The sequence below is a fragment of the Python bivittatus genome, unplaced genomic scaffold, assembly GCF_059951505.1.
Source record: "Python bivittatus isolate LINGU-HERP-01145 unplaced genomic scaffold, Pbiv_v1 ctg000470_np1212, whole genome shotgun sequence".
Classification (NCBI taxonomy): domain Eukaryota; kingdom Metazoa; phylum Chordata; class Lepidosauria; order Squamata; family Pythonidae; genus Python; species Python bivittatus.
Window position 1 is genome coordinate 526,774 of NW_028277065.1, and position 144,179 is coordinate 670,952.

The window sequence follows — 144,179 nt, forward strand, 5'->3', positions numbered from 1 at the left end:
AATAGCTATCTTTTTCAGGTTGAACCTTGCAGAATCAAAATAATTTTTGATTACCGATATGAAAATAATGTTTATTAAAGGATATGTATATGTACACCTGTTTGTGTATTTGTGTGTGCATAAAGGTTGAAAGAAACATCCCAATAATGCTTCAGGACCACTGTAATCCACCCAAGGCAATCAAATGTGTAAGATGAAGATGGGCAATAAGTACAGCTCCAAACTAATAACTGTATTAATGCAAGCCTAAAGACGTTTTTTAATATAATAAGGTTCTTCTTGAGAAATGCATAGCTTGTGTCTAATTCTGCAACCTATGAGTTACTTTAATGAGCTTGTCCACATGTAGACTTGGTAGTCTTTTGTAATGTTCCTTTTTGTAACTGTTCGTTCTTTTTTGCAATTAAAAAAACTGAACCTGCCTGAATAAATGTCAATTTGCTTTGATTTTTGAAAATGAAGATATTCAAAATGTTGCCATGATCTTAATTTAAACAAAGAAATGGAACGTTTTGGGTATATTCATACCTGTAAGAGGTAAATCTTCAAAGTCTGTCTCGTGCATTCATAGTATGAGTTAGGTTCCACTATGAATAATAATAATAATAATAATAATAATAATAATAACAACAACAACAACAACAACAACAACAACAACATCCTTAGAGAAATACCGTCATGTGAAAAAGAAAGTACACCCTCTTTGAGTTCTATGTTTTTACGTATCAGGACATCATAAAAATCATCTGGTCCTTAGCAGTTCGAAAAAATAGGTAAATGTAACCTCAGATGAACAACAAGACATGACATATTACACCATGTCATCATTTATTTTACAAAAAGAAAGCCAAAATGGAGAAGCCATCTGTGAAAAATGAAGTACTTCTTATGATTCAATAGCTTGTAGAACCACTTTAGCAGCATTAACTTGAAGTAATCATTTTCTGTATGACTTCATCAGTCTCTCACATCGTTGTGGAGGAATTTTGGCCCACTCTTCTTTACAACATCACTCCAGTTCATTGAGGCTTGCAGGAATTTGTTTATGCAGAGCTCTCTTGAGGTCCCGCCACAGCATTTCAATTAGGTTGGGGGTTGGACTTTGACTGAGCCATTGCAACACCTTGATTCTTTTCTTTTTCAGCCATTCTGTTGTAGATTTGCTGGTGTGCTTGTGAATCATGGTCCTGTTGCATGACCCAATGTCGGCCAAGCTTTAGCTGTCGGACAGATGGCCTCACAGTTGACTCTAGAATACTTTGGTATACAGAGGAGTTCATGGTCAACTCTATGAGTGCAAGGTGTCCAGGTCCTGTGGCTGCAAAATAAATGCAAATCATAACCCCTCCACCATCGTGTTTGATGCTTGGTATGAGATGTTTGTGCTGGTATGCTGTGTTTGGTTTTCACCAAACGTGGCACTATGCATTACTAAACATACTAAAGGAATGTAGTTCAAAGCCTTCAATGGAACTGCAAGTCCAGCTCCATGGAGAATGTTGCCACTGTCCGGCCTACTTCTGGTGCATTGTTCATTTTCGTCCTCTGTTTCTCTTTTTCTATGGGACTTCAGCAAATATCATCACCATCATCATCTTAAACAATATAGCTTTATAATTAAAACCATTGATCTATAAACATTAATAAAATATTTTAATTTTCTGCCCATTTTCAGGAGCAATGCATATAATGACAGAGAGAGGTGATCTTTCAGTTCATTTTGAGCTGATAGGCAGAACGAATATTTCAGCCCATCCTAGTATCTTCCAGATGTGTTTTATTATAATTCCCACCATCTTTGTCAATTTCCAAAGTGTCAGTTGGGTTTACTGGATTGGAAATTGTATATCTCTGCTTGCTGTTTGGTCTGGATGAAAGAATGGATGTTGCTTGGAAGCAAGAGACATTTAGAGCTAGAAGATCATGATCTGAGGTTTGGACAGCATAGATATTTATAGTACAATATGTGGATTTCAAAAAGCATTTTATTGGACATGCAACATTGAGAATGTGGAATAGATATCAACCCAGATTGTGCCCAAAAAGACCCTTATGGACCTCAGCTCACGAAGCATATCATAGAAGAGAAACAATAGACAGACAAATGGTTGATGTACCAGGGATTATTGGAAAGCCATCAAGGGGAATTTAAAATTAAATCAAGAAAGTAATTAATAGCAGAATGATATATGTCAATGGTTTTCCCATTTACCGTTAGGAGAAAGGTTCAAAATGGACCAAAAACAAAAAACAAAAAACATGGTACGGAGTAAAGTAAGAAAGAATTTGAAGTAAAGTAGTCCAGTGATGATGAACATGTAATTGCTAAAATGTATAAACTTTTGCTGAAATTTGAAACAGAGGAAGAACAGGTTAGAGAATGTTTGATAAAATGGGATGAGAATTTTGTTTATAATATACAGTGGATCAATGGGGAAATATTTGGTTATAAATGTTAAATTTTACATTATGCTATAATCTCAAAGATAATTTTTATTAAAAAGATTACTATTCAACTGAAGCCAGAACTTTACTTTTAGGACTAATGGAGAAACAGTTAGAAAAAAGCCGCTATTTCAATTTATGATTACTGTGATGAGATGATTATATGCACAGAGATGGAAAGATTCGACTCTACCCACTGTGGAGGAATGGTTGGTGAAATTGATAGATCTTGTTGAGATGGATAAACTAACTTCTTTGATTATCGAAAAGATACTATCTACATTTATTGGTGACTGGAAACCTCTACTATATATTAGTTTGCATTTATTTTTATCTTCATTTTCAAAAGTTTTAATAAAAGAAATATATTTCTAAGAAAAAGAAAATTCAAGAAAATTTAAAGATACAAAATTGATTATTCATGTTTTATATCAAAATATATTATATTTTTGGGGGGAAAAAAAGAAGGAGAAGTATATAGGCCTGATCTCATAAGGGTGAACACTGACATTCCTTAATGCACAGAAAAGGAATGTCAGAATAAGTGAGAATAAGTGGGATTCAGCTAAGTTTCTAAAACAACATGTGTATCAAAAACTATCAATGCAAACTTAATATGAACAATTATATATCCTTACGTAGACTGCATTCTCATGTTAGATTCCATCAGAGTACCATCAGTATGCTTATGACATTCAGTATTACTGCTCCTCGCCATCAAACTCCAAGGATGTAGTCAGTTGTCTTGATTGTTAGCTAACCTTGATAATAGCTTTTATAAAAATGAACAAGCTGAAATTATATTTACACAAGTTACTATTGATATGAAGGGAGCTTGTTCTAAGATCAATCCACATCTTATTCCAGATGAAGTTGCAACAAAATCAGTTGCAGAGCTGTGGCATGAGAGTACTCATTCACTCCAGCTACATCTGAAAGTAATTACATGGCAGTAATGGCTATAATGCCAAGAAATCCATTTGAATAACTACATTGAGTTATGCCACCTATGATAATTCTGAGTCATTTAGATCTGGCAGTCTACATTTTAAATGTTGTGTTGAAATGTGCATGGGGCTCTTAATCCAGAATATCCAGAAAGCTTTAATTGGAGCAAAGTATGGGAACTCTGGTAAAATGCTAACTGATGCAAAATACCGAGACATATTCTGCCCATGTTAAAAGACTGCTATTGGCTGCCAGTTGTTTTCTAAGCACAGTTGAAAGTGTTGAGTCAGACAGGATTAGAGTGATACCTTAGTGGGTATGAATGTGTCAAGTTCCTCAGAACAGCTGGGGAGTTGTCCTAAATATGCAAAAACTGTCAGACAGCCATTTTTATTTTTATTTTTATTTTATTTTTTGGTAACTGGGATGGGATTTTCTCCTGCCTCACTGCATGGTGATGGATCAATTCCTTGGAGAGTTCTGTCTGATCTTTTTCTTTCCTCTTTCATGAAAAGTATTTATTACATCACCCTGTTAGCAGACTGATTCTCCATAATTTGCTGATTGAATGTTTTATAGAACAGTTCTATTTTGACTTCCAATTGTTTACCTGTTATTCAAAATGTAACTCTCAATTTTAGGGAAAAATAAGGAATGTATGGCTCTCCACATGTTGCTGAATTACATTTTTCAGCACTATTTAAAACTAGACAACCAACCCTGACCCCTTGGGTCATAGTTTCAGAGATATTTCCTTACCTAAACAGAGAAACAGAATGACCAAGGGCAAAAAAGCAGAGGGAACATGAATGACTTGGGACTTGCTGCTGGCTTCCCAATTGACTTTGCTTGTGGAAAGCTGGCAGGGAATGTCAGAAATCCTCCTTCCTTCCTTCCTTCCTTCCTTCCTTCCTTCCTTCCTTCCTTCCTTCCTTCCTTCCTTCCTTCCTTCCTTCCTTCCTTCCTTCCTTCCTTCCTTCCTTCCTCCCTTCCCACATATAATATAGGTTTGCATCATTTGCCCTCCGCTTATAACCCTCAGGAGAGACTTGATGAAATTCCCTCCCTCCTCCTCCTCCTCTTCCTCACTGACCAATGGAACTGCCTGCAACTTTGCTGGGGGGAAATAGAGCAATGGGTGTTGCAAACTTTGAGGAAAACTGGGCCCCCATTCCCCATTAAGGCATGTCCACAAGACCCCCTCCCTCAAGGGAGGAAGAGAGCTCACCCATCAACTACTGATGCCCTCCAGCCAGCCCAACCTCACCAGCACGCATCCAAGTCACTCCCTAATCCTTCTCTCAAAGCCCACAGCCATTAAGATATTTCAAATATCTACCTTGTTTCCAAAGTAGCCAATCTCCATTCACCTGTCTGGCCTTACCACCAGCCAAATGGGTGAAGGGGGCAGAGGGTGGTGGAAAAGAGGTCAGGGATATGGCCATGTTGATCACATCACATGGGCTGATCATGGTGGTGCAGCAGCATAGCAGTGCTGAAGCAGTCACATATTTCCCAAATTTCTATCCCACAGGAGTAATGGGTGCTGGATTTTGGCCGCATTCTGTAAGTGAGCCCATTTGAGGTACCATGGTTCAAAAATTGTTGCCCTATGACATACCATTTTGCTCAGTTGCAGGTTAGACACAAGAGTTTTCGTAGTATAAATATAGCTAATTGTGAGGACATGGGAAACCTTCACAGAGTGATAGAATCAGCATTGAAAGGGTCCCATAAAGCCACCTGATCAGCTTAGTGCAATAATCCAGGATTAAGCAATTCTGATAGATGGCTGCCCAGCTTCTGGTTGGACACATCCAGTGAACTTCATCCCTTTCCTTGTTGACTTAACTGCTAAATTGCTTTTCTCATTAGGAAGATTTTAAAATTCATTTAGAATTTTCCTTCCTATAACTGAGGACCATTTTTTAATCTCATAGTGTTTGGAATGATACAGAACAGGACTTAACCCCACTCCCCCAACCCTTTTTTTGTGACATCCTTTCAGGTACTTGAAAGGTGCAATTATATTATATCAATCCCCCCCCCCCATTAAATTAAGACTAAGCACGGCCAATTATTTCAGTTTCTCCTCATAAAATGCAGTTTCAGGTCAACATATAAGACTTATTTTTCCTTGCATTTCTTTCTTTTTTTCTATTTTTCGATTATTTTTAAATATTAAAGTATGGTGCCAGGAATAGGCAGTGTACCTAAGATGAGTTTGATCAATTAATAATTCCCATAATTTGGAAGCTATAGGTCTATTGATGCAACTTAAGACAGCATGCTCCTTTTTAGGAGGTTTGTCACACTGCTGACATATATTCAGCTTATGATCAGTAACACTTCCAAGATGTTTTTCACATGTATTATTATCAAGGTAGGTGACCCCTATCCTAAATTAGCATTTGAATGTGCAATTCTCTTTTAAAAGGAAGCAGGTACATTAGCTGTGCTCATTGTTTACAAATTGCATTATCTGAAACATGAGTCCTAGGCTTATGCGCAGAGTTCATTGGTAAATAATTGGAATGTAAAAGGAAGTCTTTGAGAGTTAAAATGTTCCCAAAAGATCACAGAAATCCTGTCCTTGACCATTAATTCCTGCATCTCCAAGCAATGACATTTGTACCTTTTTTGTTCTCCTTTACAATTTTTTTTCCCACTCGAACTAATTTGGAATTCATCATATGAAAATCATGCTGTTTTCTTTTGGAAAATTTTATACAGTTGGCCTGTCTTTCAGATATTCAGTGGAAGAGGATTGTCGTTGCAATCATCCAGGTAGGTTGAAGGAATTAAATTCAAAGAAATTTAAAATATTGGGCAATGCTGAATCTTACTGTTATTTTTTTCTTTCATATCTTTCATTTTCTTTCTTGCTATTAAATGCATGTGGATGTGTGACTGTGTGCACGCACAAATACATATTTCATCGAGTTTAAAAACACTTTTTTAAAAAAATAACAGGCAATATTTTAACTGCACATTTTCTATCTCTCTATTTCTCTCTCACATATACAAAATTAATGGAGAGAAGTTTCTTACTACCCATAAGCTGGTTTAATTAATCTCTTAGAAAATTCAGGATGATTATTTCTTTCCAAGCTGTTCTGCAAGTTTGGAAGATTGCTAGGGCTCTAATTAAGGTGTGTAAAGTTCAGTAAATAAGTCTCATTAGATGAGAGGATCAATTTATGTTAAAGTTCACTAGACTTTAACATAAATTGAACTTATTATCTCATGAACATTTTTTAGAGGTTAATCATAGCACTATACTAAACTGAATAGATTTTTTTAAAAAGCAATATGCGACTTTAACTTATTCCTTTGTACAGATAAGAAAGAGAAAAAGGTAATTCATGTTCTTGGGATTATGTTTTCCAATTAATAATAATGAAACAAAATGATCTTCATTACTTTGTAAGTGCTTGTGGTCCCAGAAGCAAAATTAGTTTTTCCTTTGGTATTAGTTTATCAGAGAATGATGATGAAATAATGATGAAAATTATACTTGGGGAAAAAAAGAAGGAATGTAATACTTTCAACAGAGAAAATATAGAAATAGTTCCAATATCAATTTTGTCAATTTACATTAACAAATATCCAGTTAATTCCAATGACTTTATCATTATCATAGTGATCTCTTTTCTCCATGTCTTTGTATTAGTATTTCTCCATTAGTTTGTATTAGTTCTTATCTTCATTTTTAAAAGTTTTCTTATATAAGACCAACACAATTTGAAAGCAGATGGTTAGGGAAGGTGAGATGATTTAGGGAAGACTGTTTTGATATGTGACCCTATTGATCTAAAAACCAAAAGAAACTAATTTATAATTCATTTATTGTTAAATTTGTATATAAAGCCGCTTCCCAATGAACTTTCCAAAGATGAATATCTGCATTTTAAAGGATATCTACCTGTGCTACCATCATTTTAAAGATTGCTCCTGAAGATCAGGGGCACTTTAGAACTGTAAGCCATGATCCAGAATGTTAAGGAATACAGTATTCTCCCTTCTTATTAATTTATATAGAGTTGTTCAATATATTTTAATATTTTAGGGTTTATCTCCCATGCAGGAACCTATCAAAGAAAAATCTGATGATCATTAGCAACAAGACTGCATTATGTGCCTTATACAATTGATTTTGAATCTATAAGTATGCATGTCTTATGCCTGTTGATAACTTAGTTTGAAACATGATAGGCATGACCAGTGACTGACATCCCATCCCTTTTGGTGTGAATGTAAAGTCTGTTAAAAAGAAGCAGGCCTCAAATCACCCAGTCTGGCTTGCCATTTCAAAGCAAAGATGAGCATTTCAGATGCCCTTGTTTTCCCATAAAGTGGTCATCTTGTTTCACTGTTTGCAAAATGGTAGAAACAATTACGTTTAGTTGAGTTTTCTGGTGTTGATGATGGACCTGACTACTTTTTTCTTGTGTGTTTCTTAGCTTTGATTCTGATTGCAGCTTTGTTTTATAATGGAGTTTATTTGGAAGAGTATAGAGATGAATTTTTTGCTTGCTTTTTGGCTTTATTGCTGTAAACTACTGTCAGTGTGGAAATTTGGCAGTGTATATAGAAAACAAACAGAGAAATAAAAACCCATTTTAAAAATGAAGACTAGGAGATGAAAAACAGCAGCACTTTTTTCAAGGTTAAAATGGAGGGTTTTTTAAACTATACATATTTCAAAAATTTACCCACAATTTTTATCAGTAGAATGCTCTTTTTTTTGTTACTCACAGGACACGTATATCTTAAAGGCTTCAATCCAGGCAACAGTGAATATATTTGAGGCCAATTTATTTTCATGGGGTAACTTATTACCTTTTAAAATATATTTCAGCGAAAACAGTCTAGGTATGTGTTCAATTCAATTCCAGCAACCAGAATGTTCGGATCTTACTAGATGTCTGATTCAATAATTCAAATAATGAGACATTACCCAAAAGAGATATTGAAAATATATTTCAGCGAAAACAGTCTAGGTATCTGTTCAATTCACTTCCAGGAGCCAGAATTTTTGAGATCTTACTAGATATCTGATTCAATAATTCAAATAATGAGACATTACCCAAAAGAGATATTGAAAATATATTTCAGCGAAAACAGTCTAGGTATCTGTTCAATTCACTTCCAGGAGCCAGAATTTTTGAGATCTTACTAGATATCTGATTCAATAATTCAAATAATGAGACATTACCCAGAAGAGATACTGGAAATTTTCTCACGTTAGATCCAAAAATGAATGCAACCAATCCATGACAGAGCTATATGCATCCACAAATAATCTGTATATAACACTGAAAAACTATATTTCAATGTCTTTATTTGACTTTACTTCTTTTATAAAACTTTGAAAATGGCTGTAGATTTCTATGGGAGAGAATTGGCAAACTGGACTTTACTGTGAAACGAATAACGATAACAATGCTACCATTTAGTCATTATAGTAGTCAACCCATTTTAATATGGACATTTTATTCATTTTATCATTGAATTTATACTCCCACTTTCTGCCTATTCAAGTATCTTACAACAATTAAAAAGCAAGATACAATAGAAAGCCCAGTTAATAAATTTTAAGACATTCGTTAAAAAAAATAAAAATTAAAAGCTTGGCAAAGTTTTTTTTTTTTAACCAGCCCCCTAAATATTGAAGGAATGGGAGACAAATTCACCCTCTGACAGAATCCAGTTTCCTCAGTGTCTATAGAAAAGAACTAGGAAGTTCCCATACAAATTCCCAATCTTACCTTGGACAGTTTCGACAAAGTAAGTTGGATATCCTTGTTTCTCAGGGTATAGATAATGGGATTCATTAATGGTGGGAGAACCGTATATAAAAGGCCTGTCAATAAATCTGTTAAAGGAGAGGACAAGGCTCTTGGTCTGAAGTAAGAGAACAGAGCAGTAAGAGCAAACAAGGAAAAGACTGTCAAGTGTGGAATGCAGGTGGAAATGGCTTTTTGCCGACTTCTGATCGATTGCATTTTGAACACAGCAGAGAGGATTAACCCATAAGGGATGAAGACAGATAAAATGCAAAAGGAACCTATAATAACTGTTAAACCACACAACAGCTTCTTATTCATTATTGTGTTAGTACAAGAGATGCTCAGTAGCTGAGGGATATCACAGAAATATTGTTTTATAATATTGGATTGGCAGAAGTCTAATTTAAAGGTCTGTGTAGTTTGTATCAGTGCACAGATTATGCTGGCGATCCAAACTGCTGCTGCCATTTGAAAGCAGGTATTCCAGTTCATGATCAGCTGATACTGAAGAGGATAGCATATGGCTACATAGCGGTCATAAGCCATAGCAGTGAGAAAAATCACCTCAGCAGTTACAAGGGTCACCACCAAAGCAACTTGGGTAACGCACCCCCAGAATGAAATCTCTTTATAATTTCTCAAGGAATGGTCCAGGGATTTGGGCACAGTGGTTGAAATGTAGCAAGCATCTACTAAAGATAAGTTCACTAGGAAGAAATACATGGGGTTGTGAAGCTTTGGATTCTGAACAACAGCTGTGATTACAAGAAGATTTCCAGTTAGAGCTATTACGTAAATGGGGAATAAAACTGCAAAGTATAAATACTGTAGTTCTCGAATATCAGAAAACCCCAGAAGAATAAATTTAGTTATCCTTGTTTGATTTACCATTTTACATTTTTCTGTGGAGAAAAAGAGGAGATATTGTCAAAAAATGCAAGCAGGAAAAATAAAAGAGTTTTGTTGTATTTTACCATAAATATGGAATCAGAGGTATCATTAACTAACTTCCCAGAAATATGTATCAGTAGCCAGAAAATAAACTGGATTTCATCTACTTACCACTTCTTAGCTTTTGTTGATAACAATGAGAACAATGAGTGCTCTGTTCTTTTAAGTATCTAGCTCAGATTTGAAGAATAAATTCTTGAAAATTCTACATACGTAGCATTAGAAATCCAGAGGGAAAAACTAAGAGGTCTGATGATGTCTTATAGTAATTAATTGGTTTAAGCAATTCCTTCAACTGGGGAAGATCAGCAAAGTCTCCATCCCTGTCTTGAATATGTAGATATGTTCCCTGGGGAAATCTGGCATTTAGACTGAGGAGAAGCTAACTGTCCTGCTGGAAAAATCCATTAAATGGTCTCTGTGAATGTCTGGGTGGGGGCGGGGGGACAAAACGAAGCACCTAATATGTTTTCCATGTTGCAAAGATCCTATTTATCTACTTATTCAGTTTATGTTAAAGAATGTGTGGATTAGTCAGGATCTTATCTTACTGGCAGCATAACAGAAATGTTGGATAGGCATCTGTGGGGAAGGGGCAAATGTTGAAACTGTAGACTGTTCCTTAAAGAGGAGGGGGGAAAAAAACACCCATCTTCATTGACTTCTAAATAAATGAAAATTGTGGAAGAACTTGCCTTCCTTTCAAGGATGCTCACCAATGTCTCTCTTTCAGTGTTCAAAGAATATTTTCAATTCAACGAATCAAGCACATGTACACAAACACATTTCTCTCACTACATAATTCAAATGTACTGTACATCCACTATTGGGAGGCGTTACTCCGTTGCTAAGCGATGTGGTTGCTAAGCGAAATATCACATGACCACAATGGACTTACAATGGACCTCCAACAAGAAGGCAGAATGCAATGCATCCAGCTTGGCCAGAGTGAAAGCCTCGTGAAAATGCATATCTGAGATAGAATAAAGGTAAGAGGTTGTGTACCTGTTTGGAAAAGCCCCATGTAAGCACTCAAGTTTAGCCTTGGGGAAATTAGGCTGGTGACTATGGTTTAACGCAACATTTGTTAAAAGATGGCTGCTGTGTGAAAAGAGAATGAGAGAGGGGGACTGATGGAGACCTTAGATGAGCTCCTGAGAAGAAAAGAAAATATAAATGTTAGAAACAGATACATACACACATATGGATATGTGCCCCTATTGATCAAAAGACCAAAGCCAATTGATTTATAATTAATTTATTGTTAGAATTGTACGTCAAGGCACTTCCGAATGACCTTTCCAAAGATGAATATCTCCATTTTAAAGGACATCTACCTGTGCTATATCTATATACTAAAACTCTCATGTCTGTAACCTTCAACTGGGTGAAATGGTGTGTCATAGGACAATTTTTGTCCCAAGGCACCTGAAATGGGCTATCTTACAGAAAGCATCCAAAATCCAGGACCCAAATTTCAATCCCACTCCTGTGGGATTGAAACTTGGGAAAATTGTGGCTGTTTGAGCACTGTTGTGCTGCTGCACCGCCACAGTTAGCCAGGTCAGATGATCATCATGGGCATATCCCTGACCACTTTCCTGCCTCCCTCTGTCCCTGCGCCTAATTGGCTGGTGGCAAGGCCCAACGGTGAGTGTTGATTGGCTACTTTGTAAACGAGGCAGAACTTTGAAATCTCTTAATGGCAATAGGCTTTGAGGGAAGGATGAGGGAGTGACTTGGATCCCTGCTGGTGATATAGGGCTGGCTGGGAGCACCGTTGGTTGACTTCTGCTGACCTCAGGACTGAAACGCTGATGATTTAAGGATGTGCATATGGATAAGGGACGGGTTATGAGAAGAACAGATATTTGTTTGTAACCTCATAGGGGGTGAAAAGTGATTAAGTTTATATATAAAGATTTACTTACTCTCCTCTGGACATCACAATTTAAGCCATTGGTCTTATCATGACCAACACAATAGTCACATTTTGTTTGGCTGCAGTGAAATGCAGGAAAAACTGGTACAAATGCAACAAATCTGTCAGTAGGGAGTTAGACCACTTATAGTATTTTATTAATTTTATTTTTGATATTTTATTTTAATTTAATTGTTTGCTTGTCTGTTTTAATATGCTGATCATTGATCATAACTGGATTTGGTCTTACTATTAATTTGATCATATTTACGTTTACCTTTCTTCCAAAGAGTTCAGATCAGTGTATACTATATATTATTCTCCTACTCTCTATTCTACTATCACAACAAACTTGCCAAGTACATTATACTGAAATTCACAAGTCCAGATTACCACTGAGCATTGTACCTCGGTAGGGAATTGGAATTATGTTCATAGTCCAACAATCTACCGAATGTTCTTTAGACATCTTGAGCTACCTCAGGGAAGAATTATAAAGTGCCCTCCAGGGAAACCGAGACAGAACTGACATAAACTCTAGCCTCTAACGCTAGAAACATCTACCTTCCCTACCTGCAAAACGCATTGGGGGCAAAAGATTAATGCTCCTGCATTCCACTATACATCATGTTATGGAATCCCTTACAGAATGGAAAGCAAATTTCGTTATCTGAAGAAGGGATTGTTGCCATAGCTGATGTGGTCTGAAAACTTTCCCTGTGATTTTTCATCAATCATCCTTATATGGTCAAATTTTACAGAACCAGGTACCCAACACCCAACCTTTGTTTCCTTGCCTGCCTGCAGTTTATCTAGAAGTATCTGGAAGGCTTACTTATACAAGTCACATTTTTAAATCTTTTACTGTTACTCTCCTCTGGACATCACAACTTATATTCACACCTGTGCTGATACTATTCTATTTTATTGAATGTGTATATGTGTATGTGTGCGATGAACATCTCCATGGTACAGTTCTACAGGAACAAAACTCCAGACATCACAATCTAAAGCATATGAATAAAACTTCTTGCACTGAGTCTCCTGTGCCATTCTGAATCTGGTCAGCAATACAATCTATCATCTGACAGATTGGCAATTACTTCAGAAGCAGTACATTATACATGAAGATACTGAAGGAGTCAAAGGGCATAATACTGCAAGAAATATAAAGCTAAACTGGGTAAGTTTCCTCAGTCCTTTATTCCACAATGTCCCTTGTTCTTCTTGCTCACTAATATTGACTCTTAGGCACATCCACTCACAATTAAATCCCACTGAGGTCAGTCACCTTGCTCCCAGCTAAATGGGTGTAAACTAGCAGCCAGACTCCGTAGTATTTCTTTCCTGCTTTCAATCTCTTTCACACCATTCTTGTTTTTCTATTTTAGTCATGTCAGTTGATCCCGTGCCCTGAAATGGATTTTGGAGAAACAACCAACCCCCCAAACACAACAACAACAACAAAAGCAACAAAAACAACAAAGGTATTGGAGCATTCACCATGACTTGAAAACCAGTCTTTGCCAGTTTAGAAGAAACAATGCTCTACCAGTGCCAAACTAAAATATTAAAATCCATGGAGAACAAATAAAAAGAAGAATATGGGTTCCAAGAGATAAAGAATATGGGTTTCAAGACACAATTTTAAACATTTTTCAGAGGCAACAGGATTCTGCTTATGATACTAGGTTTCTGCCCTTGTGATTGGTCCTATTAATGACTATGATATTTGTGATTCTATTAGTTTTGATGAACAAAGGAACCAACAATGGACATATATTGAAACTATACTGTTAAAGTATCTCTTTCTGATTTAGGGTTTTTTAAATTGTAGTAGATTTATTTAAGAAATAATTGAAATTATGTTATTTTATGTGGTTTATTAAGTCAATCTCCTACAGCTTCCTGCTACTACATATGAATTTTGTATTTTGGAACTAACAAAAAAAGACTTCTGAACATATTTGAAACATATTATGATAATCCTTTCTTTGAAATTTTCTTAATAGCAGGTCATCTGAAGGGTTTTTTCTTTTCCTCTTTCCCCTGTATAACTTAGTAGTAATTTTCTTTTCCCTTTCTTCCTAGAACCCATAGGATAACCATTTGTCTAAAAAATGTCCAACCAAAGCATGGCAACATATTTTGTATTTGTTGGTTTCTTTGATGTTCCAGAAATGCAGAATTACTACTTTCTGGTGTTTTTTCTCATTTATATTGCATCTGTGATTGGGAATCTACTCATCATCATCATCGTAATTTTCAATATTCACCTTCATACCCCAATGTATTTCTTTGTTCTGAATCTAGCAGTTGTTGATCTGGGATATATCTCAGTCATTATCCCCAAAGTCATGGCCAACTCCTTAATGAGAACAAATGTAATCTTCTTTTCTCATTGTGCTGCCCAAGTGTTCTCCTCTGTTGTCTTCGCAGCATCTGAAATCCTTCTCTTGACAGTGATGGCCTATGACCGCTTTGTTGCCATTTGCCATCCACTCCAATATGAACTTATAATGGACAGAAGCAGATGCATCCAATTGGCAAGTTGTGCATGGATGATGGGCATTGTAGTAGCAACATTGCACACTGGTGCCACATTTGTAAGCCCCTTTTGCTCCAATGTGATCCACCAGTTGTTTTGTGAAATCCCGCAACTGCTCAGGCTCTCCTGCTCTGATAAGTATCTCATTGAAATTGGAGCTATTGCCCTCACAATGGTTTTATATGTTGCCTGCTTTGTTTTCATCGTTATTTCTTATGCACAGATCTTCAAGGCAGTAGTAAGAAACCCCTCTGAGCAAGGAAGGCAGAAGACCTTCTCTACCTGTTTGCCTCACCTCATTGTGCTGTCCATGTTGTACCTCTTTGGCATGTTTGCTTACTTTCAGCCAATCAACAGGATCCCATCCCAGATGGATCTGGTGGCCACTATAGGCTATTGTATTGTTCCACCATTCATGAATCCAGTAATATATAGCATGCGGAATAAAGATATGAAACGAGGACTATGGAAACTAATTGCCTGGAGATATTCAGGAAAAAACATTATTTAAACCTTTGATCCTTCCAGAAAATTTTTAAACTGTAAATTGTAATGATTGTGTAGAAATAGTTTTGGTAAAGAGAAATAGCTGTGTTTTTCATGTTGAAGTTTGCACAACGTCATTTTTTATAACTAATATGAAAATAATGTTTATTAAATGAAGAAATGAATTTTTAAAAAGTTGATTTAAATGCAATTCACAGGTACGCATGTTCATAGATTTGTATGCAAGTATGTATAAAGTACAGTGTACTTTATTTATACTGTAGATACATAAAGTACACAATCATTTCATTTACAGTACAATGAGTACAGCTCTCTACTGTAAATGTAATGATTGTGAAGAAATAGTTTTGGGAATAAGAAATAGCTCATTTTGCTTTCGGAATAGTAACAGTTTTGGGAATAAGAAATAGCTATCTTTTTCAGGTTGAACCTTACAGAATCAAAATAATTTTAGATTACCGATATGAAAATAATGTTTATTAAAGGATATGTATATGTACACCTGTTTGTGTATTTGTGTGTGCATAAAGGTTGAAAGAAACTTCCCAATAATGCTTCAGGACCACTGTAATCCACCCAAGGCAATCAAATGTGTAAGATGAAGATGGGCAATAAGTACAGCTCCAAACTAATAACTGTATTAATGCAAGCCTAAAGACGTTTTTTAATATAATAAGGTTCTTCTTGAGAAATGCATAGCTTGTGTCTAATTCTGCAACCTATGAGTTACTTTAATGAGCTTGTCCACATGGAGATTTGGTAGTCTTCTGTAATGTTCATTTTTGTAACTGTTCTTTCTTTTTCGCAATTAAAAAAATTGAACCTGCCTGAACAAATGTCAATTTGCTTTGATTTTTGAAAATGAAGATATTCAAAATGTTGCCATGATCTTAATTTAAACAAAGAAATGGAACGTTTTGGGTATATTCATACCTGTAAGAGGTAAACCTTCAAAGTCTGTCTTGTGCATTCATAGTATGAGTTAGGTTCCACTATGAAGTACTTTAATAATAATAATAATAACAACAACAACAACAACAACATCCTTAGAGAAATACCGTCATGTGAAAAAGAAAGTACACCCTCTTTGAGTTCTATGTTTTTACGTATCAGGACATCATAAAAATCATCTGCTCCTTAGCAGTTCGAAAAAATAGGTAAATGTAACCTCAGATGAACAACAAGACATGACATATTACACCATGTCATCATTTATTTTACAAAAAGAAAGCCAAAATGGAGAAGCGATCTGTGAAAAATGAAGTACTTCTTATGATTCAATAGCTTGTAGAACCACCTTTAGCAGCAATAATTTGAAGTAATCATTTTCTCTATGACTTTATCAGTCTCTCACATTGTGGAGGAATTTTGGCTCACTCTTCTTTACAACATTGCTCCGGTTCATTGAGTCTTGCAGGCATTTGTTTATGCACAGCTCTCTTGAGGTCCCACCACAGCATTTCAATTAGGTTGGGGTTTGGACTTTGACTGGGCCATTGCAACACCTTGATTCTTTTCTTTTTCAGCCATTCTGTTGTAGATTTGCTGGTGTCCTTGTGATCATGGTCCTGTTGCATGACCCAATGTCGGCCAAGCTTTAGCTGTCGGACAGATGGGCTCACAGTTGACTCTAGAATACTTTGGTATACAGAGGAGTTCATGGTCAACTCAATGAGTGCAAGGTGTCCAGGTCCTGTGGCTGCAAAATAAATGCAAATCATCACCCCTCCACCATCGTGTTTGATGCTTGGTATGAGATGTTTGTGCTGGTATGCTGTGTTTGGTTTTCACCAAACGTGGCACTATGCATTACTAAACATACTAAAGGAATGTAGTTCAAAGCCTTCAATGGAACTGCAAGTCCAGCTCCATGGAAAATGTTGCCACTGTCCGGCCTACTTCTGGTGCATTGTTCAGTTTCGTCCTCTGTTTCTGTTTTTCTATGGGACTTCAGCAAATATCATCACCATCATCATCTTACACAATATAGCTTTATAATTAAAACCATTGATCTATAAACATTAATAAAATATTTTAATTTTCTGCCCATTTTCAGGAGCAATGCATATAATGACAGAGAGAGGTGATCTTTCAGTTCATTTTGAGCTGTTAGGCAGAAGGAATTTTTCAGCCCATCCTAGTATCTTCCAGATGTGTTTTATTATAATTCCCACCATCTTTGTCAATTTCCAAAGTGTCAGTTGGGTTTACTGGATTGGAAATTGTATATCTCTGCTTGCTGTTTGGTCTGGAGGAAAGAATGGATGTTGCTTGGAAGCAAGAGACATTTAGAGCTAGAAGATCATGATCTGAGGTTTGGACAGCATAGATATTTATAGTACAATATGTGGATTTCAAAAGGCATTTTATTGGACATGCAACATTGAGAATATGGAATAGATATCAACCCAGATTGTGCCCAAAAAGACCCTTATGGACCTCAGCAAAAGAAGCATATCATAGAAGAGAAACAATAGACAGACAAATGGTTGATGTACCAGGGATTATTGGAAAGCCATCAAGGGGAATTTAAAACTAAATCAAGAAATTAATTAATAGCAGAATGATATAGCTGTCAATCCCCTTCATGGATCACTGCCTTGTCGTGGCGAAGGGGCTTGCGTAACTCAGTGAAGCCATGAGCTATACCGTGCAGGGCCACCCAAGATGGACAGGTCATGACAGAGAGTTCTGACAAAATGTGGTCCACTGGAGAAGGAAATGGAAACCCACTCCAGTATCCTTGCCAAGAAAACCCCATGGACAATGTTAAAAGGCTAAAAGATATGACGCCGGAAGATGAGCCCCTCAGGTCGGAAGGTGTCCAATATGCTACTGGGGAAGAGCGGAGGGCAATTCCAAGTAGCTCCAGAAAGAGTGAAGCGGCTGGGCCAAAGCCGAAAGGACGTTCAGCTGTGGATGTATCTGGAAGCGAAAAGAAGGTCCGATGCTGTAAAGAACAATATTGTATAGGTACCTGGAATTTAAGATCTATGAACCAAGGCAAGCTGGATGTGGTCAAACATGAGATGACAAGACTGAACATCGACATCTTGGGAATCAGCGAACTGAAATGGACGGGAATGGGTGAATTTAATTCGGATGACGATTATATCTACTGCTGTGGGCAAGAAACCCTTAGAAGAAATGGAGTTGCACTCATAGTCAATAAGAGAGTTGGAAAGGCAGTAATGGGGTACAACCTCAAAAATGACAGAATGATCTCAGTGTGTATCCAAGGCAAACCATTCAATATCACAGTCAACCAAGTCTATGCCCCAACCACTGATGCTGAAGAAGCTGAGGTTGACCGCTTCTATGAAGACCTACAACATCTTCTAGAACTAGCACCAAAAAAAGATGTCCTTTTCATCATAGGGGATTGGAATGCTAAAGTAGGAAGTCAAGGAGTAATCGGAATAACAGGCAAGTTTGGCCTTGGAGTACAAAATGAAGCAGGGCAAAGGCTAATAGAGTTCTGTCAAGAGAACAAGCTAGTCATAGCAAACACTCTTTTCCAACAACACAAGAGAAGACTCTACACATGGACATCACCAGATGGTCAATACCGAAACCAGATTGATTATATACTTTGCAGCCAAAGATGGAGAACCTCTATAGAGAGAGCAAAAACAAGACCAGGAGCTGACTGTGGCTCAGATCATGAGCTTCTTACTGCAAAATTTAGGCTTAAATTGAAGAATGTAGGGAAAACCACTAGACCACTCAGTATGGCCTGGCCTTAGGAAGCATTGCTAACAACAAAGCTAGTGGAGATGACAATATTCCAGCTGAGTTATTTAAAATACTAAAAGATGATGGTGTTAAAGTGCTGCACTCAATATGCCAGCAAGTTTGGAAAACGCAACAGTGGCCATGGGATTGGAAAAGGTCAGTTTATGTTCCAATTCCAAAGAAGGGCAATGCCAAAGAATGCTCAAACTATCACACAATTGCACTCATTTCACATGCTAGCAAGATTATGCTCAAAATCCTACAACCTAGGCTTCAGCAATACATGAACCGAGAACTACTGGATGTACAAGCTGGGTTTCGAAGAGGCAGAGGAACTAGAGATCAAATCGCCAACATTCGCTGGATCATGGAGAAAGCACGAGAGTTCCAGAAAAATATCTACTTCTGCTTCATTGACTATGCAAAAGCCTTTGATTGTGTCGATCACAACAAACTGTGGCAAATTCTTAAAGAGATGGGAGTACCAGACCACCTTACCTGTCTCCTGAGAAATCTTTATGCGGGAGAAGAAGCAACAGTTAGAACCGGTCATGGAACAACCAATTGGTTCAAAATAGGGAAAGGTGTACGACAAGGCTGTATACTGTCACCCTGCTTATTTAACCTATATGCAGAGTACATCATGAGAAATGCCAGGCTGGAAGAATCACAAGCCGGAATTAAGATTGCAGGGAGAATCATCAACAACCTCAGATATGCGGACGATACCACCCTAATGGCAGAAAGTGAAGAAGAACTAAAGAGCCTCTTGATGAGGGTGAAAGAGGAGAGTGCAAAAGCTGGCTTGAAACTCAACATTAAAAAAACTAAGATCATGGCATCTGGACCCATCAATTCCTGGCAAATAGAAGGGGTAGAAATGGAAGTAGTAACAGACTTCATTTATTTGGGCTCCAAGATCACCGCAGATGGAGACTGCAGCCATGAAATTAAAAGACGCTTGCTCCTTGGAAGGAAAGCTATGGCAAGCCTAGATAGCATATTAAAAAGCAGAGACGTCACCTTGCCGACAAAGATCCGCATAGTCAAAGCTATGGTTTTTCCAGTAGTAATGTATGGCTGTGAGAGCTGGACCATAAAGAAGGCTGAGCGCCGAAGAATTGATGCCTTTGAACTGTGGTGCTGGAGAAGACTCTTGAGAGTCCCCTGGACTGCTAGGAGGTAAAACCAGTCAATCTTAAAGGAAATCAACCCTGATTGCTCATTGGAAGAATCGATAATGAAGCTCAAGCTCAGATACCTTGGTCACCTAATGCGAAGAGAGATCTCTTTGGAGAAGACCCTGATGCTGGGAAAGATTGAAGGCAAAAGGAGAAGAGGACAGCAGAGGATGAGATGGTTAGATAGCATCACTGAAGCAATGAGCATGAAACTGAGCAAACTCAGGGAGGCAGTGAAGGACAGGAAGGCCTGGCGCAATATGGTTCATGGGGTCACGAAGAGTCGGACACGACTTAACGACTAAACAAATAGCTGTCAATGGTTTTCCCATTTACCGTTAGCAGAAAGATTCAAAATGGACCAAAAACAAAAAACAAAAAACATGATACGGAGTAAAGTAAGACAGAATTTGAAGTAAAGTAGTGCAGTGATGATGAACATGTAATTGCTAAAATGTATAAACTTTTGCTGAAATTTGAAACAGAGGAAGAACAGGTTAGAGAATGTTTGATAAAATGGGATGAGAATTTTGGTTATAATATCAGTGGATCAATGGGGAAATATTTGGTTATAAGTGTTAAATTTTACATTATGTTATAATCTCAAAGATAATTTTTATTAAAAAGATTACTATTCAACTGAAGCCAGAACTTTACTTTTAGGACTAATGGAGAAACAGTTAGAAAAAAGCCGTTATTTCAATTTATGATTACTGTGATGAGATTTTTATATGCACAGAGATGGAAAGATTCGACTCTACCCACTGTGGAGGAATGGTTGGTGAAATTGATAGATCTTGTTGAGATGGATAAATAACTTCTTTAGAATGTAGATACTATCTACATTTATTGGTGACTGGAAACCTCTTATGCCACCTATGATAATTCTGAGTCATTTAGATCTGGCAGTCTACATTTTAAATGTTGTGTTGAAATGTGCCTGGGGCTCTTAATCCAGAATATCCAGAAAGCTTTAATTGGAGCAAAGTATGGGAACTCTGGTAAAATGCTAACTGATGCAAAATACCGAGACATATTCTGCCCATGTTAAAAGACTGCTATTGGCTGCCAGTTGTTTTCTAAGCACAGTTGAAAGTGTTGAGTCAGACAGGATTAGAGTGATACCTTAGTGGGTATGAATGTGTCAAGTTCCTCAGAACAGCTGGGGAGTTGTCCTAAATATGCAAAAACTGTCAGAAAGCCATTTTTATTTTTATTTTTATTTTATTTTTTGGTAACTGGGATGGGATTTTCTCCTGCCTCACTGCATGGTGATGGATCAATTCCTTGGAGAGTTCTGTCTGACCTTTTTCTTTCCTCTTTCATGAAAAGTATTTATTACATCACCCTGTTAGCAGACTGATTCTCCATAATTTGCTGATTGAATGTTTTATAGAACAGTTCTATTTTGACTTCCAATTGTTTACCTGTTATTCAAAATGTAACTCTCAATTTTAGGAAAAAATAAAGGAAAAATTTAGGAAAAAATTATAAAGGAAAAATTTAGGAAAAAATTATAAAGGAAAAATTTAGGAAAAAATAAAGAATGTATGGCTCTCCACATGTTGCTGAATTACATTTTTCAGCACTATTTAAAACTAGACAACCAACCCCTGACCCCTTGGGTCATAGTTTCAGAGATATTTCCTTACCTAAACAGAGAAACAGAATGACCAAGGGCAAAAAAGCAGAGGGAACGTGAGTGACTTGGGACTTGCTGCTGGCTTCCCAATTGACTTTGCTTGTGGAAAGCTGGCAGGGAATGTCAGAAATCCTCCTTCCTTCCTTCCTTCCTTCCTTCCTTCCTTCCTTCCTTCCTTCCTTCCTTCCTTCCTTCCTTCCTTCCTTCCTTCCTGCCTTCCTGCCTTCCTGCCTTCCTGCCTTCCTGCCTTCCTGCCTTCCTGCCTTCCTGCCTTCCTGCCTTCCTGCCTTCCTGCCTTCCTGCCTTCCAACATATAATATAGGTTTGCATCATTTGCCCTCCGCTTATAACCCTCAGGAGAGACTTGATGAAATTCCCTCCCTCCTCCTCCTCCTCCTCCTCCTCCTCCTCCTCCTCCTCCTCCTCCTCCTCCTCCTCCTCCTCCTCCTCCTCCTCAGCTGACCAATGGAACTGCCTGCAACTTTGCTGGGGGGAAATAGAGCAATGGGTGTTGCAAACTTTGAGGAAAACTGGGCCCCCATTCCCCATTAAGACATGTCCCGAAGACCCCCTCCCTCAAGGGAGGAAGAGAGCTCACCCATCAACCACTGATGCCCTCCAGCCAGCCCAACCTCACCAGCAGGCATCCAAGTCACTCCCTCATCCTTCTCTCAAAACTCACAGCCATTAAGATATTTCAGATTTCTACCTTGTTTCCAAAGTAGCCAATCTCCATTCACCTGTCTGGCCTTACCACCAGCCAAATGGGTGAAGGGGGCAGAGGGTGGTGGAAAAGAGGTCAGGGATATGGCCATGTTGATCACATCACATGGGCTGATCATGGTGGTGCAGCAGCATAGCAGTGCTGAAGCAGTCACATATTTCCCAAATTTCTATCCCACAGGAGTAATGGGTGCTGGATTTTGGCCGCATTCTGTAAGTGAGCCCATTTGAGGTACCATGGTTCAAAAATTGTTGCCCTATGACATACCATTTTGCTCAGTTGCAGGTTAGACACAAGAGTTTTCGTAGTATAAATATAGCTAATTGTGAGGACATGGGAAACCTTCACAGAATGATAGAATCAGCATTGAAAGGGTCCCATAAAGCCACCTGATCAGCTTAGTGCAATAATCCAGGATTAAGCAATTCTGATAGATGGCTGCCCAGCTTCTGGTTGGACACATCCAGTGAACTTCATCCCTTTCCTTGTTGACTTAACTGCTAAATTGCTTTTCTCATTAGGAAGATTTTAAAATTCATTTAGAATTTTCCTTCCTATAACTGAGGACCATTTTTTAATCTCATAGTGTTTGGAATGATACAGAACAGGACTTAACCCCACTCCCCCAACCCTTTTTTTGTGACATCCTTTCAGGTACTTGAAAGGTGCAATTATATTATATCAATTCCCCCCCCTTAAATTAAGACTAAGCACGCCCAATTATTTCAGTTTCTCCTCATAAAATGCAGTTTCAGGTCAACATATAAGACTTATTTTTCCTTGCATTTCTTTCTTTTTTCTATTTTTCGATTATTTTTAAATATTAAAGTATGGTGCCAGGAATAGGCAGTGTACCTAAGATGAGTTTGATCAATTAATAATTCCCATAATTTGGAAGCTATAGGTCTATTGATGCAACTTAAGACAGCATGCTCCTTTTTAGGAGGTTTGTCACACTGCTGACATATATTCAGCTTATGATCAGTAACACTTCCAAGATGTTTTTCACATGTATTATTATCAAGGTAGGTGACCCCTATCCTAAATTAGCATTTGAATGTGCAATTCTCTTTTAAAAGGAAGCAGGTACATTAGCTGTGCTCATTGTTTACAAATTGCATTATCTGAAACATGAGTCCTAGGCTTATGCGCAGAGTTCATTGGTAAATCATTTGGAACGTAAAAGGAAGTCCTTGACAGTTAAAATGTTCCCAAAAGATCACAGAAATCCTGTCCTTGACCATTAATTCCTGCATCTCCAGGCAACGACATTTATCCCTTTTTTGTTCTCCTTTACAATTTTTTTTTCCAGTTGAACTAATTTGGAATTCACCATATGGGCGTCATGCTGTTTTCTTTTGGAAAATTTTATACAGTTGTCCTGTCTTTCAAATATTCAATGGAAGAGCATTGTCATTGCAATCATCCAGGTAGGTTGAAGGGATTAAATTCAAAGAAATTTAAAATATTGGGCAATGCTGAATCTTACTGTTATTTTTTTCTTTCTTTTTTTTCATTTGCTTTCATTTTCTTTCTTGCTATTAAATGCATGTGGATGTGTGATTGTGTGCACGCACAAAGAGATATTTCATTGAGTTTAAAAACTTTTTTTTTTAAATAACAGGCAATATTTTAACTGCACATTTTCTATCTCTCTATTTCTCTCTCACACACACATACAAAATTAGTGGACAGAAGTTTCTTACTACCCATAAGTTGTTTTAATTTATCTCTTAGGAAGAAAATCCAAGATCATTATTTTTTTCCAAGTTGTTCTGCAAGACTGGAAGATTGCCAGGACTCTAATTAATGTGTGTAAAGTTCAGTAAATAAGTCTCATTAGGTGAGAGGATCAATTTATGTTAAAGTTCATTAGACTTTAACATAAATTGAACTTCTTATCTCATGAAACATTTTTTTAGATGTTAATCATAGGACTATACTAAACTGAATAGATTGTTTAAAAAAGTAATATGCTACTTTAACTGATTTCTTTGTACAGATGACAGAGGAAAAAAGTAATTCTTGGGTTTATCATGTTTTCCAATTAATAATAATGAAGCAAAATGATCTTCATTACTTTGTAAGTGTTTGTGGTTCCAGAAGCAAAATTAGTTTTTCCTTTTGTATTAGTTTATCTGAGAATGATGATGAAATAATGATGAAAATTTGTACTTGGGGGCAGGGGGAAGAATGTAATACTTTCAACAGAGAAAATATAAAAATAGTTCCAATATCAATTTTGTCAATTTACATTAACAAATATCCAGTTAATTCCAATGATTTTATCATTGCCATAGTGATCTTTTTTCTCCATTTCTTTAGTTTATATTAGTTGGTATTAGTTCTTATCTTCATTTTAAAAAGTTTTATTATATTCCCAACACAATTTGAAAGCAGATGGTTAGGGAAAGCGAGCTTGGCTTGTCAAAGTGTGAAAGAGAACAAGAACTGCTAGGATAATGAAGCAAAAATGGACTCCCCTCCACTGGTGAAATTATCATGCATGAGTCCTCAGTGAGTTCACCTGGAAGGCTTCTTCTATTACTGCAGTCTATGCACGATTGTTCTTATCCTGACCAACACAATAGCCGCATTTTGTGTGCCTGCAGTAAAAAACAGCAACAACTGGTACAAATACGACAAATCTGTCAGTTGGGAATTAGACCAGTAATTCTATTTTATTCATTTTATTCCTTGTTTTATTTATGTATTTATTTATATGTTCATTTATTTTAATATGTGAATCTTTGATCACAGTTGGATTTGGTCTTACTATTAATTTTATTATATTTACATTTACCTTTCTTCCAAGGAATTCAGATCAGTGCATACTATACTGTATATTATTCTCCTACTCCCTATTCTACTATCACAACAAACTTGCCAAGTAGATTATACTGAAATTCACAAGTCCAGGTTACCCCTAGCATTGCACCTGAGTAGGGAATTGGAATTAAGTTCATAGTTCAACAATCTACTGAATGTCCTTTAGAGATTTTGAAATACCTCAGGATTGAATCATAAAGTGCCCTCCAGGGGTACTGAGACAGAACTGACATAAACTCTAGCCTCTAACTCTATAAACATCCACCTTCCCTACCTGCAAAATGCATTGGGGGCAAAAGATTTCTGCTTCTGCATTCAACTGTACATCATGTTATGGAGTCCCTTACAGAATGGAAAGCAGATTTCATTATCTGAAGAAAGCATTGTTGCCGTAGCTGATGTGCTCTGAAAACTTTCCCTGTGATTTTTCATCAATTATCCTTCCATGTTCAAATTTTACAGAACCAGGTACCCAACACCCAACCTTTGTTTCCATGCTTGCGTGCAGTCTAACTAGATGTATCTGCCAGGCTGGTTGGAACAAGATAAATCTTTAAATCTTTAAATCTTTAAATCTTTAAATCTTTAAATCTTTAAATCTTTAAATCTTTAAATCTTTAAATCTTTAAATCTTTAAATCTATCTATCTATCTATCTATCTATCTATCTATCTATCTATCTATCTATCTATCTATCTATCTATCTGTATAGATTTAAAGATTTGTCTTGTTCCAACCAGCCTAGCAGATACAGAGTGTAAGTATGTATATTTACTTACTCTCCTCTGCACATCACAACATATACTCATGCCATTGCTGATTCTATTCTATTTTATTGATTGTTTATAAGTGTATGTGTATGATCAACATCTGCATGGTGCAATTCTCCAGGAATGAAACTCCAAACATCATAATCTAAATGATATGAATAAAACTTCTTCCACTGAGCCCCCTGTGCCATTCTGAACTTGATAAACCATACAGAATAAATCATCTGACAGAATTACTTCAGAAGCGGTACATTATACATGAAGATACTAAAGGAGTCAGAGGCCATAATCCTGCAAGAAATACCAAACTAAACTGGGTAACTTTCCTTAGTTCTGCTTCATTCTACAATGTTCCTTTTTCTGTTTCTTCTTTTTCTTTTTGAGTAATGTTGAATCTTATGGACATCCACTCACAATTAAATCCGATTGAGGTCAATCACCTTGTTCCCAGCTAAATGGGTGTATAATAGCAGCCAGACTCTCCTCCACACCATTCTTGTTTTTATACTTTAATAATGTTAGTTGATCCTGTTCCTGAAATGGATTTTTGAGACCCTTCCCAAAACAACAACAACAAAAGCAACAAAGGTATTGTAGAATCCACCATGACTTGAAAATTAGTGTTTGCCAATTTAAAGAAAGCAATTCTCTCTCAGTGCTAAACTAAAATAATAAAATCCATGGACAACAAATAAAGAGAAGTATATGGATTCCAAGAGATTAAGAATGTGGGTTTCAAGACATAAATTTAAAGGTTTTTCAGGGGCAGCAGGATTGGGCTTATGATATTAGGTTTCTGCACTTGTGATTGGTCACATTAATGATTAAGATATTTGTGATTATATTAGTTTAATAACAGTTGATCTGAAAGTTTTTAATTTTTTTTCTCTGTTTAACTTAATAGCAGTTTTCTTCCCCCTTCCTTTCTAGAAGCCACAGGATAACCTTTTGCCTAAAAAAATGCCGAACGAAAGCATGGCAACATATTTTGTATTTGTTGGTTTATTTGATGTTCCAGAGTTGCAGAATTTCTACTTTTTGGTGTTTTTTGTCATTTATATTGCATCTGTGATTGGGAATCTGCTCATCATCATCATAGTAATTCTCAATATTCACCTTCATACCCCAATGTATTTCTTTATCCTAAATCTAGCAATTGCTGACCTGGGATATATCTCAGTCACCATCCCCAAGGTCATGGCCAACTGCTTAATGAGATCAAGGATAATCCTCTATTCTCATTGTGCTGCCCAAATATTCTCCCTTGTTCTCTTTGCAGTATCTGAGTTCTTTCTGTTGACAGTGATGGCCTATGACCGCTTTGTTGCCATTTGCCATCCACTTCAATATGAAACTATAATGGACAGAAACAGATGTATCCAATTGGCAGGCTGTGCATGGATGATTGGCATTCTAGCAGCAACAGTGCACACTGGTGCCACATTTGCAAGCCCCTTTTGCTCCAATGTGATCCACCAGTTCTTTTGTGAAATCCCACAACTGCTCAGGCTCTCCTGCTCTGATATGTATCTCATTGAAATTGGGGCTATTGCTCTGGCGTGTGCTTTACATTTTGCCTGTTTTCTTTTCATTATTATTTCTTACGCACAGATCTTCAAGGCAGTAGTAAGAATCCCCTCTGAGCAAGGAAGGCAGAAGGCCTTCTCTACCTGTTTGCCTCACCTTGTTGTGGTATCCATGTACTACGTTTTTGGTGTCTTTGCTTACTCACAACCAATCAGCACTACTCCATCCCAGATGGATGTGGTGGCTGCTGTAGCGTATTGTGTTGTTCCACCAATCATGAATCCCGTAATGTATAGCATACGGAATAAAGATATGAAACGAGGACTGTGGAAACTAATTGCCTGGAGATTTTCAGGAAAAAGAAAAAATGTAGTTTAATCCTTTGATCCTTCCAGAGAATTCTCAAACTGTAAATTTAATGATTGTGTAGAAATAGTTTTGGTAATAAAACATGAGTATGTTTTACATGTCGAACTTACACCTGATCACCAATATGAAAATAATGTTTATTGAAGGAGTAATGAAGGGACATTTTTAAAGGGTTGGTTTAAATGCCATTTATATATATAAAGGCTGAAAGAAACATCCCAATAATGCTTCAGGACCACTGTAATCCACCCAAGGCAATCAAATGTGTTAGGTGAAGATGTGCAATGAGTACAGCACTGAACTAATAACTGTATGAATGCAACTCTATAAAGAAGTGTTTTAATATAATAAGATTCTTCTTGAGAAATGTATAGCTTGTGCCTAATCCTGCAACCTATGAGTTACTTTAATGAACTTGTTCATATGTAGATTTGGTAGTCTTTTGTAACATTCTTTTATGTAACTTTTGTTGTTTTTTTACAATTAAAAAAAAAACTGAACATGCCTGAACAAATGTGTCACATTTTCTTTCACATTTGTAAATTAAGATATTTAAAAATGTTGCCATGATCTTAATTTAAATAAAGAAATGGTATGTTTTTGGCATATTCATACATGCCAGAGGTAAATCTTCAAAGTCTGTCTAGTACATTCATACTTTATGAGTTAGGTTCCACTACAAAGTAGTAAAAAAGATCTTTTTTTTTTCAGAAATACTTAATTTTGCTTCTGGGATCAAAAATAATTAGAAAAGTGTGTTGATAAAGGGGTTTGATTATTAATTAGAAATCAAATATTTTTGAACTATTTTCTATCATTTATGTATACAGATAAGTAAGTGAAAGTAGTACAGATTAAAAAAAAAAATCTCTTATGAGTCCTGAAAACTTTCCAAGCATTTGAACAACTTGGAAAGAAACAGTTAATTTGAACTCTCTCTCTCTCTAACAGATGAATTAAAACAATTAATGGATGCTAAGGTTTTTTTTTTTTTTGTCCTCAATTTTGTAAATAACTAAACAAATTATAACACACAGTTAAAATGGTGCCTTTTTAATGTGAGAAAAGAGGAAATCTAAGTCTCTTTCAAATATATATGCATACTAAAACATATGCATACATACTAAGGGAGTGATCAAGGAAAGCAAAAAGTATATAATATACTTAATGAATTGTACCAAATGTATTAAGTTTCTGAAAGAAAAATAAGAGTATGTTTCAGCCTCTCCCAGTATGTTAAATGTCTTGGATTTTAAATCCTCAAGCCATTTGAATGATTGCAGTTGCAATGCCCTTCAAAATTAACATCGAGATTACAGCCCAATTTTATGAAATACTAAACAACCCATGATACAGAACATGGGTAGGCAAAAAAGGGGTGGGAGTGGAAGAACTTCCGACTCACTGCTGGCCTCCCCATTGTCTTCACTTGTGGGAAGCTTGCAGGGAGCATCAGAAATCACTCCTGATCTTCCTTGGTTGACCTGCAGAACTGCCTGCCAGTTTGTTGGGGGCAGGAGAACAAAGGGAGCTGTGGACCACAAAGAAAACTACATCCCTGCTCCCTATACTGGCATGTCCGCAAGGTCCCCCTCCCTCCAGGGAGGAAGAGGTCTTGCTCCCCCAGCCAGCCCTACCTCACCAGCAGGCATCCAAGTCACTCCCTCATCCTGCGCTCACTGCCCACTGCCATTAGGAGATTTCAGATTTTGGCCTTAGTTGCAAAGCAGCCAATTGCTGCTCAGCCATCAGGCCTTGATGCCAGCCAATTGGACTCAGGGGTCAGAGGAAGATGAGAAAAGGAGCAGGGATACGCTCCTCCCTTCTTCCCTTGTGAATGCAACCTATGGGTTTCTGGAAGTGTAGTTGGAAGGTGCGGTGGCATTGAAGTGGCCACAACTTTGCAAATTTCAATCCCACGAGAGTAATAGGCCCAGATTTTTGACATATTCTTTAAGTGAGCCCATTTGAGGTATGTTGATTCAAAACTTGCTGCCCTATGATGCACTGTTTTGCCCAATTGAACATTACAAACAGACAAATAGACCCAAGAGTTTTAGTAGTATATAGATTTCACCCATCCTATCAGGGCCCCAGGTGTAAAAGCCAGGTTTTTAATACCTTGTGATAGACCGGAAGTAGTTCTGTTGCCAAATACATGAAACAGATTACTTACTTTCCCCTCCAACTTTCTAGTCCAGTTTAGAGTCTTACAATTCCCTGAAGGTCCCCATCATAGCCTAGCCATACTTTTCTTCCAAGCCCAGAGATGTTCTGATTAATCAGGAAATAGAGTAGATCTAGGTAAACCATTCACTGAGGTACTTTACTTCCTCTGGATCCACCCAATAAGCAGCCACAGCTACTCAAAACCTCACCAGCTTTGCTTTATCAACTATCCCAAAAGACAGTACCTCATCTCATTGATACCCAGCTGGTATTGTTTTGGACAGAGACACTTCATTCAGGAATTAGATACTGATTTGCGTCAAATTATTCCTAAGATATCTTTATACATTGGATTGACCTGTATTTGGGGTGGGGGGAAGAACATTTGCTCTTCCTTCTCAAACAAGAAAACACCTTAGTGATCCTCTCTAGTTTAATGAAAGGGGCCCGATGAATATGTTCACAGCATCTCTAACCAGCACTAGCAACACATTTTAATGGTCTGATGTATGTTAAAAATGTATGATTCAACTGTTCTCAAATCTTTACATTTTTATTCCAATGTCAGTTAAAATTCCCATTACTATTCATAATGAAAAGCTTTACCACTATATGAGTTTGAATAGTCTGTATTCTTTCCACAGAAATGCAGTAAACATTCTCCAGGAAGAAAAAAAAAAAGCCTGATGTAAATACCATCATTATTTTTCTTCTCCTGGGTTTTTCTGAGTGGTTTGAGCAAAATGTACTATATTTCATACTTTTTTTTTAGTGATCTACTTAGCAGCCTTGATTGCAAATGTTTTCATCATCTCAGTACTATCCTTCCACCAACAACTTCATACATCCATGTACTTTTTCTTAGTGAATTTATCACTTGTTGACCTTGGCTTTGTTTCTGCCACTATTTCTAAAGCCATGATAAATCTTTTTCTTCTTCATCTTAACATTTTTCCTGCAGGTGCAGGGTCCACTTTTCAGATCTACTAATGCCATTTCACATGACTGAATGCAGCAACTGGGTCTAACTCAATTATTTTCATGACTATATGTTGATGAAGATTCTCAGTCATCCAGGTGGAATTATCTGGAGGTTGAGTCATGGCAACTGGATTTCTTTTCTTCTAGTTTGATGCATTTCTCCTATTGTGCCTTCAATAAACCCATCATGTTAGTGAGATACACAGCCACCCTGGAAGACATTTATGGGGTCCCCCCTAACCAACTTTCTAGACTGAAGAAGCTGCTTGGCTAAGCAGCGAGACATAACAAATCAAAAGAAAAGAAGTCCAGTTGCCATGACTCAACTTCCAGATATTTTCATGACTATGTTCATTGTGTCCTGCCACATTTCCTTTGGTCTTCCACACGAGTGTTTTCCATCACTGCTGAAGTGGTAGGTGGTGCAGGCAACAGTGTGGGGTGCTGCTTGTAGAACGTGGTCATACCACTATAGGCGTTTTCCCCGTATTTTCTTTGTTATTGGTGCAACACCCATCTGCTGTCCGACTGTATCGTTACTGACATGGTCAAGAACTGAAATGCCTAATGACCAGCAAAGCATGTGCATCTCTGTGGCATGTAAACGGAACTCAGCATTTTTAGTGGTTGACCAGCATTCAGCACCATACAGTGCTACTGGGCTGACTATCGTTCTATACATTCTATTTCAATTTTACATGAATTGGCATATACTTATCGCATAGCACTTCAGTGATCTCCTTCCACCACAGTCATGCTGCATTCACCCTCACACACACTTCCTCATTAATGCCACTGTGTTGGTGAAATCGTTTGCTTTGGAAAAGTCCAGGACTCGCTGAGCATCATCATTTTGCATACCATATCCATTTCGGCTGTGACAATGGCATACTTCTTGCACACGTCCAACGTGTCCATTTAGGTTACCACAAAGAAGCAACAAATCTCCTTGTGGGCATGTAGATACACAATCTTGTGGTTCCATCCAAAACTGTTCTTTCAAGATCCCTCCGAAACTGTTCTTTCAAGAAAGCCATGATAAATGCTTTCTTGAATATAAGGAGATCTCATAGTCTACATGGATTGCACAAGTCTTTTCTTTATTCTTTTTCCTGATATCAGATTTGTTCCTCTTCACAGACATGGCAAATGACAGATACATTGCTATCTGTGACCCACTACACTATGAAACCATAATGGACATGAATGCCTGCTTTCAGCTGGCAGCCATTGCATGGATAGCTGGTCTTCTTTATCCAGCCTTGCATACTTGTAGCACCTTTGCAGTCACCTTTTGTTCTAAAGTTCTCAATCAGTTCTTCTGAAAGTATCCTGTGATAATTGAAGTTGGAGTGATTCTATTCAATGCAAGCATTGTATTGTCATGTAGTGTATTTGTATTGCACTAGCCACAAAGAGGACATTCAAGAAACATCTACATGTAGATAGATTATGCACATTCAACACCAGTTCCTTTGACTCAACAGCTCATGGCTTCCTTTACAGTGAACTTCATACAAGCACGTGCCTCTGCTTTATATCCCTACTGCTAATAAATTATCACAGGCATTCAGACTTATTCTATTTGTAACACCCACTCTCAGATAAGAAACCATATATCTAAAAAATTTAGTTATACTGTAGAACCATACAGTAGCTTTATTGCAAACCTGATGAATTAATACCTGAGTATGGCTTGTACTTTATAGTATATAAGATGAGCTATGCTATTTTACTAGTTTTTCTATTACATTACATATAATAGAATTGGGGAGTGTTTGTGTTAACCATGGTCTATGACCATAATAAATATAGTTGATATATTTATTATATATTTCACTGGAAAATTAAAGTACAGTGCTTTTCTCCTATTGTAATGTATGTCTACAGAACTTGACTTAGACAACTGTATGTACAATTGTGCTGCATTATTATTAATCGGAAAACAAATAGACATTAATTTATTACTTTTATGTGCTGACTTAATATACAGTATTTAATAATAGTAATAATAATCATCTGTTAAGATTGTTGTGATATGATTAATATTAAGAATAGTACAAAACACTTGTCAGATGAGATATTCATTTTAGGTTAAAGTTCACTGAATGTTGCTCACCTGAATTAGAGCCCTGAAAATCTACCAAACGGTTGAGTAAATTGGAAAGAAATAATCAACCTGAATTATCTCTCAGGGAGATTACTTAAAACTATGGATGCTAAAGACTTTTTGTCCTTTGATTTTGTAAATAAACAAACACATGTTAAAATGCCTTTTAATTTTGAGGAAAAAAATGGAAATGTTACACTTAACCAAATATAGATGCACACATAAACATATACAAACATACTATGAGGATGATCAAGAAAAGGAAAGTATATAATACAATAAATGAATTGTGGTAAATGTACTAGGTTTCTGAAAGAAAAAGAATAGATTTTGGGCTTTTCCAATATTTTAAATGTGTTGGATTTTTATTCCTGAAACCATCCTATGTATAATTCGAGCTAGTGTGGACAGTATATTGGACCTGGGTGGTCAAGTGTTTTTGCAGGGTGTGGAGCATAACTCGACAGGGACTCCAGAAAGCTGTGCAGCGGAGCTCTAAGGAGGCAACATACTCAAGGGTCTAGGGCTGCAACTGCACATCCAGCTCACTGGAGCCCACCTCATGGTCCATTGTTCAGTTCCCTTCTCTCTTTTTCTTTTCTCTCTTTTTCTTTCTCTACAGGATTATAGCATGTATCATCACTATCATCACACACTCTTTGACAACCACTCAGAAGCTTCAGTTGCTTCAGAATACAATGGTACATGTAGTTATGGGTGCAGCTTGTTATGCCAATATGACATCCGAACTCTGTGAGCTGCAATGGCTCCCCATAGGTTTCTGGGAACAACTCATGGTGCCGGTTATCACCTTTAAAGCCCTACATGACATAGGACCAAGTTACCTGCAGGACTGCCTTCTCCCAACAACATTCTGTAAGGAAGGCATGCTCCAGGTTCCCTTTTTTAAACTTTGCATTGGTAGGGACATTTTCAGGAAGGAAGCATGCTTTTTCAGTGGCTGCCCTTGTTCTCCGGGATGATCTTCCCTTCCCCCAATACATTTTGGGCCCCAATTCTTTAGAAAAGCCATTGAGATTCATTTTCTTCTCCAGGCATTTTGGTTCAGTTAAACGGTGTTTCTTTTTGGTTGTCCAATTATCTCTTACAGTTGTCATTTTATATTTTATATATTGGGTTGTGTTTGTTTGTTTGTTTTTTTAATGTTAAGCCAGGTCTCAAAGGCTACCAGATGGCCAGTAAGGTAGAGACCCTTGGCAGTGGAGGTGGTTCCCTATGTCAGGTGCTGCTATGGAGAAGGCCCACCTCCTAGGTCTGCCAGGTGAAACTGTTTAATAGAGGGCACCTGGAGTGCCCTCACCCTATCAGATCTGGAGGAATGGGCAGGTGTCCTCAGGACTTTAAAGGCAATAACCGGCACTTGGGGAAAAAAAACTAGGAGCCACCACAGCTTGTGCAATAATGTCATGTGAACAAACTGTGGGGTGACCAGAACTGCACTTACATCCTGTCCCTTTATCAGATATGTGAATCAATTTAAATTTAAATTAAGTTTAAAGACAAGCCACCATACAATCTATAGCTACTTTATAAGTTGAATCTCGCACAATGTACTGTATTACAATGATAATATCAAATAGCTAATTTGCCTTTGTCCTCTGAAAAGAATTTTCCACAAATCTGACAGTCTATCCCAGTGTTTTCTTCCACTTGGCATTTGATATTATTTGTCATAACAAGGATTCTCTTGTGATTGTCTAACAAATTGGACTATGATGTCCAGGGAAAAAGTCTCTTAGCATAATTAGAAAAGAAGCATAGATACATCTTCTCAAATAAACATTCTTCTACTGGCATTCTTGTCTGAAAGCAGAAGCAAGTGCCTTTAGCACAATATAGCAGACTTGGATATAAAGTTTCCTTAATAATGGAACAGAGATAATATTTCTAGCTAAGGTTATGCATGTTAGAGAATTAATTCAGTTTCAGTAGAGAAATGCAAATAAGGAAATCCTTAAAGAGTCTAGTAAGTATGAAGTTTTGTGCAGATCTTGAAATATATTAGTGTTGTAAACACTTTTTTTTAAAATGTGTCAGCTAAGTTTTATATGTGAGTTATCTAATCAAGCAGTACACCAGTTATGTTTGACCATAACCAGAATTTGTAAAGCAAGCAATTCTATAATAAAAAAGGAAGAAAGGATTAATAGTGCAGAATTGCATACAAGCAACAGATTTCCAGAGGTATTTATTTTTTTCTCACATTAATTAAAGAAACTTTATACATGTAGAACCTGGTTTGTTTGAAGGATGGCCAAAAATTCCTAGCTTGATTTTGCCTACCCTTTAATTCAGGTCTGAAGCAAGCTAAGCTCACCAGAAGTTCTCCAGCATGATAACAGGAGAGAATAAGGCAAAAAAAAAAAAAAAAATCTTAGTGATGCTGGACAGATTTTAAAAGTTCACTCTTTTAGTTTCTCATGAATTAATCATATAAGAATAATGAAATAGTTCAACAAAAATTTGAGATCTATCTATGGAAGGAATTGGCCTAAGCAAATTGATTAGCAGATACTTCAACTGTTCCCAAAGAGACCTGAAAATACTACTTCGAGAGTCTGGGGGCCTTGCTGAATGGAATCGATTTTGGTAGGGGTGGACTAAGCAGGTGACCATAAAAAAACAGACAGAATTATCACCAACACGCTCCAATTTTAGATATTATCATTTTATCATCACCTTATTTTAGTTAACGATCAATAATTGTAGGATATCATAATTTAAGGAGTAATAATTACACTATAGGATAGGCCACTTGACTTCATGTATAAATGACATTTAGGGGGCCAAACTATAATTATGATATAGATTTTACTTGATATTATTATATTTAAGATTTTTAATTAGACATGTTATGTGCATTTTTAGTTGTACTGGTCTATGACTGCAATAAACGATAGATAGATAGATAGATAGATAGATAGATAGATAGATAGATAGATAGATAGATAGATAGATAGATAGATAGATAGATACTTCAACTGACATCAGTGAGACAAGTCCTAAAATGTAGAAGTTCAAATAGCAATACATTTTTTGTCCAAGAGGACTAGTTGTGTTTGCTCCCCTCAAGTCCTACTATGTTGCAGGGGGAGGTGTTTCTAGGAAAGGGAAGTGAAATATGCTGTGGAGATACACCATGAACATATACACCAGTGTTGTCCAAACTTGGCCACTTTAAGATGAGTGGGCTTCAACTCCCAGAATTCCCCAGCCAGCCATGCTGGCTGGGGAATTCTGGGAGTTGAAGTCCACTCATCTTAAAGTGGCCAAGTTTGGACAACACTGATATACACTTAGCAGTTTGAAGGTAGTCTCAGCTGCCCAGCTAAAGAAGTAGGCACCTACATTGAGTAGCAGCAGTAGAATAACATGGTCAAATTGGAGGATTACTTTAGTGACAAACTGTGCAGGAAAAGGCAATAATAAAATCACTCCTGTATTCTACCAAGAAAAGCATATATAAAGTGATATACTTTAAAAAGTGATCGACAATGTAGTGCCACGTGATGGGTCCCTCAGCTCATATAGCATTCAACATGCTACTGAGAGAAAGCTGAAGATGTATTGGAGATTTTATTTGTTCTCCATTAGCTACCTCCATCTAGCCTGCCAATAGTTATGTGGTACAAGCTTAAATATAAATAATGTTGTGCATTTAGAATGATATTTTTTTGCTCATTGTTTTGGTTAAACCAGATGCCAAAAACATTACAGTATTGTTAGTTGTCCTGACACTAGTTCTTTCTCTCCACCTCTCTTTGCTGGAATCTGTCTGCCTGTCTGTCTATCTAAATATCTATCTGACATTATTTCTTTGCATATGTCTAATTAATAAAGGATAATGCTGTCCTTCCCTCTTTGCCTCCCCAGAATCATAGATGCTGCTGAATTTATTAATCAGATATCTGCATATTTGTCATTGATGTTTCTAATTCTGAGCACACAGCAGAGGGCAGGAAGATTTTTAAATTTTTGGAGGGTCATTATGTATTACTAGTACAGTAATAAAGTTATAGCTGCACAGTATTTGAAAATTATAAAGATATAATTTTGGTTGCCACTTATCCACTCTTTAATTCAGAATATCAACAAGAGCTTTTCTCTCTACTAACTCTAGGCTGCTTACAATTGACCTAGAAAGGAATGGATAATCAAAGTTTTGTTACTGATTTCCAACTCTTAGGATTCTCTGAGGTTCTGGTACTGCGCATTTTAACCTTTGGAGGATTTTTGCTCATCTATCTGGCTGCATTGATTGGAAACCTTCTCATGATAACTGTTGTAACCCTCAACCCACATCTTCAAACTCCAATGTATTTTTTTCTAGTTAATTTAAATATTGTTGATCTTAGTTTCATTTCAGTCACTGTTCCAAAAGCTATGGCTAATTCTGTGATGAATACCAAGAGGATATCATATTATGGATGCATGGCACAAGTCTTCTTCTTCTTTTGGGCAGGAACATCAGAATTCTTGCTCCTGGCCTTGATGGCCTATGATCGCTATGTTGCTATATGTAATCCACTGAATTATGTGAAAGAAATGAACCGAGAGGCTTGTTTGAAAATGGCCACCAGTGCATGGATCTTTGGGTTTTTTGATGCATCACTAAACACAGCTTGCACATTTACTGTCACATTCTGTTCCAACAAAATCAACCAGTTCTTCTGTGAAATCCCACAGCTACTGAAGCTTTCATGTTCCAGTTCCTCCTATCTTGTTGAACTTGGGGCCCTTGTATTTACTGTGCTAATCTGTGTCTGCTGTTTTAGTTGCACAGTTGTCTCTTATGTGTACATCTTTAGAGCTGTGTTTATTATCCCTTCTGCACAGGGAAAGAAAAAAGCTGTTTCAACTTGCCTGCCCCACTTGGCTGTGTTGTGCTTGTTCTATTTCACGGGAGTCTATGCTTGTTTGGGGACAACATTCAGAGCTTCATCAGGCTTGGATCTGTTGCTTGCAGTACTCTATTCAATGGTCCCTCCTTTCATGAACCCTATAATTTACAGTATGAGAAACAAAGAGATTGCAACAGCACTTTGGAACCTTTCACACAAAAAAAGAAATATGTTTTCAGTTTAGATATTTGATTCCATCTTTTAAAGTATACATCCAAATAAAGATAGTTGATTAAACTTCAGTGAACTCAGCAGAGGATGTTACTTGCCACTGGCAGGTTATATAGATTTCAATAGAGCACTGGGGGCAAATAACATGTAATACCATCTATACAGTTAGTAAGCAGGTACTTAGCATTTTAACAGTAAAAAAGAAGGCTTGAAGGGCCTGCTGAACTGCTGTAGGGGGAATGTATTTTTTAACTTCTATACCCCAAAGAGTATCTAGCAAGCCTACAGTTTACACCTGAAGTAAAATTCCAATTTCTATCAATTAAACTTCTTTTTCTAATGCAAAGAATATGGTGGGATGAAGGGCATTTGCTTCAATACTGGTTCAAGAGAAGCACCCTCTTAAAGCAGCCTGTCCTCCTCACTTCTAAAAGCCGAGTGTTGATCTGGCCCAACATTGTAGCCCTCCAAAACAACCATAACATCATTCTACTGTACAAACTTAAAACCCTATACTTCTTAAAAAGACCTTGGTTCTCCCCCTCCTCAAGAAGCTATTGCTGGATCCCATCATACTGGACAATTTTTATCACATATCTAACCTCCCTTTTCTGGGAAAGGTGGTTGAGAAGGTAGTTGCTCGGCAGCTTCAGAGAACCTTGGATGAAGCAGCTTATCTGGATCCTGTTCAGTGGGGATTCACACCTGGGTATGGGAGGGAAATGGCATTGGTTGCACTTTTGGATGATCTCTGGTGAGGGCATGATGGAGGTTGTGCATCCATCCTTGCCCTACTTGACCTCTCTGTGGCTTTCAATACCATTGTCTATGGTATCCTTCTGGATCGACTCAGAGGATTGGAGGTAAGCGGCTCTGTGTTGTGCTAGTTCACCTCCTTTCTCCAGGGTTCATTCACTCAGTGGTGATTGGGAAGGAGAGATCCCACCCTCATCCCCTGCTATGTGGAGTCCCACAGGTTTTGGTGCACTTTCCACTCCTATTCAACATCTACATGAGGCCACTGGGTGAACTCATCGATCACCATTTGAAATTTACATTGTGTTATCATCTCAAAGAGAATGTTTATAAAACAATGCATCATTGGAATATTGCACCAGAATATTGTCTAGAATGTATAAAGGCACTTTAAATTTATGTTGGAAATGTGAACAATATGAGGGAACATTTTATCATGATTGGTGGAAATGTGAAAAAAGTTATTTTGGATTCAAATACACTTTTTGATGCAGAGGATTTTAAAGATTAATATTCAATTGAAGGCAGAACTTTCCTTTTAGGACTAATGGATAAACAGCTGGAAAAAAGCCATGGAATATTATTTCAATATATGATTTCTGGAGTGAGATTATTATATCTACAGATAAGGAAAGATTCAAGACCTCCCACTTTGGAGGAATGGTTGGTGAAACTGACAGATTGGGTTGGATGAACTGACTTCTTTCATGAGAGAAAAGATACCATCTACATTTATTGGTGACTGGAAACCTCCTGTGGTTCTTATCCATATTTTTTTTGTGTAAAAAATGAAAAAAAAATGAACTCGTTTATTTATGGTTTGATTAAACAGGATAGATTATAGAAAGAAGATTATGATGTAATTTTAGAGAGAGAGATTAAAATATAATCGTACTTATAACTGCTGTGAAAATATCAGAAGCCCTGCTTTGTATCTTTTTTCTTTCTTTTCTATTTTTCTTTAATTTGTTTTCTTTTCTTGCACATTTTGCTTTCTCTTTTCTTTCTTTTTCTTTCTTCTTCCTTACTATATATTAGTTGTGTTAGTTTTTAATCTTCCTTTTTAAACGTTTTAAAACATATTACATATAAAAAAATTTAAACAAGGAAATTTAAGGAAATTCAGAGATATGTTTTATATCAAGATATAGTTCTGAAAAGAAACAGAAGGATATGTATTATAGATGTGGCCTGATCTCATAAGTGTGAACATTGACATTACTTTATGCAGAGAAAAAGAATGTCAGAATAAGTAGGAATAACTGGGATTCAGCTAAGACTCTGAATCAACATGTTCATCAGAAATTATGAACATAAACTTAATATGAACAACAATCTATCCATATGTAGACTGCATTCTTATCTTGGATTCCAATGCTTGGGCACATCATTATGATGTCACTGTGTTCTGTTGTTTTCAGCTCTTTGCAACTTGAGGATCTTAGGATCTAAATAGAAGGAGGTAAATTGAAAATTGAATTAAAATTAAAAGGAGGTAATTTAAGGCTTTCCTGTAGGCAGTTTTATAAGGCTATTAATAAAAAAGCCTTCTATTCACCCAGTAAATCTGGAAAATTATCAGCAAGCCTCAATTTCTGACTAACGTGACTGAGAAATTGATGGCTTCACAAATTCAGATGCATCTGGAGATACTGTAGGATAATCTGGCTTTGAATCTCTTTTACAGTCAGGCGTTGAGTTGAAATTTATGACTGATACTATTTTGGCAGATGCTGGGAAGCAGGTGAAAAATGTGCAGTTGTTCTTTCTCCAGTCCTTGGAGGTTCAAAACTACCAGCTCTGACATCTTTCAGAAGCATTTGGGATTTAGGAGTGCTGTTTTCCTATATACAGAAAATGTTGCCAAAGCATTATTAATCGATAATTTCATTACTTTTCTAATGAAACATATATCCCCTATGCTTTTCAGTATCTAAATGAAAGTGCAAGAATCATCTGCAGTTTTGATATGAGTCCCATCAGTACGCTTATGACATTCAGCCTTACTGCTAATTGCCTTCAAATTCTAAGGATTCTCTTGATTGTTAGCTGACCATGATAAAAGTTTTTATAAAAATAAACAAGAAGAAATTATTCACTCCAGCTACATCTGAAAATAATTATATGGCAGTAATGGCTATAATGCCAAGAAATCCATTTGAGTAACTACACTGAGTATGACACCTATGATAATTCTGAGTCATTTAGATTGGGCAATCTACATGTTAAATACTGGGTTGAACTCTACATGGGGCTTTTAATCAAGAATATCCAGAAAGCTTTAATTGGAGCAAAGTATGAGAATTCTGGTAAAATGCTAATTGATGCAGAATACAGAGACATATTCTCCCCATCTTGAATGACTTCTAGTAGCTGCCAATTGTTTTCTAAGCCCAATTGAAGGTATTGAGTCACATTGGATCAGACTGATACCCTAGTTGGTATGAATGTGTCATGTTATTAAGATGAGCTCCTAAAAATGCAAAAACTTTCAGAGAGCTCTTTTAATTTTATTTCAGTTTTCGGTACCTGGGATGGGATTTTTTCCCACATAGGTTGGATGGATCAATACCTTGGAGAGTTCTCTTTGGCTTTTTTTCTTTCCTCTTGGAAGGAAATATTAACTGAACCAACCTGGTATCAGAGTGATTCCTCCATAATTCACTCATTAAATGTCTTGCAGAACAGTTCTGTTTTGATTTCCAGTTGTTCATGTATTATTTAAACAGGCAACATTTTGGTTCTCTAAAATGTTATTCTCAATTTTAAGGCAAAGTGAAGAAATTATAGCTCTCCACATGTTGCTGAAGTACAACTCTCAGCTCTATTTAAAACAGCTAATGATGAGGAAGGTGAAAACCTTCACAGGATGATAGAATCAGCATTGAGAGGGTCAGTAAGGCCAACTAATCAGCTTAGTGAAATAAACCATGATGAAACATTTCTGATAGATGGCTGCCCAGCTTCTGGCTGGACACATCAAATGAAGTTCATTCTTTTCCTTACTGAGTTAACTACTAAATTTAAGACCATTTTCTATGTTATATAGCTTTGGAAAGATGGAGAACAGGTCTTAACCCCCACATCCCCATCTTTTTCCCCCTGACATTTATTCTATTTATTTATTTATATTTCAAATTTAGATACTGCCTATCTCACAAAAAGTGACTCTTGACATCCTTTCAGGTACTTGAAAAGTACTATTGTATTATATCAAGAACCCCTCCCCCCATTTTATTAAGACCTAGCATATCCAATTATTTCAGTGTCTCCTGATAAAACATAGTTTCAAGTCAACTGATAACACTTCTTTCTCCTTGCACTTTTTCTATTTTTTTTTATATTAAAATATGGTGACTGGAATAGACACTGTACATAAGATGAGTCTGATCAATTAATAATATAGTGGAAATAATATTTCCTATAATTTGGAAGCTATAGGTCTATTCATGCAACTTAAGACTCCATGTTCCTTTTTAGGAGCTTTGTCACACTGCTGACATACAGTCGTGTGAAAAAGAAAGTACACCCTCTGAGTTCTATGGTTTTATGTATCAGGACACAGTAAAAACCATCTGGTCCTTAGCAGTTCTCAAAAGTAGGTAAATACAACCTCAGATGAACAACAATACATGTCATATTATACCATATCATCATTTATTTTACAAAAAGAAAGCCAAAATGGAGAAGCCATGCGTGAAAAACTAAGCACAGCCTATGATTCAATAGCTGGTAGAACCACCTTTAGCAACAATAATGAGAAGTAATCATGTTCTGTATGACTTTATCAGTCTCTCACATCATTGTGGAGGAATTTTGGTCCACTCTTTTTTAAAACATTTCTTCAGTTCATTGAGGTTTGCAGGCATTTGTTTATGCACAGCAATCTTGAGGTCCCACCACAGCATTTCAATTGGGTTGAAGCCTAGACTTCGACTGGGCCGTTGCAACACGTTGATTATTTTCTTTTTCAGCCATTCTGTTGTAGCTTTGCTAGTGTGCTTGGGATCATGGTCCTGTTGCATGACTCAATGTCAGCCAAGCTTTAGCTGTTGACAGATGGTGTCACATTTAGCCCTAGAATACTTTGGTATACAGAGCAGTTCATGGCTGACTCAATGAGTGCAAGGTGTCCAGGTCCTGTGGCTGCAAAAGAAGCCCAAATCATCAACCCTCCACCACCATGCTTGATGCTTGGTATGAGATGTTTGTGCTGATATACTTTGGCTTTCGCCAAGCATGGTGCTGTTCATGATGGCCAAACATCTCCACTTTGGTCTCGTCTGTCCAAAGGACAGTGTTCCAGAAGTCTTGTGATTTGTTCAGATGCAACTTTGCAAACCTAAGCTGTGCTATCATATTCTTTTTAGAGAGAAGAGGCTTTCTCCTGGCAACCCTTCCAAACAAAATATACTTGTTCAGTCTTTTTCTAATTGTACTGTCATGAACTTGAACATTTAACATGCTGAGTCCTGTAGAATCTGAGATGTAACTCTTGGATTTCTCTGATCATTGCACGGTCTGATCCTGAGGGTGAATTTGCTGGGACGTCCACTCCTGGGAAGATTGGCAACTGTCTTGAATGTTTTCCACTTGTGAATCATCTTCCTCACTGTAGAAGGAGGGACTTTAAATTGTTTGGAAATGGCCTTATAACCCTTCCCAAATTGATGGGCAGCAACAATTGCTTCTCTAAGATCATTGCTGATGTCTTTACTCTTTGGCACTGTGTTAACACACACCTCAATGCTCGAGACCAGCAAATTCCTAAAACTTCAGCTTTTCTAGAGGTAGTCACACTTGCTGATGATCAATTGATCAAGGTCATTTGGTTAGCAGCACCTGGCTGCTGCTTAGCCTCTTCATACCTATGGAAGCAGTAAGGGTGTACTTGGTGTAATATGTCATGTGTTGCTGTTCATCTGAGGTTGCATTTACCTACTTTTGAGAACTGCTAAGGACCAGATGATTTTTATTATGTCCTGATATGTAAAACCATAGACCTCAAAGAGGATGTACTTTCTTTTTCAAACGACTATATATTCAACTTATGATCAGTAATAGTTTCAATATTTTTTTCACTGTACTATTATCAAGGTAGGTGTCCCTTATCTTAAACTAGCATTTGAATGGGCAATTCTCTTTTAAAAGGAAGAAAGTACATTAGCTGTACTCATTGTTTACAATTGCATTATCTGGATCGTGAGTCTTGGGTTTATGCACAGAGTTCATTGGTAAATAATTGAAATGTAAAAGGATGTCCTTGACAGCTAAAATGTTCCCAAATATCGCAGAAATCCTGTCCTTTCCCATTAATTTTGGCATCTCCAGGCAACAACATTCATGACTTTTTTGTTCTCCTTTACAATTACTTTTTTTTCCAGTTGAACTAATTTGGAATTCACCATATGGGAATCATGCTGTTTTCTTTTGGGGAAAAAAATATACAGTTGGACTGTCCTCCAGATTTTCAATGGAAGAGCATTGTCATTGCTATAATCCAGATAGGATAAAGGAATTAAATTCAAAGAAATTTAAAATATTGGGCAAAGTCAAATCACGCAATTATTTTTCTTTCAGAAAGCTAATACATAAGGAACAATTCGTTTCCTTCGTCACTTTTTGTGAGATGGGTGGTATCTAAATTTGAAATATAAATTAATTAATCAATTAGTCCATGATTATCCCTATATTGTGTGTGTGTGTGTGTGTGTGTGTGCGGGTGCACATGTGCACACATATATTTGGTTGAGTGTAAAAATTCATTTTTTTCAAAATTTTCAGGCAATATTTTAATTACAATTTTCTATCTCTCTATTTCTCTCTCACACACATAAAAAATTGAAGGACAGGAGCTCCTTACTACCTACACGTTGTTTTAATTAAATTCTTAGGAGGAAAATCCAAGATGATTTTTTCTTTCTAAGTTGTTCTGCAAGCTTGGAAGATTGCCAGGGCTCTAGTTAAGGTGTGTAAAGTTCAGTAGATAAGTCTCATTAGATGGCAGGATTAATCAACTGAACTTTAACATAAATTGAACTTCTTATCTAATGAGACTTGTTTTTTAAAAAAAATGTTAATTGTAGCACTATACTAAACTTAATAGAATGTCCTTGCCCATTAATTCCTGCATCTCCAGGCAATGACATTCATGCCTTTTCTGTTCCCCTTTACAATCCCCCCCCCCCCCCCCCAGTTTGGAATTCACCACATGGGAATCATGCTGTTTTCTTTTGAAAAATTTTATACACTTGGACTGTCCTTCAGATATTCAGTTGAAGAGCACTGTAATTCCAATAATCCAGGTAGGCTGAAGGAATTAAATTCAAAGAAATTTAAAATATTGGGCAATGCAAAATCATACTGTTATTTTTCTTTCAGAAAACTAATAGATAAGAAGTCATTCATTTAGTCCATGATCATCCCCATATTATGTGCATGTGCATGTGTGTGTGCACACTTATATATTTGGTTGAGTGTAAAAAAATTATGTTTTTTAACAAAATTAACAGGCAACATTTTAACTGCAAATTTTCTATCACTCTATTTCTCTTTCACACACATACAAAATTGAAGGACAGAAGCTCCTTACTACCCATAAATAGTTTTAATTACTTTCTTATGAAGAAGGTTCAAGATGATTATTTCTTTCCAAGTTCTTCTGCAAGCTTGGAAAATTGCCAGCACCCTAATTAAGGTGTGTAAAGTTCAGTAAATAAGTCTCATTAGATGACAGGATCAATTTATGGTAAAGGTCATTAAACTTCTTCTCATGAAACTTTTTTTTTTTAATGTTAATCATAGCAATGTACTAAATTTAATAGATTTTTTTTAAAAAAATATACTACTTTAACTTATTTCTTTGTACAGATAAGATAGAGAAAAAAAGTAATTCATTTTCTTGGGTTAATCATGTTTTCCAGTTAATAATAATGAAACAAAATGATCTTCATTACTTTGTAAGTGTTTGTGGTCCCAGAAGCAAAATTAGTTTTTCCTTTTGTATTAGTTTATCTGAGAATGCTGAAGTTTATAATGATGAAAATCATACTTGGGGAAAAAAAAAAAAAAAGGAATGTAATACTTTCAACAGAGGAAATGCAGAAATAGTTCCAGTATCAATCTGCCAATTTACATTAACAAACGTCCAGTTAATTCCAATGATCTTATCACTGCCATACTGATCTCTTTTTTTCTTTAGTTTATATTAGTTTGTACTAGTTTTTAATACAAACTACTTAGTTTTCATTAGTTTTCATCTTCACTTTTAAAGGCTTATTAAATTCTCTACACAATTTGAAAGCAGATGGTTAGGGAAAGCGGGCTTGGCTTGTCAAAGTGTGAAAGAGAACAAGAACTGCTAGGATAATAAAGGAAGAATGGACTCGCCTCCACTGGTGGAATTATCATGCATGAGTCCTCAGTGAGTTCACCTGGAAGGCTGCTTCTATTGCTGCAGTATATGAACATTTGGTTTTGTCATGATCAACACAACAGGCAAATTTTGTGTGGCTGCAATGAAATGCAGCAAAAATTGGTACAAATGCAACAAAACTGTCAGTTGGGAGTTAGACACCTTATACTATTTGATTAATTTTATTTTATTTTTATTTGTTTGTTCATATGTATGATTATTTATTTTAATATGTGGATCTTTGGTCACAATTGGATTTAGTCTTACTATTAATTTAATTTATTTATTTTAGATTATAATGAAATGCACAAGTCCAGATTACCACTAAGCATTGTACCTCAGTAGGGAATTGGAATTATGTTCATAGTTCAACAATCTACCTAATGCCCTTGAGAAATATTGAACTACCTCAAGGATGAATTATAAGGTGCCCTCCAGGGTTACTGAGACAGAACTGACATAAACTCTAGCCTCTAACTCTATAAACATCTACCTTCCCTACCTGCAAAACGCATCGGGGCCAAAAGATTTCTGCTTCTGCACTCCACTATACATCATTTTATGGAGTCCCTTACAGAATGGAAAGCAGATTTCGTTACCTTAAGAAAAAATTGTTGCTGTAGCTGATGTGCTCTGAAAACTTTCTCTGTGATTTTTCATCAATCTTTCTTATATGGTCAAATTTTACAGAACCAGGTACCCAATACCCAACCTTTGTTTCCTTGCCTGCAGTTTATCTAGAAGTATCTGGAAGGCTTGCTGGTACAAGTCAAATTTTTAAATCTTTTACTGTTACTCTCCTCTGGACATCACAACTTACATTCACACCTGTGCTGATTCTATTTTATTTTATTGATTGTTTATAAGTGTATGTATATGATCAACATCTGCATGGTGCAATTCTCCAGGGCCAAAACTCCAAACATCGCAAGCTAAAGGATATGAATAAACCTTCTTCCACTGAGCCCCCTGTGCCATTCTGAATTTGATCAGCGGTACAGAATAAATCATCTGACAGATAGGCAATTACTTCAGAAGCAGTACATTATACATGAAGATGCTGAAGGAGTCAGAGGGCATAATACTGCAAGAAATATAAAGCTAAACTGGGTAAGTTTCCTCAGTCCTTTATTCCCAAATGTTCCTTGTTCTTCTTGCCCACTAATATTGACCCTTATGCACATCCACTCACAATTAAATCCCACTGAGGTCAGTCACCTTGTTCTCAGCTAAATGGGTGTAAACTAGCAGCCAGATTCCATAGTATTTCTTTCCTGCTTTCAATCTCTTCCATACCATTCTTGTTTTTCTATTTTAGTCATGTCAATTGATCCTATTGCCTGAAATGGATTTTGGAGAAACAACCAACATCCCCCAAATTAAAAACAATAAAAGTTTTGTAGTATTCACCATGACTTGAAAACTAGTCTTTGCCAATTTAGAAGAAAGCAATTCTCTACCAGTGCCAAACTAAAATATCAAAATCCATGGACAACAAATAAAAAGAAGAATATAGGTTCCAAGAAATAAAGAATATGGGTTACAAGACATAGTTTTAAACATTTTTCAGGGGCAACAGGATTCTGCTTATGATATTAGGTTTCTGCCCTTGTGATTGGTCCTATTAATGACTAAGATATTTGTGATTATATTAGTTTTGATGAACAAAGGAACCAACAGTGGACGTATACTGTAACTATAACGTTAAAGTATCTCTTTTTGATTTAGAGTTTTTAAAATTGTGGTAGATTAATTTAACAAACTATCTGAAATTATGTTATTTTATGTGGTTTATTAAGTCAATCTCCTACAGCTTCCTACTACTACATCTGAATTTTGTATTTTGGAACAAACAGAAAAAGACTTGTTAACAACTATGAAACATATTATGATAATCTTCTTAACATCCTTGAAACATGTTACGATAATCCTTTCGTAATAATCCTCATCTGAAGGGTTCCCCCCCCCTTGTATAAATTAGTAGCAATTTTCTTTTCTCTTTCTTTCTAGAAGCCACAGGATAACCTTTTGCCTAAAAAATGTCCAACCAAAGCATGACAACATATTTTGTATTTGTTGGTTTCTTTGATGTTCCAGAATTGCAGAATTTCTACTTTCTGGTGTTTTTTGTAATTTATATTGCATCTGTGATTGGGAATCTACTCATCATCATCATCGTAATTCTCAATATTCACCTTCATACCCCAATGTATTTCTTTCTTCTAAATCTATCAGTTGTTGATCTGGGGTATATCTCAGTCATTATCCCCAAAGTCATGGCCAACTCCTTAATGAGAACAAGGATAATCCTCTTTTCTCATTGTGCTGCCCAAATGTTCTCCTCTGTTGTCTTTGCAGCATCTGAAATCCTTCTGTTGACAGTGATGGCCTATGACCGCTTTGTTGCCATTTGCCATCCACTCCAGTATGAAACTATAATGGACAGAAGCAGATGCATCCAATTGGCAAGTTATGTATGGATGATGGCCATTGTAATAGCAACACTGCACACTGGTGCCACATTTGCAAGACCCTTTTGCTCCAATGTGATCCACCAGTTCTTTTGTGAAATCCCGCAACTGCTCAGGCTCTCCTGCTCTGATATGTATCTCATTGAAATTTGGGTTATTCCCCTCACAATGGCTTTTTATTTTGCCTGCCTTCTTTTCATTGTTATTTCTTACGCACAGATCTTCAAGGCAGTAGTAAGAATCCCCTCTGAGCAAGGAAGGCAGAAGGCCTTCTCTACCTGTTTGCCTCACCTCATTGTGCTGTCCATGTTGTACTTCTTTGGCATGTTTGCTTACTCACGGCCAATCAACAGGATCCCATCCCAGATGGATCTGGTGGCCACTATAGCCTATTGTCTTGTTCCACCGTTCATGAATCCAGTAATATATAGCATGCGGAATAAAGATATGAAACGAGGACTATGGAAACTAATTGCCTGGAGATATTCAGGAAAAAAACATTGTTTAAAGTTAAACCTTTGATCCTTCCAGAAAATTGTTAATCTGTAAATTGTAATGTAATGATTGTGTAGAAATAGTTTTGGTAATGAGAAATAGCTGTGTTTTTCATGTTGAACTTTGCACAATCAAAGTCATTTTTTGATAACTAATATGAAAACAATGTTTATTAAAGGAGAAATGAAGGGGCATTTTTAAAGAGTTGGTTTAAATGCACTTTACAGCTATGCATGTTCATAGATATGAATCTATGTATGTATAAAGTTGAACGAAACATCCAATAATACTTTAGTACCATGGTAATATACCCAAGGCAATGAAATGTGTCAGATGAAGATGTGCCATGAGTACAGGTCTGTCCAGTAGATGTAATGATTGTGTAGAAATAGTTTGCTAATAAGAAATAACTTGTTTAATTTGGTAATATTTTAGTAATAGTTTTTGTAATACGAATAGTTTTGTAATAATAAATTAGTTTTGTAAATAAGAAGAATAAGAAATAGCTTATTTAGTTTAGTAATAGTTTTGGTAATAAGAAATAGCTTATTTACAGTTACAGAAATAACTTTAATTGTAATGATTGTGTCGAAATAGTTCTGTAATAAGAAATAGCTTTTTTTTCATGTTGAACATTGTAGAATCAAAGCAATTTTTATTACCAATATGAAAATAATGTTTATTAAAGGATATGCATATGCATGAAGGTGAGTCTGTGTGTGTGTATGTGTATGTGTATGTGTATGTGTATATGTGTATGTGTGTATATATATATATATATAGAGAGAGAGAGAGAGAGAGAGAGAGAGAGAGAGAGAGAGAGAGAGATGATAGATAGATATTGAAAGAAACATCCCAATAATGCTTCAGGACCACTGTAATCCACCCAAGGCAATCAAATGTGTTAGGTGAAGATGTGCAATGAGTACAGCACTGAACTAATAACTGTATGAATGCAACTCTATAAAGAAGTGTTTTAATATAATAAGGTTCTTCTTGAGAAAGGTATAGCTTGTGCCTAATTCTGCAACCTATGAGTTATTTTAATGAGCTTGTCCACATGTACACTTGGTAGTCTTCTGTAATGTTCCTTTTTGTAACTGTTCTTTCTTTTTCACAATTAAAAAAAACTGAACCTGCCTGAACAAATGTGTCACATTTTCTTTGACATTTGTAAATGAAGATGTTTGAAAATGTTGTCATGATCTTAATTAAAACAATGGAATGTTTTTGGCCTATTCATACCTGCCAGAGGTAAATCTTCAAAGTCTGTCTAGTGCATTCATACTGTATGAGTTCTAAAGTACTAAAGTAGTACTAAAAAAGAAAAAAGAATCTTTTCAGAAATACTTAATTTTGCTTTTGGGATCAAAAATACTGAAAAACTGTATTGATAATGGGGTTTGACTGTTAATTCGAAAGCAAATACTTTTGAAAAAACTATTTTCTGACATTAATGTATACAAATAAGTAAGTGAAAGTATTATAAATTAAAAAAAAAATCTGTTAAGTGTCCTGAAAACTTTCCAAGTATTTGGACAAGTTGGAAAGATGTGATTTACGGTTTTGATGATTAGACAGGATAGATTATAGAAAGAAGAGTCATATGATGTAACTTTAAAGAGAGAGATTAAAATATATTTGCACTTATAACTCCTGGGAAGAATATCTGAAGCCCTGCTTTGTATCTTTTTTCTTTCTTTTCTAGTTTTCTTCAACTTTTTGTATTTTCTTGCACTTTTTGCTTTTTCTTTGATTTCTTTCTTTTTTCTTCCTTATTTTATATTAGTTTGTGTTGGTTTTTATCTTCTTCTTTAAAAGTTTTAATAAAAATTATATCTATATCTATACCTGAACAAGTTGGAAAGAAACAGTTAATCTGAACTGTTGAAGATTAGTTAAAACTATTTATGAATGCTAAGGGTTTTTTTCCTTCAATTTTGTAAATAACTAAACAAATAAATGATAATACGCAGTTAAAATGCTGCCTTTAGAAAAAAACTCACAAGTATAGAAATACTCAAAGAGTCCAGATCTTGAAATATATTACTATTGCAAATATTTACTGGGCAAACTTTTTTTTAAAAAAAGTATCAGCTTAGTTTTATATGTGAGCTATCCAATCAAGCAGTTCATCAGTTATTATTACCCGGCTAATGAAGTCTTCTTCCAGACTGTGGAAGCCAACTCAGCAGGGTCCCAGAAAGGCTATGCAGCTGCAGACTAAGGAAGAAACATGCTAAAGGAATGTAGTTCAAAACCTTGAGTAGAAGTGCAAGTCCAGCTCCGTGGAGGATGTTGCCACTGTCTGGCCTACTTCTGGTGCATTGTTCAGTTTCCTTCTGTATTTCACTTTCTCTATGGGACTTCAGCAAATATCACCACCATCATCACCATCACCATCATCAGCTTACACAATATAGCTTTATAGTTAAGGCCATTGATTTATAGGCATTAATAAAATATTTTAATTTTCTGCCCATTTTCAGGACCAATGCATATAATGATGAAGGGAGCTGATCTTTCACTTAATTTTGAGCTGTGTTGCAGAAGGAATTTTGCAGCCCAGTCTAGTATCTTCCAGATGTGCTTCATTATAATTCCCATCTTTGTTAATTGCCACTACTATGCATGCTTTATGGAATGATACATATTATAGTTTGCTGAAAGATTGAAGATCATTTTACAGGATTTTATTCATGAAGATCAATGTGAATTTTTACCTAAAAACAATTATGAGATAATATTAGATATGTTTTGGATATTTTGGAATACTTGGAGCAACATAATGAAAAACAGGCTGCATTGATATTCTTAGAGGCAGATGGGGCCTTTGAGAATTTGACTTGAACTTTTTTGCTTAGCTTTCTGGAGCATATGGACCTTGGAGATAATTTTATTAAATGGGTAACAGTTCCAAGATGTTTTTCACATAAAGTAGCATTTGAATGTGCAATTCTCTTTTAAAAGGAACCAAGTACATTAATTGTACTCATTGTTTACAAATTGAATTATCTGAAACATGGGTCTTGGGCTTATGCACAGAATTCACTGGCAAATAATTGGAATGTAAAAGGAAGTCCTTGAGAGTTAAAACGTTCCCAAAAGTTCACAGAAATCCTATCCTTGCCCATTAATTTCTGCATCACCAGGCAACAACGTTAGTGTCTTTTTTGTTCTCCTTTACAATTATTTTTCCAGCTGAACTAATTTCACCATATGGGAATCATGCTGTTTTCTTTTGGGGGGGGGGAAATATACAGATGGACTTTCCTTCAGGTGTTCAGTGGAAGAGCATTGTCACTGAAATAATCCATTTAGGTTGAAGGAATTCAAGTCAAGGAAATTTAAAATATTGGGCAATGCTGAATCTTACTGAATTTTTCTTTCATTTTTCTTTCATTTTCTTTCTATTATGTGCACGTGCATATGCATGTGTGTGTGTGGGTGCACAGACACATATATTTGGTTGACTGTAAAACTTTAATTTTTTTTTTAAATAACAGGCAACATTTTAACTGCAAATTTTCTCTCTCATTTCTCTCACACACATACAAAATTGTTGGACAGAAGTTTCTTACTACCCATAAGTTCTTTTAATTAATCTCTTAGGAAGAACATCCAAGATCATTATTTCTTTCCAAGTTGTTCTGCAAGATTGGATGATTGCCAGGGGTCTAATTAAGGTGTGTAAAGTTCAGTAAATAAGTCTCATTAGATGAGAGGATCATTTTATTTTAAAGTTCATTAGACTTTAACATAAGTTGAACTTCTTATCTCATGAAACATGCTATTTTTAGATGTTAATGATAATGCTATACTAAACATAATAATTTTTAAAAAGTCTGCTACTTTAACTGATTTCTTTGTACAGATAAGACAGAGAAAAAATATATATTTCATATTCTTGGGATTATCATACTTTCCAATTAATAACGATGAAACAAAATGATCTTCATTACTTTGTAAGTGTTTGTGGTCCCAGAAGCAAAATTAGTTTTTCCTTTTGAATTGGTTTATCTGAGAATGCTGAAGCTTATAATGATGAAAATCATACTTGGGGGGAAAAAAAAAAAGGAATGTAATACTTTCAACAGAGGAAATGCAGAAATAGTTCCAGTATCAATTTGCCAATTTACATTAACAAACGTCCAGTTAATTCCAATGATCTTATCACTGCCATAGTGATCTCTTTTCTCCTTTTCTTTAGTTTATATTAGTTTGTATTAGTTCTTATCTTCATTTTTAAAAGATTTATTATATTCCCAATGCAGTTTGAAAGCAGATGGTTAGGGAAGGTGAGCTTGCCTTCTCAAAGTGTGAAAGAGAACAAGAACTGCTAGGATAATAAAGGAAAAATGGATTCTCCTCCAGTGGGGGAAATATCATTTATGAACCCTCAGTGAGTTCACCTGAAAGGCTGTTACTATTATTGCAGTATATGCACAACTGGTCTTATTGTGACCAACACAATAGCCTCATTCTGTGTTCCTGACGTGAAAACGCAGCAACATCTGGTACAAATGTGACAAATCCATCAGTTAGAAGTTAAGCTCCTTATACTATTTTATTAATTACATTCTTTGTTTTTTTTATTTTTTTTTTTATTTGTTTGTTTATATGTTTATTTTAATATGTGGATCTTTGATCGCAACTGGATTGGGTCTTACTATTAATTTTATCATATTTACATTTACCTTTCTTCCAAAGAATTCAGATCAGTGCATACTATACATTATTCTCCTACTCCCTGTTATACTATCACAATGAACCTGCCAAGTACACTACACTGAAATTCACAAGTCCAGATTACCACTGAGCATTGTACGTGAGTAGGGAAGTGGAATTAAGTTAATAGTCCAACAATCTACTGAATGACCTGTAGAGATATTGAGCTACCTCAGGGATGAATCATAAAGTGCCCTCCAGGGATACCAAGACAATATGGAGGCAGAACTGACATAAACCCCAGCCTCTAATTCTTGAAACAATGACTTTCCCTACTTGCAAAACATAGGTGGCAAAAGATTTCTGCTTCTGCCTTCCACTATACATTATGTTATGGAGTCCCTTAAAGGATGGAAAGCAGATTCCATTATCTTAAGAAAGCATTGTTGCCATAGCTGATGTGCTCTGAAAACTTTCCCTGTGATTTTTCATCAATCATCCTTCCATGTTCAAATTTTACAGAACCAGGTACCCAACACCCAACCCTTGTTTCCATGCTTGCCTGCAGTTAATCTAGATATATCTGGCAGGCTGGTTGGAATAAGACAAACCTTTAAACGGTATATAAATTAATTGGAAGGCAAATATTTTTGAACTATTTTCTGTCATTGATGTATACAAATAAGTAAGGGAAAGTAGTATAAATTAAAAAAAAATCGTATGAGTCCTGTAAACTTTCCAAGCATTTGAACAATTTGGAAAGAAACAGTTAGTTTGAACTGTCTCTCTAAGAGATTAATTAAAACAATTAATGAATGCTAAGGGTTTTTTTTTTTTTTTTGGTCCTCAATTTTGTAAATAACTAAACAAATAAATTATAGCACACATTTCAAATGCTGCCTTTTTATTCTGAGAAAAGGGGAAATGTAACTCTCAACTAAATATGTATGGCCACAAAAATATATGCATACATACTAAAGGGGTGATCAAGGAAAGCAAAAACTATATAATATAATTAATGAATTGTACCATATGTATTAAGTTTCTGAAAGAAAAATAAGAGTATGTTTCAGCTTCCCCCAGTATTTTAAATGTCTTTGATTTTAATTTCTCAAGGCATTTGAATGACAGCAATTGCAGTGCCCTTCCAAATGTACATAGAGATTACAGCCCAATTTTATGGAACATTTTCAAAAGGAAGCACAATAAGTTTCATATAGTGATTCAAATTAATTGGGAATCTTAAACAAACAATATTCAAATGGTTGGAATAAAAGCATTTTGTGAGACCTGAAATATAGTTAGAATTCCTCTGTTAGAACTAGGCCTGGGCTTAGCATTCAGAATCTTTGAACAACTTCAGCAAGCCTAACACTAATGTCTCTTTAATTCTTACCTCAATTCTCGTTTCAAAGTGTCATGGAGAATAATGTGAACATTACCTCTAATCCCAGGTCTAACGCTAATCTTATGAGAACTCACTGAGTGAGAAGAACACCGACAGAACTGGCTCTGAGTTTTTCTTTTGATAAAGTAGCTCAGGCAGGGAGGCAATCATGAACTTCTCAAATTATATTTTCAAAGAGATAAAACTGAATAGAATTCTTATTTTTGAAAAACCAGATTTTCTAAAAGCAAAAGGTAGCAATGTCATGTTGAATTACATCTAATTTTTCAGTGAATTAAATGAAATGACTATAATAAAATATTAAGGTAAATAATATGTCCATGCTTATTTACTTAAAATCTCAAACCCAGTTATGGTGACTCTATGTCCATGTCCATGTGGGATTGTTTTTTCACTGCCTTCTTCAGTTTTTCATCTTCACCATCTATCTTACCATATTGGTGTTCATTGTTTGCCTTCATCCTTATCCTAATAAAGTCAAACTTTACTTAGTTTCTGAGTCTAGAGAAAGTGAGCCAGATGTTGTCTTCTGATGAAGCTATGCATGTCAACTCAGAAATAAATCTCACTTATTCTGATATACTGTCTTCCTGGAGCAGAAGAATAGAGGGAATTAGTACAACCAGGACCAATCTAATTAAATGCTTTTCTTTCCAGAGGCAATTTGGCAGAAGCAACAAGTCAGGGGTCAATAGCAGGTATCCCCTGGATGTTTTCCTCCTATCAGTCCTAGGCTACATGGCAAAGGTAAGTCATTGTGAAAAGTTCAGTCTAAATCATCTGGAGGGCAGCATATTACTTTTTGTATGTATGTATGTATGTATGTATGTATGTATGTATGTATGTATGTAATATGCTAAAATCAGATCTCCATTTGATGGAGTTTGAGTTTAAATTCTGGTGACTTTATGAATACAGCCATTTGGTTTTCTTGGCACTCAATAAGTGACTTCCCACAGTTTTGTTCTAGCAGAACAACCTATAAATTATTTTTCCCCATTCTCCAAATCTTACTGAAGCTGAATGAATGCGTATAATCATACAGTAATTGTTGCCCTATATGACTAACTTTTCTTCACTGGATGATCAGTAGAAAAATGACTGACTGGAGATTTTCTGAGAGGGAAAATCATGTAAGCCTCTGTAAATGTAGTATTTGTGAAGAAATGGTTTTGGTAATAAGAGGACTGCAGAAACTGATTGGAGAATTTCTGGGAAAACAATTATTTGTCTCACAGCCTCTGGTGTTTCATGAAAGTACTTGAACTGTAAATATAAGGGAGAAAGAGTTTAGGAGATAAGCAGTAAATTGTGCTCATTGGATTTTGTGCAAAGTCACTTTGAAAAAGTGAAAAAAAAAAAGGAAATGTTTTTAAAAGAAAAAAAGATCTATTTGAACGTTAGTTGAAATGTCAGTATACAAATGTCTGGGTGCATATGTGTTTGTGTGATTGTGTGTACATACATACATACACAAACATGAAGGAAACATCTAAAAATGATGAAAAATATTGGAAGCTGTAGTTTAATAAGAAGTGGAAGGCATTGACCATTGTTAGCAATGACTTGTATTAGATGAATATTTGTAATTAATGCAGCTCTTGTTAATAACTGTATTACTACAGCTCTATATGAATAACTATTCCCCTACCATAAGGTTGTTCTGGAGAAGTTGATGGCTTTTATACAATTTTGTAACATCTGACTTAGTCTAATGAAAGTATTAACATATTGATTTTGGAATTCTCATATCATGTAAATTATTTTTCAGAATTAAACATGAATTGTTTTGATTTGATATTTATAGAGGAAGACATTTGACATATATTCTTATTTTTATGCTTTTTTAAAATAATAGAAAGCTTCTCACCCACTCACACATGATGCAGGCAAGAGCATGCTGAAGAGACATCCTCCTCTACTGATATGTAAATTAGAACCTACTATAACAGTTTGATTATAGAAGATTCTAAATTGTGAAGAAAGCTTATATTAGACACCAGACTCCATGTTTAAGACATCCATTTCAGCCCATGAAGGGCAATAACAGTAAAAAAAAAAAAAAAAATCCACAGGGTGACATGTTTCCATTTGCTGACTTTAATCACATGGGGAATATAAATAGGACTATGACGTTCACAAATCCTATCTTTATCTGTACCTGTACCTGGATCTGTACTTGTACTTGTACCTGTACCTGTACCTATATCATCTATATCTATATCATCTGTATCTATATTTATACAGTTAGTCCTTGCTTAACAACCACTCATTCAGTGACTGTTCAAAGTTATGATGGTGCTGATCGAGTGGTAGTTACAACTGGTCCTCGGGCTTACAACCCGCGCAGTGACCGCATGGTCACGTGGTCACATTTTGGGCCCTTGGGGACCAGCCTGCATCTCTGACCATTGCAGTGTCCTGCAGTCATGTGATTGCTATTTCCAACCTTCTCTGCCACTTCCCACAAGCAAAGTCAATGGAGAAACTAGCAGGAAGCCAGAAATTGTGATCACATGATCACTGTCCTTAATGACCTGTGTGGTCCTTACTTAGTGACTAGGACTGAAAATGCTTAAAATGATGTCATAAAGTGGAACAGTCATGTGATGTGCTCAACGACCATGCTGCCTAATGACAGAGTTCCTGATCCCAATTAGGGACATTAAGCGAGGTCTACCTGCCTCTGCCTCTGCCTCTGCCTCTGCCTCTGCCTCTGCCTCTGCCTCTGCCTCTGCCTCTGCCTCTGCCTCTGCCTCTGCCTCTGCCTCTGCCTCTGCCTCTGCCTCTTTATCTTTATCTTTATCTTTATCTTTATCTTTATCTTTATCTTTATCTTTATCTTTATCTTTATCTTTATCTTTATCTTTATCTTTATCTTTATCTTTATCTTTATCTTTGTAGTTGCTAAGAGTTGACAATGACTTGATGGCATATTATTTCTCTCTCTCAATCTCTCCTGACATTACTAGACATTTGCCAACTATTATCCATCTCCAGATTCTCCACCAGGGAATACTTCTGAAATTTGACATAATACTTCCATAACATTTCATTGGTAATGTACAAAAGTTATCAGAAGTCAAGTGGCATATGAAGAATCTATGGCAGTGATAAAATCATTGGAATTAATTGGATATTTCTTAATGTAAATTGACAAAATTGATATTAGAACTATTTCTACATTTTCTCTGTGGAAAGTATTACTTTCCTTTTTTTTTTCCCCCCATGTATGATTTTCATCATTATAAACTCCAGCATTCTCAAATAAACTAATACATAAGGAAAAAAACTAATTTTGCTTCTGGGACCACAAACACTTAAAAAATAATGAATATAATTTTGTTTCATTATTATTAATTGGAAAACATGATAATGCCAAGAATATTAATTATTTTTTCTCTGTCTTATTTGAACAAAGAAATAAGTTAAAGTAGTATATATATATATTTAAAATCTATTAAATTTAATATAGTGCTACAATTAACATATTTTAAAAAAACAAGTCTCATTAGATAAGAAGTTCAATTTATGTTAAAGTTCAATTGATTGATCCTCTCATCTAATGAGAGTTATTTACTGAACTTTACACACCTTAATTAGAGCCCTGGCAATCTTCCAAGCTTGCAGAACAATTTAGAAAGAAAAAATCATCTTGGATTTTCCTCCTAAGAATTTAATTAAAACAACATGTAGGTAGTAAGGAGCTCCTGTCCTTCAATTTTTTATGTGTGTGAGAGAGAAATAGAGAGATAGAAAATTGTAATTAAAATATTGCCTGAAAAGTTTGTAAAAAATGAATTTTTACACTCAACCAAATATGTAAGTGTGCACACATGCACCCGCACATACACATACACACACAATATAGGGATAATCATGGACTAAATGAATTGTTCCTTATGTATTAGCTTTCTGAAAGAAAAATAATAGCATGATTTGGCTTTGCCCAATATTTTAAATTTCTTTGAATTTAATTCCTTTATCCTATCTGGATTATAGCAATGACAATGGTCTTCCATTGAATATCTGGAGGACAGTCCAGCTGTATATTTTTTTTCCCAAAACAACCAGTATGATTCCCATATGGTGAATTCCAAATTAGTTCAACTGGAAAAAAAAAAAATTGTAAAGGAGAACAAAAAAGTCACAAACGTTGCTGCCTGGAGATGCAGAAATTAATGGGCAAGGACAGGATTTCTGTGATCTTTTGGGAATGTTTTAACTCTCAAGGACTTCCTTTTACATTCCAATTATTTGCCAATGAATTCTGTGCATAAGCCCAAGACTCATATTTCAGATAATGCAATTTGTAAACAATGAGCACAGCTAATGTACTTTCTTCCTTTTAAAGGAGAATTGCACATTCAAATGCTAGTTTAAGATAGGGGTCACCTACCTTGATAATAGTACAGTGAAAAAAATATTGAAACTGTTACTGATCATAAGCTGAATATATGTCAGCAGTGTGACAAAGCTCCTAAAAAGGAACATGGTGTCTTAAGTTGCATCAATAGACCTTTAGCTTCCATATTATAGGAAGTACTATTTCCACCATGTTATTCATTGATCAAACTGATATATTTCAATTCAATGCCTGACTGAAAAAAGATTCAAAACCAGATTATCCTACAGTATCTCCAGATGCATCTAAATGTATAAAGCCACCAATTTCTCAATCCGTTTAGTCAGAAATTGAGGCTTGCTGATAATTATCCAGATTTTCTGTGTGAATGGAAGGGTTTTTTTTTTAATTAATAGCCTTATGCTACTGCCTATAAGAAAATCTTAAATTACCTCCTTTTAATTTTACTTTAACTTTCAATTTACCTCCTTCTGTTTAAATCCTAAGATCCATAAGTTGCAAGGAATTGAAAACAACAGAAGACAGTGACATCATAATGACGTGCCCCAACATTGAATCCAAGATGAGAATGCAGTCTACATATGGATATATGTTCATATTAAGTTTGTGATGACAGTTTCTGATGATTCAGAGTCTTAGCTGAATTCCACTTATTCCCACTTGTTCTAACATTCCTTTTCTCCGCATAACGTAGTGTCAATGTTCACACTTATGAGATCAGGCCACATTCATAATACATATCCTTCTGTTTCTTTTCAGAAATATAATATGTCTTGACATAAAGCATGGATAATCAATTTTGTATCTCTGAATTTCCTTGAATTTTCTTTTCTTTTTTATATATAATACTTATTAAAACTTAAAAATAGAAAAGAAAGAAAAAAGATTCAAAGCAGTAGCTTCTGATATTCTTCACAGCAGTTATAATTACTATTATAGTTTGTCTCTAAAGTTTCATTATAATACTCTTCTTTCTATAATCTATCCTGTCTAATCATCAAAACCATAAATCATAAGTTCATTGTTTTCCATTTTTACACAAAATGTTCACAAGAGGTTTTGAGTCACCAATAAATGTAAATAATGTCTTTTTTCTAATCAAAGAAATTAGTTTATCATCTCAAAGTTCTGTCAATTTCACCAACCATTCCTCCATAGTGGGTGGAATTGAATCTTTCCTTCTCTGTGCATATAATAATCACATCACAGCAATCATATATTGAAATAACCTTCCATAACTTTTTTTCTGTTTATCCATTAGCCCTAAAAGGAAAAGATTCAGGAAACGTTATATCTACATTTATCATATTTATTGTATTATACCTTATAATTATGATATAGAATGTTTTCATATGAACTTATGGAAGAATTATCATTACAGAATAATTATTGTCAGACAGAAACCAGGCTGAATCTAGAGGAGGAAGTAACTTTAAAGAAGAGTCTGGGACAACAAAGCTACAGTCTACATTTTTGTTCAGGAACAGTCTCCATATGGACAAATGTCACTCTAAACAGGCTTTTGGCTGATAAAGTATTTATAGTCTCTTCTATTTCAAATCTGATAGACTTCTTTACCTTAATGAAGATCAGAAACTTTGAAAGTATTAAAGCCCTGACATTTTGATTTAATTCTGCAAAGGAGAGGGGGAAAAAAGGCAGGCATTTTGATGCTTCCCAATTATTACCTGTAGGCAGGTCTTTTACTAAATTCAGTTACAAAGTTGATTGAATCAATTTACTTTTCATTGTAATGTAGATTTAATTAATCATAACCTCTTTGATTCTCAAAATTCTAATGTGAATCAAATTTTGGTAGAATCTCACAGAGTATATACTTGTATACACACATAAAGACCACATACGAAAGTTGATAAATATGTATGTCTGTGTATGTATCCATAAGAATTTAATTTTCTTGAGTAAAAAAATGGAGAGGATTTCTTATGAAAATTCTAAACATATAACCTGTTCTTTGGAATATCCCACGGGAGCAATAAGCAATAATAGGGGAAAATATGTGTATGTCTCTGTATGTATGTGCGAGAGAAGGACTTAGTGTTTGGAATCATCACAATGATAAGGAGAAACACTGTACATTTATCAGGAAGCAGGAATCACAGTCCTTGCAATTTAAGTTTATTTTAAATCTCTCCCCTTTTATACAAAGATCTTTAAAACCTTATCATTCAATCCTGGTCAGAAAAAGATCCCATTAGTAACCACCAAAACCCTCAACATATACATTAATCATAATCAAATAAGTTCACTTTGTAAGCCCTTTGTTTACTTCTAAAGAGCTTAATCTTTAATCCTTTCAAATAGTGTCCCACAAGTTGATTCCCTGTCATTCACTCCTTGCCTTCTCCCAGAAACAGCATTTTTGGCATTTTTAAATCCATTTTTGAATCCGCAGCATCTTTGTTCATACCACCTTCATAATCCAGCATTTTTTTGAACTTCAAATCTATATTCAATTCAATCTCTACCTCCATTTCCAAATTAACCATCTCATCCAATCTTTCCCCTATCTTATTTCCAAGGGATTTGGATTTAGCTGCTAATTCATCAAACATTGATTGGAATGAACCTAAAGAAGTCATTTTATCTTCTAATGGCTGCTCCAAAGGGCCTTTTCTAGACATTTCTTTAATTCCCCCAAAGCAAGCAACCATAGTTATTGTATAAGTGAAAGTAAGCAGACTGTTCACACCCTCTACTGCCTTTCAGGCTGTATATGCAGGCACGTGCCAACAGAGAATACACAAAAAGCTCAAATTACTATCTTCTTTTGTTTTGAAAATCCAGCCAATTAACAGGTACATCACAGAAAAACAAAAAGTTTTCCCATAGAAAAATGAAATCCAATTAGTACAGATGGAGTACTAATTAAATTTACAACAAATAAATTTTCCCCTTTCACCATAGGTAACTTTTATGTCTTTTTTTTTTTTAATGTATTCTCCTTATCTTCCAGCTTTTTGTGAGTTGTTCAAATTACAATAAAACTTTAATTCTTCTTTTGAAGTTACAGTTCCAGAAATAATGAAAAAACACCAAGAGAATTACTTATCTGTTGCAAAGGAAGGTCTCTCTTACATTAAAAAAATAGTTACATTCCCAAGTGGGTTAGAAATGGGGTTCGGCCAGATCTAGTGTCCATATTTAGACTGCACCACAGCTGTGAATGAAGATGGATCCTCTACCTCCCAGCAGCTCACTTGCAAGCCGTTTGCAGAAGCTTCTGTTTCTGCTATTAGTTTACAAGGAACGGCCGTCCCGGAGACCAAATGGGTTGATTTCTTGCTTCCTCCTTGATCCGGAGCAAGTTAGGAGGCCAGTGCTTGCTGTCAGCTACCAATTCAGCTACAGTGCCATCTCCCCTCTTGCGGAGAGATGACTAAGCTGCCATTGTCCCCACCGGAAGCCTATTTCGTGTGCCACAGTCCTTCCAGTGCAACTTCATTATACTTTTTGGATACTTGTTGCAGGTGAAGGGCTACACTCAGTCCTTGAGTAATATATCTGCATTTCAAAAATTCATGGGTAGGGTCAGACAAAAACATTTTTAATATATTTACAAAGAATCTAACTTAGGTTTACTAGGATGATCTATTTACCCATGTCATGCATTGATTATTTCCCTTTCTTTCATATTAAATATTAACTTCAATCACTTTTGGAGATCATTTGCATTTGATGGCAAGGCTTCATGAGCTCCATAATGGATGTTTAGCTAGTTCACATCTGCTCAAGAGGTAAACAAAACAAAACACAGAAATGGCCAAAGCTAGCAATTCAAGCCGTAAATAAGGATTCCTCGTATACCTTTAAATGACAGTTCCCTGTTTTGGTATGTAATCACTTCAGTTTTGATCACAAAGCAACATCAGTGGTCACCACTGTGGCCAGATAAAAGCTTTGTTTATTTATTTATTAAATTTATATGACCACCTATCTCAAGTACAGGACTCTGGGCAGTTAACAATTAAAAACAGAATAAAAACAACAAATGAAATTACACAAAAAACACACACACACAAATGGCAGCTGAGCAAAAACACTAACAGTCATCATCCAATCAATATAGCCAAGAAATCAGGCCCAGTCTTGATAGCAAAATCAGGTCTTTGGGGCCTTGCAAAAAGCCAGCAGGATTGGGGTAAGTCTACTCTCCAAGGGATGATGTTCCAGAAGGCAGGCAGCATGACAGAAAAGGCCCTCTTCTTGGGTCACACCAGATGATGACACTTCTTCATAGGTGGGACTTGGAGCATGCCTCTCTTACTGGAACTAATAGGAGGGGTAGATACCACTGGGGAGAGACACTTCCATAAGTAGCCCAGCCCCAGGCTATGAGGGGCTTTAAAGGTAACCACCAGCACCTTGAATTGTAACTGGAAGCATATCGGCAGCCAATGCAGCTCATGGAGTAGATGTGTCATAGGTGCCGAACAACAGGCACCCATAATTGACTGTGCTACGATTTATGTTTCAAAATAGCCCAAAGAAGAGGATTATGAAATCTCAGTTACACAGCAGAGCAGATTCAGTACAGATTACATCAGAAGTGAATGACTTAGATCACTCTGGATTTGTTGAAAGACAATCCCAACATAGCAAAAATATATGAAAAATGGTGAGAAAACAATAAATGATAGTTTAACAGTATCTGGAGAGTAACAGCTTCATTATCCATGTATTAGATGGAATGGTGGAAAATATTTCTCCAGATGCGGAAGGATAAGTTTAGCAAAAATCCCCCAACCAGCTGAATGGTCACTCAGTGATATAATCAGCCTTGACTCCCATGGGACCCCATTCTCATGGTTATCGAAATAAGATTCATGTTATCTGCAGAACCTTGTGAGATCACATTTAAGATTACTGGGTTAGGAACAATACATTCCAGTTCAGTTTGTGATCTTATCCCTGGAGCTGATGGAATCATGACTCCAGTTATACACGATATACTTATAAGAGGCAAATCAAAACAGATGGGCTGCCCATATTTAATAATTTTGACAGGGCAAGCTTGATGCTTTTGTTTCTTATACTGTAGATGATGGGATTCAAAAGAGGTGGGATAAGGGAATATATTACAGTTGATGCTAAATCCAAATCATGGGAGGGAGGCCTCAGATAAGCAAAGACTCCAGATAATAAGAACATGGAAACCACAATAAGATGAGGTATGCAGGTAGAGAAAGCTTTTCTCCTTCCTTCCAAGGAGCGAATTTTCAGCACAGCAGTGAAAATGGATGTGTAAGTAACAAGTATAAAGAAAAAGCAACCTATGCTTAAAACACAAACAAACACCATTAGTCTGATTTCATTTAGATTTAAACCTGTGCAGGTAAGTTTAAGTAGCTGCGGGATTTCACAGAAAAACTGACTGATGATGTTGGAACAAAAAGGGGGTGCAAATGTGAAGCAGGTGTGCAAGAATCCATTAAGAAGGCCACCAACCCATACAGCAAGAATCATGTAAATGCAGACTTGTTTGTTCATAATTCTTTCATAGCGCAATGGATTGCAAATGGCGATATAGCGATCATATGCCATGACTGTGAGGATCCAAATAGCAGATCCCATAAAGAAGACAATGAAAAAAACTTGAGAAGCACATCCATAATAAGAAATCCGTCTTGTGTTCATGAACGTATTGGCCATGGTTTTAGGGACAATGACTGAAGCGGAGCCAAGATCTTGTATGGCTAAGTTCATCAGGAAGAAGTACATGGGAGTATGCAAATGATGGTTGAAAAGTACTGCAGAAATGATGAGAAGATTCACTGTCAAAATTGCCAAATACAACACCATGAAAACAAAGAAGTAAAGCATCTGCAGTTCTCGTACCTCTGAGAATTCCAAGAGCAGAAAAGAATAGTTTATGGACTGATTAGCCATGTTTTCCAACAAAGCTCAGAATGTCCCTGGGAAAAAATGTACAAGTAGAAGTTTGTTAAATGCTGCTTATTGTAAGTGTTTATTAGTGTAATTGGAATAAGTGAGATCCTAGTCAGTGGTGTCTATTTTGCCATCACTGTTCTTATTGGAACTTCTAGTAATAGTCTCATTATTTCAGATTTAATATTTTAGATGTTTTCCAAAGTTTTTACAAATGATTGGAGTTCATTCAGTCTGATACTAATTCTGCCAATCATTGATCAATGAACATGAACCAGAATGTTTTCATGTATAATGTATTTTTACAATAGTGCTTCAGTAAAGGAAATCCTGAAAAACTACTGATTTTATCTCCATAGTTTATGAAATGGAACTATTAGCCTGGTTCTCCATCCAGATTTCAGCTAGTGAATTTGCAATACTTATTTTTATCAATTGTGCTGTGAGAAACCACATACCAGTTTCATGCTTCAAGTGAAGATCATTTTCTATTCCTACATCTAACCTTTTTTTCACTTTTATTTTAATTCTAAAGTTTCCAAACTCTGGCTTGCATTAGTACTTTTAAAACAGGGAAATAATTTTACCTCTAGGTAACATATATATATATATATAATTATATATACTATTATTATATATATATACTATTTTCCTTTTCCAAATGCACCCCAGTACAAAAACCTTTGCCCTGTAAAGAAGCATAATTCCAAATGCATTTTTGTTTAGAATGGTGGTGACTCATTTAACCAACAACCCTGCCAGAAAGGCAGTATTTAAAACAGACAAACCAACAAACAGATATGGCTTTCAAACAAATGTTAAATGATGGTGAAAGAGCAGGAACTTTGTAGATATTTGCTCCTTCACCCTGAAATTGTTTGAGATATAGTTCTCCAGAATTGTTGGATACAGAGGAGGGATCACCTTGTGTCCCACTTTCCATCTATATTCTGCTATTGATTTGTATATAAATGGGCTAAAGCTGGAACAAAGGCCACTCCATTTATATCTGTGCTGTCTATTTTATTTCCTTTTGTTTTGTCCTTTTGATAGAGATAGAGATAATGCGAAGTATGGATGGGGAAAATATATTCACTTATTTTACGTCTGGATGCAACACTAATTAATTTGCCTTTGCAGAAATATTATCTCAGCTGAAATGCCCTTTTCTTCCAATACTCATATTTGTCCAAATTTGTGAGGAAAATCTTTTTTTTTTAATGCACCAACAAATCGACTGCCTGATATTCCTGTACACTGATTAATGACAGAGAAATTTTGCGACGTACAGTGGATTCTGGTGTGTGTATGTATGCATATGTGTATGTATACACACACACACACACACGTATTTTGAACAACTAGATTTCATGATAAGATATGGGAGGTTCCATGGAGTTCCATTTGAAGAAAAATTGTGTATCTATATAAAATAAAATCAGGAGAAACTGTCTTACTTCATGCAGGGAATGAACCTGCATATCACTAGCAAGACTGCAATTTTTGTATCAAAGGCCATTTTGAAGAGGGTAGACTAACTAGAATGGGTGGGGGTTGACTACATGGGTGACAATTTATTATGAATACACCCTACTGTTTTCTCTGTATTGGTTTTACAGCTTGATGATATGGTTGGAAGACTAATCAATAAAATGTATTGTTGTTGGGTGTGTGTTTGTCTCTCTGTGTGTGACTGTGTGTATATGGACAGAAATTGGAGGAAAAAGAAAGAGACATCACAGATCATTTTCCCCCAATCCAGTGACCTCCAGATTAATTTGGACAATGAACATGTAGAATTTCTACACAGCAGCTGTGGAAAGCAGACACATGTTCAAAGTACACCCCTCAGTATAATTGTTTGAAGCTTCCAAACCTTTGATTAAGAGAAGTCTAATGAAGTTAGCTCTGCACTGGACAGTCGATCTAATTGTTTAACGACATAGGAGCCCATTCCACATCCCTAGGAACAGAACTACATCACTGTAACAGTGTCAGCAAGGACACTGAACAAAAAAGAAAAAGAATATAATTTTTTTCTCTTTCCCTTGTTAATCAGTCAAGTTTTCATTGTAAAAGTAATGTAGTTTACATATATTTGACCAGTTAATTTGAATTCATATCTTAATTTTGTCTTCAATTATGAAAGGGTACCTTACACTGAGACAGCAAAAATTAAGTGTCCATGGGAACTAGATTTGGAAACAGGCACTTCAAGAGAACAATTGAATAAAAATTTGTTTATTTAACTTGACCATTAGAATTTTTTAATGTAACTCTAAAAAACATAGATCTGCATTTCTTCTACACAGTACATATTTTTTATCAGGGAGACTGCTATAAAAATGATGGTCAGATGGAAAATATTTCATTTGTTTTCCCTCACTTTACTCTTTGTATAAATTCATAAATTTTATGCATTTGTGTGTGTGAGAGAGAGATTTCAAACAGTTCTCTATACAAGTGATGAGAGTGTAAAGTAATATGATAAAACTATTCCTTAGTATACATTTAGATAACTGATATTCATGTTAGCTTATTTCAGGAAATAAGAATTATGTACCTTTATATCTCCCCCCCCCCCCCAAAAAAAAAGCTATACAGATGGCTTACAAACTTTTCTTCACATATTTCTTTGCCTTCTCTGGCAATTTCGGCTTCCAGCATTAAGTACTCTTCCAGTCGTACCTGATGTTATTAAATTTATCTTCTGAAGACATTTTGCCAAGGAAGAAGGAGCTTTTAATATTTCTGTGTCTCTGGTGATTTCTACTTATCAAACAAGTATTCAGTTTAGCTCTCCCAGGAATCAACACAAGATACTCATATAGGGAAAAAATAATAATTCTTTAATTTTTGGTTTTGTTTCCGTAGTCAAGCAATGCTTTCTGTGAGGTCCCATGTGGGTGATAAATAAGAGTCATGCTGCTTTGTTTCTCAGAATTGTGAATATTCAGGTTTTAATGCCAAATGCTTTTGGCACTACTTGGATACCATGTGTGAAGGACTGCATACTAAAATGGATAATTTGTACTGTTATATTTATTGAGTTTGAATATTCCTGTTATTTTACAGAAGAGTGGTGATCTCACTGCTGAATATTCAAGCCCACAACACTATACTTTCAGTGTTCCAGTGTTAATATTAGATGGGCAAATAATTCCATTAAACTTCAAGACATCCGTCTTGGAACTCCGCAGGAACCCTACAGGCAGCTATATTTTGCAGCAACTGAAATGTCACAGTGGTTTTCTAGGGCAGCTCCATGTAGAACAAATGACAGTAATCCAGACAGGAGAAGGCAAGGACAAGATTGACCATCTCCAGTGTGTCCAGTTTTATATACATAACACTGCATATAAGTTTATGTATAAGCATATAAGACTGCAATTGGTCTATCACTTGAAGCTGGAGAAGAGGCCTTCTCGTCATGACTTCCCACATCTTCTTGAACAGGACCCATGAAGACACCCAAAGTGTGAAACTGCTTTCTATGGGTGAGCAATCCTCACTTTGCCCTCAATTTGGGTTCTGGATGCAGAATTTCCTCCTCCCTGCTTTTCCACTTCAAGAAACCCCCCTCCCCCTGGGGGGGAACCCTTCAGCTCCCTTTCTGTTACTCAGTGAGCAAGACTGGTTTTTCATTTTGCTTTCTTTGCACAGTTGTCTGTTTGCAAATCTCACTACCAGTTTGCAGCTCCACACACTCCCCTTTGGGCAATGCAGGCCACAAGTTTGTCAGAGTTCATAAATCAGTAGCCATTGTATGAAATTACACTTAATAAATTATCAGTTCTTCTACTTTGCTTTTCTCTTCATTCACTTTTTTCTTCCTATCTTGTCCTTTTGCCTTTTTTCTCACACCCTTCTCTATCTCTTCTTTTTCCATGTGTCACTAAGTCTAAATGTTGGAATAGCCACTCTAGCTCTCTGACACCATCGCCAGTATCCCTCAGCACCTTCTCTACTGTATCTGCTGAGTGAGTTTCAGATGGCAGTTTTCCCAATTCCTTCACTTGTCCTTGGACACAACATCCATAATTGAATTCCCTGTGTCAGTCCTCCAGGGCGTTTAGCCTTTTAGGCTGTGGTAATAGTGCAATTCCTATGCAGAAAAGTGCACTCCACAGGAGCAGCCCAGTTGAACCCTGCAGTGTAAAGCTTCTGTTTATCTTCTTATGTGCATTATGGAGTCCTTGGGGTTCTCTGAGCTTGGTTGTTTTCTTGTGGAAGTTTTGTTACCCGGCTAGGTAACATCTTCATTGCTAGAATGGGATGGGGTTTGCTCTCTGTTTATATACAGCGGCCTGCCCTGCCAGTTCCTTGATTAGGGTATTGTTTACTGCTTGATTGTATGTCTGGCAATAATCTTGGTGTTAATCTCTGCTTATCTGGGTGAAGCTTGCTGGTGAGGAGATGTCCTGATCTTTTTTATTGTCTGTTTTGAATAGTGTGTAGATGTTGTTTATCTCTATGTGCCTGTTGATGGCTGCCTTGTCTGAGTACCAAGCTTCCAGGAATTCCCTCACATTTTTGGATTTAGTTTGGTCTAAGATGCTGACAGTTTCCCAGATGAAACTATGGTTGATCTGTCCATGTGTTGTGAGATTAAGGAGTTTTCATTGTGTTCTAAGCTGAGTTTGTGCCCCTTGTTTTGCATTTTGTCTTTTCTTATCTTCTGCCTCCTCTTTTCTTTTGCCTTGCTCCTTTTCCTTGTAAAACTTTACAAGGCCTACTTTAACCTACAAATCTTGAAGTCCCTTAATCATCATCCATACAGGATAGATGTGTTGTTAATAAGGAAAAGGCTAGACTTTGCAACAGAGATGAAGCTTTTCCTGGGTGGAGTTGTAGTTCCCCAGAATACAGCTTGGGAGTGCTTCTTGATCCCTCCTCTCATGGAATTTGCAAAAAGCACCACATACAGGAGAGAGACTGTGCCTTTTCCATTGCCCATCAGTAAACATAGTGACAATGTCTATTTCTGAGTCAGGACAAATATGGACCCAGGAGGCTTCTACAATGAAGATCCTTATAAAAGTTTCTCAAGCCGTGTAGTTTTCACTAATGGAGAAACAGGGAGAAAAAGAATGTTTAAAATGCTCCCAAACTAATGTAGCATTAGCTATTGAACTGAATGTTTATGTACTACATCTTACAAGACAGTGGTTAGACAATCCGGCTTTGCAAATTGCTTTTTTTGGAAACAAAGTAAGTCTATTTCTTTTTGTTTTATTTTACTTGATATTATCCTGTAGGACCAAGATTTTTTTACTATTTTATTTTATTGCATAAGAATACAAAAGATTGAGGAATAAGGATATGAAGGCAGAAAAGGTTTGGGCCAAAATTTTGACAAACATGAGAAACATGATCCCATCTGCCACTATGGCAATTTGTAAAAAAAAAAAAAAAAAAAAATTAAACTGTATAGCCTGAGCTGTTGAGTGGGTTGGCTTATTAATTAAGACCAGAAGATCGCCTCACTGGCAATCATTACCCAGATAAGCAAAGGTTACCACCAGGCACACAATCAAGCAGTGAACATATGCTAATCAAGGAACCACCAGAGGAGCAAAACAGAACCCCCACCCCCACCAGCACTGGCAAGGCAGTCCACAGTATATAAACAGAGAGCAAACCCATCCCATTTTAGCACTGAAGATGTTACCTAGCCGGGTAATGAATCATTTGCAAGAAAACAACCAAGCTCAGAGAACCCCAAGGACTCCACATGGCTTATTAATTTATTACTTGCATTGATGGGTATTGCTCAACAAGTTCCCTTACCACCACCACCCCCCAAATCCTGTGGCTAAAATGTTATGGCCGGATGCTGAATTTTGGCAAAGAACCTATGCTTTGGGCTGGGTTCCTCCAAATTCTCAGTTTATATCTAGTCTTGGGATGTCACATTTTCTTAAGAGTCATAGTGATGATGCAAAATTGGTAGTTCTTTAAAGAAGACTTACCTTTCTAAGACTCATAATTCCAAGTGCAAATACTGTCTATAGGGTTGGATATTTTCTCCAAGTGACCATTCTTTAAAAGCAAATGATTTTATTTTTCCTTGCATTAACACTTTCTCTCTTGACCCATTGTTTCCACAATTACAGTGTGATAAATGTCACTTTCAATGGTTTCAAAATGGCTTCATTGTCCTCACAATAAAATTAGTTTTAAAAGAGATTAATCACAACAAATCCAGCTGGACAACTAGTCTTTCCCTCCCCTCCTTTCTGCTAAATTCTCTCAATTCACAAAAGCCTCTAACATGGGCCAGGAATCAGAGATTTGTCAGTGAAGAGAGGAAGAAGAAAGAGGCACAGAGAAGCAGGAAGCCAGAGAATAACAATGACAGCTAGTAGAAAAAGAGAGATTAATTTTTATTTTCACTGCAATAGGTTAAGGCTGTCCAAAATCCATCCAAAGTACTCATGACTGATGTGAAGAATGCTTGGAATTCTAGTTCAGTAAAATTTGGAGTGCTAGAGGTTAATTATTGCTAGAACGTAGGAGTGGAATGAAGTATAGACTCCAAGATCAGGGGGAGAAAGATTTACCAAAAGCTAGGCATGATGTAGCTCACCTGGAACTAAGCTAGGCACCTTTTGCTTTTGTGGCTCTAAAATAAAGTGAAAGTGAAGTTTACCTCAGCTACTGATGAGTTTATAAATTCATGCATTCAGGGTTGTTTTTACAGGAAAAAAAACAGATTTCCCCTTATCACATACTGGGATATTATTTGAATTTCCCAGTCTAATCCGATAGTCCCCTGAACTTTGCCCTTCAATTACTAAATGGGGCATTTCTTATTCAAATATACATTTGATGCTTGATATTTTCTTGGACAATTTCTCCATATTTAATAGTTTGGATAAGGCAACCTTGATGTCCTTATTTCGCATACTATAGATGATAGGTTTCAAAAGAGGTGGGGCAATGGAATAAAATACTGTTGAGATTAAGTCCAATGACGTGGAGGGAGGCCTCACAGACTCCAGATGATAAAAACATGGAAACCACAATAAGATGGGGTAGGCAAGTAGAAACTGCTTTTTTCCTTCCTTCCAAGGAGCGAATTTTCAGCACAGCAATGAAAATAGACACATAAGAAATCAGGATAAAGAAAAAACAACCTATGCCTAAGACACACATGACCACAATTAGGTTGATTTCATTTTGGTTTAAGCCTGTACAAGTGAGTTTAAGTAGCTGTGGGATTTCACAAAAGAACTGATCAATGTTATTTGAGCAAAAAGGGGTTGAAAAGATAAAGGAAGTCTGCAACAATACATTAAGAAGGCTGATAACCCATACAGCAAGAATCATGTAAATACATGATTGTTTGTTCATTATTTTTTCATAGTGTAATGGTTTACAAATGGCAACATAGCGATCATATGCCATCACTGTGAGGAGCCAAAAATCAGATCCCAGAAAGAAGACAAAAAAGAAAACTTGATATGCACATCCAAGATAAGAAATGTGTCTTGTGTTCATGAGCATATTGGCCATAGTTTTAGGGACAGTGACTGAAGCAGTCATAACGTCTTGTATGGCCAAGCTGAACAAAAAGAGGTACATGGGAGTATGCAGGTGATGGTTGAAAATTATTGCAAAGATGATGAGGAGGTTCCCTGTCAAAATTGCTAAATACAACACCATGAAAGCAAAGTAATAAAGCATCTGCAGTTCTCGTACCTCTGAGAATTCTTTCAGCAGAAAATAATAGATTGTGGATTGATTATTCATGTTCCTCTCAGGATGTCCCTAGAAAGAGAGAAAAACAGAAATACAGCTCTTCTAAATGCAGCCTGTTCCAAAAGTATTCATAAATTCAATTGGAATAAATGAGATCTGATTCAGTGGCCTATATTTTGATATCAACTTTCTCGTCAGATCTATGATGGGACATCCACCTTTTCAACTAAATGTTTTAGGCCATATTCCAAGGTTTACACAAATTAGCACTGATTGGGGATAGCACCATTCCACTGGACTGTAATATTTTTCCCCACTCCTCATTAATACATGAGAATGAAGATAAGGGTTCTGAACTGATATTATTACTTTAATGCTCCAAAAATAGAAAATCTGCCCAATTATTGTTTTCAATCTCCATAGATTTGAATTGGCACTATCAACCCAGCTCCGTAGATAGATATTTTTACCTATGTACTATTATTCTAAAGTTCCTAGGATTTTCCCTGGATTGGTCGTTTTTAAACAATGAAATATTATTACCTGTAAGACTTCAGATAAAATCAGCGCTTGCTGCTATTTTCCTTTCCATTATTCACTGGAGTGAAAAATTTTCAGATTGCTGTAAGAATAATTCCAAATGTGTTCACTAGAGAATCAACATGACTGAATCTTTTTTATGAACTTCTTTCAACCATCCCGCAAAAGGGTATGTTTTTCAAAAACATGAATTGGCTATTCCCAATAATTATTTAAGTATGCATATGGAATAATTATTAAACATTTGGGGTCAGAAAGATAAAATCTAAGATATTTTTCCCCAAAATAAATATATTATTGCAATTCTTTAAAATCATTCCTTCCATCCTCTGTTTTAGAGGAAAACTTGTTGCTGCTCCTAATTTTCACAGCATGATTGTAGCAATAAATATAAGCTGATTTTTAAGAAGGACAGAAATGGAAACGATCACAGTAAATATGTTAAAAAACCATTTTTGGATTTTTTAAGTGGATTTATTCACTTTGAAAAATAGAATGATGTATAAAATATGAGGAAATTGATTGAATAAAGTTAAAGGTGAAGAGGCTTACCATACTTCTTGGTTTAGAAAAAGAAGAAGAAGAAAAAAAACCCCTCATTTCATGAGAGTTTGATTGGAATTTGCTTCCAATACATAATTTTAAATAGATTAAGGGCTATTAGCATAGGATTAACTACTAATTGCAAGTCAATGCTCCAGTAACTAGACGACAGAATTTTGAAGCAAAGATTTGTATTAATAATGGTCTTCAAAAATCCACTAGCTTCTGCATTTCTTCCCCATATAACAAATCAGATTTTGATTAGAAACTTCTCACAAAATAATAATAATGGTGAATAAATATGGAAAAAATTCTATATCATATTTTGAGTTGAAGCTTGAGTCCCTTGTAAATGCATTTAGAAAGAGAACCATGGAATCGTATTTGCTTTTTAATTGCCCCCACTCCATTATCTAATTTCTCCTTTACAACACTTTATTTACCATCCTCCTTCTATGACACTAAGCACTTTAGGTACCATAATAGATATCACTACGGTAAGGGCTGATTATTCAACATTTGGAAGTTAAATTATGACATGGTGTGGGTCTTCCGGGCTGTGTGGCTGTGTTCTGGAAGTTTTGTTTCCTAACGTTTCACCAGCATCTGTGACCGGCATCTTCAGAGGACAGGAGCACAGACAGGAACAGTTCTCTCTGTGCCCAGAGTGCTTCTGCACTCTGAAGATGCCCGTCACAGATGCTGGCGAAACATTAGGAAACAAAACTTCCAGAACACAGCCACACAGCCCGGAAGACCCACACCAGCCATCATATGCCAGCCGTGAAAGCCTTCGACAATACATTAAATTATGACAATTTGTACATGAAAGAAGAGTTGAAAGATACTATTAATAACATGAGCAGAAAGGAGAAATTTCTTGGAAACCATCCACAATTCTATCTACCCAGCAGTTAGAGTACAAAGTGCTGTAACGAAATTACTACTCACAATGCATATAGACAGCTGACAATTAAAGCTGACTTGTTTGAGAAAATAAGAAATAGTTTTCTCCCTCACTAAATGTTTACAAACAGATATCTTTTGCAGTCTAACACAAACACAAACCCAACCCTTTTAAGTTTCCAGCATTAAATATTCACCCAGTCATACTGATTGTTTCTGAATCCTTTTGGAAAATGGAAGGTTTATAACCAAGCAGGGAGGAGTTTACTAACATGTACTCTGCGGTCCCTGGTGATTTTTATTCATCCAGCAAGGTCATTGTTTGCTGCTCCCAAATCAGCCCCAGAAATCAATGCTAGAAAAATAGAGTCAGAAAGAAACATTAACTCCTTAATTGTGTCTTTGTTACTATACTGAAGAAGTACTTTTTGTGCATGGCTGTATAACAGTCATGCCATCCTTTTTCTCTGCTTTGAGAATTCCCACATTTCAATTCAGATTGCTTTTAGTTGGGTGAGGGATAAACTGCAAACTGTCATGAGTAAGTTTTGCTTAAAGGTTGACTAGCTGTACATATATCTGTTACCCTAAGGAAGGGTAGGGTAGGGAGATATTGTGGCTGCAGTGATCTATGTTCTGTGCACCTGAGTATGGGAAAAAAGTGTGCTGGCTCTTTAAAGAACCCACTAACTGAAGCAAATGTGGCAACAGGAGATTTAACAGTATAGAATGCAAGGATTTTTTTTTTTAAGTGTCAGGCTAATGGCAGCATCCTTTTAAAAAAGAATAGAATTTGCTAGGACAGGCCTTGCACAAGGACCAAAGAACCTTTACTAAATTATTTTCAATAAAGTGATCCACATATTCCAGTCAAGTGCCATGCTAGACAGCAATTACCCTTTGAGTGATCTGCCAATTGTTCCTCATCAGTTCATCAGTGGTTCTTATGTTAAACTTGTATATTACTGTTAGTCATCCACTTTGTTCTTGATTGCACAAATCAGTTTTCTCTGTTTTTATTTTTTGGCCCAGTCACACCCAGTACTCAAATCAACACAAACGTCACCACAAAACACCTGCCACTAGAGGGATTCCTTTGGCAGTCAGAAATCCAAGCAAAGCACATTGCTTAAATGCACTGGACAGGACTTACTACAGGCATCAATTTGTACAACCAGTGATAACCCAACCTTTTCTCCCAGCAACTTCCCACCAAGGACCTGAAAGAAACAATGCTAATGGTCAGAGCTTCTAGTGCACCAGTACTGCCATCTGCTGGTAGCTTGTAAGATTGGAGACATTAATTTGCATTCAACCCCCATATTCTATCCTTCAGGAAGTGCACACTTTTTCTTCCAAATGTATCTTGCGTGATTGTGACCAAACTGTTCAGTTTTTGTTTTATGCCTCCAAAATATTTTGGTAGAAAACCTGAGGGATATCAAGGTTTTATTTTGCATGTTTTAGACAAGAACTGTTGGGACAAAGAGAGAGAAAAGGTTTCTTTCTGACCACTCTCCCCTGCAGATCATTGTTATGTAAGAAGCAAGACCTGTGGAAAACTACTCCAGTGTCAGGTGAACCTTTCAGCAAATCTTTTGCTGTTTTCTATGGGTTATGGCTCCTTTCAGAAACCCACTCATTAATGTTAATAAGGCTCTAAAAGCAGAGGTATGTTTGGCAGCACTCAAGCTTCAGAAGTTTTTTTGTTTATTTTTTGTCAGGTTAATGCAGACTCACCACAAAGCCTAAAAAATACAAGAGTTCTGCTGTACTTGAACTTACAATAGAGCCAAATATTTTTTTCCCATTTTTTAAAAGTATGGCTTTAGGTGAACTGTATTTGTACACAAATACAGACACATACTGTACCTACATATGAGAGTATGTATGTTCAGTGTCTATTATGATTTTTGCAGTTTCTAAACCCAATCAATGGTCAATCAATCTCACTTTGATCCTTGGTCATCTCTTTAAAATTATTTCATAGTTTCTGTTTGAATTGTTATTATGGAATCATCGTTGTCAGATTTCCCAAGGAGGCACAAATGAGGGTTAGTGTCCCCAGAGGCCAGGTCAACAAAGCCGGCATCTAGAAATTTATTGCAATTCAGGAACAGTCACATTTTGTTCTGTTGTGCCTCACTGAGTGGGCCTGGCTGATGGAGAATTTTACTCCCTCAAACTTCAAATCTGGTAAACACTTTTCCTTTAGATAAGATTTTTCCTCTCTTTGAAAATATCCCCTTGAAACCTGGCAAGGTTAATGTTGCTGCTATTATCATCACATTTTTCCCCAAAATGAAGCAGCAGCAGCAGCAGCAGCAGCAGCAGCACAGCAGCAGCAGCAGCAGCAGGCCTTTTGATCCTGCCAGTCATATCCTATAGGCATTTTTTCCCCCTTTTAATCCAATCTCTTCCTGGATTAAATTGATTTGTTCTTGATCCCTCAATGCAGATTTCAATTCATTATGTCTTCCTTGATTCTCAGAACTGGAAACTCACATTTGAATCAGATCAGAAGATATATTCACACAGGATCTATATTTGAACCCAGAGATGGAGATATACATATGCACATGAACATTTATATCAATATATCTGTACCAGAAAAGGACAGTAAGGAGAAGCAACTGTTTTTTAAAAAAGTACAATATTTCATATTAAAATTCTGAAGATATTCCAATCTCAGTTCTAAACTAATACATTGGCAGGCTAGTTCATGTGTGTGCTACATCTCTTTCTGATGCATGTGCAAGGGGAGGGCTTAATTCTTGGAATGATCACAGTTCTACAGAGAACCCCCATAAATCTCTCAGAAAGCTGGTAGTCTATCAGCCTGTTTTCCACAGCCCTCCCAATGCACGTTTATTCTGTTCTTTGGATCCTATTTGACAGGTGAAGGTCCACAGTCTGTCTTTGAGTAGTATTTTTATATGCACCACAAAAGTTATTGTGTAGGGTGATGGAAAAACATATTTTAAAATATTAAAATTTAGAAGAATTTAACTCAGGGTTAATAGACTGAACCATTTATCCATACTATAGATTAAGTTTGATAACTTTTAAAGATATTTTCCATCTGATGGCAAATTTTCATGAACTTCATAAAGTCTGGATGTTTACCTGGATTAGATATATAAATGTAGAAATGCCCAAAATGGCAATGCAGGATAAACAAGGATTCCGCATATAACTTTACATGACTGTTGTCTATTATGGTATGTAATCACACCAGCTTTCATTGCAAAGCAAACTCAGTGGTCAGCAGTGTGGCCAGATAACGATTTTGGAATTTATGTTTCAAAATAGCCCAAAGGAGGCAATTATACCAAAGAGCAGATTCAGTTTTGTCTGTCCCAGAAATGAATCACCTACAGTGCTCTTGATGTTGCTGAATCATAATCCCAAATGATGAATCATGAGCATGCTAGTTCAACAGCATCTAGAGGGCAACAGCTTCTCTCTCCCTGGATTAGATAAAATGGCATAAATATTTCTGCAGACAAGGAAGAAAAGTTTTTCCCCAAAATCCTTACAACTGAGTGGGAATTGACAAAGATAATTCCTCTTAGCTTTTGTGAGATTCATTCATCCCAGTAATTATCAAAATGAGACCCATGGTACCTGCAGGATTTTGTAAATTCACATTTAAGTTGACTGGGCATGCAGAAATAGAAGCAAATTTCACTTAAGATCATATGCCTGGAACTAAGGGAGCCATAGATATAATTACACAGGATATACTTACAAAAGAAAAAAGCAGAACAGTTTTTTTCAAAGAGTTGCCCATATTTAATAATTTTGACAGGGCAAGCTTGATGCTGTTGTTTCTCATACTATAGATGATGGGATTCAAAAGAGGTGGGATAAGGGAATACATTACAGTTGATGCTAAATTCAAATTACTGGAAGGAGGCTCCAGATGAGCAATGAATGCAGATAACAGGAACATGGAAACAACAATAAGATGGGGTAAGCAAGTAGAAACTGCTTTTTTCCTTCCTTCCAAGGAGCGAATTTTCAGCACAGCAGTGAAAATGGACACATAAGTAAAAAGAATAAAGGAAAAACAAGCAACTCCTAAAACACAAACAAACACTATTAGTTTGATTTCATTTTGGTTTAAGCCTGTACAGGTGAGTTGAAGTAGCTGTGGAATGTCACAGAAAAACTGATTGATGATGTTGGAACAAAAAGACATTCCAAATGTAAAACAGGTATGCAGCAATCCATTAAGAAGGTTGCTGACCCATACAGCAAGAATCATGTAAAAACAGAATTGTTTGTTCATTATTCTTTCATAGTGTAATGGTTTGCAAATAGCAACATAGCGATCATATGCCATGACTGTGAGGATCCAAATATCAGATCCCAGAAAGAAGACAAGAAGGAAGACTTGAGAAACACATCCCAAATAAGAAATGTGTCTTGTGTTCATGACCAAATTGGCCATAGATTTAGGGACAATGACTGAAGTGGTACCAAGGTCTTGTATGGCCAAGTTCAACAAAAATAGGTACATGGGAGTATGCAGGTGATGGTTGAACGTTATTGCAGAGACGATGAGGAGGTTCCCTATTAGAATTGCCAGATACAACACCATGAAAGCAAAGAAGTATAACATCTGTATTTCTCGTATTTCTGAGAACTCAAAGAGCAGAAAATCGGAGACTCTTGAATGATTACCCATATTTTATAATACCGTAAAGGATGTCTCTGGAGAGAGAAGAACAGTAGTACAATTATTCTGAATGCAGCCTGTTTAATGAATGTTCATGAGTGCAATTCTATAAGTGAGAGCCTATTCAGTAGCCAATATCTTGATATCAACTTTGTCATTAGAACCTCTGATGAGAGCCTCAGTTTTGCAATTGAATATATTCAGCTATGTTTCAAAGATCAGACAAGTGACCATTGATTGGAGATAGCACCATTCACACTAATTCTAACTTTGCTTCCCATGTCTATTGATCTATGGCCATGAACGTAAAGTCCCTAAACTGATTAAAAAAAAAAAAAAAGTACAGCTTCAGTAAAAGTAAGTTTATCAAATTACTGTTCTTATCTCCGCAGTTTTAAGAGATGGAACTTTTAATCCAGCCCCCTTGCAAACTTCAGTAGGTGAATTTGGAACAGCCATTTTGATTGTGTTATGAATGAAGAAATATATATTTTTATTTACTTCATTTAATGTTTCCAATATTTTCAAGTTTCCAGATGTTCACTGCATTGCTAATTTTAAAACAAGAAAACATTCTTATCTGCCTGCTTGGAACTTCTGGCCATAAATAAAATGTAAATTAACTTGAGGAATAATTCAATCTTTTGAAAGCATATTGAAAAGCCTCCTAATTTCATTTAATTTTTTAAAAAGTAACTTTTTATTCTGAAGGTAAGCACAAGTATAGATGCTAAATGTATTTAGAAAAAGGTATTTTGACAGAGCAATAGAATCACATTTTGAATTGCCTATTTTGTTCATTATGACAGTTTTATTTAATGTCTTCTTTCAATGACAATAAACACTTTAATACAATATAATATTGTCTATAAGTGTTAGCTTTAATTAGCACTGACAACTCAACATTTGGGAGTTAAATTATGGCAATTTGTAATTTAAAAATGAGTGAAAAATGCAATAAATAAAATGGGGAATATTAAAATGAGAAATTGAGGATCCCAATCTGTAAAAATAGATTAATGGTTTATTTACCTTCTTGTTTATGGATTCTGTGTCTGAACAAATAGCCTCAACAAAGCAGTTGTATTTTCCTTTGCTGCTTGTATGTATATAACAATTTCATATATGCATTTTCATTTGAAATCTTCAATAATTCTCTTTTTCTTGCTATAGAAGAGATACAATACAGAGTGTTGCAAAAAATCACTTCTCAGTATGTATTTAAAGAGCTGACATTTGAGCCAGTTTGTCTAAGGAATTGAGAAAGAGGTTAATGAATCCCTAACTCAGCACATCCAACCCAACCCCTTTGGGCTTCCAACATTACACATTCTCCCAGTCATACCTGATATTGTTGTGATCTTTCAGACAATGAAATAATTTTCACCAAACTGGAAGGCGTTATTAATAAAAACTCTGTGATCCCTGGTGATTTCTACTTGCCCCACAAGAGCTTAGTTTGCTTCTCCCACAGCACTTAAACTCAGGATTCAACCCGAGCAAAACAGAGACAAAAAACAAACATTAATTCTTTAATTGTATTTTTGTTTTTATAATAAAGATATAGTTTCTGTGTGTACTTACAAGAGAATGATGGAGAACCAAGAGAAGTCATGCCATACTCTTTCTCTGCCTTGAGAATGTCCAGCCTTTAATGCAAAGGGCTTTTGGTGGCATGGGAGATACAATGAGAAATACAATTGCAAGTTGAGATGAATGATGGGAGAAAGTGGAAATTGTTGCTTTGTACCATTATCTACTTGAAACTTTGTGGAGAATGTTCCATTCATGATAATCTTTGCTATTTGCCATTGATATACATTCTCCACCCAGGTTTTAAATTCTGTTCTGGGATTCATTTTGTTAGAACCTACAGTAGAAAGAACCATTGCAAATCGTCAAAGCTTGCAGTCATTGTTGCTAGTGGAATGCTACACCCAGTCTTACCGCTTGTGACAGAAGCCAAGCAGAAGGAGGGTTAGCATGATGCTGCGTATCATCCTGGTGATTATTTCATATTTATTTTGTTGCATTCTTGCCTTCTTGGCTGCTAAGAACTGCAAAGCAAACAGAGATTGTAGATCTTTCTTTAGGAACAAGGCAAAGGGTCCCAAACTCTATTTTCTGTAGTTAGGTAAGATGTCATTGGGAGGGCATTTACACCATCACTCTGCTCAGGCTTTGGAGTCCTGTTTAAATCTGGTTCATACAAAGTTGCATTTCATCCAGAGCCATGTGCATCATAAGCCTGAAGTCAAATTCCAACTTTTGAGTGCTCATATTTTAAGATATAAGAAGGGCTTAATTACAGCCAGAAGGCCTACAGGGCATGAAATGGAATATTTCACACTTGTAATAAATTGCTTTGTGCATTAAACTTTGGTATCTCTCCCACATAATATACTTGAAAGAGGATCCCTGACTTTGGCTATCCACATGCCAGTACCAGTTAGTGTTTGCGGAGACCCTAAACTCATTGAAAATATGTTCAATGTCTCTGGGCTCATAGGAGTAAGTGAAGCCATTCAAAATGTGTGGATTGGAGCCTAAAGCCCTACAAGGATTCCACTAACTTGATAGTGGGTACAGAAATGGGAAAGAAAGAGATCCAAAAAGGGATCTCAACCCATTATTGATTACATGTTGACACATTGCATCCTGTAGTAGCATGTCAAACGCTAAAGCTAAGTACAGACTTGCAGAATTTAATCAGGCTTGTATCCAGGCATATAGAATCACATCAGTGTTTATTTGTGGACTTCATCAAGGATGTTAGGGCTTTTGCAGGGAGTCGGTCTTTGTTTGCCATCACCAGTATTTCAGGGTTATTGAAGCTTCGGTTCCATATTTACAGCTTTCTAGGATATGTTCCACTGTCCTGTACATGGCATCCCAATTAAAAGCAAAGACTTTCTTCTGTATTATGCAAGAACAAGTACTACTAACTATTGCCACCTTACTAACATTCACAGGGGAGAGGAAGTGCCCTTTTCAGGATCCATCAACACATCTGCAGTTAAACTATCTATTTCTGACTGAGGACAATTATGAATAGGGCAGGCAGGTATAATCATAGTGCTGAGAAGTCTTCTTGTGTCATCTGGTTTTCCCCAATGGAAAAGTGGAGAAATAAACTATTTTAAATGACTCAAGACTAATGGACCATCTTCCACTGTACTCAATGTTTCTCTACTATTTGTAAGGGGACAGTGCTCAGACAATCCTGGTCTGTCAATCACTGTTCTGGAATTATAGCCAGTCAGCTTTCTTGTCTTGAACTTATCCAGTAGGAGTGACCCTGATCTTTCTCATCCTCAAGGATAATAAAGCATCTGGCCGGTGTTGCAGCATAGTCACCTTGCAAGTGCTCAGGGCTGCCTGCCAATGTGCAAACTTACAAGTTGCAACAGATATGCTGTTTCAGGAGACAACCTGAGTACCATAGTGCTGAGCAGATCAGCAATAGATTGTGTATCATACCACTGAATATTACTATAGGACTTGGTGTTGGAGGTATCAGTGTGTTCCCTTAGATTATCTCAGCCCAGTTGCTTTTGGCTTCAAAGCAACTGATGTAAACTGTGGCTTATTCAGTGTGACTGGCAGGTGTGTTAACCAGCCCAGAGCTATCAAATTTAAGAGACATTTTTTGAAATGATATTGAAAATCTTTCTAATTTGACAAACACGAGAAATGTGATCCCATCTGCCACTCTTACAGTCCTAGAGTGAATCAGTTTGTAAAAATATTTGAACTGTACAGCCTGAGCTATTGAGTGGGTTGGCTTATTTATTCATTGCTTGCACTTATGGGTGGTGCTCAACCAGTTCCCTCACCACCACCCCAAATCCTTTGCCTAAAATGTTATGGCTAGATGCGGAACTTTGCAAAGAGCTTATGTTTTGAGGTGGATTCCTCCAAATTCTTGTTTTATATCTAATCTTGGGATGTCACATTTTCTTAAGAGTCATACTGATGATGAAAATTGGTAGTTCTTTAAAGAAGACTAATCTTTCTGACACTCATAATTCTAAGTACAAGTATATCAGATTGGACATTTTCTTCAAGTTACCATTCTTTAAATGGCAAATGATTTTATTTTTCTTGGTTTCTACCTTGCATTAACACTTTCTCTCTTGTCCCATTGTTTCCACAATAACAGTGTGATAAATATCACTTTTAATGGTTTCAAAATGGCTTTATTATTATCACAAGAAAATTATTTTTTAAAAAAGATTAATCAAAACAAATCCAACCAGACAACTGGTCTTTCCCTCCCTTCCTTTCTGCTAAATTATCTCAATTCACAAAAGCCTCTAACACGGGTCAGAAATTGGGGATATGTCAGTGATGAGAGGAAAAAGAAAGAGGCACAGAGAACCAGGAAGGCAGAGAATAACAATGATACCCAGTAAAGAAAGAGAGATTAACTTTTATTTCCACTACAGTAGGTTAAGGGTGTCCAAAATCATGCCTGATGTAAAGAATGCTTGGATTTCTAGTTCAATAAAATTTTGAGTGGTAGAGATTCATTATTCCTAGAATGTAGGAGGAGAATGAAGTATAGACTCCCAGATCAGGGGGAGAAAGATTTTCCAAAAGCTAGGCATGATGTAGCTCAACTGGAACTGAGCTAGCCACCTTTTGCTTCTGCCACCCTAAAGTAAAGTGAAATTAAAGTTTACCTCAGCTACTGATGAGTTTATAAACTCATGCATTTAGGGTTGTTTTTACAGGAAAAGAACTGATTTCCCCTCATCACATACTGGGATATTATTTGAATTTCCCATTCTAATCCTATAGTCCCCTGGACTTTTCCCTTAAATTACTAAATGGGCAACCCTGTCTCACTTCTGAGGGGAGACAAGAATATGCATGTTGTGCTATTCACTGAACAACTTTCCCTGATACTGTGTGATGGAATGGAATTATGAAGGCCAAACTCAGGGAGGAAAACATGCTCTCTCGTCTCCTGAGGGACGAGGGAGAGATGATTGATGTTAGGCCTAGCCCAAGGAACTCCAGGAGACCATGTAGATGGTTCAGCAATGTTTATTAGCTACAACCTCTAGCAAGAATCTTCCCAGACTGAAACCCCAGTTCCTAAAGTCAGCCAGTCACAACAGTGTGAATTCCTCAAGGAGATGCCAGCCTCATCCTCTTATCTCTCCCTCGCCCCACAGGAGATGAAAGAGCATGTTTTCCTCCCTGAGTTTGGCCTTCATAATTCCATTCCATCACATACTGTGAGTCTCTTTCATTCTAACATTTATCAATATGACACTTGTCAGCTTACTGTTACATTAGTTTCATTGCCCAGGTAATGAAGAATACAGTCTAGTTTTATGAATGATCTTATGATTGGAGCATATGAAGTTTTTTATCCAGATACACATTTGATGCTTGGTATTTTCTTGGACAATTTCCCCATATTTAACCGTTTGGACAAGGCAACCTTGATGTCCTTATTTCGCATACTATAGATGATAGGATTCAAAAGAGGTGGGACAATAGAATATAATACCGTTGAGATTAAGTCCAGTGAAGTGGAGGGGGGCCTCAGATAAGCAAAAACTCCAGATGATAAAAACATGGAAACCACAATAAGATGGGGTAGACAAGTAGAAACTGCTTTTTTCCTTCCTTTCAAGGAGCGAATTTTCAGCACAGCAGTGAAAATAGACACATAAGAAATCAGGATAAAGAAAAAACAACCTATGCCTAAGACACACATGACCACAATTAGGTTGATTTCATTTTGGTTTAAGCCTGTACAGGTGAGTTTCAGTAGCTGTGGGATTTCACAGAAGAACTGATCGATGATGTTTGAACAAAAAGGGGTTGAAAAGATAAAGGAAGTGTGCAATAATCCATTAAGAAGGCTGCTAACCCATACAACAAGTATCATATAAATACATGATTGTTTGTTCATTATTTCTTCATAGTGTAACGGTTTGCAAATGGCAACATAGCGATCATATGCCATGACTGTGAGGACCCAAAAGTCAGATCCCAGAAAGAAGACAAAAAAGAAAACTTGACATGCACATCCAAGATAAGAAATGTGTCTTGTGTTCATGAGCATATTGGCCATGGATTTCGGGACAGTGACTGAAGCACTCATAAGGTCTTGTATGGCCAAGCTGAACAAAAAGAGGTACATGGGAGTATGTAGGTGATGGTTGAAAATTATTGCAAAGATGATGATGAGGTTCCCTGTCAGAATCGCCAAATACAACACCATGAAAACAAAGAAGTATAACATCTGTATTTCTCGTATTTCTGAGAAGTCAAAGAGCAGAAAATCAGAGATCGTAGATTGGTTCTCCATGTTTTATAGTACAGTGCAGGATGTCTCTGAAAAAATGGAGAGGTACAACTATTTTATTGCCTGTTTCAAGAATTTCATGAATTTAATTGGAATAAGCAAAATCCTATTCAGTATCCTGTATGCTGACATTGATTTTCACATTAGAAATGAGGTAAAAGTCTCATCTTTTCTATGGAATATTTTAGCTTTATTCCATCAGACCAGTGCTTATGACTGGTCCTAGCATAGCACCATTCAGTTGAATCCTAATATTGCTTCCCATTCCTCAGTAATTCATGAGCATGCAAATCAGGATTTGAATTGAATTTTTTTACACCAGTACTCCAGTAAATGAAAGTCTGCCAAATATTTGATTTTACCTCCTTAGTTTTACAAAATGGACTATCAGCCCAGCTCCTCATCCAGATTTCAGTCGGTGAATTTGAAATTACTATTTTGTTACTTGTGCTTTGAGAAACTACATCGTTCTGTCTTTACTTTTACTGTAATTCTAAGGTGACATATTCAGGGCTACCTACTAGTTTAAAACAAGAAAACCATGTTACCTCTAGGTCTCTGGAACTTGGCTTACTATTATCCTTTTCAAAATGCACTCCAGTGTAAAAACATTCAGACTGTAACAGAAGTAAAATTGAAAGGACGTGATGGAGAAAGGGAAAGAACATTATGGTGAATTAATGAGGTGTTTGCATTACCAATAAGACCTATTTATTTATTTATTTATTTATTTATTTATTTATTTATTTATTTATTTGTCATATTTACACAGCCACCCATCTCACACAAAGTAACTCTGCTAATCAATTTGTCTGTGCTAATCTGTTAATAGTAAATACTAATGAATGTGGTTTTTTTTAATTTGTAGAATGTTTTTAATATTACTTATTTTATGGTTTGTTTTTTACTGTACGCTGCCCAGAGGCACGTCTTCTGAGATGGGTGGCTACATAAATACAATGAATGAATGAATGAATGAATGAATGAATGAATGAATGAATGAATGGAATAAGAACATTGTGGGTCTTTGTTCCCTTTCCCTGAAATGGTTTGACCTGCAGTTGTCCAAAATCAACCCCTGCAAAGTTATACCAGTATCACCAACATCTCTTAATTTCCATAATGTGGCTCAAATAGCTTTTTAAAAGGAACAATGTATTTTTCAAAAATGATTGAAATGATATTAAGCATAAATTTAAAAAGCTAAATACATAGAAAAATGGTTTTGATGAACAGAACTTGTAAAAAGGACTTGGATACTTATTAATTAATTTAAAGGTAAAAAGAAGAATTAATGAAGTTCACATAAGTCTGCATATTCCCATTTCAGAAGAACAGGAGAATGTGTGTGTTTCACTCAGCTTTCTTTTCAATGCATAATGGATTTTGGACTTTCACCTGTAAAATGATGATCAGTTGCAAAACGATATTCCAAATATTTGAGGATTGAAATGTTCATAATAGTGTGGCCAATCAATAAATTAATTTATAGGATCCCACCTTCCTCACAATCATATGTAAATCAACCTCTAGTTGCCCATCTTGTGATAGGAAGTTTGATATAACAATATTAGAAGTGATACATCTCACGCTGCCATTGCATTTAGATATTGATCTGAAACTGGAGATGGAAAAATATATTCACTTATTTTAGATTTCTTAACAAGGTAAATAACTTGCTTTTGCAGAAACAGTAGGTCACCTGAAATGCAATTGTCCTTCAATACTCACCTTTATCCAAATTTGTCAGCAACATCTCTCTCTATCTCTATCTCTCTCTCTCTCTCTCTCTCTCTCATATCTATCTTCTAGTAATATATTTTAAATATATGTGTGCAATTAATTGCAACTCTGAAATTGCATAAAAGAATTTTCAACAGGTATCTTACTCTGTGAGAGTAAACATAAGTGTACATGGGAACTACATTTAGTTTTTAAAAAGGTACTTCAAAAGAACAATTAAATCAAATTTTGTTCATCTGTCTTTGCCATTACAATGTGTATGTGTGTGTATATGTGTGTGTGTGTGTGTGTGTGTAAAACACTAAAAAAGTGAGACTGTTCTACTTTTCTTCTACTGAATATTCATACCAGAGGGACTGCCATAAAATTGATTTACTCAGAGAAATTAATATTTTATTATGGTTGAATCCTTTTGTTTTTTATGTTCAGGTTTGTGTTTTCCTTTTGCTGTTTGTGTTGATTTAAACATGTTGTATGCATGTGTGTGTGCATCCATATGGTTAAATGGTTTGAGATTTCTAACAGTTCTATCTATACAAGCAATGAGAGTGCAAATAATGTAACAAACCTTTATTTAGACAATTGACATTCATATCAGTTTCCCTGAGGAAGTAAGAAACAACTTTATTACTTACTAAATATTTAGCTATAGCGATGGCTTAAAATTTGCCTTCACGTATTTCTTTGGCTTCTGATGCAAATTTGGCTTCTAGCATTAAGTATTCCTCAGTCATACCTGATGTCGTTAAAATTTATCCGATGAAGAGATTTTCACCAAAGAGGAAAGAATATCTAACATCTTTTTAGTGTCCCTGGGGAGTTTACATATTCAACAAGGATTTAATTTAGTTGTCCCAAATAATTAACCAGCAGGATTCAACAGAAGAGAGTCACACAGCAAAAGAAAACCTATTTACTCTTTAATTTTGTTTTTCCTTCTGTAATTCTCAATCTCCTGAGAATGATCAAAAGCAAATAGCTACTATGTCATCTTGTTCTTCAGAAGTGAGTATATTGAAGTTGTAATGCCAGCTGCTTTGGTAGTGCTTGGATTCGGTTGTGTCAGAGATATGATTGCAACCTGAGATGATTAATTTATATTGTTACGTTTGTTGACCTTTACCTTATGGAAGAGTGGAAATCTGACCACTAAATGATCAAGTACACAATGCTATACTTTCAGTGCCCTGATGTTTACATCAGATGGACAAATGATACCACAAGACTTCAGCACATCCATCTTAGAACTTCTCAGCCTCAAAGCTTAATAGAGCCATCCTTGTGCATAATGGTTGGCTAAGCATTCTTTTCTTCAACTGCTTTTCACTTTTTTCTTCAAATGTATTTTGTTTTGTTGTGGCTGAGCACTTCCATTTTTGTTTCATCATCCAAAATACTATGTTCCAAAACATTTGAGGCTTATTAATTTTTCTTTTACATATTTTAGATGATTACTTTCGTAACTAAAAAAAAGTATTTCCTTCTGATGACTCTCCTATGATATTATTGTTGTATAAGGAACAAGGCACTTCATTGTTATGGTAACTTTTCCTAGATCATTTGTGGTAAACTAAGGGATCTGTTTTGCAGATATGACAAGTTTTCATAAAACAACACACTTTAGCAGATATTTTTCTTCATTTTTAAGCTAGTGTCCCACAGTTGGCAAGGATATCCAGCCCTGTTGCTGACAACTGGGGTCAGAGGCATTTGGGGAGGGGCCGAGTATCCAAATAGGCAAGATGGTGATCATGTTAGCACAATCCAAGCTCCACCTCTTTGCACATTTGTGTGACATACAAACTCTACTAAACGGTAAGGAACCCTTTCTCCCTATCTCACTTCAGCCATCCTTAGAGAAGAAGAAATAAATGCCGAAAGATTAGCTAACATAACTTTGGATCTCCTTCAACCTAATGTTTATCCATATGAAACTTGTCAGCTTACATTTAAGGCATGCAAATGTGCAAGGGGGGAAATAATGGCACATGAGTGTCCTGTTTTATTCAGGTTTCAGGATGGATTATAGTATAATCTTGATCACACTTGTGGATAACCTTTGGTGGGCTTCAATGGGGGTGGTATACCTATCCCAGCCCTTTTTGATCTTTTGATGGCCTTCAATATCCTCAATAATGATATTCTTCTGGCCCAGCTTAGGGCGTTAGAAGTGGAGCACACAGTTTTACAGTGATTCTCCTTTCTTGGAGGCCAGTGCCAATCAATGTTGATATGGGAGACAGAAGTCTAACCCTACACCTCTGCCTTGGAGGGAGCCATAGGGATCAACTCTCACTTTTGTTTAACATCTGCATCTTCCTGACCTGGCTAAAGTATTTCATTAGCATAAGGTTAAGTGTCATCTGTATTCTGATAATATTCAGTTACAAATCTCTGCCCTGAGCCATCCAAGGTTCTTTACCAGTGCCTGGAGACTGGAAAAACAGGTTTGAACTCAACTGTAGCATGACTGAGTGGCTGTGAGTTCTGGGTTTCCGTACATCTAGAAATCTTCTACATTTTAACTCCCCGAACAGATTTGTGCACATTTTGGGGGTCTTTCTCAACTCACAGTTCCTGCTCAAGAAGGCCTTTACACAAATCTATCTTGTATGCCAGTTGCACCCTTTCCTAGATTGGAAGGCATTACTCACTGTCACTCATGCCTTAATAATTTCTTGGTTGGACTATTGCAAGGTATGAGGCTGCCCTTGAAACCCATTCAGAAAGTGCAGATGGTCCAGTAATACAACTACTGTGTGAACTGCACTGACTTCAGAATGCTTTCAGGTACAATTCAAGATGCTGATTATCACCTTTAAACTCATGCATGGCACAGAGCCAGGTTACTTGCAGGACTACCTGACTCTGGTAGCTTCTGCCTGTCCCACTATATCTGGCAAGATGGGTATGATCAGACTCCCTTCTGTGAAACAATGTCACCTAGTGGAACCCAGAAAGCATGCCTTCTCTGTTATGGTGCCCACACTATGGAACAATCTTCCCTTGAATTTTAAATTCCCTTTGTTGGCTTCTGGAACATCTTGAAATCTCACTTTTTCTCTCAGGCATTGGGGATAGGATGTTAGTAGAGCCTGGTGTGTGTGTGTTTTGTTTTATGCTGTCAAAGAAACTGTAAAAATTTTGAATGTTTATTTTTTAAACTGATTGTTGCTTGTATTTAATAATATATAGTTTTTAAATTGTAATTATAATTCTTTGCTAGCCTCCCAGAGTTATTCAGTTGATAGAAGAATATAAACATTTGCTACATAAATAACATCACTGAAATGTTGTGACTTTCATATTCACATCAGATGTTGGGATAAATAATGTAATGGAGGTATTTGCATCATGACATCATGCATGTGTCTCCATTTTGACATCATTGCAGGTTGCTGCAGACAAAACCAATTTAACATGTCTGAGGATTGAAGAAGAGAACCTAGATTTATAGGAGATCTGATGCTTGTAGCTGATGACATAGTCCATGTTGATAAATAGCTGTTCCTCAGAAATGAAAAATCAAAAATATTTTCCAGGAAAGTTCTCCATGTTTAAAAGTTTTGACAGGGTAAACCTGATGTCCTTGCTTCTCATACTATAGATGATGGGATTTAATAGAGGTGGGATAAAGCAGTAGAGTACACTTGTTGCTAAATCCCATATACTGGAGGGCGGTTTCATATATGCAATTAATGCAGATAGAAGGAATATGGAAACAACAATAAGATGAGGTAAGCAAGTGGAGAAAGCTTTTTTCCTTCCTTCCTTGGAGGGAATTTTCAGCACAGCAGTGAAAACAGATGCATAAGTTATCAAGATAAACAAAAAGTAACACATTGATAAGATAAAACTGAACACAATAGCTATGATTTCATTTAGGTTTAAGCCTGTACAGGTGAGTTTAAGTAGCTGTGGGATTTCACAGAAAAACTGATCAATTCTGTTTGAACAAAAAGGGGTTGCAAAAGTAAAACACGTGTGTAACAACCCAGTAAGAAGACTGTTGACCCATACATCAAGAATCATGTAAATGCAGGCTTGTTTGTTCATTATTCTTTCATAGTGTAATGAATTGCAAATGGCAACATAGCGATCATATGCCATGACTGTGAGGATGCAAAAATCAGATTCCATAAAGAAGGCAACAAAGAAAACTTGAGAAGCACATCCAAAGTAAGAAATGTATCTTGTGTTCATGAGTATATTAGCCATGGATTTGGGGACAATGACTGAAATGGCACCAAGGTTTTCTATAGCCAGGTTCATCAGGAAGAAGTACATGGGAATATGCAGATGATGGTCAAAAAGTATTACAGAGATGATGAGGAGGTTCCCTGTCAGAATTGCCAAATACAACACCAGGAACGCAAAGAAACAAAGCATCTGCAGTTCTCGTACCTCTGAGAAGTCAAAGAGCATAAAATCAGATATACTGGATTGATTATCCATAGTTTATAAATGGCACATGATGTTCCTATAAAAAAGAATAAAAGGATAGTTATTTTATTTTGAAATCAGCTTATTTCCAGAATGTCTGTCCATTCACCCCGGGGGGGGGGAGGAAAAAATATGAGGAGAGTTGGCAAGGAGTCTGTGAATACTACTCAGTGGCTCAGATCTTGATATCAGGACGCTCATCAGAACCTGTTGAGTATTTCATCTTTTGCAGTGAAGATTTTAGGCTTTATTCAGAAGTTCAGACAAATGTCTACTAGATGGGATATCACCTCAATTTTTGCTGCTATTTTATTTTAGAGATTGCTTCCCTTTGTGATAACTTTCACACTGTAATCAAAGCAATTGTTAATTATAAATAATACTGCCACTGAAACCACGTCACTGACAAGTAACAAATTAGAATACAAATACTCAAGTAAGAAAAGATATAGCATAACTAAATTAATAGCTGATTTTGATGTTCTGCTTAAATATTCTTGTTGAAAACAATACTTCAACTTTACCCCATAAAATCTATATTATTGTTGAGAACAAATGTCTCTTATATGAGTATAAGTCCTTCGCTCCATACTGAAACCATTGATTTTCACCACACATTATAGCAATAAATAAACTTGATCAAAAAATACAGAAACACAAGTCCTCAAAATGAGTGCAAAGGTAAGGAAATATATCCATCTCTATCTCTATTGGTCAATACAAGGTTGTTTAAAAATACAAGTAATTTGTATTTAAATTTATTGAATAAATTTAAAATAAAAAGCTTAATTAAGTCTGCATTCTTTCCATTTTGAAATAATCAGAATTGTTATATGAATTAGATTCAGGTTTGTTTTCAATAACTTATTCTTTATAGCTTGAAGTCTATTCACTTGTAGTCAATTACTTATTGTAAGTTAACTATTCAGTGTATAGAGGAAACTATATGTATACATGTATGTGTGTGTGTGTGTATACACACATATATATATACACATACATACACATACATACATACATGTGTGTGTATGTATGTAGCATACATACACACATATATACACACACATATATTTACAAGAGCCCTTCCTCCTCTCTTCCCAGATCATGGTTTCAGTTTATCAGAATATGCAACTTGTAAATCTGTAGAAGAATGGAAAATTAAGTTGTGGGAGTATGCTTCAATGTCAAAATTGGCTTCGAATGTGAAGAATCAATCTGATAAAAGCAATTACACTTCTTTTATGATTCCTGATTATGATTATATTTTAACAAATGGGTTTGTACCACAACAAAAGTTCAGCTGTCTCCCAACATAAAGTTCAAACCTTTTAAGTTTCTTTATAATTTGTTAAATAAGGACAGAATTTTCAGATTAGGCAGACATTATTATAAAGTTAATCTGGATTTATAATTTATAATTCATAATATATTGGCCACTGTCCTTAATTATTGCATATTAATTCTGATACTGATTTGAAGTTTTAAACTTTTCTTGTTGTTTCTGTATATTTATAAATATTTACACAGACACAGACAGAGAGAGCAATATAACAGATAAAGATAAATACATTTCTCAGTATACATTTAGAATCCTGGCTTACACACTTCCTTCCAAAGCAGGTTTCTTTTGTGACTGATGCACTTTCCACTCCCAGCATTAGGTGCTCATCTGATCATAAATGATGCTGCTAAAATCTCTCAGACAAGAAGAGTTAAGAAAGAGAAATGAATGTATTAATATCTCCTTGTCTCTCTGGTGATTTCTACTCATCCAACAGGGGTTTAGTTTGTGTAAATCATGTAGCAGGGTTCAAAACAAGCAAATCTTACTGTAATTTAACAGCAAATTAAAATCTTTGCATTCCTTCCAAGAATCTAGCTCACCATAGTAATAAGTAATAATATCTAAGCAGTGAGGAACTATCACTGGATGTTATCAGTAATGTTTGTTGAAATCAACATGACAAACATTTTATTTATTTAATTAATTAATTTATATGGCCATCCATCTCACTAAACATGACTGTGAGTGGTATACAATCAACAATTAACAGAATATCACAGCTATTTTTTTAAAAACTTAAAAATACAAATAAAGCAAGATTGCAGGAGAAGAACATTCATCTAAATACAATATAACCATCGGGCACCTCTGGTGATTTCTATTCATCCAATAGGGGTTTGGTTTGATCTAAATTGTTTGATCTAAACCTTGTTGTTGTTGTTCTGTTTTTGTAATGAAGATATAATTTTGGCATGCAGTCTCATGATAATGAGTAATTAATAACAATTACAGGATATTATTTCTCTGCATTGAAAATACCCAAATTTTAATTCAAAGTACTCAAGGTCCTGTGTGGGAATAATGAAAAAGCTATAGAATAACACCCACACCGACACCCAGAAAAAGAAACCTAAGAGGAGGAGAGGGAGAGGGAGGAGGAGGAGGAGGAGGTGGAGGAGGAGGAGGAGGAGGAGGAGGAGGAGAGGGAGAGGGAGAGGGAGAGGGAGAGGGAGGAGGAGGAGGAGGAGGAGGAGGAGGAAGAAGAAGAAGAAGAAGAAGAAGAAGAAGAAGAAGAAGAAGAAGAAGAAGAAGAAGAAGAAGAAGAAGAAGAAGAAGAAATACTAAAATAAGAGAAAATTGTATTTCAAATTTTCAAATTGTTTTATATGATTACTATTATTACAATCCATTTTTAAACAACTGACCATTGCTCCTGGAAAACAGCACATTTAACAAGGAACTGGGATTTGTTGGTGCACATATTCCTCTTATTAGTGAGTTACCAACTATCAGAATGCTTCTATTTGTGTTTTTATGGTACACAACTGTATCATCTGCCCTCTTCAGACATTCACCATCCTGTCTCCTATTCTACTATTTTTTTCTATAGCACTTCCAACCTATTTCTTAGTCCTAACATTGCGCAATGTCTCTTCTTTTCTGGTTTTCACATTTATCTACGAGGCCTGATTTTTTTTTTTTTTGGTTTGCTTCCATATTGTTCCTATTAATCTGTGTGTCAGTGCTTAATTTAGAATTTGCAGGATGGATACCAAAGAACAAGAACCCTAAGGGAGACACCAGGATGGTAATAAAACTTGAAAAAAGATTGATTAAGAAATTGTCCCTGAGTATGCTTACAGTGTCAGAAGGACATGACCTCAAACAACCAGGTGAGCCCTAATGGTGGGGAAGCTTTACGGAACTCAACTCACAAGGAAGTTGGGTTAACATAAATTTTGTGGCACTTTTCCCTCACTCCCTCTGCCCTTTGGAATGCTGAGCCCAGCACTGTGATAATTACCAAGAAGGAAATTAATGCTTGTATTTACACACATTGGACAGGAAGGGATTTCAAGAGAGTAAATAGGTACACAATGAGAATACAAATTGAAAGGAATGTGCTAGCACCAGCTGTTTGCCTCGTACACTTGTGACTATGAGCCATGAGCTGCTTAGGAGGCAAAAGAAAGCCTTTAGTGTGAAACTGATTAGTGCCTTCTCAGTGTCAGGCAGCAGCACAAGCTGGTGGGAGGGTTCTAAAGAATTAATTAAGGTTACAGAGCTGAGCTTGCTAACTTGCTGTTAGCACTTTCTAAGGAACTGCTGCCTTGTGGAGGAAGAGATGGCTTGTTTAAGCAACCTCTCTGCTCTGCGAGGGGAGGAGGGAGAAAAAAATGTGTCGGGCACAGGACGAATACGAAAAGTTGATTATTTTGTCTGCTTCTGTGGTCCATTACTTTTGTTTTATTTGATAAACCTTCATTCCCTCCCTTCAGTTGAAATGTAGTTTAGTGTCCCAATCTTTATTTTTATTTATTTATTTATTTATCATCAAATATCACTAGTCTTATGTTTGCTATGCATATAGGGAAACTTGGGTTTGGACAGGAACACAAACGTGCCATACAAACATAACACAACAGATTCTTATCTGTTCTTCTTTTTTAAAAAACTTTCTTAAAGTTAGTCAAGTTTTTTTTAAAAACTGATCTATAGTTGAAAATGTATTTTTAAACCTATTATCTCTCATCAGTATTTGCATACATATTTTCCTAGCTCTATAACTCTAAGTGAACACCTAGTTGGTAAACATGAATACTATTACTGGTAATGGTTAGTACATGATCGATATCATAGTGTAATAGGGAAGTAAAGACCAACAGGATAATTAATTTTTTGTCCAAAACAGAACAACAGAGTCACCCATTTCTGGAGCATGTAAGTATAATTAAATGTACTGCAGATGGGTTTATTCATCTCCTACCACCACTATTTTGCTGTGTTGCTCTATATTTCTAAGTTGTGTTTCACCCTTGAGGCATTTCCATTAAGTCTATTTCCCAGGGTAATAGACAAATTTCTCATTTACTTGATGCATAAATAGTAAAACATGTACAAATAGTCATATAATTGGGCAGATAATCTAAAAACTATTGATGGAAGAAGAGCAAACAAAGTAAACAGAGAACCACATAGCAAAGATAGTAAGTTAGTACTACATATATGCTGTAATAATAATGAATTACTGTGTATTTGGGACATTTTCTTTTCTTTTTTGCAGTCTGAGTTTAGATGTAGCATTGCTTATTTTCCATTTTGTAGAATCTCAAAGTGTGATGTTTGTCTTTTTTAAAATGTAGATTATATTTGTTTTAAAATATGCATTTTTTCCCTCCAATCTAGCAGTATCTTTCAGTCTGGTGTCTACCTATTGAGTAATTAAAGATATTAAATGCAACAATAGTAATAATATTGAAACAAATGGTGATAGATACTTTTCCTGAATTAGAGACAAGTAAGGCATGTTATAGCATTCTTCCAGACTATATGGGACTTACAGTATTTAATTATCCTGTAATTATCAGGTTCACACACACACACACACACACACACACACACAAAGTCTGCCATGGTTTCAGTTAAGGAGTAAGCAATCTTGGGGTCTTTGGAGTCTTTGTTAGTTAATATGAGTAGTGGTGAAAGATTGTCATCCTAAACCTGCAGATGACATCAGAAAGTATATCAAAGTGAAAAGTTGTGCAGATGCTATGCTATGATGTGTCTATACTACAAAGATCAGAATAGTGAAGGCAATAGAACATTTCAATTTTTCTTATTGTGGATCAGTTCAGTTATTTTGTTGCTTTCTGATTTTAATTGTAATGAGAGAGTAGTTATAAATGGAACCTAAAAAATGGAGCCATTTTTTAATTATTATTTCAAAGACAGATTAACATTTTTACTTATTCAAAGATGAATATTTATTATTTATTGATTTATTCATCATATTTATATAGCTGCCCATCTCATACAAGGTGACTCTGGGTGGCATACAGCAATTAAAAAAAATAAATACATAAAAACAACTATATATATAAAAAACAGTGAAAATGCACAAATTGTTTATTCAATGAATATGCATGGAAGACGTTGTCATACTGAAGCATGAAGGTACAAAGTGAGCATTATGAGTTGTCAATGTTCAAAGAGAAACAGTTCTTCTTCAAAAAGTGGTTCAAACAGTACTTTTAATCATTTCCCCTTCTTTATCCAGATGCTATATTCATCTTAGTAATGAGTAAGAAACCCTCAGTGGGTAACCAGACCTCCATACCTACGTTCCTGCTTCTGGAATTCTCAGCAATTTGGGAACTTCAGATTCTACACTTCTTTGTATTTCTAGCCTTCTACTTGGCAACTGCAACAGCAAATCTTCTCATCATCTCAGCTGTGGCTTTTGACCACTATCTGCACACTCCCATGTACTTTTTTCTGATGAACTTGGCCATGCTGGATCTTGCTTCTGTTTCAGTCATTATGCCTAAATCCATGGCAAATTCCCTCATGAATACCAGATGCATTTCTTATTCTGGGTGTGTTTCCCAAGCTTTCCTGTTTGTTTCTTTTTTGACATCTGACTTCTTCCTTCTCACAGTCATGGCATATGACCGATATGTTGCCATTTGCAATCCCTTGCAGTATGAGATGGTGATGAATAGGAGAACATGTGCTCAGATGCTTGCTAGTGTATGGATCAGTGGTTTTTTCTTTGGAATCCTGCACACTATTGGCACATTTACAGTTCCTTTTTGCTCTAATATTGTCAATCAGTTCTTCTGTGAGATCCCACAATTATTAAAGCTCACTTGCTTAGACCTCAATCAAGGTGAAGTTGGAATTCTTGCATGCAGTATTACTATAGTATTAGGTTTATTTATCTTCATTTTGGTAAGTTACGTAAAGATCTTGAGTGCGGTGTTCAGAATACCATCTGCCCAGGGAAGACAAAAGGCCTTGTCCACTTGTCTTCCCCATCTCATTGTTGTCTCTGTGTTAATGTTCACAGGAATACTCACTTACATGAAGCTTCCCTCAAATGTCCCATCTGATTTGGATATGATGCTGACTATTACATATTCCCTCGTCCCACCGATTTTAAATCCAATAGTTTACAGCATGAGAAACAAAGACATTAAGAAAGCCCTGTTCAAACTATTAGGTCCAAGGTTTTGTTCTAAGCATGCTTTTTCTACCTCTCCTTCCTAGATTTGGATTTGGGATCTGCTTTAACTGATTTTGATGGTGAGAGAGAAAAATGTTTTGTTGGAATGATAGACAAGATAAAAGAAAAAAAATATTATTTCACTCCAGATAATCATGGACTTAATGTCTAGAGAGGGTGGAAAGATCAGACTCTTAAATATGTCTTCATTAACATGATCAGAGGTAGGATTCCAAAATTGAATCTGCCTTACATTTGTTACTTCACTATCCACTTTGTACTTAGTGCTGTATGGAGATAATAACACCTATCACTAGATTCTTCACTTGTTCGCAGGATTGGGAAGTTATGCCCATATTACTTAGCAATCAATCCATCAGTATCAATAAGACATACTATTTGTATGCTATTTATATAGTGTATATTTTATGAATGTGGAAATTGTTGTTTAGTCTTGGACTGTAAAGATAATGAAGTAAGTAGAAATATTATATGTTTTCTTCCCCCTTTTCTCTTTTTTCTACCTCTTCTTCTGATTTAAAGACTAGTGGAACATGAGAGGTGAAAAATTATGTTTCTTTTAGGAGGGTTTTGGTAAAAGTTGAGATAAAAAGTGGAGTTAATTGCATCACCAAATATGGAAGTTTGTGGCAACATTTGGGCCTATAAAAATGCAGATTTTTTTTTAGGGGTTGTTATGGATAATGTTATGCCATGGAGAAAATCTATCTATGTGGTTGCTAGGAGTTGAAAACAACCTGATAGCACACAATAATCAATCAATCAATCAATGGGTAATCTTGGTGAGACAGAAAATATTTGCTGTTTCCCACATTAAATCATTTACTTATCTCTCATTAAGCATTTTATAGAAAGTTTTGAAATAATAGCTTCTCCCTTCTGTTATTAATTTCCTACTTCTCTCTCTCTCTTTTTTTAAATTTCTACCTAGCTCTGTATTGTGAAATATATAATGTTGAAACAGAAGCCGGGGTTTCCAAAAGCTTTACAGAGGCACAACAATAATGGTAAAAATTAATTATTAGGACTATTTTCTTCCAGAGAGTTTTGTCCCACCAAAAGAAAAGATATAGCCATTTTCAAAATATATTTCAATTTTTGATCTTAGCGATAAAAATCTCCCAATTTCTATTATAATGTAATTAATAATAAAAATATCTAAATTAATTACCAATAAAATAAATATAGGTTTACCATATAACATTGTCTGATAATATGTGTGATGTAAGGAGAGCCATCAGCCCAGGGATCCATTTGAAGAAGTAAAGCGGAACACAAACATGGTTATTGTACAGCCTTTACAAAACAGGTTCCTAAGGATCATTCTCTGCTTTAATCTTTGGAAATTTAACTGTCTAGTGTCAAGAAGTCAGTGAAAATACACACACACACACACACAGGATGCAGGCTAATTTAGCATTATAAGGGGCTTCCAGCCAAGATGGATTGTCCTTCAGGACAGACAATTTTATGATTTCTCATTTAACTATTACATGTGATACCTTTATACTTGTATCATAGTTGGTTATTTTATGAACATTCCATTGTCACTGGTCCCAAAGTTTACCCATGTCTTCATTTTTGTCCTGTTATTTCCTCCTAACTACATGTTTCCTTCATATTACCACCTTGCATATCACTTTGGATTGTTTGATAGTGGCTATAAAAACAAAGCTTTTACTTATAAATTAATAAGTTTGAGTTTTTTAATGTTTTATGTAATACCTACCAATTTATTTTCTTTCTTAAACTATTTAATTGTATGTTAACTTTTTTAAAATTATATTTGTGCTAGCCGGGTCTTTTGACCATAAATGAATAGTATTATTATAACAGAATACTGAAAAAAATGCTTGAGAAATAATTCAATTTTTGAAACTGTATTAAAAAGCTTCCAAATTTTCTTTTAATTTTTTATTAAAGTAATTTCCTACTCTGAATGTAAGCCTACCTATACATAGTAAATGCAATTGGAAAAATGATTGAATTGATTGATTGAATTCAGTTATCTATCTTCTTTAATGTCTTCTTTCAATGACGCTAAGAACTCTGATGTAGGAAGCAGGTGCCTTTATAGTAGGCAATGAGCTGACAAACAGGTGGATGTCAAGTTTAAGTGTCCTGCTCAAATGCTATGTTTTAATGCATCCCTATCTGTCAGATTCAGCCCAAGAATCACATGAGAGAGTCCAGAAATCAGCTCAGATTCTTTATTAGCTTGCACCTAATAGACAGAATCTTGCCAGACTAACTCTGCTTCCCCAACGAGAGCAAATATAACCATCAAGCCCTTAGGGAGGGGCCAGTCTCTTCCTCCTTACTTTCACACAGTCCAGCCGGGGACCAAGGAGATGTTTGGAATGTCACTCCCCCTCCCTGTAACCTTGAAGCTCCATTCTAGAATCATCCACACTCATGCCTTCCATCACACTAGTTGATACACCTTCTATACTGTATGACATAACATTAATCATGGGATTGTTCTGTAACTTTAAATATGTGCTCACTATTCATGTGCAGTTATTTAGATATCCAAAATAAGAAAACATGAAGATAATATTAGATTAGATTTAACAGGACAGACTTAACCATAGTTTCAACTGGGAAACAGCCAGCATCTTAGACCAAGCTAAATCCAAAAATGTGAGGGAATTCCTGGAAGCTTGGTATTCAGACAAGGCAGCCATCAATAGGCACATAGTGATAAACAACATCAACATCAATACATTATTCAAAAGAGACAATAAAAAAAGGAAACAAAAAGACCAGAACATCTCCTTGCCAGCAATTATCATCCAGATAAGCAGAGGTTAACACCAAGATTAACACCAGACAAACAACCAAGCAGTAAACAATACCCTAATCAAGAAACTACCAAGACAAAACAAAAACAAAAAAACAACCCCCCCTCCCAGCACTAGCAGTGCAAGCCACTGTCTATAAACAAAGACCAAACTCCAGTCTATTCTAGCACTGAAGATGTTACCTAACCGGGTAACAAAATGTTTGCAAGAAAACAACCAAGCTCAGAGAACCCCAAGGACTCCACAGTTCAACCCTAAGTTACGTATATTCTCTTCTAGTGATTATATGTTTGTGCGTATGTGTTTTCTGAGAAGTATAGTGTGAGTTGTATAAACTCTGCTTTTGAACATATGCCTCTCAGGGAGGAGGGAGGGGGATGTAAAGAGAGCTGTCAATAACATACCATGTGGCTGTCCAACTGTCTTTCCCACAGGGATGTATTGGGTAAATTGGAGGGAATATTTCAGCCACTTTCCAATGGACCTTTTCTGTACATTTTTGAAAATGATCCTGCTAAAGACATATTTGTACATATAAGAACCAGTCTTCCTTCACATTTATAACCCTTTACTTCTGTTGATGCCAGATATAATCCCCAGAATTTTTACTTCTACTGGAATTTCTTTCATAAAAATATATCTTTACAGTATAGATTGTACTGTGTAGAAAATACATAGCTGACATTAAACTCACTTTTGTTTTTGTTTAAACTCAGACCATAAATGTGAAAAACATACAGAGAACAATTAAAGGATCAGGTAAAAGGGCCTCTGAATAATGCAGTTCCAATAAGTTTACTAGGTAACAGAAACAAAGTATAGATCAAGTTTTTTAAAAATGAAGAATTATTTCTAATCAGCTCTGATGGACTCTTGGGAACTGAAGATGTTTCTAAGAAGTCAAAGCAGACATGATGAAACTTGCTTCAGATCCAGTGAATCCTTTAAATACCACATTGGAGGAAACAGCATGAATAATGTAGCAATTTTCAAAGGAAGAATAACAATGCTTCAGTGAATAGAAAGGAATGTGCTGAATTATGTAAAACAACACTGAACTGAAATTGCAAATACCCTTGAGTGAAATTTTCAGGAAAAGTAAGTAACTATCTTCATCATTTATTATCTATGTATTTATTATCTGAGACTGTGACCATTCATCTTTTATTTGTTATATCCTTCCAAGTATTGTCTTAAATAATAAAGTCAAGTCCTATTCATAAGAATGCCCTAGATGTGGTAACTTGCAAAATGCCTTTTCTACACATCATTGCATCACAGTATAAAGGAGCTGGTCAATGCAAAAAACCAAGATTGTTGTTGCTGCTGTTCCATCAGATATTTTGACTGTATTGCACAGCAGATGATGGCCGCAGATGTGGCTTCTTCTTGGTCTGTAATGGAAGTAGCAATTGTTTATAAGGTTAACAATATAAGAAGTACAGTGAATGGCGCTAGTAATCTAGGTTCACTGAGATTTCTTTTTTTTCCCCTCTCTCTCTCATGCCTTAGTTTATTTTGCTGACTACTTCTCACTCTTCTGTGCTTTGCATAATACAACATAACACTGTTTACCAAGAAGGGGAATAGCAAGATTGGTATGCATGTACATATGAAGATTTAATACATACGAACTGATCTCTGAGACTCACAGTTAAACTGAATATGGCAGTATATAGCTTCGGACATATATATACACACACATACATATATGTGTTTGTGTGTATGTGTGTGTATGTGAAAAAGAAAGTACACCCCCTTTGAGTTCTATTGTTTTACGTATCAGGACATAATAAAAATCATCTGGTCCTTAGCAGTTCTCAAAAGTAGCTAAATACAACCTCAGATGAACAACAACACATGACATATTACAACATGTCATCATTTATTTTACAAAAATAAAGCCAAAATGGAAAAGCCCTATGTGAAAAACTAAGTATACCTCATGATTCAATCGCTTGTAGAACGACCTTTAGCAACAATAACTTGAAGTAATTGTTTTCTGTATGATTTTATCAGTGTTTCACATTGTTGTGGAGGAATTTTGGCCCACTCTTCTTTACAACATTGCTTCAGTTCATTGAGATTTGCGGGCATTTGTTTATGCACGGTTGAGGTCTGGACTTTGACTGGGCCATTGCAACATCTTGATTCTTTTCTTTTTCAGCCATTCTGTTGTAGATCTGCTGGTCTGCTTGGGATCATGGTCTTGTTGCATGATCCAATGTCAGCCAAGCTTTAGCTGTCGGACAGATGGCCTCATAGTTGACTCTAGAATACTTTGGTATACAGAGGAGTCCATGGTCAACTCAATGACTGCAAGGTGCCCAGGTCCTGTGGCTGCAAAACAAGCCCAAATCATCACCCCTCCATCACCGTGCTTGACGGTTGGTATGAGAAGTTTGTGCTGCTATGCTGTGTTTGGTTTTTGCCAAATGTGGCACTGTGCATTATGTCCAAACATCTCCACTTTGGTCTCGTCTGTCCAAAGTGTTCCAGAAGTCTTGGGATTTGCAAACTGAAGCTTTACTGCCATGTTCTTTTTAGAGAGAAGAGGCTTTCTCCTGGCAACCCTTCCAAACAAATCAGACTTGTTCAGTCTTTTTCTAATTGTACTGTCATAAACTTGAACATTTAACATGCCAATTGAGACCTATGGAGTCTGAGATGTAACTCTTGGATTTTTGCAATTTCTCTGATCATTGCATGGTCTGACCTTGGGGTGAATTTGCTGGGACATCCACTCCTGGGAAGATTGGCAACTGTCTTGAATGTTTTCCACTTGTGAATAATCTTCCTCACTGTAGAAGGAGAGACTTTAAATTGTTTGGAAAAGGCCTGATAACCCTTCCCAGATTGATGGGCAGCAACAATTGCTTCTCTAAGTTTATTGCTGATGTTTTTACTCTTTGGCATTGTGTTAACATACACCTCAATGCTCAAGACCAGCAAACTTCTAAAACTTTGGTTGCTAAAGAGATAGTCACACTTGCTGATGATCAATTGATCAAGGGCATTTGATTAGCAGCACCTGGCTGCTCCCCTTCATGGATCACTGCCTTGTTGTGGCGAAGGGGCTTGCGTAACTCAGTGAAGCCATGAGCTATACCGTGCAGGGCCACCCAAGACGGACAGGTCATGACAGAGAGTTCTGACAAAATGTGGTCCACTGGAGAAGGAAATGGCAACCCACTCCAGTATCCTTGCCAAGAAAACCCCATGGACAATGTTAAAAGGCTAAAAGATATGACGCCGGAAGATGAGCCCCTCAGGTCGGAAGGTGTCCAATATGCTACTGGGGAAGAGCGGAGGGCAATTCCAAGTAGCTCCAGAAAGAGTGAAGCGGCTGGGCCAAAGCTGAAAGGACGTTCAGCTGTGGATGTATCTGGAAGCGAAAAGAAGGTCCGATGCTGTAAAGAACAATATTGTATAGGTACCTGGAATGTAAGATCTATGAACCAAGGCAAGCTGGATGTGGTCAAACATGAGATGACAAGATTGAACATCGACATCTTGGGAATCAGCGAACTGAAATGGACGGGAATGGGTGAATTTAATTCGGGTGACCATTATATCTACTACTGTGGGCAAGAAACCCTTAGAAGAAATGGAGTTGCACTCATAGTCAATAAGAGAGTGGGAAAGGCAGTAATGGGGTACAACCTCAAAAACGACAGAATGATTTCAGTGCGTATCCAAGGCAAACCATTCAATATCACAGTCATCCAAGTCTATGCCCCAACCACTGATGCTGAAGAAGCTGAAGTTGACCGCTTCTATGAAGACCTACAACACCTTCTAGAACTAGCACCAAAAAAAGATGTCCTTTTCATCATAGGGGATTGGAATGCTAAAGTAGGAAGTCAAGGAGTAATTGGAATAACAGGCAAGTTTGGCCTTGGAGTACAAAATGAAGCAGGGCAAAGGCTAATAGAGTTCTGTCAAGAGAACAAGCTAGTCATAGCAAACACTCTTTTCCAACAACACAAGAGACGACTCTACACATGGACATCACCAGATGTTCAATACCGAAACCAGATTGATTATATACTTAGCAGCCAAAGATGGAGAAGCTCTATACAGACAGCAAAAACAAGACCAGGAGCTGACTGTGGCTCAGATCATGAGCTTCATACTGCAAAATTTAGGCTTAAATTGAAGATTGTAGGGAAAACCACTAGACCACTCAGGTATGACTTAGATCATATTCCTTGTGAGTACACAGTGAAGGTGATGAATAGATTTAGAGGATTAGATTTGGTAGACAGAGTGCCTGAAGAACTATGGACGGAGGTCCGTAACATTGTACAGGAGGCAGCAACTAAAACTTTCCCAAAGAAAAAGAAATGCAAGAAAGCAAAATGGCTGTCTGCTGAGGCTTTACAAATAGCTGTGGAAAGAAGGAATGCGAAAAGCAAGGGTGAAAGGGAAAGATATAAGCAACTGAATGCAGATTTCCAGAGAATAGCAAGGAGAGATAAGAAAGCCTTCTTAAATGAACAATGCAAAGAAATTGAGGAAAACAATAGAATGGGGAAGACTAGAGATCTCTACAAGAAAATTGGAGATATGAAAGGAACGTTTAGTGCAAAGATGGGCATGATAAAGGACAAAAAAGGCAGGGACCTAACAGAAGCAGAAGAGATTAAGAAGCGGTGGCAAGAATACACAGAAGAACTATACAAGAAAGATCTTAATGTCCCTGATGTCCACGCTGGTGTGATCACTGACCTTGAGCCAGACATCCTAGAGAGTGAAGTCAAGTGGGCCTTAGGAAGCATTGCTAACAACAAAGCTAGTGGAGATGACAGTATTCCAGCTGAGTTATTTAAAATACTAAAAGATGATGGTGTTAAAGTGCTGCACTCAATATGCCAGCAAGTTTGGAAAACGCAACAGTGGCCACGGGATTGGAAAAGGTCAGTTTATGTTCCAATTCCAAAGAAGGGCAACGCCAAAGAATGCTCAAACTATCGCACAATTGCACTCATTTCACATGCTAGCAAGGTTATGCTCAAAATCCTACAAGCTAGGCTTCAGCAATACATGAACCGAGAATTACCAGATGTACAAGCTGGGTTTCGAAGAGGCAGAGGAACTAGAGATCAAATCGCCAACATTCGCTGGATCATGGAGAAAGCACGAGAGTTCCAGAAAAATATCTACTTCTGCTTCATTGACTATGCAAAAGCCTTTGATTGTGTGGATCACAACAAACTGTGGCAAATTCTTAAAGAGATGGGAGTACCAGACCACCTTACCTGTCTCCTGAGAAATCTGTATGCGGGCCAAGAAGCAACAGTTAGAACCGGTCATGGAACAACCGATTGGTTCAAAATAGGGAAAGGTGTACGACAAGGCTGTATACTGTCACCCTGCTTATTTAACCTATATGCAGAGTACTTCATGAGAAATGCCAGGCTGGAAGAATCACAAGCCGGAATCAAGATTGCAGGGAGAATCATCAACAACCTCAGATATGCGGACGATACCACCCAAATGGCAGAAAGTGAAGAAGAACTAAAGAGCCTCTTGATGAGGGTGAAAGAGGAGAGTGCAAAAGCTGGCTTGAAACTCAACATTAAAAAAACTAAGATCATGGCATCTGGACCCATCAATTCCTGGCAAATAGAAGGGGTAGAAATGGAAGCAGTAACAGACTTCATTTATTTGGGCTCCAAGATCACCGCAGACGGAGACTGCAGCCATGAAATTAAAAGACGCTTGCTCCTTGGGAGGAAAGCTATGGCAAGCCTAGATAGCATATTAAAAAGCAGAGACGTCACCTTGCCGACAAAGATCCGCATAGTCAAAGCTATGGATTTTCCAGTAGTAATGTATGGCTGTGAGAGCTGGACCATAAAAAAGGCTGAGCGCCGAAGAATTGATGCCTTTGAACTGCGGTGCTGGAGAAGACTCTTGAGAGTCCCCTGGACTGTTAGGAGGTCAAACCAGTCAATCTTAAAGGAAATCAACCCTGATTGCTCATTGGAAGATCGATAATGAAGCTCAAGCTCAGATACTTTGGTCACCTAATGCGAAGAGAGATCTCTTTGGAGAAGACCCTGATGCTGGGAAAGATTGAAGGCAAAAGGAGAAGAGGACGGCAGAGGATGAGATGGTTAGATAGCATCACTGAAGCAATGAGCATGAAACTGGGCAAACTCAGGGAGGCAGTGAAGAACAGGAAGGCCTGGCGCAATATGGTTCATGGGGTCACGAAGAGTCGGACACGACTTAACGACTAAACAACAACAACCTGGCTGCTACTTAGCCTCTTCATACCTATGAGAGCAGTAAGGGTATACTTACTTTTTCATAGCTGGCGTCTCCATTTTGGCTTTCTTTCTGTAAAATAAATGATGACATGGTGTAATATGTCATGTGTTGTTGTTCATCTGAGGTTGTATTTAGCTACTTTTGAGAACTGCTAAGGACCAAATGATTTTTATTATATCCTAATACGTAAAACCATACTTTCTTTTTCACAGGACTGTATATATATTTCCTGAAAATGAAGGTAAAAACTAATGCAAAGTAGTATAAAGTAAGAAAAGAACAAAAGAAAGAGATCAACGAGAAAGCTAAAAAATGGTTCTTGTGCTGACAGCCATGAAGGTGTTTTTGGGCAGAACCTGGGTTTGTATCTTTTCCATATTCTCAATATGGCACATCTAACATAATTGTTTTTAAAATCCATATTAACGTTGATTTTGTTGTACCACAAATATCCATGCCACCCAAATCTCAGGTTGTGTCCTTCGAAATCCAAGGGCCTTATATTTCTCAGCAGCACCCTCTTTTTCATCCAAATCAAACACAAAGCTGCAAAATACCATTTCAAATCAGGTAGACCCAATCCTCCTCTTCCTTGCATCTTGTAACACCTTATATTTAACTTGTGTCTTTTTTTTCCATTGACATACAAATTTAGGTATACCGTTCTGCCACTGTTTAAATGATGCATCAGTTGTCAAAACAGGTATTGTCTGAAACAAAAACATCATTCTAGGCAAGACATTCATTTTTTTCACAGAAATTCTTTTCAGCAAAGACAGTTGTAGTTTCTCCCATCTTAACATGTCTTTTTAACTTTATTCCATGTCTTAACATATTTAATTTGAAATTACATGCAGTTCATATTTGTCATAGTGATATTCATATATTTTACTTTCTTCTCAATCTTAAAACCCATTTTATTCATAAATTATGTTTGACCTTCTATGTTTATATTTTTTTGGTAACATCTTCATCTTCTGTTTATTAATCTTAAAGCCTGCTAATGCAGCAAATTCTTTTAATTTGCCCATTAATATTTCAATTCCCTTTTAGAGGATCTAGGGGTTTTAAGGGCTGATAGGAATAGACTAATTTGACTTCTCTGGTGCTGGTACTTTTCAGATGTGCAGCAAGTAGATATGGGGAACCAATAAAACAACAAATGGACAAGTGGAAGAATTGCCAAACTATATTCTTTTATCACAGTCAGGAAGTGATGATTTCTCTCAATGTTAAACATGGACTAATATATATACATATTCTTTTTTTAAATACATTACTTAATTGTCTACTTGTTGAGAAATCTCCCTTATAAAAATGTTACAGCCAAATAAATTTAGAGTGGAAATTTCCAGTGACTGAAATACTGTTCCTTTACTAAGAAGATAAGGCTGATTTAAATATCAACCTTTCTCCTAGACAGAATTTTTCATCTCATTAGTCAACATAAATTAAATTATTCAGTGTAAGTACTTTGCATTAACAGAGCAATCAATTTCTACTAATCCCTTTTGCTGTTCTTCCCACAGAGAGCACAGAATGCCAAATCTTACATCCGACTCTGGGTTCCTGCTTCTGGAATTTTCTCAAGTTCGAGAGTTACAGATCTTACACTTCTCCCTATTTCTAGCCGTATACCTGATCACCCTGCTGGGGAATCTTTTCACCATCATTTCAATTACTCTTGACCATCATCTGCACACACCAATGTACTTCTTCTTAATGAACTTAGCAATTATTGATATAGGTTCCATTTCAGCCATTGTACCCAAATCCATGTTGAATTCACTCAGGAACAGCAATTTTATTTCTTATCCTGAATGTGCCATTCAAGTTTTCTTTTTCTTTTTCTTTGATGCATCTGAAATCTCTCTCTTAACAGTAATGGCACATGACCGACATGTTGCTATTTGCAATCCATTACAATATGAAGCAATAATGAACAGTGGAGCCTGCATTGAAATGGTAGCCATTGTGTGGGTAGTTGGTTTTCTTTATGCCATATTGCACACCAGTGGCACATTTTCAATAACTTTCTGTTCCAATAAAGTTGACCAATTTTTCTGTGAAATCCCCAAACTACTGAAACTTTCTTGCTCTAACCTATACCTAGTGGAAGTTGTTCTTCTCATAGTGGGTGCTAGCCTAGGGGTGGGATGTTTTATCTTCATCATTGTAAGTTATGTATGGATCTTCAGAGCTGTACTTCAAATCCCTTCTGTACAGGGACGGCAAAAGGCCCTCTCCACCTGCCTCCCACACCTCATTGTTGTCTCGCTGCTTATTTGTATTGGGTTTTTTGTTTATGCCAGACCTCCCAGCAACAGTTCATCTGATTTAGACTTAGCTTTTGCCGTGATATATGTGATTATTCCTCCTATGATGAATCCATTCATCTACAGCATTAGAAATAAAGAGTTTCAGAATGCCTTGTGTAAGTTCTTAAATTTTAGGCAACGTTTCCACACCCTTTCAGGTTTGTTTCAAAGTTATTGGAAATGTAGGATTCTATTTTCCAAACAGACTTCTTCCCTGCATGATATGTATACTTCATAATTTATTTTGAAATACCTATTTTTTGTAGGCATAGCCAGGGTATTCTGGACAGTAATTAAACTCAATATTAATCCTACTTAATATGCAAAATGAAAAAAGGAAGGGAAGGGAAGGGAAGGGAAGAGAAGAGAAGAGAAGAGAAGAGAAGAGAAGAGAAGAGAAGAGAAGAGAAGAGAAGAGAAGAGAAGAGAAGAGAAGAGAAGAGAACTTGATGGCATATTTTATTTTGCCAGCCAAATTATTATCCATGAGATTTAATTTTACTTTACTTTACTTATTTACTAGGTTCAGATTTCCATACTTCCACAAAAGTTGAATATTGAAATAATGGAATGGAATGATACTCCAGGAGTTATTTTAAAGAATGTTACCATATATTTGGGATAGGGGGCAAGGGCAGGGAGAAAATAATGTTTTTATTTATTTATTACAATTGCTTTTATGCCACTTTAATAACAAGGAGGAGGGGGGGAAGGGGAAGAGGGAGGAGGAGGAGGAGGAGGAGGAGGAGGAGCAGCAGCAGCAGCAGCAGCAGCAGCAGCAGCAACAGCAACAGCAACAGCAACAGCAACAGCAGCAGCAGTGCAACCCAGAAAAGCAGTACATGTCGCTAATGGAAATGTATAGCAAAAGTCCAGCCTATTGAAGAAGAAATTGCTGATAGAAAGAGGAATCTGGAATGCTCTATTGAGCATAAGTTTGCAATAAAACATGTGGACTAAGTTTTGGATCCTTCAATGGTGTCAGTGTTTTCTTTTGCCTGTAGTTTTCCTATGTTGAAAGAAGAACTAAAGAGTTTATTGTACTTCTCTTTTCTCCCACTTCATAGAGTGGGTCATGTCAGCAGAGCGGAACCTGTGGAAATTATATTTTTTGCCAAAAATAAACAAATGATTTTACCCCATATAATGGGGTGAACATAATTTTATTCATGGGTGGCTGAGGAAAAACTAGGGAGGACATTCAGTGTCTCATGATGAAGAGGAGAGTTTGGCATGGTTGCTCAGAAATTTTCACCAATGCATATTCTCTGTAACATTAGAATATAAATAGACATTTATGGCATTTAATCCCTTACAGGGAGGAATGGAACATGTTCTCCTCTTTAGTATATGCAGGGAGTCTCCTGAAATATAGATGGATTTTGTCTCTTCTGAACCCAAAGTCCCTGCATATTCTGGTACAGCAACTGATTTCTGTATCCACAAATGTTTTATGTATGCAAATGTCTGTCTTGTGTTTATGATGGTAGTATATAATTGGGAACATAAATATGTTTCCATAAATGTGTTTTTCACAAGTATACTTTTTACTGTATACTATTTATCTGTGTCTGTCTTTATTGAAAATATTTATAGTCAGGAAACACATATAACCATTATATCTTCATCCTTCATCCTGAAATACAATGGCTGGATAATCAATAAAAGTTGTTTTATAAAAATCTTTGACAGTATGTTATAATACTAATAATACTAATATAATACTACTAATAATAAAGACACCTGTTCAGGTGGTCTTTAGAAAATAATGTCACAGTTGCAAATGAATCCAAGTGATTTTATCTGACAGATGCTGAGCAAATTCCTCTGCACAACCTTGCAAAAGGTTTTCCAGGCCCCTTTACCGAAGAGGGCTCCTACCATCTGAAACAGGGCTGAAGGGCAACAATTTGCAGATGCAATAAGAGAGGAGGAATACTGTCACTTCACCACCCTTACTGCCACAAGTTAGGCCTTAATAGCAGCCTTAACTCGTGTTCGGTTGAGTTTGTCATTAGATGCTCTAGACATCTCTTTTCTGTTTCATCTCCGTCAGCCCCTCCATAAATCATGGGGAGTTACAGGAACCTCAGTAGGGGAGAGGTTGCATAGGCACAATCTGATCCAAAGTCTCAGCTGCCTTTTTATTCCAGGCAACCACCAAGGCTTCAGATGGACCGTGCAGCAGACCAACTTTTATAACAGAAATAGATTTGCTGGATGGTAGGAAAAAAGCTAAAGATGGTTAACAGTACTGCTGATAAAGTAAGTTTTGATAAAGAAAGTATGATTGAAGTTATTTATCTTTTAGGAAATGGGATATTTATTTTTGCACAATCCTGAGCCCAATGAAACCATTAGTTTTATTCATGAGGGAGTTAGCAATATTAATGTATTAATCGATAGGGCTGTGGTATCACAAAATGTGAAAACACTTACAGTAGCCTGTTTTTTAAAGTCCTGCAGAAGGGAAGATAACATTTTTGTTCATTTGTTTTTAGTTGTGGGGGTTAGGGTTTATGCCAAAGGAATTTATAATCATATTAGTTGCTGATGAGGTGACAGATATGAATTTACAGATGTTCTAATTATAATACACCAATACACATACCTCACAATTGGTATTTCTTTCATGGTAGATAAACAAACAAAAACTAAGATAGATTAGACATAAATTCACATGTCCTGACCAAGGGTAGGAAAAAAGTTTCTATGGATTCCATAAAATCAGTAAAAAAAAAAAATCCATATATTGAGTGGAATTACATTTATACTTTTATTCATTTGCGGAGAATGATAACAAGTCATGATCTAATGATAGTTATTGATCAATTATACTCAGTGGGAAAAGGTCTCCTGAAATATGCATGTTTCCATGTTTATTAGCTGTTTACATTCAGTAAGAAAATAGAACCAAATCTACTGTGGTGGGGAAGGGGCGGGGACACCAATACTTTTGGAGAGCAGTTATGCAGGACTCCTGGGGACTAAGCAGATCTAAAAAGTACAGATTATATATATTTTCCTCCCATGCAAAAGATGAATTAGAGCCAATTTTGCCTAGAAGAGATTATACACGCAATGCCCAGTTTCAAAGGAGGAATTTAGATGCTTCAATGAATACATAAATGTGAAAGTCTATTGAGCAAAAACCAGGTTAGAAGTAGGATTACATTTATTCTTGATTATGAGCAAAGTAAGTCAATGCCTTTCCTTTCGTTATTCTAATTTTCATTCTCTCTCTCATCTATCTAAATTTTTATTCTATCTATCTATCATCTATCTATCTATCAATCATTTATTTCTATATTTTCCACCATATACCTTCCTGTTTTTCCTTCTACTACTTTTACTGTTGCTAAAGAAGTGTATATATTGCCTTATTTGTATGGCAACCAGTGAAAAACTGCTTTGATAGGTCTAGATCTGTACATTAGATTGCAAAGAAATGATGCTTTGAGTTCATCACATCTTGTATTTATTCCTATAAAACTAGTTGGACTAAATAATTATGTTTCTGAACACATTATTGCTGCAAAAAATATTACATAAACTAGCAGTTTCACCCTCCATAACAGATAGCTCTTTGTAGAATGATCAGAAATTTGAATGAGAATTCTTGTAAGACTGTCCAAAAACTACTGTATATACTTTATGTCTGCACATCCCTATGTCTATATCTCTCTCTTGAACCAGTGTTCACCAAGGACAATGTTCTTATAAAAGTTGTTTTTATTACAGTATTTAGACAATATATTATACCATTTTAAGAGAAGAAATATAGCTTGGCCTCTTTTCTTTTTGACATGATGAATAAGGAATACTTAGCTACAACAAACTAGAGCTGAGTAACTTTAGTCACTCTGTTGGACACGTCATGTGTATTTGTGTTTCTTGGTGATGGGAGGGCTGGATGTTAAAATAACACCAATTATAGAAATATTTTGATGATTTATGATGCTTAAAATTCTGCCTTCTGAAGTTTTATCAGACTTAAAAAAATATGACTGCTAACTACTATGAGGATAAGGAGAATATATGAAATCATGATCCCCATCCTTTTCTATTCTTCAGCTTTCAAGGATCAACATGAACTGAATGGATCTGCATAAAAGTTTTCAACAATGGGCAATCAGTCGTAAGTACTAATTATTTGCAAATAATTTGTTTGTTTTTTTCTCCTACAGATAATGACACACTTTAAACTTCCACCCAGGATGCCAAATCTTACCACCCCTACTGAATTCCTACTCCTGGAGTTTTCTGAAGTCTATAAACTACAGATCTTATACTTTCTCCTGTTCCTAGCAATGTACCTAACCTCCCTTGCAGGCAACATTTTCATTGTTATTGTAATCATCACAAATCATCGTTTGCACTCTCCAATGTATTTCTTCTTAATGAATTTGGCCCTTATGGATATAGGTTCCATTTCAGTCATTGTACCCAAATCTATGGTTAATTCACTCATGAACAGCAGGCTCATTTCTTATTCTGAATGCATTGTTCAAGTTTTTTTCTTACTGTGTTTTGAGGCCTCTGAGTACTTCCTTTTAACAGTAATGGCTCATGACCGTCATGTTGCAATTTGTAATCCTCTCCAATATGAGACCATCATGAATAAAGAAGCCTGTATCCAGATGGTAGCCATTGTCTGGATTGTTAGTCTTCTTTATGCGATATTGCATACAAGTGGCACATTTTCGATAAGGTTCTGTTCCAATAAGGTTGATCAGTTTTTTTGTGAAATTCCCAAATTACTTAAACTCTCTTGCTCTGACTTATACCTAGTTGAAGTTGGATTTATTGCCTTTTGTGGTATCCTAATATGTGGATGTTTTGTCTTTGTTGTTGCAACGTATGTGTGGATTTTCACTGCCGTGCTCAAAATTCCTTCTGTACATGGACAGAAAAAAGCCATCCGCACGTGCCTCCCTCACCTCAGTGTCTTCTCCTTGATGATGTCCACTGGACTCTTTGTTTATTTAAGGCCACCCAGTAACACTTCATCTGATCTGGAATTAACCTTTGTGGTGATATATGCAATCCTTCCTCCTATGCTGAATCCATTTATTTACAGCATGAGAAATAAGGAGTTCCAAAATGCCTTGTGGAATTTATTTGGTAATTTTCAAATACAACTTAACAGGTTTGTTCTTAATTCTTTGGGAAAGTGATTTTTTTGCTTTATCATAATATTCTACCAAACCTTGGGGGTGGGGTTATCTCTCTATATGTGTAAATAATAAAATCTATTGTACTAAAATTTTAATGTGCAGCTCCTGTATAATTTGTCATATTCCAATAAATATTTTCTGTATATTTTTCACATATATGTTCACTAAGTTTGAAAAAGCTGAGTTTCTTCCAAAACTGTTTGGTTATTCTCACTAAAATTGGAGCTTTGGGGCCCAAAGCAGGAACAATTAAAATTTCTTTAATAATTACATGAAACACTAACAAAGCAACTATAGGAAAACTTAAAATGTTTCCAGATGTTTTGTACCACTGTCTTCATTTCTAGAGAGGGATAATAAAAGCTGATTCCAAAAGGGAATTGGAGGCACCAGGTTGCCTACCTCTGCACTAAAAGTTTGGCAAAATAAAAATGAGAATTTGATTGACTGATTATCTTGATGCACGAACAGGAGAATCAGGTCATCGCTGTTTGCCCCAGTTATAAAATCCTGGACATTTGGCACATTCATGGCAGTTGGAATGAGAACATTTTATATGGTCCAGCCATCATTAAAAAAAAAATGATTAAACTCTTTTCCTGCTTCATGTTCATAGATAGATAGATAATTATCTATCTATCTATCTATCTATCTATCTATCTATCTATCTATCTATCTATCTATCTATCTATCTAGCCGTCAGCCAGCCAGCCAGCCAGCCAGCCAGCCAGCCAGCCAGCCAGCCAGCCAGCCAGCCATCTATACACCCACCCACCATGTTGTTTTATTATGTGTGTATGTGTGTTTGCACTTGTATTTACCTTACCAAGCCATTTTTTAGTAAAGTATTCCAAACACCTCTTTGTGTGCATGTGTGTGCTGGCCTGAAAGAGGACAATATGGTCCTGTAGGTTGGTGGTACTTGGATGTTGCTGTCTTCCTTGCTTCCTCATCGTGGTTCCCATGTGATGTAGGATACCAAGGTACTTGTAGCTGGTCGAACCCTAACCCTAGCATACAGCTTGATGTCATCCATGTACAGAAGGTTTGAACCTGTTAGACCTGAGGAAATGGATAGGTCCTTATGACTGTGAGATCACCAACTTGCTCCTTAATTCCATGACCTTCCTGGCTAGCTAAGTTTGGTCAGGCTATGTCATGTGGTTGGGTTCTAGTGGTGGTTAATTCATCCCTGGTTTTTTTCCCCAGCTTCCCTTAAGGAGACTTTGGTTTGCCCCCTCCTCAAGAAGCTATTGCTGGATCCCACTATACTGGACAATTTTCATCCAGTATCTAACTTCCCATTCTTACAGAAGGTTGTGGAGAAGGGGGTTGCATAGCAGATTCAGCAGACCCTGGATGAAGCAGATTATTTGGACCCCTTTCATTCAGGATTTAGGCCTAGGCATAGGATGGAAATGGCATTGATAATACTTTTGGATGATCTCTGGAGGAAGTGGGACAGGCATAGTACAACTATCCTTGGTCTCCTTGACCTCTCAGCAGCCTTTGATACCACCAACAATGGTATCCTTCTAGATTGGCTGCATGGGTTGGGAGTAGACAGCAAAGTATTGGGCTGATTCTCCTTCTTCCTACTGAGCCAGTACCAGTTGATGTTGATTGGGAGTAAAAGGTCCCTCCTATAGCACCTACTATGTGGGATGCCACAGGGTTCTGTACTCTCTCCACTCCTATGTAACATGAAGCCGCCGGGTGAGATAATTTTTCACCATGGGGTGAGGTATCATGAGTATGCTGATGATATCCAATTATACATCTCCACCCCGGTGAACTAAGCAATGTTGTTAATGTCTTGCCCTGGTGGATGGAGACTGTGGGGATCTGGATGGGGAGCAACAGGCTTCAACTGAACCCTGGCAAGACTGAGTGGCTCTAGGTTTTTGGGCCTTCTGGATCTGACACTTTACCATCTTTGGTAAAGGATGGGGTGGTATTACCCCAGACAGATCTGGTGCATAATCTGGAGGTCCTTCTAGGCTCATGCCTTCTGCTCAAGGAGCAGGTAACAATCATGGGTAGGAGGGCCTTTGTACAGCTTCATGTTGTACCCCAGTTGCACCTTTTCCCGGATCATGAGGCTCTACTCACAGTCACCCATGCCCTGGTCACCTCCAGAATGGATTAGTGTAATGCACTTTACATAGGGCTGCCCTAGAAAAGTATCTGAAAGCTGCAACTGGTGCAGAATGTGACTGCATGGACAGTTATGTGTGATCCTAGGATGACACATGTTACATCTTTGTTCTGTGAGCTGCACTGGCTGACGGTTTGCTTCCAGGTGCAATTCAAGGTTCTGGTTTAACCTTTAAAGCCCTACATGGTCTGGGACCAGGCTATATGAGGGACCACTTCTTCCCAATCCCATCTACTTGTCCCATCAGGTCAAACAGGGGGGTAGGTTGCAGGTTCTATCTGCTAAAGAATTCCATCTGACAGGACCCAGACAGCATGCCTTTTCTACTGTGGCTCCTGTACTCTGGAACATTATACCCCCTGAGGTGAGGCTAGCCCCATCCCTGTTAGACTTTTGGAAGGCCCTGAAAATGTGGCTTTTCCAGCGGTCTTGTGGATCCCATGGCGAGGCTGAGCAATGGTAATACTGTGTTTAGATTAATTCTCCTGCAATCTTGGTTTTATTTGTATTTTTAAGGGTTTTTTTTTCTTTTTTACAGATGTGATATTCTGTTAATTGTTGGTTGTATGCCACCCACAGTCAAGATTAGTGAGATGGGAGGCCATATAAATTAAATAAATAAATAAAATGTTTGTCATGTTGATTTAAACAAACATTATTGATAACATCTCCAGTGATAGTTCCTCACTGCTTAGATATTATTACTTATTACTATGGTGAGCCAGGTTCTTGGAAGAAATGCAAAGATTTTAATTTGCTGTGAAATTATATTCTGAAAATTTGGAATTTGTCTATTTCTGAAGGGCTTTGAAAATATTATGTGTGAAGAATAGTGAAGAAGAAGATCTTCTATTCCTGGAAAGATACATGTATATGAAGTGCTAAACCTTGGCTTAATCTCTCAACCTTTGAACTGGCTTCATATTGATGGAGAGGCAAGATTAGACAATGTAATTTTGTATGGTTTAGATTTAGCATGTTCTTTAAAATGCATTTTAATACAACAACAATAATAATAATGTCATTCTGAAAATTTGAAATACCATTTGAGTGTTAGTTTTTGCTGTCTTTTTCTGTTTTGTCTATTAGCTTTGTGTTCTGATGTCTATAGCTTTTTCTTTAATAGTTTAAAATGGCATTTACCAGTTTTATTCTTGTTATCTTGTTAAAAGTTAGAACTTTTAATTGAATCTTGGACATTTTCCAAGACATTTTTGAAGACAGAGAAACAAGCTGTGATTGTTATTAATTCCTTATTGCCATGATGAGACCACACACAGAAATTATAACTTCATTATAGAAGCAGAAACATTTTTTTTAAAGGTTTCTCCCTTATAGGATTTGCTTGATTTGAACCCTGCTACATGATTTAGACAAGCTAAACCCCTGCTGGATGAATAGAAATCACCAGAGAGACAAGGAGAGATATAAATAAATTCATTTCTCTTTCTTAACTTTTCTTGTCTGAGAGATTTTAGCAACATCATTTCTGATCAGATGAGCACTTAATGCTGGGAACTGAAACCGTATCAGACACAAAAGAAACCTGTTTGAGAAGGAAGTGTGTAAGTTTTCTATATATTTATTGAATGAGCAGTACAGCGATTACTGGCTTCCTCAGACAATGAACATAAATGTATACTTAGGAATGTATTTACCTCTGTTATATTGCTCTCTCTCTCTGTTTGTGTATGTGTGTTAATATTTATAAATATATAGAAGCAACAAGAGAATTATTTTCAAAGTTTAAACTTTCAAATTAGTATTAGAATTACTGTGCAATAATACATTTGGGTTGCCAATATAATATCACTTATAAACCAAAATTAAATTTATGATAATATCTGCCTAAACTGAGAATTATGTCCTTATTTAACAAATCTTAAATAAACTTGTATGTTATAACTTTAAGTTGGGAGACATCTGAACTTTGGTTGCGGTACAAGCCCATTTGTGGAAATATAATCCAGGCATTTTGAAGTAAATATAACTGCTTTTATCAATTTTGTTTTATTTGGGGTTTTTTCCCCCCCCAAATGTGAAGCTAATTTTAACATTGAAGCACACTCCTACAACTTAATGTTCCATTGTTCCATGGAGGAAATTTACAAGTTGCTTATTCTGATAAACTGAAACTATGGGTTTGGGGTGGGGGCAGGGTTCTTTTAACTGTATATTTTATTGGTCATCATATCAAATAAGTAAGAATGTAAGTAAATAAATAAATACATAAACAAATATTTCCTCTAGTAACTGAATAGTTGACTTACAATAAGTAATTAACAACAAGTCAATAGTCTTTAAACTATGAAGAATTGGACATTGAAAACACACCTGACTCAAATCCATATGAAATTTTTGATTGATGAGAAGAATGTGTATTTAATTAAGCTTTTTTTTATTTTAAAATGTATTAAATAAATCTACTTGTATTTTTAAAGAACTTTGCATGCAGCCCCTTCCGAATTCTTACAACTGTATTTATCATGAGGTGTGCTTTTATTTATTTATTTATTTGTTTGTTTGTTTGTTTATTTAATCAAGCTTATTTATTGCTGTAATGAGCCATTTCAGGCTTGTTGTGAAAATCAATGGATAAACAATCTTGGATAGACAAAAAAAAAAGGGGGGGGGGAAGAATAATAGAAAAGGAAGAATAGAAAAGAAAAGAAAGAAAAAAATAAGAATATAATAAAGAAAGAAAAGAAAATGTAAACAAGTAACCTCCCCCTTCATCACAAGCATAAACAATGTTAACAACCTGTCACTTTCTCTTAGAATGCAATAAACAATCACTTTATCCCATAACACATCTCTTATCTATAGACAAATCTTTAAAACCTCATTGTTCAGTCCTGGTCAGCAAAAGTCCATTAAGAGTTACCAGAAATAACAACATCTATTTTAATCTTGATCAAATAAACCAACTTTATATTCCTTCACTTTATTTTTAACAATCCTAGTCTTTAATCCCTTCAAATAATGTCCTAAAACTTGATTTCTTTTTTTTCTTTTTTCTTTTTCTTTTTCCTTTGTCACTTCTCAACAAGTCTTTCAAAACTTTAACAGGTCTCCTTTGTAAATCCAATATAGGAAAATTACCCAAGTCACTTTCCTGGTTTGATACTTGTATGTCCTTTTTAATTAATAAAACATCAGTCAGTTTCATTTATATATCCAGTATTTCATCATTTTCCAGATCATTCTTGTAATCAGTCATTTTTAAATCCATGTTCCAATCTATTTCCATCTTATCCAGTAGAACTAGTTCCTCTTCCATAAAATCATTCACACACAGTCTATTTATGATGACAGACATTCTTAAAAAGTTATTTTAAGTCTATTGTTCACAAATATCCTCCACAATATCCAATGTTAAGGTATTTTACTCCATTCTGTGTTAACAAGTTGAATAGGTGTTCTTCTTTAATTATAACCTTTACTTCCTTCTAGCTCATTCTAGAGTCTGGCCTTCAAAATCCCATCCTATCATGTTTCCCCCCGCCCCAGAGTTTTAAACATCAGCTGTTTTCCATGTTTTCAATTTATTAATTATTAATTTCAAAAACCCATTTCACGTCCATCTAGACTCTTAGTCCATTTATAACTTACAAAAAACAACATTCTAATCACCCTTTTGCCATTTATTCCCAAAAATTGCTAAGTCCTTAAACTTGTATTTAAAAATTTCTTTCACTGAAGATTGTAGGAAACTCACCCACTGAATATGATCAAACTTGCTGTTTCAAAGTTTTTAATATCTGAAAAATAGTAAATAGATAGTTCTAAAAGTGATTAAGAAATGAACATTGGTTTATCTATAATGTATAAAGGTACTTCAAATATATGTTGGAAATGTGAACAACATGAAGTGACATTTTATTATGCTTGGTGGACGTAAAAAGCTAAAAAAAAGTGGATTCAAATACATACTTTGATACAGAGGATTTTAAAGATTAATATTCAGTTGAAACCAGAACTTTTCCCATTAGGACTAAGGGATAAACAGTTAGAAAAAAAATCCATGGAAGATAATTTCAATATATGATTCCTGTGGTGTGATTATTACATGCACAGAGATGGAAAGATTTAACACTATTCACTATGGAAGAATGGTTGGTGAAATTGACAGATTTTGCTGAGATGGATAAACTAACTTCTTTGATTAGAGAAAAGACACTGTCTACATTTATTGGTGACTGGAAACCTCTTATGGACTTTTTGCATAAAAATAAAAAAAATGAACTTGTGATTTATGGTTTTGATGATTAGACAGGATAGATTATAGAAGAGTATTATGATGTAACTTTACAGAGGTTAAAATATAATTGTACTTATAACTGCTGTGAAGAATATTGGAAGCCCTGCTTTGTATCTTTTTTTTTTCTACTTTTTTTTTTCTTGCACTTTTTGCTTTCTCTTTGCTTTCCCTCTTTTCTTGTTTATTTTATATTAGTCTGTATTAGTTTTTATCTTCTTTTTTAAGAAGATAAAAACTCACCAGCCAACCACTCAAATCCTGATTCCTGCTGTCTATCCACAAGTAGTACCTGTCCAGAGTATATCTGGGTGATCCCACAATCTTTCCTTTTTCCGGAGAGATTTTGCTGACCAGAAGCCATCCTCTGGCCATCGATTTCAGCCATTGTGCTGTTCCCACTCCTTCGGTGACATCTACCTCATCACGTCATCACTAGAAGTTGTATAATCAAGTTCATTTATTGCTGTAACATGTGGCTTGCTGTGAAAATTAATGCTTTCAGTATGGGGGGGGGAGAACTTGCTGTTCATTTTATTTTGGGGTGTGAGTTTCTATCTGAAATTTTATCTTGATTCCTAAAGTTTAATAATAACACCAAAATCAAACATGTGGAAATAATACAAGGATCTTTTTAAAGCACTTTTGTTCTTGCAGGGCAGTGGAGAAATGGCTCCCAGCCTTTCTAATTCTCCCCAAAATGCCCTTGCAATGATCCTTGGTATCAAATAAAATAATTTAAAAATGTTACTATATATTTCTTAAACAATGTGATTCTCCTTAACTCAAAAAACCTTAATTTTATGGCAAAAATATTTACAAAATATGTATTAAAAAGCCACACATAAATAGAAAATCTTCTTATCTTAAATCTCAGAAAGGGATAGGATTTTGCTAATGTTAAGGTTTATAGATTTCCAAATGAAACACTATTTCCATTGTTTGGAAAGATTCAGTTAAAAAAAATGAATAGAGATTGAAGAATGATAATTACAAAGGAAATCGATGGATGAACTTGTATTTAATAATGGGGGGGGGGGAATCCTCTAAAATGTACTATTGAAATTTGGCAAAAATGACATCAAGAACTAGCATAATGAGCTTTGCCATTAACACCCCTTGTCTTTTCCTGAAAATTTAAAGAAATGGAAACTAGTAAATATACAAGATGAAATACAAAAATACAAAAATAAATGGGAGATCTAACAGTTTAGGATGAAACTGATTCATATATATATATATATATATATATATATATATATATATGTGTGTGTGTGTGTGTGTGTGTGTGTGTGTGTGTGTGTATTCTCCTTAAAGTCAAAAACCTAAAAGAATGTTTTAGGCTGAATCCAAATAAAATAACTATCCTTCTGTTCTTTTTTCTAGAAACATCATGTGCCATTTTGTAAACCATGAATAATCAATCCACTATATTTGATTTTATGCTTTTTGACTTCTCAGAGGTACAAGAACTGCAGATGCTTTACTTCTTTGTTTTCTTTGTATTATATTTGGCAATTCTGACAGGGAATCTCCTCATCATCTCTGCAATACTTTTCGACCAACATCTGCATATTCCCATGTACTTCTTCCTGATGAACTTGGCCATACAAGACCTTGGTGCCATTTCTGTCATTGTTCCTAAATCCATGGCCAATATACTCATGAACACAAGACACATTTCTTATCTTGGATGTGTTTTTCAAGTTTTCTTTGTTGTCTTTTTTATGGGATGTGATTTTTGGATCCTCACAGTCATGGCATATGATCGCTATGTTGCCATTTGCAATCCATTACACTATGAAAGAATAATGAACAAACAAGCCTGCATTCATATGATTCTTGCTGTATGGGTCAGCAGCCTACTTAACACATTGTTGAACACCTGTTTTACCTTTGCAGCTCCTTTTTGTTCCAACACGATCAATCAGTTTTTCTGTGAAATTCCACAGTTACTTAAACTCACCTGTACAGGCTTAAACCAAAATGAAATTAAACTAATTGTGGTCATTGGTGTCTTAGGCACAGGTTGTTTTTTCTTTATCCTGACTTCTTATGTGTCTATTTTCACTACTGTGATAAAAATTCCATCCAAGGAAGGAAGAAAAAAAATCGTCTCCACTTGCTTGCCCCATCTTACTGTTGTTTCCATATTCCTTCTAACTACACTCATTGCATATATCAAACCACCCTCCAGTATATGGGATTTAGCAACAAGTGTACTGTACTGCTTTATCCCACCTCTATTGAATCCCATCATCTATAGTATGAGAAACAAGGACATCAGGTTTGCCCTGTCAAAACTATTAAAAATGGGGAACTTTTCACAGAAAATAGCTAACTGTGTCTGGTGGACTTTTTGTAAGCCTATCTTCCCTTGTTCTGAGGAATAGCAACATATCCAGACAAACCTGTGTAAAGTTGTACCAAACTAAAGTGACATTTATTGTTACAGTTTAGATGAGTAGAATGTGTCTTAAAATGAAATGTTTTTATCATATTTTACTTGTGTGCAGTTGTGTTTTCTGCTCATATAGCTGTAATTTCCAAAGTAGTCTTGCAGTCCTTATTCTATTTTTATTGCTGTACCTTCTGCTTTTCAGTTGTATGATGTGTGGTACAGTCTTCATTGTTGGCAATAGTAAAATATGTTGTTCACATCGAATCCAGAAATCAATTAGACTTTAGTATTTTCTGATGATCCCAACATGGGCTGTGCTTATCCTTGAGAAATCAGAACACACATCCAAAAGTCAAGAAATGAAATTAATCAATCCAGGTTTATGTTTGTATATTCTTGGTGTTTATTCCCAGGCCCACAGCAATATCATGGCAGAAGGGGCTAAATTTGATGGCCCAAACCAATGTCTTACAAATGTTGAAGTTTCAGCTTTGTACATGGCATATCTTCCTGCAACATTCAACCACTACTGAGGTATCTTTCAATATGCATGCTCTAAGTTGGACTTGTCTTTACTGTCAAGCTCTCTGTAGCTCCAGGTGTCATGGAAATCTGTTTCAGCCACATAGCAAGCGGGAGTCAAAACCTTAGGTAAAATGGTGCCCTTATGCCATCATCTGTAGACCCAGGAGAAAAATGGCTGGTAGAGTCTCCTTGCTGTTACTAGTACAGCAAGATTATCTAAGGCCAAAAAGACTACAGCACAGAATAAGAAGTTGGAGATGAAACAGGTTGTGAAAGGAATTACAGTGAGTCTTTGGGGGCCTTGGATTCCTTGCAAACTACATAGCTGCAGCCAATCCCACTACAGATATGCAGTCCACCAACAGCAACAACTAATGCCCATGAATGTTCTTCAAGCCATCCCCAAAAAATTATCCAAGAACCTAAGTAGCCTAGACACAATAGTTTTCATTATATTTGAGAGTCCGGTTTTGCCAGGAGCCAATGAAATGGATTTCAGGGTTGTTTCTCTCTCACCTCTTCACAAAATATAGCTTGGAGGGGGGAAGTTGGGGTTGCCAGATTGTGGAGTTTTGCTCACATATTTTGGATAGGCTGACTCCCTAATGGTGGCTTCAATTTCAGTTACTTCAGCACGTGAATAAACCCTTGACAATATGTGGAGGATTATCTTTCATCCTCAAGGATCTGGGAATTTTCCATTCCACACAATTCATCTAACTTTTCTACTATACTTCTCCACATGAGCTGATAAGAATGACTTTTGTTCAGTCTGAGGAAGTACATAGTTCTGTGCTTCTTTTATAACTCAATGAACTTGACAAGGTGAGAAGTACTGTACATCAGCTTGATTTGTGCTTCAATGGATGAGCAGATCTTCAGTTGGGCAAGCCTTCAGAAGTAAAGTTCATACTCACAGTGAAATATTTCACTGGGCATTCTCCAGAAAAGAAAGTCAGTTTATGTGATTTTAAATGTGAACTAAAGATGTTATCCTATTTTGCAACCACAGTCTCAAAGCCTTTTCTGGCTGGCTTCTCAATGTCCATGAATTTCTACCTTACCCTTAGAGGGGTAAACCCTTCTCTTCTTCTATTCTAACCTCACTGGATGAGACTCAGCTGGTTCACATTCCAAATTTTGGCCAAACATGGTAATAAATGGAGGGAAATTCAACTATAAAAGGTCCAAACTCAGAAAGAATTTAAAGAAAAATTAACTGATCTGTCTGTCAAAGTAATGGGCAAAAGAAACTTAGAAAAGTGAAATCACAAAGACCTAACCAGGAGGGTGAGTTTTTCCTCTTTGGTGGATTTTCACAACACTAAAGATCAATCTTCATTTAGCTTTTATCTTGTGGCATTTGTTTCTTCTTCTCTAAGGAAGGCTGAAGCAAGGGAAGAGAGTGCCTTGCCAGTGAGTGGACATCACACACATATGCAAAGGGTCTGGGACTTAGATTGTGCTAGCATAGCCCATCATCTTGTCTATGTCCCCCAGCCCCCACAAACAACGATTGCGAAATATTATTAAAGAAGCTGACATACCATTTCTGAAGATTTTCTGGTACCTTCTTTTGGTTTTCTGTCTAAAGTTAAAACTCAGCTACTGAAACAACCTAGTGGGATAGGATTCTTTTCCTATATTACTTCTTTTTCTAAATGATTGGCCAAATTGATTTTGATGCATAAGAAAAAACAAATGAAAAAAAAAACTTGACCAGTTCCACCACTGCATTTTGACAAAAGATCATACACTGTTTTTAAAATCTTTTCTCCCTGCCCTTGCCCCTACCGCAAGTATATTGTAGCATCCTTTAAAATAAATATTGGAATATTATATTCTTTCATTTTATTTTTTTTAATATTCAACTTTTGGAAGTATGCAATGTGAAACTAATAAATAAAATAGAATAAAATAAAATTCCATGGAAAATAACTTAGCCAACAAAACAAAATATCTTCTCTTCTCTTCTCTTCTCTTCTCTTCTCTTCTCTTCTCTTCTCTTCTCTTCTCTTCTCTTCTCTTCTCTTCTCTTCTCTTCTCTTCTCTTCTCTTCTCCTCTCCTCTCCTCTCCTCTCCTCTCCTCTCCTCTCCTCTTCTCTTCCTCTCCCCTCCCCTCCCCTCCCCTCCCCTCCCCTCCCCTCCCCTCCCCTCCCCTCCCCTCCCCTCCCCTTCCCTTCCCTTCCCATCCCTTCCCTTCCCTTCCCTTCCCTTCCCTTCCGTTCCCTTCCCTTCCTTTTTTTTTTTCATTTTGCAGATTAAGTAGAATTAATACTGAGTTTAATTAGTGTCCAGAATACACTGACTATGCCTACAAACAATAGTTATTATATTTCAAAATAAACTATGAAGTATACATATAATGCAGGGAAGATGCCTGTTTGGAAAATAAAACCCTAAATTCCCAATGATTTTGAAACAAACCTGGAAAGAATGTTGAAAAGTTGCCTAAGATTAAAGAACTTATACAAAGCATTCTGAAACTCTTTATTTCTAATGTTGTAGATGAATGGATTCATCATGGGAGGAATAATCACATAAATCATGGCAAGAGCTAAGTCTAAATCAGATGAAGTGTTGCTGGGAGGTCTGGCATAGACAAAAAAAGCAATGCAAACAAGCAGTGAGACAACAATGAGGTGTGGTAAGATAGTGGAGAGGGCCTTTTGCTGTCCTCGTACAGAAGGGATTTGAAGTACAGCTCTGAAGATCCATACATAACTCACAATGATGAAGATAAAACATCCCACCCCTAGGCTAGCACCCACTACAAGAAGAACAACTTCCACTAGGTATAGGTTAGAGCAAGAAAGTTTCAGTAGTTTGGGGATTTCACAGAAAAATTGGTCAACTTTATTGGAACAGAAAGTTATTGAAAATGTGCCACTGGTGTGCAATATGGCATAAAGAAAACCAACTACCCACACAATGGCTACCATTTCAATGCAGGCTCCACTGTTCATTATTGCTTCATATTGTAATGGATTGCAAATAGCAACATGACGGTCATGTGCCATTACTGTTAAGAGAAAGATTTCAGATGCATCAAAGAAAAAGAAAAAGAAAACTTGAATGGCACATTCAGGATAAGAAATAAAATTGCTGTTCCTGAGTGAATTCAACATGGATTTGGGTACAATGGCTGAAATGGAACCTATATCAATAATTGCTAAGTTCATTAAGAAGAAGTACATTGGTGTGTGCAGATGATGGTCAAGAGTAATCGAAATGATGGTGAAAAGATTCCCCAGCAGGGTGATCAGGTATACGGCTAGAAACAGGGAGAAGTGTAAGATCTGTAACTCTCGAACTTGAGAAAATTCCAGAAGCAGGAATCCAGAGTCAGATGTAAGATTTGGCATTCTGTGCTCTCTGTGGGAAGAACAGCAAAAGGGATTAGTAGAAATTGATTGCTCTGTTCATGCAAAGTTCTTACTTTGAATAATGTAATTTATGTTGACTAATGAGATGAAAAATTCTGTCTAGGAGAAAGGTTGATGTTTAAGTCAGTTTTATCTTCTTGGTAAAGAAACAGTATTTCAGTCACTGGAAATTTCTACTCTATAAATTTATTTGGCTATAATATTTTAATAAGGGAGATTTCTGAACAAGTTGACAGTTGACTAATGTGTTTTTTTAATGTTAAAAATATTGTAAACATTTTAAATATTTTAAAAATATTTAAATACACAGTGTGTGTGTGAGTGCATGTATTAAAAATATTTAAATACACAGTGTGTGTGTGTGTGTGTGCATGTATTAGTCCAAGTTTGGCACTGAGACAAAACACTATTTTATCACCATGATAAAAGAATATAGTTGGGCAATTTTTCTACTTGTACATTTGTTGTTTTATTGGCTCACAGTACCTACTTGGTGAACATCTGAAATGTAGCAACACCACAAAAATCAGATTGGTCTATTCCTATCAGCCCTTAAAACCCAAAGATCCTTTAAATATTGAATTGAAATATTAATGGGCAAATTAAAAGAATTTGGTGCATTAACAGGTTTCAAGATTAATAAACTGAAGATGAAGATGTTAACAAAAAATATGAAAATAGAAGATCAAACAAAATTTATTGATGAATAAAATGAGTTTTAAGATAGAGAAGAAGCTAAAATACCTGGGTATCATGTCAATGTTTTTCTTATTTAAATAGAATTGTGTACAAATGATGAACATGTAATTAATAAATTGCATAAACCTTTATTGAAATTTGAAACAGAAGAAGAAGTGAAAGAATGTATAATAAAGTGGGTTAAATTTTTTGGTTATAATATACAGATGGAATAATGGGAAAATATGTGGTTGAAAGGCTTGAAATTTACACTATGTTACATTTATAAAGACAATTTTTATAAAATGATGTACTGTTGGTATATGTCACTAGAGAAATTGTCTAGAATCTATAAAGGCACCTCAAATTATGTTGGAAATGGGAACATCAAGATGGGACATTTTATCATGCTTGGTGGGCATGTAAAAAAGCTAGAAAATTTTGGATTCAAATAGAGAAACTGATTCAGAGGATTTTAAAGATTAATATACAATTAAGACCAGAGGTTTTTCTTTTGATATTGATGGATAAATAGTTATATACCACAATATTCTGCATAACTGAGAGTTTCAGAGATCAGTTGTCATGTATTAAATCTACATATGTACATGCATACCAATCTTGCTATCCCCCTTCTTGGTAAACAGTGTTATGTTGTGTTATGCAAAGCACAGAAGAGTGAGAAGTAGTCAGCAAAATAAATTAAGGCATGAGAAAAAAAAAAAAAAAGGTAAATCTCACTGAAGTTAGATTCACTGTACTTATATTTTTTACGTTATAAACAATTGCTACTTCCATTACACACCATTTTTACACTGTCTTTTTTTATTGCTGTTGTTTGTTTTAGTTAAGCTTCTCACCTCTCTATTTTTGAGGATCTCATCAGTTCCATCCAGCCACAACTTTCTGCTTGTTCATCATTCCCTTGCCATACACATCTTCATTAATTTGTTTTGCAATTCAATCTTCATTCATTGTCTCCATACCAACACACATCTACTAGTCTCTCCACTTTATTTTCAATCCATATTTATTCATCAGCTATTCATAGTTGTCTCCTATTTACCATACAAGATTCTTAAATAATCCATTCTCACTGCATTCATGCAATCATTCAGGAATTTTATTTCGGTTTCTGACCAGCATGGTTTCTTGGTAGTAATCTTACCTTGTACCACAACAATTTACAAAAGATGCATTTTAATAGTTCAATTTTACCTGTAACTCTAAGTATGATATGATACATGTAAACGGAGATTCTTATTTTAGGAACAATGTACTCAAAAGCTGCCAAATTATGTAATTTATCAAATGTTATAGGTATTTCTTAGACCAAGAAGCAGCCACCTCTGCAGCCATTGATCTGGTGTGCAATGCAGTCATAAAATCTGATGGGACAGTAGCAACAATCTTGTTCATTGTACTGACCAGCTCCATTATATTGTGATGCAGTGGTGTGTAGAAAAAGCATTTTGCAAGTTAGCACACACCTAGGCCATTATTATGAATAGGACTTGACTTTATTATTTAGCAGAATACTTGGAAAGATACAACAAATAAAAGATGAATGGTCAAAGTCTCAGATAATAAACACATAAAGATAATAAATGATGAAGATATTTACTTACTTTCCTTGTAAATTTCACTCAAGGATATTTGCAATTCCAGTTCAGTGTTGCTTTAGGTAATTCAGCACATGCCTTTCTGTTCACTGAAGCATTGTTATTCTTCCTTTGAAAATTGCCACATTATTCATGCTGCTTCCTCCAATCAATGTGGGATTTGAAGGATTCGCTGCATCTGAAGCAAGTTTCATCATGTCTGCTTTGACTTCTTAGAAACATCTTCAGTTCCCAAGAGTCCATCAGAGCTGATTAGAAATGGTTCTTCATTTTTTAAAAACTTGGTGAATACTTTGTTTCTGTTACCTGGCATTCTGTTATTCAGGGGCTTTTACCTTTTTAATTGTTCTCTGTACGTATGTTTTTCATATTTGTGGTCTGAGTTTTTTTTAGAAAAGCTGAGTTTAATGTCAGCTATGTATTTTCTGTTGTTGTTTTTGTTGTTGTTTAGTCGTTAAGTCGTGTCCGACTCTCCGTGACCCCATGAACCATACTGCGCCAGGCCTTCCGGTCCTTCACTGCCTCCCTGAGTTTGCTCAGTTTCATGCTCATTGCTTCAGTGATGCTATCTAACCATCTCATCCTCTGCCGTCCTCTTCTCCTTTTGCCTTCAATCTTTCCCAGCATCAGGGTCTTCTCCAAAGAGATCTCTCTTCGCATTAGGTGACCAAAGTATCTGAGCTTGAGCTTCATTATCGATCCTTCCAATGAGCAATCAGGGTTGATTTCCTTTAAGATTGACTGGTTTGACCTCCTAGCAGTCCAGGGGACTCTCAAGAGTCTTCTCCAGCACCACAGTTCAAAGGCATCAATTCTTCGGCGCTCCGCCTTCTTTATGGTCCAGCTCTCACAGCCATACATTACTACTGGAAAAACCATAGCTTTGACTATGCGGATCTTTGTCGGCAAGGTGACGTCTCTGCTTTTTAATATGCTATCTAGGCTTGCCATGGCTTTCCTCCCAAGGAGCAAGCGTCTTTTAATTTCATGGCTGCAGTCTCCGTCTGCGGTGATCTTGGAGCCCAAATAAATGAAGTCTGTTACTGCTTCCATTTCTACCCCTTCTATTTGCCAGGAATTGATGGGTCCAGATGCCATGATCTTAGTTTTTTTAATGTTGAGTTTCAAACCAGCTTTCGCACTCTCCTCTTTCACCTTCATCAAGAGGCTCTTTAGTTCTTCTTCACTTTCTGCCATGAGGGTGGTATCGTCTGCATATCTGAGGTTGTTGATGATTCTCCCTGCAATCTTAATTCCGGCTTGTGATTCTTCCAGCCTGGCATTTCTCATGATGTACTCTGCATATAGGTTAAATAAGCAGGGTGACAGTATACAGCCTTGTCGTACACCTTTCCCTATGTTGAACCAATCGGTTATTCCGTGACTGGTTCTAACTGTTGCTTCTTGGCCTGCATACAGATTTCTCAGGAGACAGGTAAGGTGGTCTGGTACTCCCATCTCTTTAAGAATTCGCCACAGTTTGTTGTGATCCACACAATCAAAGGCTTTTGCATAGTCAATGAAGCAGAAGTAGATATTTTTCTGAAACTCTCGTGCTTTCTCCATGATCCAGCGAATGTTGGCGATTTGATCTCTAGTTCCTCTGCCTCTTCGAAACCCAGCTTGTACATCCGGTAGTTCTCGGTTCATGTATTGCTGAAGCCTAGCTTGTAGGATTTTGAGCATAACCTTGCTAGCGTGTGAAATGAGTGCAATTGTGCGATAGTTTGAGCATTCTTTGGCATTGCCCTTCTTTGGAATTGGAACGTAAACTGACCTTTTCCAATCCCGTGGCCACTGTTGCATTTTCCAAACTTGCTGGCATATTGAGTGCAGCACTTTAACACCATCGTCTTTTAGTATTTTAAATAACTCAGCTGGAATACTGTCATCTCCACTAGCTTTGTTGTTAGCAATGCTTCCTAAGGCCCACTTGACTTCACTCTCTAGGATGTCTGGCTCAAGGTCAGCGATCACACCAGCGTGGACATCAGGGACATTAAGATCTTTTTTGTATAGTTCTTCTGTGTATTCTTGCCACCTCTTCTTAATCTCTTCTGCTTCTGTTAGGTCCCTGCCTTTTTGTCCTTTATCATGCCCATCTTTGCACTAAACGTTCCTTTCATATCTCCAATTTTCTTGAAGAGATCTCTAGTCTTCCCCATTCTATTGTTTTCCTCAATTTCTTTGCATTGTTCATTATAAGAAGGCTTTCTTATCTCTCCTTGCTATTCTCTGGAAATCTGCATTCAGTTGCTTATATCTTTCCCTTTCACCCTTGCTTTTCGCATTCCTTCTTTCCACAGCTATTTGTAAAGCCTCATCAGACAGCCATTTTGCTTTCTTGCATTTCTTTTTCTTTGGGATGGTTTTAGTTGCTGCCTCCTGTACAATACTACGGACCTCCGTCCATAGTTCTTCAGGCACTTTGTCTACCAAATCTAATCCTCTAAATCTATCCATCACCTTCACTGTGTACTCACAAGGAATATGATCTAAGTCATACCTGAGTGGTCTAGTGGTTTTCCCTACATTCTTCAATTTAAGCCTAAATTTTGCAGTAAGAAGCTCATGATCTGAGCCACAGTCAGCTCCTGGTCTTGTTTTTGCTGCCTGTATAGAGCTTCTCCATCTTTGGCTGCAAAGTATGTAATCAATCTGGTTTTGGTATTGACCATCTGGTGATGTCCATGTGTAGAGTCGTCTCTTGTGTTGTTGGAAAAGAGTGTTTGCTATGACTAGCTTGTTCTCTTGACAGAACTCTATTAGCCTTTGCCCTGCTTCATTTTGTACTCCAAGGCCAAACTTGCCTGTTATTCCGATTACTCCTTGACTTCCTACTTTAGCATTCCAATCCCCTATGATGAGAAGGACATCTTTTTTTGGTGCTAGTTCTAGAAGATGTTGTAGGTCTTCATAGAAGCGGTCAACCTCAGCTTCTTCAGCATCAGTGGTTGGGGCATAGACTTGGATGACTGTGATATTGAATGGTTTGCCTTGGATACGCACTGAGATCATTCTGTCGTTTTTGAGGTTGTACCCCATTACTGCCTTTCCGACTCTCTTATTGACTATGATTGCAACTCCATTTCTTCTAAGGGTTTCTTGCCCACAGTAGTAGATATAATGGTCACCCGAATTAAATTCACCCATTCCCGTCCATTTCAGTTCGCTGATTCCCAAGATGTCGATGTTCAGTCTTGTCATCTCATGCTTGACCACATCCAGCTTGCCTTGGTTCATAGATCTTACATTCCAGGTACCTATACAATATTGTTCTTTGCAGCATCGGACCTTCTTTTCGCTTCCAGATACATCCACAGCTGAACGTCCTTTCGGCTTTGGCCCAGCCGCTTCACTCTTTCTGGAGCTACTTGGAATTGCCCTCCGCTCTTCCCCAGTAGCATATTGGACACCTTCCGACCTGAGGGGCTCATCTTCCGGCGTCATATCTTTTAGCCTTTTAACATTGTCCATGGGGTTTTCTTGGCAAGGATACTGGAGTGGGTTGCCATTTCCTTCTCCAGTGGACCACATTTTGTCAGAACTCTCTGTCATGACCTGTCCGTCTTGGGTGGCCCTGCACGGTATAGCTCATGGCTTCACTGAGTTACGCAAGCCCCTTCGCCACGACAAGGCAGTGATCCATGAAGGGGATGTATTTTCTATGCACTATCTATAGTGTAAAGATATATTTTTATGAAAGAAATTCCAGTAGAAGTGAAGTGAAAATTCTGGGGATTATATCTGGCATCAACAGAAGTAAAGGCTTATAAATCTGAAGGAAGCCTGGTTCTTGTATGTACAAATATGTCTTTAGCAGGATAATTTTCAAAACTGTACAGAAAAGGTCTGTAGGAAACTGACTGAAATATTCCCTGCAATTTCCCCAATACATCCTTATGGGAGTGGCAGTTGGACAGCCACATGGTATGTTACTGACAGCTCTCTTTAGGTCCCCCTCTCTCTTCCCTTAGAGGCATATATTCAAAAGCAGACTCACTACAACTCACACTATGCTTCTCAGAAAACACATACACACAAACATATAAACACTGCTGATAAAGTGATTGGAAATAATTCTAAAAATGCTTTCTTCATCTTCTATAAACTATAGATCCAGTTGTATGTCCAATGTACTGTTCCCCCCCCCCCCCCCACTTTCTGGTTCCCTGAATTATGAACAAATTTAATGACCTTCCACCTAAAGTTAAGGTAGGAATTTTTTAATCTTCCCTAGTTCTGTACCACAGATCTCACATCTCTGCATCTTTAAATAAAAATGTTGCCATTATTTCTTTACTTTATTTTTATTTAATTAAACAGAAATGAAAAAGAAACAAAAATGTCAAAAATGTTAAAAATAAGAACTAAACAATCTCTCTCTCACACACACACACACAATATGGGTTCTCATATTTTGTCTCTCTGTATGCGCATAGATATTTATTTATTTATTTATTTATTTATTTAATTTGTCCCCGTCCATCTCCCCACAATGGGGGACTCTGGGCGGCTTACAACATACTAAAAAAGCATGAATGCAGTTAAAAGTTATAAAACCAAACGTTAAAAAAAATAAACAAGCTAAGAAATCCAAGAGGCTGCTGGGGCCACAGCATACCACTAAGGGGCCAGCCAACCCCAATTCTGATTTCTTCCCTCCCTGCCCCAGGCCAGATAGCAGAGCCATGTCTTTAAGTCCCTCCGAAAGGCCTGGAGTGAGGGGGCCTGTCTCACCTCCGGGGGCAAGATGTTCCAAAGGGTGGGGGCCACAGCAGAGAAGGCCCGCCTTCTGGACCCCGCTAATCGGAGTTCTTTTACAGTGGGGATCCAAAGCATGCCCTCTCTGTGAGATCGGGTGGGACGGGTAGAGATTGTGGGGGCGAGGCGGTCCTTCAGGTAGCCTGGCCCCATGTCATGTAGGGCTTTAAAGGTGATAACCAACACCTTGAGTTGGACCTGGAAGCAAACTGGTACCCAATGCAGCTCACGGAGCAGAGGTGTTATAAGGGGTCCTTCTTCGGGCCCCAAAAATCGCCTGCGCGGCCGCATTCTGGACCAGCTGCAGCTTCCGGATATTCTTCAAGGGTAGCCCCATGTAGAGCGGATTGCAGTAGTCTATCTGGGAGATAACGAGGGCATGAGTGACCATTCGCAAGGCATCCCGATCCAGGAAAGGGCGTAACTGGTGCACAATCCGAAGCTGTGCAAAAGCCCTCCTGGCCACGGCTGCCACCTGCTCTTTGAGCAGAAGTCAGGAGTCCAGGAGGACCCCCAAGTTACGCACTGGGTCTGTCTGGGGCAGTGCTACCCCATCCAGAAACAACGATGACAACGTCCCGGATACAGAGGAGCCACTAACCCACAGCCACTCCGTCTTGCCAGGGTTCAGCTGGAGCCTGTTGTTCCCCATCCAGACCCTCACAGCCTCCAGGCACCGCGAGAGGGTGGAAACAGCATCACTTACCTCACCAGGGATGGAGATGTATAGTTGAGTATCATCAGCATACTGATGATACCTCATCCCATGATGACGGATGATCTCACCCAGCGGCTTCATATAGATATTGAAAAGGAGCGGAGAGAGAACCAAACCCTGAGGCACCCCACAAAGGAGGGGGTGAGGATGGGACCTCTCGCTCCCTATCACCACCGATTGGGATCAGCCCCAGAGAAAGGAGGTGAACCAGCACAAAACTGTGCCACCCACCCCCTTATCCCTGAGCCGTCCCAATAGGATACCGTGGTCAATGGTATCGAACACCGCTGAGAGATCAAGGAGAGCAAGGATGGTCGCACTACCACCATCCCGCTCCCGCCAGAGATCATCCATAAGTGCAACCAATGCTGTTTCCGTTCCATAGCCGGGCCTGAAACCTGACTGATAAGGGTCCAGATAATCCGTTTCCTCCAGGACCCTTTGGAGCTGTGAAGCCACCACTTTCTCAACCACCTTCCCCAAGAAGGGGAGGTGGGAGACTGGACGAAAATTGTCCAGTATAGTAGGATCCAGGGAGGGCTTCTTGAGGAGGGGGTGCACCAACGCCTCTTTAAAGGGTGCCGGAAACACTCCCTCCTGCAAGGATGCCTTAACCATCACCTGGATCCAACTACATGTCCCCTCCCGAGCTGCTTTCACCAGCCAGGAGGGGCATGGGTCCAGATGACAAGTGGTGGCCCTCACAGACTGAAGGATCCTGTCCACTTCCTCAGGAACAACAGGATCAAACCGTTCCCAGTTAACTGGGAAGAACGATCCCCCGGTATCTCCCCAGACCCTGCGCCACACTTGGAGTCCAACTTGGAATGAATCTGAGCGATTTTATCCTGCAGGTGCTCTGCAAATTCCTCCGTGCAGCCCTGCAAATGCACCGCCCCATCCCCCTTACCCAGGAGGGACTTGGTGATGCCAAACAGGACCGCTGGGCGGCACTCTGCAGATGCAATAAGGGCGGAGAAGCATTGGCGCTTCGCTGCCCTTATCGCCACAAAGTAGGCCTTAATAGTGGGTCTAACATGTGTTCGGTCGGATTCAGTCCATGTCTTCCTCCAGCGGCGCTCTAGATGTCTCTTAACCCTCTTCAGCACCCTCAACTCCTCCGTAAACCACAGGGAGTGTCGCGGCCGGCGTGGCAAGAGAGGTCGCAAAGGCGCGATCCTGTCCAAGGCCCCGGCTCCTTCTCTATTCCAGGCAGCAGCCAGGGCCTCCGCTGGACCATGCAGCAGGTCCACGGGAATATCCCCCAGCTCCCTCTGAAACCCTAACGGGTCCATCAGGCGCCGGGGGCAGACCAATCGCATGGGTATATATACAATATATATACCCATGCACAATATACAATAGAACGATGCTTCATGGACTCTTATTTCTTCTACTTCAAATGAAGAATCATTAAAGAAGAACCATATATGATTAAAACAAACATTTTCTTCATTATTCATCAGGGCTAGCTCTAACTGGCAAAATTAAACTTTAGTAGTATGCTCTGAAGTGGGCTGAAGTCATGGGCCCATCACTGTTCATGTTCATTGCTCATTTCTCTTACTGACCTTTACCATGTAGCAGGCAATTACCAATGAAATATTAATGAACACCACAGTAGGAGGCAGGAAAAGTCATCTCTTCTTCTTACTTAGAACATAAAAAAGCTATTTTTCAACTGCAGAAATTTGTCTTTTATTTTAGTGATTATACTTTTAATGTTCCCTTAAAGAGCGGTCTTGACAAGATAATTATGTTTATCTAAATCAGTGTTTCTCAAACTTGGCTGGCTGGGGAATTCTGGGAGTTGAAGTCCACACATCTTAAAATCGCCAAGTTTGAGCAACACTGATCTAAACAGAACATTTGATCTAAATTTGTGTTATAGCTGTTCAATGGATTGTTTGGCTCTTTAAAATCAAGTTCAAGTGTACTATAGTTCTGCTTTTCTTTTTAAAATCATGAGCAAACTTAGTAGGTTTTTCCGTGGCCTAAACCCAGAAAAATTAGATCTTCTCTTTTTTTATTACATCTGCTGCTGAGAATCCATCCTCAAATGAGTGGATCTCACCCAGGTGTTATTGTATGTGTGTGTGTGCATGTGCGTGCATGCAAAACACCAAGATGACAGCTTCAAACTGTGTGATCACAGCCCATCTCTTTGAACATGCACACTGTCTTTACTTCCTTATTTTTCAGATATGACTTCCTTATTTAACGGCAAAGGTAAAGCAATACCAAGGTTGATCAAGATTTAGAAAGGCTGGAAATCATTGGGAAGTAATACCGAACAGTACAAGTGACCCTGATACATTCCACCTTGCTTTGGTCTTCCTGCCCCAAATCCAGATTACCAATGCTACTCCACTCACAAGCAAGAACACACTACATAGTTCTGGTCCTGCATTGCTTCATAGACTTCAGTATGTTTCTACTGTGTTCCTTTTGTTACCATCCACAGTGGTAACAGTGCTGACACCTCAAATAACTAGCTGCTTAAATTGACCATACCACAGTGCTCTGTTCTGTACACTTCAGAGCAAAGAGCACTATGACTCAGCTGAGTTACATGTCAGTTCAGGTATCAGGCCTTATGCCATGTAGGGCTTTAGAGGGAGTGACCAACACTTTGAATCACTCCTGGAACCAAACTGGCAACAAGTGTGGCTGCTGAGGCAAGCCTATCACTGCCTCTGCCACTGCATTCTGGACCAGTTGAAGCTTGTGGGTGGCCCTCAAAGGCAGCCCCATGTAGACCACATTATAATAATATAACAGGATAGGATAGGATAGGATAGGATAGGATAGGATAGGATAGGATAGGATAGGATAGGATAGGATAGGATAGGATATTTCAGTTTCTCATGAATAAGGGCCTGATACATTAACTGAGCTTTCAAACACATGTTAATTTGAAAGCTTTTTAGATAACTGCAGCAGGTTGAGCACTCTGGGAGTTGCGGGAAACACTGAGCCCAAGCCACAGCTCAGAGCCTCCAAAAAGACCCTAGATTTGCTTTTACTTCCTCTTTTAATTACCATCAGAAATGGCTTATTAATGATTTACTTGGAAATTAAAAACCTTCTGAAAGGCAAGTTTCTGTACATCGGGAGAATTTCCTTCTATCCTGGAAGAAAGAAGATTTAAGTAAGTTTAAAGATTAAAAAGAAAAATCTTAACTTTTGGAAACAGCAAAAGGGAGTTAAGAATGCTGACTGGTTGACAGTTAAGGGGCCAAATGGATTTGAAAGATTTTTTTTTTAATGGACTGTTTTAAATGTATAAATATAGAGCAGATTATTTTGTACTTAATTTTAAGAAAACTTATTGTGAAAAAGTTTTGGCTTTGAAAATAAACAAAAGATAAGACTGGGCTTTGAAGGTTAACTAGAGGAATCAGTGAGCAATTAAAGGAGAAGATACATCCTAACATAATGGAGGAACAGTGTCTTCCTACAGAAGAATTTAAATCTGTTTGGGAACAATGTGTTCGCTACTTATCTTTAAAATTGGATCTAAGAGAGTTTATAGAAGAAGAAAAGATTCTACTGGAAAAAAACAGAAGCCGGGGATGATTTGAATAAGGAGTTTAAAATAGACTTTAAAGAAATGCCAGATTATAAAAGAGATGTGGAAGATATGGAAAAAGATGCCGTGGATCTGAAAATAAACTTAAAGATATTGGATTACGAAAGTGACATGGAGAAAGAAGTTGTAATGGATATACAAACTATGCTGGCTGATTTTTTTAACAATTAAAGGAGATATCCAGATTATAAATCAGAAGAGTGAGTTGGAGAGTTATTTTACTTTGGATCCACAGAAGGGAAGTGGTAAATCTCTGAAGTTGCTTCTGAAAACAGACAGGGAGAAAATGATAAGAAATCACTATGTGGGACTTCATTTGAAGAAGCAACTGAAGATTAAGCCTCTTAAAAAGAAGAAAAAGGAATTCAAAGTGGATTTATTTGACCAGGATTAAATTGTATAAGTTTTGATTTTGGGTGACTATTACTGGAATCTTTTTTCTGATCCAGATTGCAAGATGATGTAAAGATTATTTTATATATGGATGAATCTTTTATTTCCTATTTGTTAGAGAAAGTTAGGAGTTAGTTATAAAAGGGACCTATTGAATGAATGAATGAATGAATGAATGAATGAATGAATGAATGAATATATATATATATATATATATATATATATACACACACACACACACACACACACACACACACTGTATATACACATTTATATTTATAATTCTTTATGCTTATGGGGACTTTTTTAATGTTTTACTTATTAGAGAAAGTTATAAGTCAAAATGTAAAATAGATTTAGTTGTCTAAGCTTGAAATATGTAGGTTATTATCACTGGTACTCTTAATGGTTTTGCTGAGTAAGTGATCGATGAATCTTTTTATAATTTGATTATTGTTTAGTGATGAGAAATGGGAAGAAGAGTTTCTTTTTCTGTAATATCAGAGAAGGGGTTAAGTTACCGTAAATGCTTATACTTGTCCAGAGGAAGACAAGTCCCTCCTCCTCCTCCTCCTCCTCCTCCTCCTCCTCCTCCTCCTCCTCCTCCTCCTCCTCCTCTTCTTCTTCTTCTTCTTCTTCTTCTTCTTCTTCTTCTTCTTCTTCTTCTTCTTCTTCTTCTTCTTCTTCTTCTTCTTCTTCTTCGTTTGTGTATCTTTTCTAATTCTGCATTACCTTTTAATTATGTAAAACTCTAATAAAAATATTCTCAAAAATATTTTACTTTGGTCAAAACTTCTTATTTTTCTCTCTCACCAGTTCTGCTGGACACATTTCAGAGGGAACAGTTCATTTAGACCCAGTTTAATTCCTAAGTTGCTACTCCTTCTAGTTATAAACACTGACAGATCACAGAATTAGTGTCAGTTGTGGGTTATATATACACAAATAAAGGCAAAAGTGAACCAAATAAATTCAAAAGTCATTCATGTCTTCACAGGATAGTGTGAATGCAAATGTATGCATTTTGAAGCATTAAATTGGGGAGAGTCACCCTTCACTGAGTATACAGTGATAACAGGTGATCAGTTACAGGGTAAGGGAAAGTTATTTAGTTGCAGGTTTCTTATCACTGTAAGTGTATTAGGTTCCAGAAACAAAGTATAGATCCAGTAAAAAACAAATACAAATCAAATCAAAAAACAAAACAGAGATCTATTTCTAATTAGCTGTGATAGACTCTTGGGAGTGGAAGAAGTTTCTGAGAACTCAGAGCAGCACATGCAGCAAATCCCTTAAATTCCATATTGATTAGAAGAACCAGCACACAATAATGTGCCAACTTTCAAAGGAAGAATAACCATCAGTGAACAGAAGGGCTGAATTTCTTAATGCAACATTGAAGTGAAATTAAAAATACTGGTGAGTGAAATTTAATGGAACGTAATAAATATCTCCACTATTTCTACCTTTTTTTTCATTGGTCTTGTTCCCATGCTCTTAAACTGAGTTTTTGACTGAAAGGAAAAACTGAGCTGTGATTAGGTCAGTAGAACCGTACATATTATATAAATTCAGAATTTTTATCCTTTATTTTAAATTTCTAGCCTTTTAAAATCTATATGCTGTGATCAAGGCAAGGCAGATTTATAGCTCTCTGCCTTCAAACTGCCTTGCCCTAATCACAGCTCAGAGCTAACCCTGCTTCTTGTGAGTATCGGTATTTGTTAAGCTTTTGCAGAATAGAACATCTCCACTTCATAATAAAATTATCTATTAGAGAATCATTTTTACCAATATAGTTTGACATCAGTTTCAGCTCTGATTATACTTACTTCTTAACACAGAACCACATTTTGGACATACCAAGCCATTTAGAATATAAGCCCTTGTTGGAGGGGGTTCTTTTTCTAATCACATGGGCAGAATTCCCTGGAGATTACTTAAGACTTTGAGATGCCATAGAAGACTTTATAAAACTCTCCAATACAGAAAACCTTTTAAAACGAATATGGATAGTAAAAAATATCACATGTAATGTCAACTTTCACAAGATGAATAAAAGTGCTCCAAGGAATAGAGGAATATGAACACCTATTCATATAAAATCAGATAACAATTGTATGAAGGAGGAAAATAAGTAAATATTTTCTCAATTTTGCCTTTCAATCATCCTGATTCCCACATTCTGAATCTGTATTTTTATCCATCCTGTATTTTTCTTCATACCAATCCAGACTGAAATAAGTAGGAAATATGTTAACAGCTCTCTCTTTACTTCTAGTTTCTCATATCTGTGACCAGAAATGGATAATGACACTACAGTGTTTCTTCTCTTGGAATTCTCAAAGTTTTGGGAACTGCAGGTTATGTATGCAATGATATTTTTGTTCTTATATTTAATTACACTAGCAGGGAACATTCTCATTATCTCTGCAGTTATTTTGGACTCCCATCTTCACATCCCTATGTATTTCTTCTTGACAAGTTTAGCCTTGCAAGACATTGGTTCTGTTTCAGTCTTTATCCCCAAAGCTGTTTTTAATTCAGTTATGAACATAAGGGATATTTCTTATTCTGAATGTGTAACACAAGTGCTTTTATTTGTATTCTTTGTAGACTCTGATATTTCTCTCCTTACTGTCATGGCCTATGATCGGTATGTTGCCATTTGCAATCCTTTAAAATATGAAATGATAATGAACAAGAAGGTTTGCACCAAAATGGTTGGTAGTGTTTGGATTGCCAGCTTTTTCAATGCTGTATTAAACACAATGGGAACTTTTATTACTCCTTTCTGCTCTAATATTATCAATCAGTTTTACTGTGAAATCCCACCTTTACTTAAACTTGCCTGCACAGATTTATATGTAATAGAAATTGGAGTTGTAGTATTTAATTTTGCATTAGCATTTGGTTGTTTTGTCTTCATCATTGTTACTTACATACAGATCTTTTCTGCTGTTTCAAAAATCCCTTCTGTTCGGGGAAGGAAAAAGGCCTTCTCCACTTGCTTCCCTCACCTCACAGTTTTCTCCTTATTCTTATTTACGGCCTCATTTGCTTACTTGAGGGTTCCATCTGACACACCATCATACTTTGATTTTATAGTTACAATAATGTATTCCATTGTTCCACCCATGTTAAATCCATTAATATACAGCATGAGAAACAAGGACATGAATGTTGCTTTTTCAAAACTTTTTGGTCCAAGGACTCTTATTTTATTGGGCAAGAGTAGGAGGAGACATATGGAGGGTTAGCCATAATGTGAAGTCCATCCCACAGTTTCATACTGTGTGGAAAGATGGACTGTCCTGAAATAGAAGGAATGTTACATGCAACTGTCAAAATCAAAGGCTTTTTTCTCTGGTCTGTCAGCTGCCCACCTTAGGCACATAGGCACTTGCTGAGAAAGGGACAACAATATTTCAGATTCCTTAGAATCTGAACGGTAACCTTCATGTAGGTTTCAAAAGAAAGAACTATAAAAGAAGCCACAGCATGCAAACAAAAGGAGGGAATGGGAGTCTTCTAAGTTTGACAGGAGTTGCTGCTGGAGTGAGAGTTCTAATGGACAAGGCATGGAGCAGAAGAAGCCACAGCTGGGAAACTCAGATTCCAAAGGATCCAAGGCCAGGGAACAGAACCAGGGAGGTCCCTGAAGCAGCTGAAATCAAAGAAGAACTTGCAGAAAAGAGCCAGGAAAGACACATCCCTGGACTCTAGATGGTGGCAGAGTGAACTCCACATGGCGCAGGTGCTGAATAACTGGGCAACGGAGTATTAAGGAAAGAGCTGTTAGCATTCCTAAGCCTGTCCATAAGTAATTGTGGCAGGAGAAAGAAAGTAGCAACACATTATTTTTTCCTTATAAAGTAGCAGAAATTTAACTTGTTTAATTAAGTTCTAATTATGAAGTTAGGTATTAGAGTACATATTTATGCTTAGTCACTACA

General features: G+C 36.6%; 12 protein-coding genes, 1 long non-coding RNA gene and 1 pseudogene across 13 annotated transcripts; 8 read left to right on the forward strand and 6 right to left on the reverse strand.

Annotated features, from left to right (window-relative positions):
- The first annotated feature begins 26,952 nt into the window (after positions 1 to 26,952).
- LOC148215513 (olfactory receptor 14A16-like) lies at positions 26,953 to 27,897 on the forward strand. Its single transcript, XM_088142904.1, has one exon. It carries the CDS (start codon positions 26,953 to 26,955, stop codon positions 27,895 to 27,897), a length of 945 nt encoding a protein of 314 aa, XP_087999030.1.
- Positions 27,898 to 48,450: 20,553 nt separating this feature from the next.
- LOC148215514 (olfactory receptor 14A16-like) lies at positions 48,451 to 49,404 on the forward strand. Its single transcript, XM_088142905.1, has one exon. The coding sequence runs from the start codon at positions 48,451 to 48,453 to the stop codon at positions 49,402 to 49,404; it is 954 nt and encodes a 317-aa protein (XP_087999031.1).
- Positions 49,405 to 49,688: 284 nt separating this feature from the next.
- On the forward strand, positions 49,689 to 60,596 carry LOC148215515 (uncharacterized). The gene is made up of 3 exons (XR_015796585.1): positions 49,689 to 49,733; positions 56,111 to 56,200; positions 60,306 to 60,596. It is a non-coding gene; the product is annotated as an uncharacterized LOC148215515 (long non-coding RNA).
- A 4,197-nt stretch (positions 60,597 to 64,793) lies between these two features.
- Positions 64,794 to 65,729, reverse strand: LOC112542777 (olfactory receptor 14J1-like). The gene has a single exon (XM_025176431.1). The coding sequence runs from the start codon at positions 65,727 to 65,729 to the stop codon at positions 64,794 to 64,796; it is 936 nt and encodes a 311-aa protein (XP_025032199.1).
- Positions 65,730 to 72,541: 6,812 nt separating this feature from the next.
- Positions 72,542 to 73,484, reverse strand: LOC112542778 (olfactory receptor 14J1-like; annotated as a pseudogene).
- Positions 73,485 to 79,119: 5,635 nt separating this feature from the next.
- Positions 79,120 to 80,115, reverse strand: LOC112542779 (olfactory receptor 14A16-like). Its single transcript, XM_088142906.1, has one exon. It carries the CDS (start codon positions 80,113 to 80,115, stop codon positions 79,120 to 79,122), a length of 996 nt encoding a protein of 331 aa, XP_087999032.1.
- Positions 80,116 to 85,486: 5,371 nt separating this feature from the next.
- On the reverse strand, positions 85,487 to 86,437 carry LOC112542780 (olfactory receptor 14J1-like). The gene has a single exon (XM_088142908.1). It carries the CDS (start codon positions 86,435 to 86,437, stop codon positions 85,487 to 85,489), a length of 951 nt encoding a protein of 316 aa, XP_087999034.1.
- A 5,265-nt stretch (positions 86,438 to 91,702) lies between these two features.
- LOC148215516 (olfactory receptor 14J1-like) lies at positions 91,703 to 92,632 on the reverse strand. The gene has a single exon (XM_088143049.1). It carries the CDS (start codon positions 92,630 to 92,632, stop codon positions 91,703 to 91,705), a length of 930 nt encoding a protein of 309 aa, XP_087999175.1.
- Positions 92,633 to 98,387: 5,755 nt separating this feature from the next.
- Positions 98,388 to 99,173, forward strand: LOC112543198 (olfactory receptor 14L1-like). Its single transcript, XM_025177424.2, has one exon. The coding sequence runs from the start codon at positions 98,388 to 98,390 to the stop codon at positions 99,171 to 99,173; it is 786 nt and encodes a 261-aa protein (XP_025033192.2).
- A 10,599-nt stretch (positions 99,174 to 109,772) lies between these two features.
- LOC148215517 (olfactory receptor 14A2-like) lies at positions 109,773 to 111,105 on the forward strand. Its single transcript, XM_088142909.1, has 2 exons — positions 109,773 to 110,667; positions 111,023 to 111,105. Exons 1-2 carry the CDS (start codon positions 109,773 to 109,775, stop codon positions 111,103 to 111,105), a joined length of 978 nt encoding a protein of 325 aa, XP_087999035.1.
- A 1,937-nt stretch (positions 111,106 to 113,042) lies between these two features.
- Positions 113,043 to 115,728, forward strand: LOC112542994 (olfactory receptor 14A16-like). Its single transcript, XM_025177036.2, has 2 exons — positions 113,043 to 113,060; positions 114,811 to 115,728. Exon 2 carries the CDS (start codon positions 114,862 to 114,864, stop codon positions 115,726 to 115,728), a length of 867 nt encoding a protein of 288 aa, XP_025032804.1. The 5' UTR covers positions 113,043 to 113,060; positions 114,811 to 114,861.
- A 7,828-nt stretch (positions 115,729 to 123,556) lies between these two features.
- Positions 123,557 to 124,537, forward strand: LOC148215518 (olfactory receptor 14C36-like). The gene has a single exon (XM_088142910.1). The coding sequence runs from the start codon at positions 123,557 to 123,559 to the stop codon at positions 124,535 to 124,537; it is 981 nt and encodes a 326-aa protein (XP_087999036.1).
- Positions 124,538 to 127,469: 2,932 nt separating this feature from the next.
- On the reverse strand, positions 127,470 to 128,438 carry LOC148215519 (olfactory receptor 14A2-like). The gene has a single exon (XM_088142911.1). The coding sequence runs from the start codon at positions 128,433 to 128,435 to the stop codon at positions 127,470 to 127,472; it is 966 nt and encodes a 321-aa protein (XP_087999037.1). The 5' UTR covers positions 128,436 to 128,438.
- Positions 128,439 to 142,526: 14,088 nt separating this feature from the next.
- On the forward strand, positions 142,527 to 143,483 carry LOC112542947 (olfactory receptor 14C36-like). The gene has a single exon (XM_025176968.1). It carries the CDS (start codon positions 142,527 to 142,529, stop codon positions 143,481 to 143,483), a length of 957 nt encoding a protein of 318 aa, XP_025032736.1.
- The last annotated feature ends 696 nt before the right edge of the window (positions 143,484 to 144,179 follow it).

Excerpts from the sequence above, each read along its gene's own strand:
- LOC148215517 (XM_088142909.1), top strand. The coding sequence starts at position 109,773 with ATGCCAAATCTTACATCCGACTCTGGGTTCCTGCTTCTGGAATTTTCT. Across the intron at positions 110,668-111,022 it reads AGAGTTTCAGAATGCCTTGT|CCAAATTATTATCCATGAGA; the intron begins GTAAGTTCTTAA and ends TTATTTTGCCAG.
- LOC112543198 (XM_025177424.2), top strand. The coding sequence starts at position 98,388 with ATGTACTTTTTTCTGATGAACTTGGCCATGCTGGATCTTGCTTCTGTT.
- LOC148215518 (XM_088142910.1), top strand. The coding sequence starts at position 123,557 with ATGAATAATCAATCCACTATATTTGATTTTATGCTTTTTGACTTCTCA.
- LOC148215514 (XM_088142905.1), top strand. The coding sequence starts at position 48,451 with ATGTCCAACCAAAGCATGACAACATATTTTGTATTTGTTGGTTTCTTT.
- LOC148215513 (XM_088142904.1), top strand. The coding sequence starts at position 26,953 with ATGCCGAACGAAAGCATGGCAACATATTTTGTATTTGTTGGTTTATTT.
- LOC112542779 (XM_088142906.1), bottom strand. The coding sequence starts at position 80,115 with ATGGGTAATCATTCAAGAGTCTCCGATTTTCTGCTCTTTGAGTTCTCA.
- LOC148215519 (XM_088142911.1), bottom strand. The coding sequence starts at position 128,435 with ATGCCAAATCTTACATCTGACTCTGGATTCCTGCTTCTGGAATTTTCT.
- LOC148215516 (XM_088143049.1), bottom strand. The coding sequence starts at position 92,632 with ATGGATAATCAATCCAGTATATCTGATTTTATGCTCTTTGACTTCTCA.
- LOC112542777 (XM_025176431.1), bottom strand. The coding sequence starts at position 65,729 with ATGGCTAATCAGTCCATAAACTATTCTTTTCTGCTCTTGGAATTCTCA.
- LOC112542780 (XM_088142908.1), bottom strand. The coding sequence starts at position 86,437 with ATGGAGAACCAATCTACGATCTCTGATTTTCTGCTCTTTGACTTCTCA.
- LOC112542947 (XM_025176968.1), top strand. The coding sequence starts at position 142,527 with ATGGATAATGACACTACAGTGTTTCTTCTCTTGGAATTCTCAAAGTTT.
- LOC112542994 (XM_025177036.2), top strand. The coding sequence starts at position 114,862 with ATGTACCTAACCTCCCTTGCAGGCAACATTTTCATTGTTATTGTAATC.